At 46.7% G+C, this 144179-nt stretch overlaps 1 protein-coding gene across 1 annotated transcript; it reads left to right on the forward strand.

The window, feature by feature from the left end:
- Nucleotides 1-249: 249 nt before the first annotated feature.
- TM9SF3 (transmembrane 9 superfamily member 3) lies at nt 250-64234 on the forward strand. Its single transcript, XM_074999840.1, has 15 exons — nt 250-439; nt 13104-13299; nt 21758-21880; nt 29817-29977; nt 31543-31620; nt 34331-34462; nt 35417-35583; nt 41315-41409; nt 43621-43751; nt 48761-48900; nt 50137-50205; nt 50332-50478; nt 50932-51015; nt 51153-51229; nt 59683-64234. Exons 1-15 carry the CDS (start codon nt 365-367, stop codon nt 59748-59750), a joined length of 1743 nt encoding a protein of 580 aa, XP_074855941.1. The 5' UTR covers nt 250-364; the 3' UTR covers nt 59751-64234.
- Nucleotides 64235-144179: the final 79945 nt, after the last annotated feature.

A 144179-nucleotide genomic window follows, 5' to 3' on the forward strand; every position in this document is an offset into this window, starting at 1 on the left:
CTGTCCCGGCGCTACCCCCTCCCCCGTGCACGCGCCAGGGGCAGCCGCTCCCCCCACCCCTCGCCAACGGTTCCCCCACGTGCAGCTGCGCGCTGCCCATGGTGCCTGGAAGCGGCAGCGGCGCGCGCGCGCGCACCTCTTCCGCCCAGGCCGTCGTTGCCGCGCGCGCGCGCGCGCGCTGACGTTTGGCCCCCTCCCGCCACCGTAGGCGCGGCGCTTCCGGTGTGCGGCCGGATGACGTGGCCGGGGTAGCGGAAGCAGCGTCTCACCCGCGGCGGCTGGGTCGGGTCCGGGTTCGGGCCGGGCGGAGCGAGGGCCGCTCGGGGGCGGCCTGGGGCTGACGTGCAGGAGGCCGGCGGGGAGGATGGCGCTGCCCAGGCTGCTGCTGTGCGCGGCGCTGCTGTTGCTGCGGGCCCGGGCCGACGAGCACGAGCACACGGTGAGGAGCCGGCCGGGCCTGCGGCGCCCGCCTCGCGCCGCGCCGCCTTAGCGGGCGGGTCTGTGGTGCGCGGCGGAGGGGGGCCTCGTGTGGGGGAGGGGGCTGTGCACACGCGTCCTAGATATGGGGGTACCCGAGCGTCTGTGCACGCTCGTCCTGGCTGTAGGCGTGTATGTGAGCCTGTGCACACTCCTCCTACGTGTGGAGGTGCCTGTGTGCGTGTGCACACTTGCCCTGTATGGGGGGCTGCGTTGGTACAAACTCTCCCTGGCTGGGGGTGTGTTTAGGGCGGGGGACCATGACTACCAGCCCTCTGTGGTGGGAGAAGTGTGTTGGGAGGGCTGCACCCGTACCCCTGGGAGGAGGAAGTGTGTGTGTTTATGGAGGGACCCTGAGTACTGCCCTTTTGTGGGGGAACAGACCGTGTGTGCCAGCAGAGGGTGGGTGGTGGGCTGGCATCTGGCTTGGGGAGGGGCGAGGGAGCTGTGACGATCAGTTAAAATTGTTGTTAGACGCCATTGTGCTGGATGAATGGAACAGAAAGATTGAAAACAGATTCATTCTCAGATTTTTTTCCATATTTGAGAAACGTTGGGTATGCGCTAACATTGTGCTGTGTGTGCCCACAGAGATTAAGTATGTGTGCGCCTCAGTTTACCAAACTTCTTGCAGGTGTACACATTCCCCTTTCTTTGATGCTGTTCCCCATACAGGTATACACTAGCTCAGATTCTGTGGATTTGACAATTGTCCGTGGTAGATGAGCAATGAAAGTGATTACAGGTCCCAAATACATGACTTAGGAGGGGAGACTTGGTTTGAGTTTTGGCCTTGTAAACCCAGGGTTGTGAGTTCCATCCTTGAAGGCCATTTAGGGTCTGAGGCAAATAGCTTTAAAAATCTGTCAGGGTTGGTGCTTGTTCTTGCCAAGGGGGCAGGAGCCTGGATTTGATGTCCACTCAAGGTCCCTTCCTGTTCCATGAGATATGTATGTAGTTTGGAGAAGAAAAGGCTGAGAAGGTGTAATACATAAAATATTGTTATAAGGATGAGAGAGAACAATTGTTCTCCTTTACCTCTGAGAATAGGGCAAGAAGCACCCTGAATTTAAATTGCAATAAGGGCAGTTTAGGTTGTACATGCAGAATAAACTTCTGAATTGTCAGGTCATTAAGCATTGGAATAAATTGCCTAGCAAGATAGTGAAATTTCTACCAATGGAGATTTTTAAGAGCAGATTAAACAAACTTCTGTCACAGATGATCTTGATACTACTTGGTTCTTCCTTGAGTACTCAGGACTGGTCTAGGCGATCTCTTGAGGTTCCCTCCATTTCTCCAGCTCTATAATTCTGTAATAGATACAGCTGTCCTTGGTACAGAATGTGCCATATAAGCAAAATATCATTTAGTGTAAAAAGGCCCTTTATTCAGATGAAGTTGCTGGAAAATAATTCAGTAGTTAATTGTATACCTGTTTAATTACATATTCCTTCACAGAGTCTTAAGTTCTCTATCTGCTCTTTGCCCACACTAGGACCTCTTTTATTGCTCATCCACCATTGTTGCTAGTGTGTGTAGAAATACTAGTTTAGACAATGCATAGATGTTTTTACAGTATGCTCTGATCCTACTTAAAGCAAGCTTAGGTGGTAGAATAAAAGTGCTTGCTCAATTTGTAGCGCTGCTGTTGCTAGTAGTGGTGGAGTTGCAGAGATGCTAGATCCATGGTGTCCAGTAAACTCCCCCTTTGCCACCACTGGACAGCATGGTGTGGCGAAATGTGGTTCAGGAGAGTGGCACGTGTGGCTGCTCCACGCATGTGCCCCACCACACGGTGGGACAAGTGCTTAGTGGCATCAGCATAGGTGGCTCCCCCAGCCCCTGTGGGTCCAGCCAAAGGGCAGCCAGTGTGGTGCAGCTTCAGCCCAGGGAGGATCACATGGGTCCAAGTGAGTCATCTCATGGGGGGGTGGCACCTGGCTTGGAGAGGGGTGGTGGGGCAGGCTGTGACTGTGAATTAATTTTTTCTTGGACACCACTGTGCTAGATGAATGTTACAAAAAGACCTAAAACAGATTCATCCTCAGATTTTTACATTTTTGAGAAACATCTTGGGTATCCTCTAGCATTGGGTTAGTATGGGAGAACCAGTAAGTGAAAGTAAGTGCTGTATTTTAGCTGGCCAGACTGCAGGACATACAAAAACCTAAAAAAAACAAAACAAACCACCTAAGTGGTGAAAAATAAATGAAATGTTTTAAAAAAATCTAATTGCTAATATGAATAAGTGGGTCTTTTGCTGATGTTTAAGTCATGAACCTAAAACTTAAATTTATAATTATTTCCTTGATGTATAATTTAGCTTAAATATATGTACTTAGAAAATTAATTCATCTAAGAAACTATTGTAGATGACCAATATTGTGCATTTTTTCTCAGTTCCCCCCACTTTCCAGAATACCTTCTCAAGCAAATGAAGTGGGCAAACTTTTCTAAACAGTTCATGTCCCTATAAGTGTAGGAATAGTAGTAATACAGGTCTTCCTCTCTTGTAATTGGTTTGAAGCTCATGAGTTTGAAATCTGACCTACAGTGATAATTACAGTTCATATGAGCACAATGTTTAGGTACTTGAGAGAACTTGGTCTCAGGAGGTCTCCCAGGGACCAATAAAACAAACAGTCTAGGATATATATTCAGCACAGGTAATATACATCATATTAGGAATGGAGAACCATTTTTGTGAAGGGGGCCACTGATGCACAGAAAAATCAGTTGGGGGCCACACAACTGAGGAGCCAAAAAAGGAAAAAAACAGAGACAAAAAACCCTTTCTGATATAGTTTCTGACAAACAAAAACACTTGTCTCATTCCCCTTGCATACCAGCCCCAGAGCCAATGGGGACCAGGGCTATAGATTTTGTGGGCCCTCAGGCTCTGAGATTGGACCAGAACTGGGGTTCATTGTGGGAGGGGGGGCTTCCAGGAAGCAGGCGAGGGAGACTGTCACAAGTGGGCTGGGATTGGGGTGATCTGGGTGAGAGTCGGGTGCAGAAGCCAGGGGGTGGATCTGGGTTATTGGGGGTGGGGTGTTGTGCCCGCAGGGAGCTGTGCCAGGTAAGCATCTGGCTCTGTGTTCCCTGCTGCTCTCAGGCACTACCCCCCATTGCTCTCATTGGCTACAATTCTGGCCAGAGCAGCTGGGGGAAAAGCCTCTCTGGTGAGAAAGGGGAGTGGCATTGGTGTTTGGCGCTGACTCTGTCAGACAGAGCCCATGGTCCTGATCCTGCCTCAGCTTGCCTGACTCAGGACTCCACATCCCCCACCTCACAGCGGGCTGGATGCTGGGGAGGAAAGCTCCAACCCTTGAGGGCCTGATTCACCACACCTGTATTATATATTGTGACACTTGGGCCAGAGTGCGAGAGGAGAGTAGTCTATAATAGAGCATGCACTTGAACCACATTTCCTAATGCCTAGGCTAATGTCTTAACCACAGACCATCCTATGAACAGTGCTACAGAAGAGTAGTAGAAGTGAAATATTAGCCCCTGTTCCTAGGGTAAACTAACAGAGGCTATTCCAGAAGTAGCAGAAATTTGCCAGATCAGTCAGGGCACTCAATCCATTTAAAGCACCTGCGGTCAATTAGGAGGCTTCCAAAGTCACAGTGAGTGAAACTGATCAGAACACCTCAGGCCAATTAAGAACCAGCTGAGACTGGTTGATTAAAAATGGCTCCTCTTTGGTTGGCTCCGTGTGCACAAGGTGCTGAGGAGAGGAGTGTTTATGTAGGATCTGGAAGGAGCAAGTGCAAGCAAGTACCAGAAAGATGAACATGTAGGTAAGGAAGATGCTGGAAAGAGCCGTGGGGAAGTATAACAGCTAAGTTTCCCTGGACCACAGCTATTCAAGCACTGTCAAATCTGTGGAAGGAGAGTATTTGTGACGCATTGATAGATGCGTGCCTTTTAATTACACTTCATTTAAAACTTTTTGAGTGTATAGAAAATATAGTATGTAGAGCCCCGGTAAAGCAATAGTTTGATTAAATCCTTCAACTGTCACCCAAACTTTGACTTCAGCGTTGCTCACTTCTGTTTATGCTTCATTGGTTTTGCGCACATGAAGGCTCATAACTGACTTATCTAAGTTTATCTAAACAAAGTTGATGTGGTACTTCATAGTTATACATAACATGTAGGCATCTATCAAGGACGGTCTAGGTGGGACTTGGTCCTGCCATGAGGGCAGGAACTGGACTCGATGACCTCTTGAGGTCCCTTCCAGTTCCCGTGTTCTTTGATTCTATAATTCTATTATTGGAGATGTTTGCAGGCAGCTGCTTTCACAGGGTCCCTGGGCTGGAACCTGGAGAAGGGAGCACAGGTCTAGGTTCTGCCAACCATCCTCTCCCTATTACAGCATGGGAACAGGATGGGTATTGGTAAAAGGGTTTTTCTGCCCTGTACCACTTGGAGGGGCCACAGAGACAGTGGAATTTTGTTCCCCTAGTTTTCCCCGTGCTGTTCTGAACTTCTAAGGCAAGCAATCCACTAAAAAGCATGGGACCCACCAAGTTTGAGGAGGAGCTTTGTCACAAGATTTATAAAGCTATGATTAAACTTGGCTGCCTCTCCTGAAAATGTTGAGTCTTTTTTGGAACAGGTGAAATAAACAGTACAGACCAGGGCTCGATATGCTGTGAAATCTTCTGTCACTTCTGGGGGATGAAAGGCTAATCTATTCATACTGTAACGTTTTCCTACTCTAACTAGCTACCAGTTGACAGGGTTTATAATTCAGAAGGTGTAAAAGAGAGTGTGCTACTGGACATACCTTTGCCTGACCTAAATTACAACCTTAAAGTTGTAATCCAAGGCTTTAAGGCAGCGCTGGGCAACCTAGGCCAGTGAGGGAGCTGTATGGGTGCCCTTCCTTTGTCTCAGTGGGCCACAAGATTATTGTAACCAAGACAGTCTCCTGAGATAGGGTGGTTTTGCTAACTGCGCTTGCTTATCTAGAATTTGTGGCTTGTGCCAGTTCAGCCTTAGCAGCCCTTTGATTGACTGTAATAGTCATATGCTCCCTAAGGATTTGATGTTGTGTAGAGTCGGCACACACCTCGCTTCACATACCCTTGCCTGTGGCAAAAACCAACATGGATGGAAACTGTGGAATCAGGCAACCCTGCGCATCGGCAATGGTAAACAAAGCGTCGTGTGGACCACCCATAGAACCCTAACGTGTGCTGCAAGTTGCTCACCACTGGTTTAATGTGTCATGAACATGCGTAGTGGAAGTTGGGCTTCAGCAGCAATGCTTGATGTACCTTTCATGTCCGTGAGGCACTGAAAGGCTTAGTAATTTAGGCTTACCGATCATTTCATGAATCCTCTTGGTGTTTTGGAGCTATCTTTTATTGCTGTCCCTTTTGCCGCTTTGTTGTTTCACTAAAAAGCACTGTTTTGTTCTTTTTTTTCTGAAATATTGTGTGATGTTGCTTCAGAGTAGAGTAGTCTGGTAAATTTTGCTCTCAATATGGGAGTAAAGATGCAAGGAAGGATCTGAACATGAACTAGGGAAATACCACCTAGATGGAGCTACTGTAAGGTGAGTGCATAACTGTTTGGAAATTGATTCAGCCCCCTAAGGTGAAGTCATGCAGTCCAGTCACTGTTCTTTGTTGCCCATCGCTTTACCGTGTTAAATTCTCTCCTTTTATGAAGGAGCCCAAAGAGAGCTTTAAGCTTTGTCCCACTGCAAATGTGCTGTCTGGAGGGAAATGGGTTTCAGTATACACACTGTATGCCTAAGAACAGTCTGGTTGTTGCTCTGTTTCTTTTTAGAGTATTTTCATCTTTATGCATTTATTTTCTGTTTGCATCTGGCTTGAAAGTAGCGCCTGAAGCATTGTTGCCAGCCCATGGAAATACTTGCAAGCACTAATTCACCCTGTAAATATAGCTATACATTTTGGTGGTGTGCCACTATTGGAGATCTCTCTAATATTTTATTGTTAGTGTAGCTGTTACAGTGCAGTCCTAGCTCTAGTCTGGACAGTCTTGCTGGAGGACTACCCCAGGAGAAAGTGTTAGAAGGGACCACATTATCTTATGCAAACCAACTCTAAAAAGGGGCGGCATAGATGCTCTCATCCATGACAATTGTGCTAGGTAGAGTATGGTTATACTTTACCAATACAGTAAACCCTCGAGATATGCAGAATCAAGTTGCACATGTCTTGGGTTAACGCAACTGCCGTCCCTGTTAGTAATGGGGAAACGGCTCCTGTAAGGGACAGCAGCCTGACTCTTGCTGCTCCTGACAGGAGCAGTTTCCTGCTCCTGTCAGTGTTGGCAGCCACTCCGGTCAAGGGCAGCAGCTGTAAATCAGGCTGCCATTTCTGACAGACAGCTGCTTGCAGCACCGGTTCTCCCAGCGGGGGAGCCCTACGCGTGCACGGGCTTGTGGCACAGTCCTGAGAAACCATGCCCCAAGCCTTTGTCTTTGCACTGGGTTCCCCAGCTGGGAGAACTGGTGCCACAAGCAGCTGTGTGGGTGCTGGGCTCCCCAGCTGGGAGAAGCCGGAGGTCACATGGCTGCCCCTCCACTTTCCAAAGCTGCTTGCTTCCCCAACCCCTCCCCAGCTTATGTGAAATTCGATTTACACAGAGGTTGTCCAGAATGCAACCTCCGTGTAATTCGAGGTCTTACTGTATTATATTGATTTATTTAAATAAAAGTTTCTAAAGCTTTAGTTTGTTAGAGGGGGCTTGGGCATAAGGGGGCAGCTTGTACTTAAAGTTACATTTGTCTGGAGAATTACTATGACTTGGACTTCCTTTGGCCAGTGTCTTTGGGACCTGAGTGGCCCCGAACCACAGAGTTTGCTGGATCGGGGAGGTCAGTGCTCCCCCGCTCTCCATTGGTCTCCCAGCTTCAGCCTCCAGACTCTGCCAGCCTTTCCCCTCCACAGTCTCCCTGGCTGCTGCTGGTTGCGGCTCCCAGCTGGCCCCCCACTCCAGGCTGCTGGGGTTATCTGGGCCAGCAACATCCATGGTCATCTCAGACCACAGTTGTTGCTGGACCAGGGATTAATAGATTTCAGAGGTTCAACCTGTATGTGTTAAGGCGATCAAAACAGATCATTACATTCTCAACATAGTCATCAGAGTTACTGAAATGTTATCACTTTTGGTACAGAAAACGCTATGAAATCCCATTTGTGATTTGCTGCTTAAGTTTAGTATAAATTGATATGGTGAATAGGGTATTTAAAATTGTATGTTTATACAACCTTCTGTAATATTATGATGGGACTTCCCGGGTTTTGTGCAGCCATTGAGATGTGTTTTCTTCAGTCTGTGCTCACTCTCACTTTAGAAGTAGAGCTCTGCAAATCTGCTTTTATCCAAGAGTATCCACATCCGTGGATGCGGATATCTGCAGCTCATTTTTGCAAGCGAGGATGTGGATGCTAGGGTTGTTAATGGCTAAGTGGTAAGCCTCATCCTCAATGGGTGGGGCTTACTGGTCACAGTTAACTGGTATGGGCTGGAGCAGCCTCCTGTCCACTGTGGGCAGGGGGTTGCTCAAGCCCTGTAGGACTGCTGTTTGTGGGGTGCTCCAGCGGCTGGATGTGGGGGTGTGACTGGATAGGCTGCTGTGGACAGGAGCAGCTGGGCCAGAGTAGCCCAGGTCCCTGGCATACTGTGAGTGCGGGTGCTCCAGCCTGGTCGGAGGAGGCTCAATCCCCATTGCGCTATGGGTGGGGAGGAAGTGGAGTGGACTGCCTCCTCCTTTAATTGGTTAACTGGTTAAACCTACCAATTAAATGGGATTTTACATCCCTAGTGGATGCAGAGTTTATCATCTAGAATCCTGCCAATTTTTGGATATCCAGTTTATATCCATGGATGTGGACATTTGTGGATCACTTTTGTGGATGAAGATACCAATTTTGCATCTGTGCCAGGCTCTAGAAAATCACATTTCATATCTTGGCAGGATCTTTGGCCTGTGTTGTATTGTATCACTTATGAAGCAGCAAAGCGTGAGAGTGCCAATTATGCCAATACTGAAGATGCAATGCTTTCTGTTTGTTGACTTTTTCGCTGCCTGCACATTACATTTTACAGCACCTATTTAAAAGTCTTGACTATTCATATTCTTGTGAAGACTCTTGGCCATCATGTGGCTGTAAAGCTGTCTTCCTGGCCTTTTTATGGACATGTTTTTTGTGCAGGGTGGAGTGCAGAGTGAACTAAGAATATGCTTGAGGCATTTCTAGAAAAACGGTGTCCTTTGTGGATACAAGATAATTCTTGTTGGTTTGAAGGAGCCTTGAAGTTTAGTTAAGCTTCTTGATATAGAAAACAAACTTGAAATTGTTTACATTGATTGATTGATTTAGTAAATTTCCTTAGCTTTTTATTGTGAACAGGAACTGTATCTTAGTAAAGAAGGAACTACCTATGGCAAATTTAAATACCCCCTCTCTGAAAATCATGACTGACTCCTGACTTGTTAACTACTTCTGTCACTCAGAAGACTCAATTGCATTAATTTCTACTTGAGACAAGTGTATTCATTTGTAAACATGCTTTTCATATTTAAAGGGGACAGATCAGGTAGTCTGTCGACATCTTTACCATTTTATGTGCCGTGAGCACTGGCAGCTGTCTTTAGAAAAAGAAGAGTCTGATGATTTGCTCTTATTTTCTCCTAATTATGTTAGTTTATTTCTTCTACACTGTACCTGATCACTACTAAATTTTTCTTTACTATTCTGTTTGTTCTTATAGGGCACTTCTGATGCAGTCTTTGTTTATTCTCTTCTGCAAATGCCTCCATCCAGCTGTCATTGAATCTTCTGTAGCTAAAGAGGAAATTGCTGTTTGAATGGCAGGAGAGGGAAACTATCACACCCAGTTACATAATCTTACAGAACAGTGATTTTTAGTAAAGACCATCTGGCTCCCCCAGTTGCATGCCTCACGCAACGCTTCCTTCAATACCATAGCAGATGTAAAACGGTCTTTTATTTTCTGTCTTGCTGTCTAAGATCATAGAGTAAAATTGAGTAAGTGAGGAGTTGTCCAATAAACTCTCTCCCTCAGTACCTTTTTGTCACATCTGCCCAGAGGGTGAGGCTAATTGGAAAGGCTTGTGAGGAGATGTAGATTAGTATGTATTTGTAACATTGATTTGCAGCACTCTCAGGCCTGTGTGATGTGGCTGAATGACTTACTAGTGTTTGAAGAGCCTGAAGCGTGACTGGAGTTCAGTCAGGAGAACAGAGGTAATGCCACTAGTCTGTGGAAAACAGTTGGAGAGCATTTCTCCAAGCGAAGCCGGTGTGCCTGCCGCTTGTTACTGAACTTTTGTAGCCTGGTATGTGCTGGAAAGGGTGATTGAGTGTCGTCATTGGTTCTCTTATTCTTGATGCTCAGTGAGCGGTACCTTAGGGGCATTTTTCTTCTGCCCTCAGCAAAAAGTCTGTGAGCCTGTCTTTCAGATGAGGATCCAAATACAACTAACCATATCATCTGTTACCCTGACTAGATTATTGAAGCACCCTGTGTGGTGCTACACCTTAAGACCTCTCAGACTTCTGCTATTTTGACAAGTTTTGTGAAACTGACAGCTGCTGGTTGGTGTTACTGCTGGACAGGTAATAGTGACAGTTGCTACCGGTGTAATAGGAAAGAATACAGTAATACCTTGAGGTACACGAGGGTTGCGTCCCACACAGCCCTCACATACCTTGAATTTTGCGTAAGTCGGGGAGGGCTTGGGGGATGGGTTGGGGCCCTGGAAGGGGGCAAGGGAGCTAAGCCTGGGGTGGGTGGGAAGGTGCAGTGGAGCCAGGAGATGGAGGGGGTTGGAGCCCAGGCCATGGGGGTGGTGGGTAGGGGGGTTGGAGCTGGACGCATGCATGCATGCACGCTGGGGGTTGGGAGCCCTATGTGCCGGGGGGTGTGAACTGGGGAGGCAGAAGGTTGAGGGAGGGGTTGAACAGGGAGAACTGAGGCAGAGGGGTTAGCTGGGTGGGGGTAGAGCCTCATGCACCTGCAGCGGCTGACTGCCTGACCCCCTGTGCATGCTGGTGGCTGGCAGCCGAGCACGTGCTGCGGGGAGTGAGCTAGGGACAGGGGGTGGGGGTAGAGTTTGAGGCAGGCAGAGGGGGGATTGAATGGGGATACACTGGGGCGGGGGGTGGGTGGAGCTGGCATGGGGATTACAGCCCCTGCACATGCTGGCAGTGGCTGACAGCTGGAGCCCCATGCGTCGGGGGTGAGCTGGGCCATGGGAGGGAGGGGTTGAGCCGGGTGGGCAGGTTGAATGTGCGGTGCACTGGGGCATGGTGGTTGAGTGGCGGGGAGGGGAGAGCCGGAGCTCCATGTGCACGGGGAGAAAGCTGGAGTTGTGGGGGGTTGAGCAGGGAGGGGGAGGGGTTGAATGGGGGTGCACTGGGGTGGGGCGCTTGAGTGGGAGGGGTGGGGTTTGGAGCACCTCATGCACTGAGCCAACCGTGTGCATAGGGGTGTGAGCTGGGGCCACATGGGGGTTGGGTCTGGCCCTGGTGGGGTGGTTGGGGCAGGGGGGTTGGAGCCAGGTCCATGGAAGTGTGGCTAGAACCCCCTGCTGGGGGAAGGTGAGGTGAGCTGGGGCAATGGGAGTGGGGGAGTCGGGGGGGGGGTTGACCCGGTGGGGGGTTTAACGGGTGTGAACTGGCATGGCTGTCAAACGGCACTGCTCTGGGAAGTAGGGGGAAGGGGTTTTAGCCCGCCTGACTGCCCACAGGGGCAGACAGCTTGGCGTGCTAACAGCCTTCCCTTTGTCCCCTTCCAGAGTGGTGCCTAGCACCTCTCTGGGAGGGCAGGTTGAGTCTCCAGCAGCTTCACATTGTGCGAAATTCGCATTAAAGTAAGTTTCGCGCAACGTGAAGCCGCGTAAAGCTAGGGTTCACTGTATAAGGCTTTCCATTGTAGTATAAGCTACTTTGACTTGTTAATAAAGTGGCGTGAAAGGGTTATGTATTTTCTCAAAGCATGGCAACTTAAGTGCATAAATCAGAATAAAACTTTTTAAGCACTCATGCCTCAAGCACTCTGCATGTGGGTTTATAGCTAATTATTTCTAGGCTCAGCTTGCACTGTGACAGTCGATTATTCATAAGTATATTTAAGGAGTTTTGTTCATTTGTTGAAATGAAAAATGTCTAACTCTGTCTACTAGTTACTTTGTCTGCGCAATAAAAATGTATTTATGACTAACTGACATTTGAGTCCCCTTTCCACTCAGAGTAACTTGTCAACATTTGTTCCATTTGTGCACATCTAAGATCCTTGTGACAATGGTTTATTCTTACATATTTGTGGAGCCTGAATTTTAGCTCTTAAATAGCACGGAGAGTCGGATTTGTTATGTGCAAAACAGTTATATGCACCTTCAGGTGGTTTGGTGAATTGAGAGTGTAGCCACCAGTATAGTAAAGTGAAGGGAAAAGGTTAGAAGTAAACTGTTAGTCCTATAAAGATTATTACAAGGAACCTACCCCTCCCCCCCAAAAAGTCAAGGTTAGCAAAACTTAAACACTCTATTTTTATTTTTGAGTGTGCACCTCTGTGTTAAATAAGGCATTTATCTGAGAAATGCATATACTGGATGTTGGAATTATGATAGGGCTTGAAAAAAGTTTAGACAGCTACGGGCCAGAGGTAGCTACATGAGGTGAGATTTTTAGTTGCTTTTACAGAGAAGTCCATGGGAAACCCTTGTAAAGAGAATGACCCTCCTGGCTACTTCAGGTGATTGATTAAGGTGGAGGGTGCTTTGTTCTGCCAAGGCACAATTTCTGCACCCTATGGCCGTGTCTACACTAGCCCCAAACTTGGAAATGGCCACGCAAATGGCCATTTCGAAGTTCACTAATGAAGCGCTGAAATGCATATTCAGCGCTTCATTAGCATGCGGGTGGCCGCGGCACTTCGAAATTGACGTGCCTTGCTGCCGCGCGGCTCGTCCTGACGGGGCTCCTTTTCGAATGGACCCCGCCTACTTTGAAGTCCCCTTATTCCCATGAGCTCATGGGAATAAGGGGACTTCGAAGTAGGCGGGATCCTTTCAAAAAGGAGCTCTGTCGGGACGAGGCGCGTCAATTTCGAAGTGCCGTGGCCGCCCGCATGCTAATGAAGGGCTGAATATGCATTTCAGCGCTTCATTAGTAAACTTTGAAATGGCCATTTGCGTGGCCATTTCGAAGTTTGGGGCTAGTGTAGACGTAGCTTATATGTGGTTTTTACGGCAAATTTATACAGTTACAGATAAAAATAAGAGTTTTTCTTTCGTACCTTTTGCTAGTTATTTTGCATGCAGTTTCTGGGAATGTTACCTCTAAATGGTCACTGATGTTTCGGACCATTGTGCCAAATATTGTTTAAATGCCTAAGAGGAACAGGCATAGATTTCCCCCTAAATATTTCTTAGGTGATGGTCTTTTAGCTCTCTAACTCCAAGTGCAGATGGAGTTTGGACCTCTCATTTCAGAACTCCCCAGATAAATCATTGCCACTCTAAATAAAATGAAGAATGGATGTGCTTAATTTTCCTTTGATAGGCTTTTCACATGTTTGGATATGCTTTTATTTTTCAGTACCAAGATAAAGAAGAAGTCGTTCTTTGGATGAATACAGTAGGACCTTATCACAATCGCCAAGAGACATACAAATATTTCTCTCTTCCTTTTTGTGTGGGATCCAAAAAAAGCATCAGTCATTATCATGAAACACTAGGAGAAGCACTTCAAGGAGTGGAATTGGAATTTAGTGGTTTGGACATTAAATTTAAAGGTAAGCATTCTAAGACAAATTTAAAAACTCCTACATTTAATTCCTGAATTGTAAACTTCCGTTTCCTTGACTAGCAGATTTCATTGTTTGTCACAACTCTGAAAGCAGAGGCCTTTCTTTGTGTGTCTCATTCACCCCTTAATTAAGAAATTTCTTTGCCACAGCCAATAAACTTTTGAGGTGATTAATTATGACCATACAAATACTGAATGTAGACAGTGTTGAAGAAGACTGAAGAATGCTCCAGTATGGAAGTCGTTTCCTGGCTCCAAGGAGCGAGGTGGGGAGCAGGGAGCCAGGTTGCCCCTGTTTGCAGGCTCCCCTCCTCTGGATGGAGCCAAGAAACTGACCAAGGCTGCTGCCCTGGTCAGTTTCCCATCTCTGCAAGGGAAGGGGAGGGTGGCTGGCACCCAGGCTGCTGCTTGGTTCCTAGCTCATTGCTGACTAGGTTCCCAGGTCTCCTAAGCTGCCATGAGCTGGGAACCAAGCGGCAGCCATGTGCTGGTCAGTTTCCTGGGTCCCACAATTGGGGGAGAGGAACCAGGCTGCCCCCTGGTTCCTGGCTCCCTGCCAGTCTGGGAGCCAATAAACTGACCAGCCCTTATGTAACTTGAGGGTTTACTGTATTCTTTAAACTTCTGTGTTCGCGTAACATGGGTCCTATTGGTATCTAATATTGGAATTATGATGTTGCTGTTTTTGCTTTTGGAGTAGAGGTGAACTGTGGTTCTCTTACAGATCCTCTTCAGCATAATGAAGGAGGAGGGGGAATTGTGGATGCTGCTCTGAACAGATTTTTCAAGTGTACTGACAGCACACAGAGCTCCTCATGAGATCAGTAGGAGCTGTGTTTCAGCATTTTTGAAAGGCCTGCCCAAAACTAATGTTAAGTGTTATATCCCTCTTGTTTAATCTTGCAGTTGTAAAAGATTCACTGTTGGGTGTTTTTGCCCAATCATTTTTGTAAAATTAAAAGTTGGTAAAACAAAAAATTGAAAATCCAGAAATACAGGTAGATCTTAGTTATATAACAATTCAGACTGAAAACTTTGTTGCCATTCATTTCCTTCATATTTGCAATATTTAAATCTTGATTACATATAAAGTTAAAAAATAAATTGGAATTGGGTGTAGAAGAGGGAAATAAATGACATGCAATTCCACAGATTAGATTTATCACTTTCCAGGTAAATGAATAGAAAGAAATAATGGGTCCACTGATTTTAAAATAATGATTAACAGGATAATTTATGTCTTAATGGATGATGTATGAACTGCTAGCATCTACATTGAAGCTATAAAACTAAATGTGAAATTGCCCAGTACATAGGTCATGTGTAACCTGTGTTGAAGGCTCTTAAAATTGGGCTACAAAAGTGAATTAACTTGGTAAAAGTTCCACTTTGAAGGTTTTTTGCAGTGTTCTGTAAAACTGATCATTGCTGATGACAAAACCCTAATCTATAGAAACGTAAATTGCAATGAAGTTACTAAAGAAAAAATGAACATACATGTACACTGTTAATCCAACAATAAATCTTAGCTCTTTTAATGTCCTTTCAGTATCAGGAAGAATCTTTTTGAAAAAGCAGAAAAGACAGAATTGCTGAGGCAGGTCAACTTTTTAGCATAACTGCTCTTAACATGTGGTGTGAATCTTCATATCTTGTAAACAGTTCATAGAGCAGCTTGTAAGTGAAGTAATTCATAGGAGCATGCATGGTTTAAGTTTCAAAGCATTTTATATTGATTAATGAGAAACCGCTGTAAGTCTGCATGAAAAATATACCACATTTTTCCCGAGAGTACTAAATATATCAGCAAAAAGCACATATGGAAGGCATATATTAAGGACATGTTAGGTCCAGAGGCAGCATGCTGCTGAGGAAGGGAGAAAGTACAAACATTTCTACTGGGTGGTTGTAGTTGAGCCATGGGCTAGTGGCTGCATTTCCATACTGTACTTTTTGTTTTTATGTAGCTGAAAAATAATGGCTTTTCTGCCACCTTTGGACTGTTGGAAGGGAGGAGCTTTCTTGTGCACTTGCCTCCTTTCCTTCCATCTAATGCAACACTTCTACCAATTGAAATTAGTGAATTAGTGTAATTGCTGTTATTCATAATCTTAAAGCAGTAGTGAATGTCAGTCATTTTATTTGTATGCTGCTGCTTGAGAAAGCTCTGAGCAGCAACTGAGGATTTACAAAAAAAAAAAAAAAAAGTTTGGGACTATGGGTGAATAGAGGAATTGTATGTTTCACAGCAGTGAAGAATTTTGTGGGTTCAATAGTCTTTTTTGGAAATTTTCACCCTTTGCAGTACCTGAGAGGGGCGGAAATGGGCAAAGGTACTTCTTTCTGTTAGCTAAGGGAGTTTGTGATGCCTGATTCATACCAGGCGGAGCCAGATACAAAAGATGGACCATTCTTCCACATCATCTGGCCCCCAAACCTGTTCCAGGGGGATCTTTTATAAGTTTCAGGAGCCTTCCCTCTTCCAGCAGTTGGGATTAATGGACTGAGGTTCTTGTAAGCCATATGCATTCAAAATAAGAGTACAGTAAACCCTAGAAATAGGCAAGTTCGAGTTGTGCTTAACTTGCATTAATACGAATTAAGTGCAATTCAAAATCCTGCTCCTTCCAGCCCTGGCTCAGTACACCCCCCTCCCAGCCCCACACAAGCCAGCTTCAAACCCCCCAGCCCCGCTCACCACCTGCACACGGCTCAGCTCACCCTCCAACCCCATGCTGGGCTCTGGCTCCGGTTCACCACCCCAGGCCCTGGTTCAACTCCCCAGCCAGCTCAACTCCTCCCCCGCCCCCCCCAGGTGACCGGGTTCAAACCCTTCATGCATGGCCCTGGTTCAACACCCCTGCCAGTCCCGGCTCAACCTCTCCTGGCCCCAGTTCAAACCCTGGCTCACCCCCCTCGTGTGGCTCCAGCTCAAACCTCCAGCCCCGGTTAAAACCCTCTGCATGCAGCCCCAGTTCAAACACCCTGCCGCCCGGTTCATCATCCCCACATGCGGCTCCAGCTCAGCCCCTCTCCCGGCCTCGGTTCAAACCCCTTGTGCCCGTGACTCTGGCTCAACTCCACTCCCCTGCAGCCCTAATCCACCCCAGGCTTAACCCCCCCTACCATCCCTCCTGCAGCCCCAACCCACCACCAGGCTTAACCCTCCTCAAGTGCCCCCGCCTCCCAACCCGAGGACTTACCTTTCAGTGGGAGCCCCAGGTACTCCTGCTGCTTTCCCGGCTGCAGAATGTGTTCCGCCAGAGAAAAAATCCCCCGCCCCGATTTATGTGAAATTTAAGTTACACAAGGGTGCGTGAGAACGCAACCCTTTGGTAAGTGCAGTAGTGCTTCGATTTACACATTTCACAGAATGAAAACAAGGGCTCTAAATGGTGAAATCTAATTAGATTTTATAACTTTCAGTTTTAACACATTAAGGCATTGTTGCTAACGTTAAGGAAAGGCATTTGTGTGACTTAAAAATCATGGTAACAACCTTATTCTTTAAAAGAATCTGATGGTATCGGTGAATGATGCTGGCAGTCCTTTTCTTACTAATTTGCAGATTGCTTTCATTCAGATTTTAGTAAAATCCATAAAATATTTAATTTCCTAGAAAATGCATGAAAATAAGCAAAAAAGAATGAGGGAGGCTGTTCTCAGTTCCTCTGACTTCAGTTAAACACTGTGGCAAAGCTTTATTGAATCACTCCCTACCTGTTCAGGGAATGACAAATGTCTGACTTTATACAACCAGTTTATATCAGTGATTGGTGCTAATTTGTATTGCAGTATCTTTGCATAGAGATCGTGCATTATCCCTGGGAGCAAGCAATACAGAAATCGGTTTTTGTGACTTGGCGGGTACAGTGCTGATGGGTGTGTTCTTCTTTCTCTGCCTCAGGCAGGCAGATGAGAATATTTCTGCCTTTTTCATTGTGGATTCTGCTTTCCTTTCTTTCCCAGAGTTGTTTCTTGACTTGGAGAAGATTAGCCATCCAGCAGTTCATTTACTGATGCTCTCAGCTGTCATCTCAGGTTTTGGTGTGGATGTGGATGGCTTGATTTTTAATTTTGATCACTGTGGGCACAGCAGTGGATAACTACTTGTGTGGTAGCAGACTGATACTTCCATCATAGATTTTTCTGAGCAGTATGAGAACAGAAACCTTTCCTGTTGAAATGGAAATGGAGGTTTCAATAACTTTACAAGTTCTGTGAATAAGGGGGGAAAACAGCATGGATGCCCAGGGAAGGAAATGGGCTCTTTCAGGCGCCCTTTATTACAGCCTTCTGAGAACAGGAGCTCTTTCCCATAGAGACATAAAGGGGCAATAAAGCCTGACTCCCACCATTATTGCCTGGGGCAGTCAGGCTGGCTTAGTCTCGGGTCATGATGTCCCTATGTAAGGAGATTGTTTGTAGTCTTAAGTTTAGTTCCCAGCTTTGGCAGGCAACCCGGTCACAGAATGCTATTTATAAACTTTCTAGGCTTCATTTTAAAACTAATTATTTTGTTTGCCTTCACTACACCTATTGGAAGGCTGTTCCAAAACCTTCCAGACAGAAAACGTCTAGTTTCTAAATGTATTCATAGCCAATTTATGCTGACTGGTTTTTGTGCCAACATTCTTTTCATGTCATACTCATCCCACCCTCTTCAAGAAAGCTGGATATGCAGGTTGAAAAATCTATTCACGTTTCTGTCCTCTGTCCCCTCTCCAGATCTCTTTGTAGTCAAACTTACTTGCTCATCCCAGAGCTTTCTTTTTCCCCTATGCTGTCTCAGAAGAAATGGGCTCACAATCAGTATCTGGTGCCTTCACATAGCACTCTTTCTCGGACGTCTCTGAATGCCTACTTGGACGTTTTTCAGCTTTTTGTCATAAAGTTTCCTCACTGTAACAAAAGTAGGAATCCAGAGTTTGAGCTTTGAGTCCTGTCTATACTGTGAAAAGTCTTGTTTTTGTGGAGTGAAGTGGAGGTTGGAAGAAGGAAGCTTCTGCTAGTTTGATCACATCCAATAACTTTGTAGACAAGACTGTGGCAGATACATCAATACTAGAAGCTGTGGTAAAAATGCTGGAAGTCACTGGAGCCTTGTAAGTAGAACTTGCCACAGGTACAACTGGGATAAAGCGACACTACTGCAGATTGTGGCTTGAAAGGGGTTTATCATGTTTAGATTAGCTATGTGCACTGATGTGGCTACATTTCTGACTGATTAGGTCAACTTCAGTTAGATGAGATTTAAGCCTAAAAATTACAAATTAAATGTCAGCATGAACCATTATTAAATGTATTACAGATCAGAGACAAATTCTGTTAGGTGTGCTACAAATGGGTAGTAAGAGTTTCTGCCTCAAAGAGCTTGTTGTAAATAGACATATGATGGTGGGGAGAGAACCTGTGTTACAGGCATGGCGTAGATTAAATGACTTGCTTAAGACCACAACATTTCTGCAGAGCTTGGAACCTCATCACCTGAATCACAGTCCACTGCCTGAAACTGAAGACTATGGTACTTCTCGTGTAATCCTTCCCAGAGCATGTATAGTTGATATAGTAAAGAAAACACTAATAGGTACTCTACATTAAGGCTCCAAATGTTGCTAATGCCAGAGTAGCCAGGGTGGATTTAGCAATTTATAATACATGTAACTCTCATTATTTTCATCACATGCAAACTTTCTACTTCCTTCTTCCTAAATCATCTTTCTCTAGCAGATGAAGAAATTGCATACATAAAGTATTTTTTCAAGTACAGATCTGTACAGACCTCTTCTAAGTTTGCTGATGCTACTAGATAAAGGCTGTGTCTACACTAGCCCCCTTCTTTGAGGGGGCATGGAAATGACGCAAACCGGGGAATAAAAGTGAGGCACTGCCATGCATATGCAGCGCCTGATTAATATAATGGCAGCCATGTGAATTTCAAAGCTGCTAACTTCGAAGTGCTGACAGACGCTCTAGACGTGGGTGCTTAGAGATACACACCCAACTGTGAAATTCCCTTACTCCCATTTGCATTTTTGAAATTTGCACAGCCACCGTTATGCTAAAAATTGATATTCCCTGGTCCATATCATTTCCATGCCCTAGTGTAGATACGGCCATATTATCTGTTATAAACATGTTGCCCAGAGTGGCCATTAGAATGAATGTCTTTCATGGACCCAACCACAGACGAATACCTTTATACATAAAAATAAGGAAGCATCGTATTGATATAGACTTATCCTTTTATAGTAATTTTATATATTTTTGGCAAACAAAATCTTTAATAGTGACACTTCAATAAGGAAACAGACATGTCAAAATGACAAGTGATTGAATTGACAGACTTACACTTGAGTTGTAATGAAATACCAAATTGTGGTGTAGGTTTTTTTGGCACTCTTACAGGTACAAAGCTCAGTAGGAAAAAGCTGTGAATTTAAAAACAAAAATCATATTTTAAGCACATCTTTGTTGTACATTAATATATTGCTTGCTTCGAATTTTTTTTGCTTGCTTCCTGTAGACCAAGGAAATTGTACCCAAAAGTATAATAAAGGCTTCATGTTGTATGCGGCATTTCAGGAAGATGTGACAGCTGCTAGCTAGAACTCTTTTTTCAGTCAGCTAGGCATTAATTAGAAACAGCAATTAGAGTCCCTGAGCTTTGGATTTGTTACTAAGGGGTGGGAGATTAAATTTTTCCAAAATAAAACAAAATTGGACTTGCTGTGGTGGTCCCATTCTTGGAGCATTTCATACTTACAAGAATCAGAATGCTCTACTAATAGATGCTTTTGTCCTGATTCTCTGAGCAATACTTAAATATTCACAATGGTCAAGTCTGGCCTAAAATAATCCTTCACAAAGCCAAGGACCTATGGAAGTGTTCCTGTGATTTAAAAATGAGAATTAAGTGGGACCAGTTTAAAAAAATGCAGAACAGAACTTTGTGTGTGGCATCACAGTATCAGATTGTGCCAGGCATAAGATAGTGATCTCAAAATGTTCTGTCATCCACAGTGCTAGGTAGTAGCTGTCTGTAGAGTGCGGATAGGTCGAATGGCAATGAAATTGTTGTTTCCAACTGCCTAGTTAGTTTAGTGCTGCTAAAAATACATTAACTTTCTAACACCCTTTTTTTGTAAGCTATTATTGTTTACCAGAGAGATGAAGAAGATTGTTATTTATATAGTAGCAGTATCTTAGGACTCAGTCAGGTCAAGGTCTCATTGTGCTAGGCACTGGGAAACAGTGACACTTACAGACTTAAAGCACTTAGAGTCTAAAGCTGGAAATGAGATGTGGCTTCGCTGCCCTAAATTGGATGGGAAGGTCATTTGTGAGTTTGTCTCCATTAGCTGGTAATCCATAATAAGTGCCTGAGAACGTCCAGCCTAAAAAAAAGCCCTTATTTTTCACTGTTGCTGATTGCTTTTCATTTTACCCAGATGGAATAATGAAAATAGACTACGTGTTGAATCTCTCTAATCCAGCACCCTTCAGACCTGGCCGGTGCTGGACCAGAGAACTTGGTGAACCACGGGAGGTCAACGTTGTCCAGCAGCATTACCAAAGCTTCCACTGCTTATTCAGCTTTTAAAAGATTTTTTAGGGGTAAATTAGAGCTAAATAACAGAGCAGAGCACTGAGATCCAGGACTGGTGGCTGGAAACAAGCTTTATTGAACTAGAGTAAACCCTCAAAATGCATGATTTCGAGTTGCGCATAACTTGCAGTAACACAAATGAAGTGTAACTCAAAATCGGGTTTGCTTTTTTCCCCCTGTATGTTGTGTTCTACTTTCTTTACCTTTCCATTTCTGTCTTCTGTTCAGTCTGTTTATCTTTTCCGTTTGCTTTACTTTCTCTTTTACTTTGCCTGAATTACCAAATCGCAGGAAAAAAAAACTGTTCTGTTTGAACTGAACCATATTGCAAGTGCCAAGGGAAAATTGGAATGGGGCTAACTAATGATGGAGTTTGGAAGGACGGAGGTGGGATTAGTTATTATCTTATTTGGGAAATTACCAGCTAAGTATACTAATGCATGTTTTAAATTGTTCGTGGGTTCTGCAAACATTCCTAATCCAAGAAAGCCTTTGGGAATGACTGTTAATGGCAACTTGCTGCTGCTGCTGCTACTTCGTGAGCGCTCACTTAACCTCACCAGATGAAATAACTGTTATCAAGTGTCTCTCAATTTGTGTATAAAGTAGTAATATGGTGATCTCAAACTCTCACCCCGTCTTGGGGCACGGAGGGAGGAATGGGGTATGAGGAACAGTGGCTTGCTTTGTGTGCTGTTCAAGGACTACCTGCCAGAGAAGGCAAAACCTACAGAACTTTCAAGCTCTAGTCATACGCATTTCACCCCTTATCTGCTTAATTTGTGTTTTAATGATTGTTCTAATTAATGTCATGAATATATTTTAATTTTCACAGATGATGTAATGCAGACCACATACTGTGAAATTGACTTGGACAAAATAAAGAGAGATGCATTTGTGTATGCTATCAAAAATCACTATTGGTATCAGATGTATATTGATGACTTGCCAATATGGGGTAAGTGCTGCGTGATATACGCTATAGCTTGAGTGTGTAATACTTGTCGTTTGTTGAATAACTGAGTACATTTGCCATTTTGTTGCCCAGTCACTTAGTTTTGTGAGATCTTTTTGAAGTTCTTCACAGTCTGCTTTGTTCTTAACTATACTGAGCAGTTTTTGTATTGTTAGCAATTTTTGCCACCACACTGTTTACCCTTTTCTCTAGATCATTTGAAAATAAGTTGACCAGGGTTGATATCCAGTATGGACCCTGTGGGGACACCACAAGTTACCACCCTCCATTTTGAAAACTTGCCATTTATTCCTACTCTTTTTTCCCCCCCTGTCTTTTAACCAGTTACCAATCCACGAGAAGACCTTCCCTCTTATCCTATGACAGCTTACTTTACTTTAGAGCCTTTGGTGAGGGACTTTGTCAAAGGTTTCTGGAAAATCTAAGTACACTATATCCACTGGATGCCCATTGGCCATGTGCTTACTGACCTCCTCAAAGAATTCTAGTAGATTAGTAAGGCGTGATTTCCCTTTATAGAAGCCATGTTGGCTTCTCCTCAACGGATGAATTTGTGGGTGACAATTTTGTTCTTTGCTATAGTGTCAGCTAATTTTTGTCTACTCGTCTTGTGAGACTTACCAGTATTTTAATTGTCAGGATTACTTCTAGAGCCTTTTTAAAATATTAGCATCACATTAGCTAGCTTCCAGTCATAAGGTACAGAAGGTGATTTGTAGGATAGCATACAAACCACAGTTAATAGTTCTGCAATTTCACATTTGGGATTCTTTCAGAACCCTTGGGTGACTGCCATGTGATCTTGGTGACTTGTAACTATTAAATTTTTTATTTTGTTCCAAAACTTCCTTTAATGACACCTCAGTCTGGGACAGTTCCTCAGATTCATCACCTAAAAAGAATGGCTGGCTTAATTTGGGAATCTCCCGAACGCACTCAGCCATAAAGATATTGGGAATAAAATGGCCCTTCCTGTAGAGGATTCCATAGTTGTATTTTTGTTGTTGGAGTTTTTGGACAAAGACCACCTTAGTTTCACACAAACCTTGTGTTCCAGTAAATTATTTTCTTTCAGATTTACATGAGGCTATTTTGTGCTCCTTTCCAGGAGAGATGTACGTGACTTATTGTTCTAAAATACCAAGCTACTAGCCAGGATCTCTTTGGATAGTCCATATTCTGCATGATTCTGCCCATCAATCCCCAAGTAGCTCTGCCTATATCCTTAGCTTCTTTCCAGTGGCACATAAAATTATGGATTTGGTCATTATTACTAGCTTCAGAAGTGAAAAATTAAAATGTATATTTCTCTGAGCACTTAATGTTTGCTCAACTGCTACTCTAGTTACGAGTTACTTCTAGCATAACTCAAAGCTATTCATGTATGTTTAGTACCCATCTGATTGAAATTTCAGAGAACTTTAATAACTACAGTATGTGAGGCAGTAAACATCTTGAGTGGGTGATTATGATTAAATTACTTTTTGCAAGGATCCGTCAATACAGCTAATGCAATTCTCATGATATGTTGAGAAAATCTTTCATTCAACTAAAACATAAATAAAAATGCTCTTGAAAGTTTGAAAGTTCCATTCCAGGTATATCTTGAACTTCAAAAGTTTGGTTTTAAGAAGTTAATATCTACTCCAGGATGTGGCCTGACTATAAATAAAATGACTTGGTCAATAGCTACACTGCTTTGCTTTCTGTAATACCTTTCAAGTTAAAGTTCGTAAAGCACTTTACAAGCATGACCAGACTGAAAAATGTTTTTAGCGGGGTCTTTTATGGTAATGTTTGGGAGGATAAATTAGCACATACTACTCTCCTAGTTTCACGTTACTTACGAAATGGAAGCACAGTGAAGTTTTTTGTTTAAGGTCATATAACTGTATGGTAGACCCCAAATCTGCAGTTCTTTACTTTAACCACTGGTCAACATAGGATAAATTACATTTAATTCATGAGCTGATAGCTCATTTACTGGGTTATGCTTGGTAGAAAACTTTATTCTTGGCTAATTAAAGAGATGAAATTCTAAAAAAAAAAAAAAAAAGTGGCAGAGGGATAATTCAGTAGGTTTATGAAATTATTATATCAGCTCGTTTGGTTCTTCACTTATACTCTGAGTACTGGTATCTGTCAGTGGTGTTCTGTGTAAGTTCCATGGGGAATACACTGGCTTTTAAGAACTTAGCATGCTGCTTTTAGACTAGGACTCATCGTCTTGTCCTTCCAGGCGTCATGTGGGGTTCTTTAACCATCCTGCTTTACTTTAACAGCAAGGAGAAGTCCTGCGGCACCTGATAGACCAACAGATTTTTTTTGGAGCATAAGCTTTCGTGGGCAAAGATGCATCTGACAAAGTGGATCTTGACCCACGAAAGCTTATGCTCCAAAAAAAATCTGTAAGGTGCCACAGGACTTTTCATTTGTTTTTGTGGATACAGACTAACACGACTGCCCCTCTGTTGTTGCTTTACTTTGTAGTGTACCTCTTGAGCCCTGAACTCTACTCAACGAGTGGGTCAGTATTTTCTCCTGGTAACAGCAGCAGGGCTTTTCTGCTCTGATGCCTGGCGACACAAACACTAGCCCAGAAAATCAAAATGCTAGCAAAGTGAGCTTAAAATTCAGTGTAAGTTTTGGGAGGAGTAGTGTGAGGGGTAACTGCTTTGGGAAAAGTGCAGATGTGCCTGACAGCACAGTGGTTGTGGCACCTTTACTAATAAAGGCCGACAATGCAAAAGGTGTTGCTCTGAAAACACCGGGTGAAATCAATCAAAGCAGCCATTATTTCACTCTGCGTCCAACTCTTGGCAGGCTTTTTAAGGGCAGCTGTGGATGACTTTTCTTGTTACCAATGGCTTTTTCAGCTCTTGATGCTCGTGTCTCAAAATTAGATCATTGAGTAATGTTCCTGGATCAGCAGCACAGTTGCATACTAAGAGTGCACTAGGATGACAGCTGTACAGCTGGCTTATCTGGTGTCCAGTGAACATTTGATGGTTCTGAAATTACTGGCCGAACAGCTTTCAGTGAATGCCTTTGACGAGGGGAGGGGTGGGGAAATAGGGCAGAGCTGCTTTTCTAATCTCACTTGATAGGTTTATCAAACAGACTGAAACTCTGAATTCATTACAGGAAATTTTATTTAGTTGTCCAAGTTATAGAATGAACTTCTCACTAGATATATGCAGCTGCTAAATGAGATCAAGAAGTTCTAACAGCTTAGAATGAAATGAGTTCTGCTGCCATTTGAAGAGTTTGGAGAAGTACAAACCACGCAAGTCAGCTTTGGATCAGGACAAACTCATGAGCTAGAGAAGGACAGGCCATAGAAAAGAGAGATGTGGCCACAGATTTTCTGAAGACCTCTAGGTTAATGTTTTACACCAGGGGTCAGCAACCCCCAGCACAGGTGCCCAGAGTGGCACATGGCCGATTTTCATCAGCATGTGAGGCAGGAGCTCAGCTCCATCCCTCCTTCCACGCGCAGCTGGGAGCTTGCTCAAAGCCATGCTGCCTGCGTGTTAACAAAAGACCAGCCATTGCTACCAGACGCCACCTAAGCCATAAAGCTCTGCATCTTTATTTATTAATGAAGCTATTTGTAAGTAGGACTGTTAGTGACTTTAAAAGATATCCCTGGCACTTAAACTGTACATAGAGGTCAGAAGGGCAAATTTTAGCCCTCTGCCTCAGAAAGGTTGCTGACCTCTGTTTTACACCTTACTCATACCTTGATAAGTTGAATGGAGAAATAAATGCTCACGTTTGAGCTAAAAACACAAACAATCTAAAAACAATGGGGATAAAAACTTATATAATTAATCTTGTACACATTGTCTCTGTTGTTTGCTGAAACACACGTTTTAATGCTATTCTAATATTTTTGTAACTTCAAATGAATGATGTATTTTATGCAGGCTTAACAAAACAAAAAAGCAGCTATGTAGCACTTTAAAGACTAACAAAATAATTTATGAGGTGATGAACTTGTACTATTGGCCTTAACATCAGTTCCACTGGTTTCACCAAGATTAGCTGAGACCTTCCACATATTCCTATTTAAATGTAGGAATCTGTTTTAAGGAGTTTGGGGAATCGGCACCAAAGGGCATGGTTTCCTGCTATGGAGTCTGGGCAATATTATGCTTAATTTAGTTGGTGAAGCAGATGATTTAACAGGTGTCAAGAAATCTAAGCTCCCATCAAAGAGGGTCATCTTTTCATGATTCTCCTACTTCTACCTGTGGAGTTAGCCTGCTGGCATGTTCTGTTCCTGCTGTTTATCTGCCACAGGAGACCGTTCGGCCATTTTTGGATTTACTAGTGTGACACGTCATGAACGCTCGAAGTGTCACTTTGGAGGAAAGCTTGGAAGCGCTGAAAATGGCAAAGTGCTTGCTGGACAATATGTGGATAGCTTACAAGAGCTCATGTGCAGACAGTGAAAAGGCGTTTACCTCAAATTACTGTAGTAAAGACTGCACTAATTTACTAACATCTAGAAAGTCCTATAACCTTTGTTTTAAGTTGAGATGAGTTGATTCATGCTGCAAAGCCATGTCACATAATAGACTGCCTTGGCTCTAAGGCGTGCAGTCTTCCTGAGTGGATGTAGTGATGTCTTAATAGACTCCTTCAGGAGCCGTTGATCTGAATATCCTTTTAGCTGTTCAGAGATTTAGTGTTATGGCTTTTGAGCAACACCAGTGGAGCAGATGTCAGGCCAAATAGTATAGTATAGTAAATATTCTTCGTCTATTGTGTACTTGAGGCAACACTGAACAGGTGAGCTCAAATAAGAAATGAAGAAAAAATTTAATTTCTTGACCGAGTAGAGAGAACCTACAAGTGTTGTTGCTCTGTATGTCTATTCCTTTGAGGGTGAATAGTTAGAGAGGTAGCTGTGTTAGCCTGTTTCTTTACAAAACAAAAAAGCAGTCATGTAACACTTTAAAGACTAACCAATAATTTGCTTCCCAAAATCCATAAACCTAGAAACCGTGGACACCCTATCATTTTAGGTATTGGCACCCTGACTACCGGCCTGTTCAGCTGTGTAGACTCCTTCCTCAAACACTATGCTGCCAACACTCCCAGCTATCTCAGAGATACCACGGACTTCCTGAGGAAATTACAAAACATCCGAAACCTTCCTGATAATGCTACCCTTGCCACCATGTAGAAGCTCTTTACACCAATATTCCACATGAAGATGGTCTACAAGTGATAAGGAACGCTGTCCCTGTCCCTGTTACCATCGTTGTTCTCACCCACTATTTCCGATTTAGGGACAGTTTATACCTCCAGATCAGCGGCACCATGGGCACCCACATGGCCTCACAGCATGCTAACATTTTTATGGCTGACTTAGAACGTTTCCTCAACTCTTGTACCCTATTGCCCCTCCTTTTTTTTTTTTTTTTTTAAAAACACTACACTGATGATATCTTTATCGTTTGGACCCGTGGTAAAGAAACTCTTGAAGAATTCCATGAAGGTTTTAACAACTTGCACTCCACCATCAATCTCAGCCTTGACCATTCCACCCAAGAGATCCATTTCTTGAACACCAAAGTTCAGATCACTGATGGCCAAATCAATACCACTCTGTACCGGAAACCCACTGACTGCTGCGCTTACCTACATGCCTCCACCTTCCGTCCAGGACACATCAATACAACCCATTGTTTATAGCCAAGCCCTTAAAAACATCTGCTCCTATCCTACTGACAGAGACCAAAAACTTCAAGATCTCTACCAGGGATTTGTAAAATTTAATTATCCACTGGGAGAAGTATAAAAACAGATTGTCAAGGCCAGACAAATACTTAGAAATCAGCTACTTCTAGATGAAAAACAGAATACCCCTTATCACCTATAACCCCCAATTCAGATCTCTCCAGTGCGTTATCTACAACCTATATTGGAACATGATACTACTCTCCAAGAGGCTCTGGTTGAGGAGCCTGTGCTATCCTATAGACAACCATCTAACCTCAGGAAAATTCTCACTTGCAACCACATGCCATACCAAAGAAATACTGATCATGGAACTTTCCCTTGTAACAAACCCTGCTGCCAACTTTGTCCATGTATTTAGTCCCAAGACACCATCACTGGACCTAACCATGTCAGTTACAAGATCAGAGGCTCATATTCCTATACATCCACTAATGTGATCTATGGCATCATGTGCCAGCTATGCCCCTCTGCTATGGACATATTGGACAATCACTTTTGCCAAAGAATGAACGGACACAAATCAGACATTAGGAATCTGAATACACACAAACTTGTCAGTGAGCACTTCAGTGGAGTAGGCCATATAGTTTAAAGATCTGAGAATCTGCGTCCTGCGCCAGAGACTTTAATGCCAGATTACAAAGGGAGACATCTGAACTGGAATTCATTCTCAAATTCCACACTTTGGGACTTGTTCTTCATAGAGAGAGCATTACAAAGCCAGCTTCCCCATCTTTGATATTCATTGTGACCTCAGGCAAGTCACTTAATAGAGGCTCGGAGTAAGGAATTTTCTTCTCCTCCTCCTCCCCACACTTCGTCTCCCCATCATCTGCTGTGTCAGTTTTCATTTAATTTTTTTTCTTGTTTTCTGTTATATATTCATCGTACTAGTTCATTTTCAGCACTTTTTCCAGATCTGAAGATGTGGGTCTGCCCCCAAAAGCTCATCATCTAATAAATTATTTTGTTTGCTTTTTTTTTTTGTTTTGTTCCTTTGGGGAAACCCTTTCGCTTGCCTTTTACCTGCTCGTTTTCCTATACATTTGCACACTTCGGATGCTACTCTTACAAGTAGTAGACGTTCTTGATTCTGAATCTTGCTTTCTTTATGAAGAAATTGAGTTCCTTTTTGTGTATTTGTACATGGCTCTTCACTGTAGATTGTTGCTGCCAAAAGCACCCTGTTTTTTGAAGTGTCCTAAAGAACCTGAAGGTATTCTTAGGAGACAAGGTACATATTCTGTGACTGAGGCCCACATGTTCAATGACAATCAGAACCTAAGTTTTGAGATAGAATCACTGGATTCTGTGGAATTCTTGTATCGCAGAGAAGTGCTGCAGAAGCTTCATAAAAATTACAAAACATGTAACAAATAATGAATAATGTAGTCAGTCCAGAGTCACTAGTGGTGTCTGATCACTTCTTTTCCTGAAGCTGAGGACCATCTCTAGAATTAGGATAGGATCTGACTGGATATTTCTCTTAACTATTTTGCTACACATCATTTTAAGTGTTCATATTTTGCTTTGTCACTCAGGTAGCTGTGAGTGGGGCCATGAAAGCTCTTGATGATGTACCCCAGCAAAATCAGGACCTTTTGTTGCTGACGAGCAGCAGGAGAAAAATGGGTGCATTTGAGGGCACAAGGTGTGAGAGAGGCATGAAGGGCGTGCAGTGAGGCAGTGGTGACAAAAGTGAATGAGATGCATATAATGAATGTGAAGTGAGTTAGCGAAAAGGAGAGAGCAAATGATTAAAGGAAAGGATCCAATATATGGAGCAAGGGGGAGGGATTGAGATTCAATACCTGGTCATAAACTTTCTACTGGTACTCAGACAGAATATAGAGGAAACGTGGATAGAACGGTGCCTTACATTACTAATATAATGCTTGTTATTGTCACTTCGCATGTTGATATCGCAGTAACTGCTGATGTAGCAAGATAATTATTTGAAGATGCGGTGTTATCAAACACATTAGCTGAAGAACAGTGAAGATTTAGACATACATCCTGCTTTCCTTCTTTTGTATGTTAATGTAGTTACCAAGATTATTTTTGTCATGTGCCAAAGCACATCAAACGTTGATAATGTTATTGACCAAGTTCTCTCGAAATATTCTGGTAATCGCCTCTTGTACGTTACTTGTGTCTTCTACAGGTATTGTTGGTGAAGCAGATGAAAATGGGGAAGACTATTATCTTTGGACCTATAAAAAACTTGAAATAGGTTTTAACGGAAATAGAATTGTGGATGTGAATCTGACCAGTGAAGGAAAGGTCAAATTGGTTCCAAATACCAAAATCCAAATGTCCTATTCAGTAAGTTAATGCAGGAAAATACATGGGATAAGAAATTCTGTGTGGTATAGCATACTGGGAACGGTTATGTGTGCAAAATTGATGCCTCTGTTTTCCCAGGAAAACAATCTTAAATGAAGATGCATCTTTTTCATAGCTTGCTGTTTGTAGAATTAAATGCCAGTTCAATGCTTTTAAAACAACTGAAGCATGAACCCAGGAGGGTTTTAATGTTGATTCATGAATCAGCTGAACCCACAGAAATCATGAATTTAGGAGTGTAAAAGCAGTCAAACGCTCATTTCCCATATTGCTGTGTTGGGGGAGGGGGGAGAGTGTGCTGGGAAAGAGAGGAGCGTTAGACGGAGAGCCCATTTCTCATTCACCGGTCAGCCTCTGCTTCTGTCCCATAGCCCTGAGTGTTGTGACCTGATGCCTGGGGCGCAACAGCTTATTCAGGTTTGACTTGACCATCTCTTTCTCAGGGCTTTAGAGAAATGCAAAATGTGTCCAAAATGGTGCCTGTATTGGTCTTTTCCTAAGTCTTGCTTCGTACTTAATGACACTAGTGAATTTGCTGCTGCTGGCATTAGGAGGAAGCTTGGCGATCTCTGTTCTTTATTGAGCATGTCCAAAGTTTTTTTGTTTGTTTTTTTTTTTTTTGCAAAAGATTGTAGTATGACAAGTTTGGGTGGATTTTTAAGGGGTAGGAAAGGAGCATGTCCCTCAGTCAGGGAAAACTCTTGCCAAACTTTAGTCCTTGCTCCAGCTCAGAGGTACTAGCACTTCTGCATGAAACTGTTTTTTAAAAGAATTTTAACTCGGCAAAGCGTCTTTCCCTAATAGCATCCAAGAAACAATTGAACCGTTCCAGCGATGACTTTTCAGAAATGTAAACGGTTTGTCAAAGTGATAAGTAATCAAAAACAGATTTTGACCTGGGAAACTTTAGGCAGCTTTAACTAAAGGCACTGATGCCAGCTCCATCTATAACATGGTTGAGGACTAAGGGTATGCCTACACCTGGGCCATTACAGTGTTCACAGCTGTAGCATTGCAGCTGCCCCATTAATAGCGCTTCAGTGTCAATGCTCACGATGTGACAGGAGCGGTTATTGATCACTGTGTATTAGAGGTGATAGCTAGGTCAATGGAAGAATTCTTTTGTCCAAGTAGTGCTGTCTGCATATGGGTTAGATTGTTTGTTTGTATTGTGTCATTCAGAGGTGTACTTTTTTTTTTTTTTCATACAGCTCTATTATGTAGTTGGGTTAACCCTACCATTATAATGTAGACTTGGCCAATGGAGACATAGGACTAATAATTTTCCTTGTTCCTAAATGTGCTTTTTCAGATGAGGTTTGGAGTCCATTTGCAGAGCAACATGCTGAAGCTGCTTGTGCTCTCCCTGTTGTGTAGATTTCAGTCATCAAGGGCTCTCAGCTCAGCACCTTTTGTGATCTCCTATAGTCACTTTTCAATTGACCAAAAAAAAATACATGAAATGGATAGTTTCTAAATTACTGTGGATTTGCATCTGAACATGTATTATGAGCTTTACAAGTCTGCATCTTTGCTCCCTACAGGTAAAATGGAAAAAATCAGATGTAAAGTTTGAAGATCGCTTTGACAAGTACCTTGACCCATCTTTCTTTCAACACAGAGTATGTAGTTCTAAAACAGCAATATAAAGCTTCCTTTGAAATATACTCTAGGGTTCAGAAAGGCTAGTGGGACAGCTCTCCATGCTGCTACTGTTGCTTTTGTTCCAGTGACACAGAAAAGGAAAAAATGTTTTGCAGGAAGCTTTGCTCCTTTAAGAAGGGAGCAGATAAAATACTTCAAAATGGCTCACTCCAAAGATGCAGTGGGAAGTGCACACTGTCCTGTTTTATGAAAACATGCTTTATAGAGGCTTCCTGACTGTTTCAATGTCTCTGACACTGTCCCAGTAGCCTTCATAGGGCAGGTCTTCACTCCAGGGAAGACCAGTGCTGCCACAGTCAATCTTCTGGAGTTCAACTTTTAGCAGCACCTGGTTGGGACACACTAAATCGAACTCACAGGGCTCCCCTGTTTGTGCCAGTACTCCTGCCCCTCACAGGGAGTAAGGGAACGCTACCGTTGACTTCCTGCAATGGAGATGGAGCAGAAGCTTGAATTAAAGTATGTCAGCTCCAGCTATGTAACTGACAGAGCTGAAATTGCATATTTTAATTCATCCTTCCCCTTTAATATAGACCTGGCCTTACTCTGCTACCTGTTTATGCTTGTGACACCCTCCTATTGCGTCTCCCACAGGAGCGTACTGCTAAACCAGGGATTCTTAGCCTGGAGGTCTTGACTCCTTAGGGGGTTATGTGGGTGCTTGTGGGCTGTCAGCCTCCACCCTCACAAAGCCTTCTTTTGCTTGCAACATTTATAGCAGTGCTATATATTTGAAAAGTTTTTAGTTTACAGGGGGAGGGTCATGCTCAAAGGTTTGCTGCGTAAAAGGGGTTACCTGTGCAAAAGTTTGAGAACCAGTATAGCTGAACAGTTGTTCCAACTAAGCTATACAGTTGTAGTTCTCCCATTAGAAGAAGCTCAGTGGCGCTGAATCAGTATAACTGGGTGGACATGTCAGTTGCCCGTTGTCTTTACTGGTTGTGGTTTTTTGCTTTGAATTGAGGAGAAACAGTCCTTTTATGTAGACAAGTAAGCTGCACTTTTTTATGTAGCAGGCAAGCAGCAGCATGGATTACAGTCCAGAATTCTCCTAAAGCTTCATCACTCTTGTCCCATTTTGGATTTCAGGATGGAGATGCAGGGGAATTTGGGTGGGGTTTTCAAAAGTTAGTGGCTTACTGGTTGCTGTGACAATTGGCCTCTGGCTCTTTCCCACTTAGCTGCAATCATTTCCCAAGCTCGTGCTTGTGAGAGTAACAGTAATAACTGAAAATCTCCTTCTGTGTCACTTCGATAATAAGGCAAAATGGCTCTTGTTTCCAGTGTTAATGAGAATAGTTAATAGACTATTTTACAGACTATTGTAAGAGCTAATAGTAGAATCGACAGGAGCAGAAGAGACACACTTTTTTTTTTTCATGCTAAATCCTGATTTTTTTTTTCTTTTTTTGGTGGAGACTATCCAGTGTCAGAACAAGAGATGTGCTCAGACTAAAGGCCCCTGTCTGTAGAGACGTTCTTAGCTTGATCTGAGTTTGATGTGGGCACATCTCTGGTCGAAATTACTTACGTTTTGTACATAACTCTCTTTCTGGTAGAGTAGATGTTAGTTGCTCGCTGGTTGTCAATGTGGTTTTCAGTTTTAAGCAGGGAGATGTCTGTTGGGCCTCTTAGGTGCAAATTTGGGGCTGCTTTTCAAGTTATAAATTTTTGCAGGCAATATTGCATGATTTTAAGGAGTCCACACGATACTAAATTACTGAGTTAACTCGGGGTTGGGTTATATAACTGGGAGCCGGGGAGCTACTTAGCACTGATACAAAGTAAAATACAGTCTTTTTGTAATCATGCTTTGTCTTGGTAGCAGCTATGATAAATGTCTTCTTTGGGTTATGAGTGTAGTTTTGAGATAGGTAGAACTATTTAGCATTGGAAGGCTATTTTAAATAAATGTTACTCCCAGTATAATAACTTTCACTGTACGTTGTGCCACACTTTTGACCTGACCTACAAACTAATGTGCCAAGTTTTCATCTGATTTAGAAATAGATGTAGGAACACTTGAGTTGAGCTCAACATTTGCCTTGGGTCTTACAAAACACAGTCCTATTCAGATTAGTTTCCTTAGTCTGTGTGATGTAACAGTGTAGGCTATGCTGGTAGGCTGCCCCCCCCCTTTTTTTTTTTTTTAATAAACAAAAACAGTAGAACCATCCTGGAGCAAAGAAGTAGCAGACTACTGAAGCTGTTTGAAAGGTTCTCTCTCACCACAGCAATTTGGGCCAATAAAATATATTACCTCACCCATTTTGTCACTCTGATGTGGTTTTCAACTTTTGGGGTCTGAAATGTAAGCAAAACATTGCTGCTACAGTGGTGTAGCTTGCAACTGTTAATGTTACGTGACCCATCTGCTACTTAGAGAAATGCCAATTGGAATATCAAATCAGAATGGAAGTCTTCTGGACAGAATGCCTTTGGTCTTGAGATGGAAAATGTGATTTAAACTGTTAATGTCTATAGCAGCTTAATTTGACAAATGGATATGTTCAATGTGTTATGGAAGATGAAAACTACAAAACTTGGCAACTTATTTAATCGGATTTGTACAAGCTTTATACCATTCATTGCTACTTAGCAAAGTAGTTTCTGCTGACTCTTAATACATATATACCGTACTTAAAATTGAGTCTTTTTTTCTTGTAGATTCACTGGTTTTCAATTTTCAATTCCTTCATGATGGTCATCTTTCTGGTGGGTTTAGTGTCTATGATATTAATGAGAACATTGCGAAAAGATTATGCACGATATAGCAAAGAAGAAGAAATGGATGATATGGTAAGACCCGTGCTAATTAGAAATTTGAATAAGACACATGGCTCTTTTCGTTGTTGTTAATTTCATTGAAGCTTATGAATGGCTTTCTTCACCAAAATTGAAAACAGATTGAAATTCGTATAGAAAATGTGTCTAGGAAGGGATGTGTCTTCTCTCCAGAAGAAAGTAGCTTTCAGGTTTCCCAACCAGGCATAGCTTCCAACATAACTTCCTTTTGCAAGAACTGGGTACTGGCGGCTGAGGGCTGAATTAGGAAAATTAAAGCTGTGGGACAGACTGTGCAGAAGATTGGAGATGAGACAATAGACTTGCACTTCTAGGTTGCCACTTTGAATGCTGCCTAGGGCTGTAGCAGCCGAGAGTTCATAAGCTCTGCTGAGTCCCAGTTGACATTTCTTCATGTTACCATGGCTGGCACTGGCACATTCCTGTGCAGGGGGTCCACATTTTTTCTGGCTATGGAAACTGAGCTCCCCTATGGCTTTCCTAGAGCTGGTCTCTCCAACTCGTGTGAGATACTCTGGTTGGGCCTTGTGGGGAAAAAATGCATTACACTATGACATATAAGTCCTCTTGTGTGGAGAGATTGGGCTTCAGTTTCCAGAGCTTTCAAGCAATTGTTTTCTACAAGTGCCAATTTCACACGTGCCATCTTCAGTGAAACAAAAAATCCTTCCTTTTGGGGGGCCCCCCCCCCCATGCTCTGGAACTTGTGCAGATCCCTGAAGCCTGACATTTGTGGGTTGTGGAAGTAAAACCATTCTGATCTTTCCACTAGTGACTTTCATTGCACATATTACATTTATTCTTCATGAAATGTTTATCTCAGTATTAATTTATCTAGCTTGAAGGATTCTACTCGGGAAAACTTTGACATCATACTTAGCATATTGTTCTCACTTGTTTTTACTTGGCAATAGTATTTTATAACTGAACTATATTTTTTTTACACAGGACAGAGATCTGGGTGATGAATATGGGTGGAAACAGGTCCATGGCGATGTTTTTAGACCATCAAGTCATCCTTTAATATTTTCATCGCTTATTGGCTCTGGTTGCCAAATCTTTGCTGTTTCTCTCATAGTTATCATTGTTGCAATGATAGAGGATTTATACACAGAGTAAGTATGTTATCAAAGTATCTCCCTCTTTCACATCTAAAAGTTCTTGAGTGTTTGAAAAATTGAAGATGGTTGTGAATTCCATGTACAGTTTCATTTAAAACCTAACAGTGTTTTCAAGGTCAAAGATGACTATCGAATGATTTTCTAATAGAAATGGATTAGGTGCCTGATTTTTGCTACTATTTGCCATAACAAAGAAAGCCTTGAAAAACTTAAGTTTTCATTTTTCTGCTTTGTCTCTTAAAAATATCAAAATTAAGCCATGGTTTTGCTAATGGACCATGTGGAAGGTAAAAAGTATCTCAGCATATTTTGTGAAGTCGCACATTTAACTGATGTGAGGTGCTGAATCTTTAAAAAAGTATGTTTGTATTTATTACTGATTGTACTCCTGTAGAAATTTACACATGCACTTAATGTTACATGCTGTAAGTAATGCCTTTGACTTTAGCGGGACTATTCACATTACCTAACGTCAGTCACACACATGAGTCTCTGCAGGTTTGGGGGCTTAGGCTCAAAGTTTCTTGGGCTACAGTTCGTGTGTGTGTGTAGCACATAGGAGCCTATACAGATATTTAAGAATGGTCGTCAGATGAGCATTAAATACCCATCTAAAACATAAAACATGGACCAACTTAAATTAAACTCATTGTTGCATAGCCATCACCTTAACTCTATTGCGGCAGGAGGAGAGGGAGGCTGTTTCTTGACCAACACTTCATCTTTCTTGCTTTTTTAAATTGTGTACACTGGGATCTGGACTAACTTTGGAAAGCACCTGCTATGTTCTAGGTGCTGCGACAACTTAAGCAATTTTACCAACTGTTAGCAGACTTTTTAAACAGTGACTAAACTTTTTTCACACACTCAGCTCAGCTTTCTTTGTCAGTTGTAGTTCATCTGTAACTACCGAAATTTGTCACTAGAGGGAACCATGGCTTCTGTATTTAGCGGCCTTATTTTAATTTTTTAAAATCCTGTTGCCTAGTGTGTTTTTCTTGGGTTTATAGTGATTGTCCCCATGGTGCTGATAGCAGAAGAGGAAATGAAATACTATTCTAAGTGTTTTAGAATGCCAGCAGTTTTTGTACTGGACCATAACTACTTTTATGTTGTGGAGTGTTTGCACATTGTGGTACTATCAGAAACTCATCATACTAATAATACCAAATACATGAGAGAGAGAGAGAGAGAGGGTGCAGGTAGGAGACACACCAAACTCCATGTATTTGCATATACTTACCAGTCCTCTTCCATGCGGGTGCTCCAGGTACAGTGAGGTAAGTCTGATTCTAAGAGCACAAACAGGCATTTACTCAGAAATAGACCTATTGCAGGAAAATATTATGAGCTGAAAAGTGTGGTATATCATGCTACCTTAAACTAAGTAATCACTGTTATATGCTCTGCAGTATCATAAAAGACCCCATAAAGTCTCTCAGGGCACTCACCATTATTCACTTGAGAACAAGTGGTTGGCATTTGGTCACATCAGCTATTAATGTTGGATTGTATTGCAGAAAAGCTTTAGCATTAGGATTCTTGTGGAATATATGTAGAAATAGTGGATAAGTGATATGTGCACCATATTTCAAATTAGAGCTAACTGACTGTGTTGGAATTCTTTTGGGTTTATAGTAATATCACTTAGAGCAGAATTTGAACCTGTCATTTTAAGTAGTTTGCTTTTAAATGTGCACAAGTGAAGATGTTTACCAAATAGGCATTAGCCAATCTTAAAAACAGAAATATGGGACTTAATAATAAGAAGCATATAGGCTCTCATATAGATTAACCTTCTGACTCTTCTATGCAGAAGATATATTTGCTCATTTTTCCCACCCCCACCACAGTAGTGGGAGTTTTCAACAGAATGACTCTGACAATGCAGTGATCTGATTGAAATCCCTCTGTTGGTTACTGTCTCAGCATGGACAGTTTTTATTGGAGGAAACACTTTTCTATTCATGAGCAGTGCTCAAGTCGACTTGGTTGCAACAAAAGCAAAGGAAATTGTTCTGGGGTTGCATTTTGTGTCTTAGTGTCAGAGCCTCCTTTGCCCTTAAATGATCAAAGGATGGACCAAAGCAAGGGTGGTTCAGTGTTTGTTATATTGATGAGAGAACTTGAAAAGCTACCGAAATCTGCTGCTTCAGTTTGAGGCTTTCACTCTGAAGGTGAGCTCCCAGTGACTAATGTGATCATGTAATGCATAAAATGCACTCTCGAGTAGGAGTGGGGCAAATGCATTATCTCTGTGTTTGCCACTGGGGTGACTGCTGCTGTAATATTTCACATCCAGTTCTGATGGCTTCAATTCTAGAAGAATGTTGGGACATTGGAGAGGGCTGAGAGAAGAGCCACTTGTTGAATTGGAAAATGTGCCTTATAGTGGTGAAGTCAAGGAACGCAGTCTATTTAGCTTAACAAGGAGAAAGAGAAGGTGTGATTTGATCAGTCTGTAGGTGCCTACATGGTTAGCAGAGATGTGGAGTGGACTCAGCATAGCAGGCAAAGGTGTAACAAGTAATGGGCCCCTCAGGAAATGATCCTCCATATTAACTTACTAGAGCACAGAATAATTTATTAGGCTTGCCAGTACTTTCTGTTCCCCATCCGGGGCCACACGATCAGAATAATGCAGGACAACAAGCATCAATGTATGGCATTCGTTGACAATGAGCAAGCATCTGTTCTTTGTGCCAAATACATAATATTATGGAAATAGTGCACATATAGATGTAAGCATGTGCCTTGCGGATTACAGAATGGAAGTGGGCTTCCTCAGCAGGCATTTCCAGATCAACTGTGAGTGGAATCTCGGCCACAAAGCGTTCAGAGATAGCAGTCTACTTGGGGTCATCCAGAGAGAGATCATGGGCAGCCGTTCTGTTTAGGGAGAAGACTGCAATTCTGTGGATGGTTTCTTGGCTTTATATATTGCTGTACACTTCCTTTCCTCTTCAGGGTCCTAAACAAATATGGAACAGGAGAAATGATTAGCTACCCTCATAGCAGTTGTAGCTGAGACAGGTGTTGCTCCCAGACATGGTTTGCATGTCTCCGTAACTGATTCTCCATCTTCCCATGACAGTGAAATGTCTTCACCTAAGAATTGAGATCTATTAACTACTTTCTCACTGATTCACTTCAAGATGTGGGCTCCCCAGATAGTTTTCCGGTGTAGAATTAAAACTACTTTCCAATGGTGCAAACAGTGCAGTACTGAATAACAGCAGAAACGCCTGGCAAGGAAAATGTATCTGCAGAGATGCAAATGTATCTGGCCCAAAGCATCCTCTGAGCTGCCTCTGCTCTTGAGTCCTTTCTATCATATATTTTTGGGTATTTTAATTTAAAATACGGGCTTATTGCTTCACTCCGTTAAGGTTCACTTAGCTTCCACCACAGCTTCTCAGCTGCCTTCAAGGAGTTTTCAGTCTTCAGCCTCTGTGAGATTTATCAAAGGCTTGTTCAATTGCTTCCCTCTTGTCAAGGAGGCTATTCCACTGTGGGACCTTAGCTTAGCCCTCTGTGTGCTGAGGAGACCTCCAGTTGAACCTGTGGGAAAATATTCCATCCATTCGTCTCTCAAGACCTTTCTTACAACAATCACCATAGCGAGTAGGGTAGAAGAGCTTTTAATCCTTTTGGATGATCCACCATACAATATGTTCGTATGGTGTTTTGTTGCGATAAGATGTTACATCCATGCCCATGCTTCCTGCCACAAGTTTTGTCAGGCTTCCACATTATCACCAAGAGGTGAATCTCTTGATTATATCCCTAGCCACACTTTCTAAGGGGAACAAACAAGCCACCATATGCTGGATATAAAAAGAACTGGTGGCATTTACCTCAGTGGGACTACGCTCCTTTGAGCTGCACTTGGCTTTTCATCTTGATTGCAGAATGAAACAAGGACATTAGATTTCCATCCCACTGGGTTGCAATATGCACCATAACCTGTTATGCAGGCTGAGGGGGCGGTTCACCACTCTGTGAGGGTGATTGGTTGTTTCATCAGGGCTCAATCTTCCTCTGCAGCCATACTGAAAAACATACTTGTCTCAGACATCTGCAGGACAGCCGCTTGGTCTTATGCACAGAGCTCTCATACCTGCTTTCCAGAGCTGATGTGACACTAGCTATCTCTTTTCTGTGGTGCAGACTGAATCTGCTGCTTCCTCTGATTGGGGCTGGTGCTCGGGTATTTCCCGATATACAGCTCTCATAGGGGAACTCCTTGGAGAAGGAGAGGTTACTTTTCTTTGCCCAGAAACGGGCGTTCTTCCAGACGTGTGTCCTTATGGGTGCTCTACTGCCTGCCCTCTTTCCCCTCTCCGTCAGAATTCACTGAACTACTCTGACTCATAGGGCAACATTCCTGCATAGCTTGGTAGTGGAGCACAAGGATCTCAAGGATACAGCTCTGGACCCGCAGACATTGCTTTTGAAAATCTCTGGTCAAGACTATGCATATATCTGGAGATAGGGACACATGTCAAAGCTGTCCAGTTTTACTGCACAAGATAATTAACTTCTCCTTTAGCTGCAGATTTGCTATATATTAATGTACGTGTCCCTACCAAACATTGAAGCTAGAAATGTTTCAAGTGATATTGTAGCTGTGTTGCTACGATAATTAAATGCGTGTGTTACGTAGCTCACATAACATTGAGCTTACTTACAAAAACATCAAAATGCTGTGGCAGAAGGTGATACTTTCTGGTTTTATTTCTAGTGGGGGAAAAATTTTCAATTTTAGTTGCTTTAGCCTAGTCCAGGGATTCCCAACCTACAGGTCGGGACCCAAACAGGCGTGGCAGTCAGGTTTGTTAAGGTCGCCAGCAGCTTGGAGCTGCACGTGGCTCAAAAAGAAGCCATTTGCATCTCCTTAACGCTGCCACATCCAGCAGCTATGTCTATCAATAGAGAAGCAATTACCCATTACAAAGACAGCTTCTCCAGCTTTGATATTCGTAGCCATCCCAGGCAAGCGAATTAAGACTCTTACAGTAAGTAACTTTCATTCCCCCTCCTCGCTTCCAACTTTTGCATCCCACTTCTGTTCTGTGTAGCTGATTTGTCGGATTTTTTTTTTTTTTGTATCTCCATCCAGCCTCTGATTATGACCCCTCGAGCCCCTGTGTGTGACTCCCCGCAGCCCCTCCAGCCTCTGAGTGTGGGGTTTAAGCTGGGGGAGCGGTGGGGAGGAGGGTCTTTCCACCACCACAACTCAGATCAACTATAACAAATAATAATAAACTATAATAGACAAAGTGTTTTATTATTATCAATTCATTTCCCCTTTTTCTATGAAATAACTACTATGAATGTATAAACATGAGGGGGTGCAATTTTGTGTCCTTTCATCAGTCACAAACTTAGCTGTTTAGGACACTGCTTTCCCCTCACCCCCATTTTTGAATTGCTTAGGGTCAGCAAGTTTTCCTGAATTGTCAAAATGAGTCTCCATCTGAAAAAGCTTGGGAACTGCTGGCCTAGTCAGATGAGGGTGGTAAACAGGTTTGAATTAAAAGGTTATTTTTGCTATAGGTAGTGAACTTCAAACACGTTTCACTGATCAACATTTGCTTTTGCACTGGATAAAAACAGCAATTGTTATTTGTTCTGTTAACTGTTTTTCTGTGGATGTTATGCTGTAATATAAATTGGGTTTTTGCATTTCTGTTGGCTTTGCAAAATATTCTTTTTATTTTAGGCGAGGATCAATGCTTAGCACAGCTATATTTGTCTATGCTGCAACATCCCCAGTGAACGGATATTTTGGAGGAAGCCTTTATGCTAGACAAGGAGGTAACTTCAGCATTTTTCATTCTATTTTATGCAGAAAGTTTATTCTGTTTACGAGTATACATCAGCACATGTGTGCATGGTCTTTTATAGGTCGTGTTCATGAAGTGGCATGAAATTTGTAGTTTCTAATCCAAAGAAGAGATCTTGAATTTAAATAATGCTTTATTCCCTATTTATTGTTGGTTGGATGTCCTATAGAAAGCTTGCTAAAAGTCTTGGTAGTGTTTATTTAAGTCACTGAGCAATATAAGGTAGTCTTTCCAGATTTAATCTTGGGTAATTATGTTCTGCCTGTTGGTACCACAATGGGTATTAAACTGGATAGGCTATACTCTTGTTCCTCTTTGCTGCTCAACAGCTTGAGTGTTCTATCCCGATGTGGCCTTTAGTGGCTGATGGAGCAATCCCTGATAACTTCTCCATAAGGACCTTGGGTCTCATTGTTCACAAAGAGTGACTGGAAGGGGCTGTAGAGGTACACAGTCTTATTTACTGTGTCTGTGCCTTTCTTCCTGGTATGAAGAATAATCTTCAGGGAATGTCAGTAAACTTTGTTCCGTTTATTCATTTTGTAATCAGTTTGTACTTCATCAGATCAATAGTGATTATTGGTAGGCATCAAAAGTGTAACAGCACTTTTTTTGGTAAAGTTTAACAGGTTATCTGCAACCTCTCCTTATAGCTCTATCAATGCTTCCGAGATACGATCTGCTGTGCCCCTTTCGTTCTGCCAGCCTCCCCCTTCTGTGCTGCAACAAGAGAATAGTTAACATACTTATTTTTATTCTTTTAAACATTGCAAAATTGGTTTGGGTGAATTTTTAAAACAAAAGCTTGTATAATTTTATTAAGAGACGTGGGTCAATGCTTAGGTTTCTATAAGGACAGTCTCCTTGCTGAGAGCTTGGAAACAAATGTCTGAGGCCTTGTCTACATGCAGTTTTTCTCCCAACTTCATGACCTCTCTAGAAAACCAGATTTAATTAGATAAGTTTTACACCTGTATATCCAACGCAAGCTATATCTGTGTGAAGGCCTATCCTAGAGGGTTGCATTAATTTAGACGATCTTTCTACAGATCTGACTAAATTGGTTATAAAAAGCGTAGTCAAGCCCTAAAATACTTGGTATGCCCATATATAATTCTCAAAACCATATGTTGTTTTCCTTGCATTTTACTCAGTAAGTTGTACGGATGCATCCACAGAGTGAGAGCTGAAATAAAATTAGCTCAAGTTTGTATACAAATATCAACTGCAGGAAATTCAAGCAATGAAGAATGGAGTAAGGCAGTCACAGAGAGGACTTGGGAAAGACCGTAAAACAGAAACCTGCAAGATGTTTTTTAAATATTCAGGCATTGCAGCAATCTTTTAACATTTGTCTGGATTGTAGAAGACCTTGATCTCTTGACTTGACTTACTCTTTTGTTGGAGACGCCTATTATAATGAATTAATTTTGTCACTGAACTTATTAAACCTGGTATCATTTAACAGCAGTCTTGTTACAGAGGTAGAAGACAATACATAGCATTTACAGGAGCCCTGAAGTCACTTGAGCACTTCTGAAGATGCGACTTTTAAAGCACTGAGGCACTCCTGAAAATATTTCCCAGTATGTTGTTGAAGAACTTAAGTCTTATGAGCTATACAGACAGGAGAATGACAGGACAATGAGGAACGGGAAGGCAATAATGCTGAGCAATGTGTTTGAATAGTGAAGCTAAACATTTGTTGTGGTTTGGTGTTTGTCTTTGTTGAAAGGTTGCTGGTTTATTGCTGTTATAAACCTGCCCTACATTTAACTGGTCGCTTAGACGTTTTACAACATAACTGATGCCTGTTGATGGAAGGAAGCAGTATTAAGTGTAAACACCCATCAATAGTGTTTGTAAACATGGTTTATTTAACATACGTTTTTCTTTACAAATACTTGTTAGCATTTCCTGTGGCAGGCTGCTACTCTGCCATCTCCATATTCGTATATTGAACAGTTATTGTTTATGAAATTAAAAGACTTGATTACAAGTGATGTACAGTTTAAAAGTTTACCTTTACACATTTTTTTTCTATTTGCTGGTATGCGTGTTGTTCACTTTGGGAGAAAAAAGGCTAATTACATTTTGCCACCAGTTTGCCAGGATGTAAGTTATCTTGAGTCAAAGTGCGTCGTGTTTTATGAAATACAAATACGAATTTTTCTTCTGACAGGAAGACGATGGATAAAGCAGATGTTTATTGGGGCTTTCCTGATTCCAGCCATGGTGTGTGGCACTGCCTTCTTCATTAACTTCATTGCCATCTATTATCATGCATCACGGGCTATTCCGTTTGGAACAATGGTGAGTAGCTAATGGGCATTGAAACTGCATAGCAGACCTAGAGAAATTTAGCTTCGAAACTGGGAAAGCCAGTAGTCTTTGTGTCCCATCCCCTCAAAGGGGGAAAATAAAGTTCAGGTACTGAGAGGCCAAAGATCTGTCAATTCAAACTAAAGAAATGGGTTTGCTGCACAAGCTAATTGCTAAAAGGGATTTTCTGTTTGTAGTTGAAGGTTTTAACAAATTCCAGTAGGACCACCTGTAGCATTATGTTCCAGTATAGGTTGTGGAGGGTCGATAATGTGCTGAAGATTGCGTGACAGATCTGTCCTTTCCAACAGACAACCACCTAACCTCAGGAAAATCTCACGAGCAACCACACACCACACCACACCACAGAAATACTGATCCTGGAACTTTTCCTTCCAACAAACCCTGTTGTCAGCTCTGTCCACATATTTACACTGGAGACACCATCACTGGACCTAACCGTGTCAGTTACACAGTCAGGGGCTCATATTCGTGTACTTCCAACAATGTGATACATGCCACCATGTGCCAGCCATGCCCCCCTCTACTATGTATGTTGGACAAACTGAACAATCACTTTGCTGAAGAACAAATGGACACAAAGCAGACCTTAGGAATCTGAATATACATAAACCTGTCAGTGAGCATTTCAGTCTAGTAGGTCATAGCATTCAAAACTTAAGTCTGCATTCTAAAACCAAGAGGCCACTTCCCCTCCTTCTGTCCCATCTACCTGATTCATCAGTTTTTAGTTCTTTTTAAATTCTCCATCTGTTTTCATTTATCAGAAGTTTTCAGATCTGAAGAACTGGGTCTGTCCCATGAAAGCTCATCACCTAATAAATTATTTTGTTAGTCTTTAAAGTGCTACAGGACTACTTTTTCGTTTTGAGAAGATACAGACTAACATGGCTACCTTTCTGTGACCATTCATAAGAACTGTTGAGGGATCTCTGTAGAAAGATTTGAGCTGCCCCTGGATGACTTCACGTTAAATCTACAGTAAAATAAAATTTACAAGATCACACCACAAATTTCGATTGTAAATACTGTCATTACAGCTATCATGAAAATCACTGTGCAGGTTTCTTCAAAACTTAGTGTCAAAGTGAAGAATGTGGGTAACAAATTGAAGGCTGTGTTTAAAAGAAGCTGTTCAGTTTCCCAGTCAGCAGGTTTTCAGGAATTATCCATTGAAAGAGAGTACATCAAGTAGCCTATTTAAAATATTGACAATAGGAAGAACAGTATCCAAAATTTTAGGTTAAAAGTGTTAAAGTTCCTATTCTAACGTACTGTTCATAAGATGTAACATCATCAATGTAATATATAGTTAAATGTGCTTCGAGTTGTTCATCTATTGAATCATTTTCAAGTTGAATGTCTTTTTAAGGCACAAGATTTAGATTTTTAATTTTTGTGATGTCTGTGCTAATTAGCTTATGCTAAAGTGGAATATTGTATTGGTTTTCTGTGGTGTGCTGTCAAAGGTTTACGACATTGATCTTTTGGCATATACAAAGAAGCTGTTTCGTGCTGCTGAGTAAGCCACCCTCAATGTCACGTTTCTCATTTATATTCTGATTGGGAGTGCAGGAATGCTGATGGAAGGGAATTCCACCTTCATTGAAGGTTTAGTCTAGTGCTATTCAACTCATTTTCATTTTAAGATCAGGGAAATGTCTGTTTAAAAGCAATTGAGTGAGGTCTTCTCAGGTCATGTGAAGGTTGGGTAGGGTTTTTTATGCAGTGTGATATTAATATCCTCTAGGTTTTATGAACTTACGTTCAAGTTGTAATTACTGTGAGGTGATAAACCTCCCTTTGCTTAGCGGACGTTTTTTTATTGGGCATAAGTTATGGATTAGAAGCTTCGACAGAATAAATCAGTGATCTAATGAATTTTAATCAGCTAATGGAATTGGGCTTTATTGGGAAAGAACTTCTATTAAACCAACAGTATGTAAGGAGAGGGATAAAGATCTGCTTCCTGCTGTCCTCTAAATCTGTGTGGAAACTGATAGCCTAGCTGTCTAACTTCATATTTGTTAGCAGTAGATACGGAGGCTGTTGTTGTGTTTTCTGCCTTTTCAGAGCCAAGGATTTTATTTTAAAATCTTCCAAATTTGTTTTGTTGTACTTCGAGGGGAGTCCTGGAGTTCTTACTTCTGTAAGACACTTACTTGTCTTGTAATCTTCCTATGCTCTCATGCACCAAACGGTCACATCATAGACCCACATTTGTTTTATTTTCATAGAAAAACATTGGCTCTGCCTTGTCCTCTTCTTTATCTATTTCACATTTCTCATAAAATAATCATGTTAATAAATTTGTTTTCTATTATGTGTTTAATGAGTTCATCCTGTTTCTTCCAGAATATCTTGCATTTTGGTCAGGAAATACTTCTTGAAATACTAATTTGAGCTGTTTCTGTTGTGGGAAACAGTTGTCATCTCCACAGGTTTTTCTTTACTTCGTATTGATGAGCGAGGGCTGGTGAATAGATTTATGGCAGGATTGTAATGGCTAGTAATTCTGAGCGTGGTCTGACATAGATCCCCACTTGACTGTAATAAAATATACTTTGCTTCAATTTAATTTTTAGGGTCTAATTCTGATGTCCGATAATTCAGAAGCATATTGCTGTGTAACTGCAAAATCACCTCCTGTTTGTGATAGCTAAGCAAAGTAGCTGCCGTTCAAGCATGTGTTACTACACGTTTTCTTCAGGGAACACGTGCAAAAGGCCAGATTTTTTTTTTTCCCTGGGCTAGCAGGGTCTGTTATGGCTGCACATGCTCCGAGTGCTGCCTTTTGCTCTCATGCAAAGGCGTAAAGGACAGAGCAGCTTCATCTACTCATCAGTTGACTCTTCCTGCTCATGCCGGGGAGGCAGAACCCAGTAAGTGTCTGACCCACTGCTGCTGTTAATCTTAAAAACACATCTGGTTCCAGACTTTTGGGGACGCAATCTATACGTATCCCCACATTCATTCTTTTCTGCAATTTGGAGGATGCTCATTTAAAACCAGACGAGAGGGAGACTCTCTATGGAGAAGGGGCAGGTTCCCTGTGCTGACTGCTGTGGCAGACTCCAAATCCTCTGGATTTAAATCCTTCCTGCCTATCTGCCCCCCGAGTTGGGGGAAGGCCATCAGTCAGTGCCTTGTGTGATTGGGGAAGGATTGCCTTCCTGTTGTTCATGGGATGGAAATCCTTTTCAGGGACCGGCAGTCAAGGGACACGAGGCCGAAATTGCATCTGTTTGAATCATCAGACGTGGAGGAGGCCAGAACAGGAAGGATCGTCTTCAACAATTGCTCACCTGAGTGGACACAAACCTCAATGCCAAACAGTGACAGGAAAGAGAAAACCTTCCAAATCTGTTCTACGTGCATTGACCCGGACAGCCTCAGCACAGAGATTGGGCTCCTGTCACTGCACTTTTGCATCCCCAACTGAGCAGCAGGACTCACTCCAGGGCTAGGCATCCTCTTCAGACATGTGCTCGTGTCACATCTTGAAGGTGGCGTTACCTGCTGACCTTTGTCATGCTCTATGCCTTGACGCACCTGCTAGGTCAGATGCAAAGCTGGGGAGAGGAGTTCTTCTGTTGAATTAGTCAAACCCCTCACTCACAATTTCTGAGGGGAAGCCACTTGCCAGTCAGCTGCAGCGGGGTCCGCATTGGCACAAAGACCCGCTTAGCCCAGGGTGATGGTTCTTTGAGATTTTATGAATGTGGACCCCATGACGCTCCATCTTTGGGCTGCCATGGTCTTTGAATTATAAGAGAGCAGAGGGGTGGTTCTGGTTACTCTTCCCTTTATGCCCAAACACAAGGCACAGGTGCCTTAATGGACACTGTGAAGTAAACAAGTTTGATCTCATGCATGTACCACGAGATCCACACCGACACCTTGGAGAGCCACGATTACTGTGCTGCCATTCTAGTTTTACTCTGAAGTGCTCAACAGTGTCAATGAGCCATTTAGTTTCATAGTTTTGTGTTCTAGAGTATTTAAATTTCCTTTTTTGATTACAAAGTTCCTTTCCAATCACAAGCAGAAAAACCAGTTGCATGCTGTATATCGAATTGGAGCTGGTTTACTCCAAAGCCTTTGTAGGCACAGTCTGCTGGAATATGGCAGAATAAAATGTGATTTTTCTTCACTGCGTGTCTGCAATTGTGCGCCTGATTTGTACTGTATTTACTGTTAGTTGGTAACTGCACATGCAGATCGTCAGTTCCCTGTTTGACCATTTGTATGCATAGCTCAGAATATGAGGCCCAAAGTGGTAATTTGAACAATGTGCTATGGCTTCAGCATTGTAGTTTTGGGGTTTTTGGAAGACCTTAACAGATCAAGAATGTTGCAAGCAGATTTTATATTCAGCTTTTTCACACGTTGCTAGTAATCAGCTAAGTGATATCAATCACAGTTGGTGTACTTAACTTTTCTTAATCAGAGAAGCTTTCTGACTCGGAATTCTTATGCAGTGAAGCAGAATAAAGGATGCCGACTTTAGTTCTTTAATATACAGTCTAACTTGCTTAGAATGCTCAGAGTGAAGAGGGTGCTATAAATGTATTCAACTCTTTACAGACATCACAGAAGCTGATTAATATTTTCAGACAGATAAATTTTACTGGAGTGCCTTTTTCTTTTAGCAACTCTGCTAGATTTGTCATGGAATAAACACACGAGGCATCTCAACAGTCAAAGTAGTTTGGATCGCTGGCTAATATTTTATAACTAAGAGCACTGCTTTTTTTTCTGCTGGTACTGAGTACTGGCACCTCGGCAGCCCCAGCTATGGGAGTAGGTGGCAAGCAGCCAGCTGAGTACTGAATTTTATTTTTTTTAAATATGAAAAGGGCACAGATTAGGAGTATGATTCAGCATTGGCACAACATACAATATTGGGCCTTGTTACTTTTATATACCTCCCAGTTTCCTTTTCAGTGATCTCATAGCACTGTTTGCTGAATTTACAGGTGGCAGTATGCTGTATCTGTTTCTTTGTTATTCTTCCATTAAACCTTGTGGGCACAATTCTTGGCCGAAATCTGTCGGGGCAGCCCAACTTCCCTTGTCGTGTCAATGCTGTGCCTCGCCCGATACCAGAGAAAAAATGGTAAAGAGCTTATATGTTGTGTATTTGTTCCAATTTAAGTGTTTAAAATTATTTTTATGGTATGAGGATCATTTAAAATTCTGGAGTAGCCTTTAAATTTCATTCAAGATTTGTGTGCAGTAAAAGCTTCTCAGCAAGCTGATTTAGATTTCTGTATTGAAGTATCTCTTTAAAGCTGTCGTGCCCAACGCACTAGCCACATGTGGCTGTTTGGCCAGTAGAGTGTGACTAGTTGGCTTGAACAATAAATATATTTTCAGAGTAATGGGGCTAGTTCTCTAACACCCCAACGCTCTACTCCTCACGTCCTGCACCCATGTTCCAGGTCACAACCCAAACCTCTGTACCTCAACCTGCACTCATAACCCCCTCCCAGCCCCTGCATCCCTCTTCCATGTCAGAATCTCTTCCTGCACCCGTGCCCCCACCTGGACCCTGCAGCCCCATGCCCTGCCCCAGGTCACACCTCCCTCCCTCACCCAAACTCATTCCCAGACTCCACACCTCCTCCTGTACCATAGTCCCCCATCCCAAACTCCCATCTGCACCAAACCTCCATTAACATCAGTGGAAATAAAATTGAAAGGAGGTGTCTTACTGAAACCAACAGTCTCCAGAAAATGCAGTGTCTTGAGTTAATAGCATGCTTCTCCATTTAAAAGCTGGGCTCTGATTTATACTGCAGCCCATATCTTGGAAAACTGATGGAATTTTTATGGGTCAAGATGAGAAAAAAGATACGTTTAACAAAGGTAAAATTGTGGGGCCATCAGCTTAAAAAAGCCTCTCTGTAAATAATAAAAGAAGCTATAAATTAAGTCACTGAAAAACTTCTCTCGCTAGATTCAGCATCAGTGCAGGTAATATGAAGAGACTGCTTCTGGTAACATCTACAGATGCTGAGTATTAATTTTAGCCATACGCTCAAATCACATTATCAGTATCACACACTAAAATTCCAAAAAATGTGAGCTTATCTACCCATTTCTTTGTAAGTAAATGGGCTTCTGTACAGTGATATCTCATATTTTTAAAAAAATCTAAGATTTGCTTTGTAAATACAGTGGATCCAGACATACTGAGGCAGAGAGTTTGTCAGAATGGGTGCATTTAACATGGCTTTCTGGGGTTATGTGAAGCGTTCTGCTGTTTGTCTTAGATATCTTTTATACTGAAATACAAAAACTAAACATTTATGCAAGAGTGACATTGATTGCTGTGTCTGTTATTTTGTAGGTTCATGGAACCAGCTGTCATTGTTTGCCTTGGTGGAATCCTTCCTTTTGGATCCATTTTCATTGAAATGTGAGGGGTTTTGCTTGGAATTAACTCAACTATTTGTAGTAAATCAATTATGCCTGATGAGTTGAACTACTAAAAGAGTATATTTACTATTCAGTAAAACTGCCTGTTTCATTCAATTTCACATAGGTATTTTATTTTCACTTCATTCTGGGCTTACAAGATCTACTATGTTTATGGCTTCATGATGTTGGTGCTGGTTATCCTCTGCATTGTGACAGTCTGTGTGACCATTGTATGTACGTACTTCCTGCTAAATGCAGAGGATTACAGGTGGTAAGTACCATTTTTGTTTGCAAATAGCACATTGCTAGAATAATACGGATTTGCAAGAGATTTCCCCTACTGAAGGAAAGCTTCTCTAAACACGAATGGATTTTTCTAAACTCACCCTGTATCATGCAGTGTCTCACATTAGGGTTTGAATTGTTTGCAGTGGTGTAGCAGTGTTGGTCTCAGGATAAGAGAGAAAAAATAGGTGAGGTAAGTTTATTTGTAACAGGAGTGTGTTGGTTACAGCTTAAAACTGTACAGTATAAACACACAAAACAGAAGCTAATAAGTTTTTTATGTTGCTGACAAATATTTTCCTAGAAGTCTGCTTTTCACATGAATCTATTTTTAGATTCTTTTATTCTACCACGTGATTCTCCTGTACCTTATGTTTTCTGGGGGAATTTATTTGTTTGGTCTTTATCTAGTGTTGTGACAGACATGTGTGTTTTTCAGGCAATGGACAAGCTTTCTTTCTGCTGCATCAACTGCAATCTATGTTTACATGTATTCCTTTTACTACTACTTTTTCAAAACAAAGTAAGTGGTGGCTGTATCTTGTACTTGATAGATCAGGTCAATTGTTTGATTTATTAAATGCCAAAGAATTAAAAATAAATTATTGAGAAACTACAGAAAAATGACACATGGCATTAATGGCTGTCCTTTCATTTCAGAATGTATGGCTTGTTTCAAACATCATTTTACTTCGGGTATATGGCGGTATTTAGCACAGCCTTGGGGATAATGTGTGGTAAGTTCACTATATATGTATATCATAAATTCACAGTTGTCACTGTTTTCAGGATGCGTTGAAAATAAACTTACTTCTGTATGTCTCATAAAAGGAAATATATTCTCCTTGAAAACAAGCTTCCACTTTTCTGGCTGTATGCTTGCTTTGCTTCGTTCTATACCAGCCTAGTAGAACCAGGTTTATATGAACTGTTCTCCCCGAACCCACCCCCCTAAGGTAATACCTGTCTCTTATGGGCTGTGTAGAGAGCAAAGAAGGTCAGGCTGAAAGCAAATTAGTACTGTGGGTACTAATCAGAGGTTGGTGTTCGAGCACATCAGAGCTTTGTACAATGAACGTCATGTTAACTAGAGTACTTTACCTTTCCAGTATGAGCTTGTTCTTTTTGCACCCTGACTGGGAGCTGATTGCCAGGCATCCATTTACACACTGGCCTGGAGCACTCGGTTCTCGTTATTTGTGAAATTTGAAAATGGAAGCTCTGAGTTCGGGACTAGTCAGCTGAACAAAAACTTCACATTTTAGTCATTGATGTCACGCTCCCTCAGTCATAGGCTGAGGATACAGGCAACAAAGACTAAAGAATTTGAATTGTCATTGAATTGTCTACCCAGGGTACCCAGCAGTGAAATGCATGAGCCTCATGCTGCAATGCAAAGATTATAAAAGGGCTATGGCTTCTGGCTACTTGTTGGTTGTCTCCTCTCCCCCCCTCCTCCACTCCTTCCCTCTTGACTGTTGCAATGCTTGTAGACGCTTGGCTCTCGTGGGTCCTACGCTTTTCAGACGTTTTTTGGTTAAAAACATAAGAGCAGTCATGCTGGGTAGTTAGTTTAGCCATTCGTCTGCACTATACCAAAGTGTAAAAACACTTTAATCCCAAGCCTATGGCATGGAACGGGCAGGATTTAATCATTCTGATGCAGCAAGGACACGGTGCTGGTAGCTGGCCACTACTTATCGCCATGAGGAAGTACAGTTACCAGGTGGGTTTGACCTAGGCCTTCGTCTCCAGCCATTGCTCTTAGGAACAGGAAGGAGGACTAAGTCTATCCATGGCAGAGGAGTCTTCCCCTTCTGAGGAACTGGAGTTAAAGGACTAAGCAGTCTTGGGGCACTGGTATAATAGGGCAAATCATGTGACAGGTGGTAAAGTGAGTGGTGCTTGACTGGCTTTCTAGCAAGAGAGCCAGACAGCAACCGCTCCACATCCCTTGGTGCCAGTAAGCCTTTGATGTAGTCTCCGGAGTTCAGAGACTCGTCTCAGTTCTTTTATATCAGCGGTTCACTCTGCATGAAGTCTTGTGCTTCATGTTCCTAGCACTGGATAAATTCCTAAAACCAAGAACGGTTCCTCACACTCAGAAATGAGGTCAGCAGAAGAAAGGCACATTGGTGTCCATGGTCCATCCTTTTTCAGCGTGTCTGGCACAGAGGTATTTAGATTCATTGAATTGATCGCTTTTCCCGGATAGTTGGGCCAACAAGTGTTGGCCACTTGTGCCACGTTCACAAGCGCGTGAACTGTAAGCACATCCCAATCAGGGTTGACTATTAGAATAAGGTTCCGATGAAACCACGTTAGCACGTGACCGGTTTCATTCTTATTGGAACTCATCAGATGTGCGTAAACTGTTGTCTATAGCGTGATTCGAACCCAAGCCGCCTTCGTCATAGTCAAGGATGATACCATATCTCCGTGGGTTCACAGCACAGTTGTTGGCCCAATTAGCCGGGGAAAGTGATCAATTCAATTGATCTACATATACTCCTTTCCCACAACTGATGCTGTGAACCTGTGGAGGTATGGTATCATCCTTGACTGTGATGAAGGCGTCCCAGGTTTGAATCGCGCTGTAGACAGCAGTTTACGCACATCTGATGAGTTCCAATAAGAACGAAACTGGTCACGTGCTAACGTGGTTTCATCGGAACCTTATTTTAACAGAGGTATTGTCTGAAAGATCCTTCAGTACAACCATCTAAAGGAGCAGCTTGAGCCTTGGCTCTTGTGCTGACCTTGCCTTTGGGCTGGGCTCTTTCTCGCCATTACCACCTCAGGACGGGACTGTGGCCAAATAAGACTGTTCATTCTGCGTCCGGAGAGATGGTTCCCACCACACTTATCCTTTCAGCAGGCTCAAGTATCCGGTGAAGGACTCATGGATGGTCTCAGCACCATCTGGGATGGCACAGGCTGCTCATTCTAGGGACCATCAGTGCCTGGGCTATCTTGGGAGAGGGGAGAATGCAAAAGAGGACCTGTATTTTCTGGAAGGGGTTGAAGAAGCAAATGTTACAAATATTTACATATAAGCAATTGCATTTGAGCTTCACTGCCTGCTAGAAACTGTTTGAGCAGACCTTTGGATAGGAATGTAGTATATCAGATGGACATTCACTTGGTGCATTTAAATATATTCACCTGTTGGCTTTTTTGGTTCTTTCCTTAACATGTTTTTGAAAGTGCAAATTGATCCTTTCCCATTTTGCACATACGACTGGCTTTATTCATGCAGGCCTCTATATAGTTTGTTATCCTATTTAGAGTCTTATTTTCGAATTCTCTATGCATACAAATATTCCTTTGCCTCTAGTGGGAGTACTTTGCCTCTAGTGGGAATACAGGTTACCAATGTCCATAAGGATTTGCTGAGTCAAGGCACTGATAGATTCAATATCCACGACTTGTGCTTTTTGGATTTTTTTTTCTTGTCCTGAGAAGACATGAGGAGGTAATTTTGTGACATTTTACAAGGAAAAAAGAAATGGGGTGCAGCTCTCAATTAAGTGCTTTTCTGACTGAAATCTCATCTTGCCTCTTGCAGTCCTTGGCACGTTACAAGGTTTCCCCACTGTTCTGGCAGCATCTCAGCTATTTTTTCTTTAATAGGCTTTTATATACCTTTCAGCTCTAATCCTTTTTTAAGCATTCACCCTGGTACTCATTAAAACGTCTGATGCCAGAAACTGAGCACGTCCATCAATTTTTGTAATTAAAATGTGTTTTTTTTTTAAAAAGGGAAAATCTTGAAATGCTTTCTTTTTACCCTGAAAAAAGTAAGGGATAGAATACTTTAAAAAAAAAAAAAAAAAAAAACCTAAAATTTTTAATCCAGATAGTTTCAGAATCAGATAATCCATTTTGTGCACTAAGTTCATATCCAGCAGGGCTAGGAGTGTGTTAGAAAACTGTGCACTGTTCATGCTTTTCTCTGCTGATTGGTTATGAAACAGTCCATAGCAGGATGATGCTTGTGCATATGGCGCTCTGTAGCATCATGCAACTGGATGCTGTTGGAATCAACATGAACGTGACTGCTTTGGAGCCCTTCTGCATCCCGGCTGCCTATCCTGATCTGGAAATCTCCCAACTGTGTTAACTCAAATTTTCACACACTGTGGGGTACTTTGATCACTGGAGAATACTGCTTCCTACAGAGAATGAGAGCTTTGAAAATGTCTGAGGGGCGTCCCTAGAACTTCCAGACCTTTGATCTTCAGGCAGGAGACAGATAAAACTTTAAAATTACCGTCTAGTTAAATAGCATAGGGAGGAGATCTGATCTGGGTTGCCATTCTTCATGTCTTTGTGGCTTGCTAACTTCATATTGTTCATGCTTAATTCAGTTGCTCATGTGATGCATTTGACAATAGCACATTCAGATAAATACATGTTATTGTTTACTCCCTTACATAGTTTCTGAACTTCTGTATGTGCAAAATTGCAGCTGTGATTTGCTTTACATGTTTTGTGGCATTAAGAACAGTAAGGTGACTGTTCCTTTTATGGTTCAAGTGTCCCTGACTGCTTGGCTCCTTTTGAGGTTTTTACTTGAAGTACTTATAAAAGTTTGCAGTTCTGATGGGGTGGACTGTTGACAATTACTCCATTAAATAAGCGTTTGCTCACAGATTTCTCGTTAGCCAAATTGCCTTAGCCAAAACACAACTTTTCTGTCTGGATGGATCCTACCTGGAAGTACAGTTCTTACTCAAAAGTTACAAATTTAGTCTTATATTCACATCTGGCTTCCAAGCAGTAAGTGTCAGGAACTCCTGTCTCTCTAGTGTTCTAAATCAGGGGTTCTCAACCTTTTTTCTTTGGAAGCCCCCTCAAACAGGCTCTGAAAACTACGGCGCCCAGCCCTGTGCCCCCCTGCAGGAGAAGGGGTGGGGACATCTCAGGGCTTTTGCTCTGCAGAAAACTGGAGCTATTGCGGGATGGACGGGCTGGGGTTTCAAGGGTTTTGCACTTTTGGGAGTGCTGGGACTCAGAGCTTTAGACCCTGGGAGGACCAGGGCTCAGTTTCAGTCGCAAGACTCTGCTCCCAGTTTCAGCCCCCAACTCTGTTCCCAATGTGGATTCTGGAGCTGGGGCACCAGGGCTAGGGGCTTTAGCCCTGTGGGGAGTTCAGGGCTCTCTGTGACACTGTTCCTGGTTTCAGTCAGGAGGTGTGGGGGAAGTGCCAGGCCTCAGGTCTTCAGCCCCATGGCTGCGTTCCTGGCTTCAGCCTGGCTGTGCCTTAGGGCTCCTTGCAGTTCTACTCCTGATTTTAGCTGCATGCTTCAGACACAGGGCCCTGTGGTCCCCTGAAGCCAGCTCAAGCCCCCTCCCCCTCCCCAGCACAGATACCTGGTTGAGGACTTGTGTTTCGTAGCAGATAGCCTCACCCGTGGTGGCATTCACCTTGCTTCCTTCCTCTTTTGGCTGACAATGGCATTCTGTACTGTGACCTTGTACACCACTTCAGCTGACGCTGTCTAGTGGTTAGCTGAATTGTTATCCACCTCTTACTCCTTGCCTTGCAAAGCCAACTTCTATTTAAATAGCTTAATGAGCAACATTGGTCTTAGTTTCTCACGTGCAGCTATTTCTGCAGTGTCTGTGGAGTCCCCTGTGGGCATCAAGGTAGACTTTGGATGCAGCCAGAAGTTGTCGTTCATGGATGTGACCGCTGCCCAAGATTCAGGTTAGGCCATGGCTGCTTTGTGTGGCTGTCTCTCGAGACTGCCAGAATCTAACTTGATTGTTCTCGTAGTTTGTTGGCCCACACGCTTCTGTAGTGTCTCTGCATCTCTATGCTCCGGAAGGACTCAAAGCACAAACGTTGGTCCACTTCAAAGTAGCTTGGCTTAAATGACAATTCAGGCTATTAATCTTGTCCGCTTTGGTGCAGGTAGAGCGTTATAAATCTCTCAGTGGTAGTTCAGCCCCTAGTGATCAACCAGCTATTGCCAGCAGGTCTGAAGACAAGGTTTTGATGTGCTCAGGGAATTCTGAGCGTGTCCCTGATGTTCGATTGCACCACAGACAACCTCTTGCAACCTCTTAAATCCAGTATTTTCTCATCCAGCAACATCTGTGGTTCGGTATGACCATGGATGTTGCAGGACCAGAGTGGGGCTGGGGCTCTGTCTAGAACAGTGACTGGCAGCCTGGCCAGAGCTGGAGCCTCTGACAGGGCACGGGGTTGGGGCAAGAGCCCCTGCAAGAGGAGGAGGAGAAGCCAGTGAGTCCCAGTGGCTGGAAAGCCAGAGGTGAGAAGTGGGGCCCAGAAGACTGGGGATCTGGACTGGGAGCAGCAGGGTTGGGAAACTGTGGGGCTGGGGAGTCGCCTGGGGAGCAATGGACCTGGGATCCAGCCAGGTAACCTCAGGGCTGGGAAGCCACAGCAGCTGGGTAGGTGGGGAGCCCCAAGGGCATTGACCTCCCTTGATCTGGCAAAATCCCTCATCCAGGGCTGCTCAGGTCCCGAGATTGCTGGACCAGGGAGGTGCAACCTGTATTGGAGAAGAGCATGAAACTAGACTAGACTGGCCACACTCAGTCTTCCCAATTTGTTGTGAAGTCTCCTCTTACCCGTGTATAGTAAATGCTTTAGAAGCGTGATTTCGATTTGTACTGAACTCGCATTAACGTAAGCTAAGTGCAAATTGAAACTGTGGCCTATCCCCCCTTCCTCCTCTGGTGGCCACGTGACCACCCCTCCACCTCCCACTTCCCACAGCTGTCTGCTCCCCCAGCCAGGGGAATTCCAAGGATCTCCCCAGCCCCACCTGCCTCCATTTACATGAAATTCGATTTATTCGGAGGTTGCCCAGGACGTAACCTCTGCGTAAATCAAGGGATTACTGTCATGTCAGTGCTCGTGGGCTGATTCTTTGTACTGATCGACCTCCTTTAATCCTGTTACTTTGGCCAAGACATTAGTCCTGACACCATGGCTGTGTTTACACGATGAGATAAATTCGAATTTAAGGCAGTTAGCTCGATATTACCAGCTGCCTGTCTTCACTGGAAATACCATTAGCTTGATTTAGGGAGCGCTGATCTCGAGATTACAAAATCGCAACTACCCGACGGGTGCAGCATCAAACTCGAATTCAGAAGGTCGATTTAAAGGCCAATGTGGAAGCGCCAAGTCCTAAAATCGAATTTATTGGCCTCCAGAAGTGTCCCCTGTCTACCCCACAAAGCTGTGCGTGCTGCACCTGGCTCCCAGCTCCCTGCTACTAGTGGGAGCTGGGAAACTGACCAGGCTGCTGCACTCCTGTGGCAGGAGGTCAGGTACCCCACGGCCAGGCACCCTACAGCCGGGCGGCTCGAGCTGCATGTGGGGGTCAGACGCCTGTGGGCAGGAACCCACCCCGCAGGTGCCCTTGGCCACCTGTGACTAGGCACCTCCAGCCCACAGGCTCCAGCAGCTCTTCCCCTGGAGCCAGTGAGTGGCAGGGTTTTTTTTTTTTTGGGGGGGGGGCTGTTTTGGGGTGTTCCTTGGTGGGTTGTTTTTTGGAGGTTGGTTTTTTGGGGGGGAAGCTGAGGTGGGACTGGGCTAGGGGAGCCTGCGAGGAGGGGGAGTAAACCCTCACATTTAACGGACTATGGGGAAGAATGGACAGCCCTATTAGTCCATTAGATGGAGGGTTTACTAGACTAGCGGGAGCCTGACTATTGACTAGGGCTGCTGCTCTGTCAGTTTCCCTGGTCCCCCAAGCTGCTGGCCCCAGGAAACTGACAGCGCTGCTGTATCTGGCCCCTGGCTCAGAATGTGGGGCTGAGGGAGCCATGGGATAGGTTCCCACAATGCTCTGCTGCAACAGTCGATGTTTGGTGATTGCAGTGTGGAAGTAATGGCTTGAGTTTGTTGGGAGCCTGTGTGAAGTGAGAGTACGCAAAATCAAATGTAGAAAAACCGGCATTATAGAATCAATTTTAATTCGAATTTGTCTCGTAGTGTAGAGGTAACCCATGCCTGCCAGCTAGAGGACGCATTATCATGATGCTTAACCTGCCTGGAATTTCCTATTTGTGCCCTATGCTGCAAAGTTTTGCAGCCTGTCTCTTAAGATGTTCAGGCTCTGGAATCACCTTATCTTCTCTGGAAGTTAATATCTGGAGCTCATGGTCACATGCTTCAGTCTGGGCTTTAGTCTGTGGTGTCTCAGAAGACCACCAGAATGAGTTTTCCTTGCATAATTTACTCTAATAAGAGCGCTTTTCTAAACCTGGTTTGGAAGGTCTTTTATCTGCAGTGGTTTACAGCCCTTTGATTGTCTAGCCACCTAGCTTCTAGTTTCTTTTCGCACCACAGAATAGGTGAGAGTGGCTGAGCAACTGCAATTCTCTTGACCCCAGTCTCCTTTGTACCTTTGTCATGTTAGCCGATCCTCAGCAGTCAGCCTCCCATCTGTTTGGTTAGGGAGGTGTGCAGTACTGCCATGCAGCATTCTCTGTTACTGATTACTCAACCTCGCATAGCTGTTCTCGATTCTAGGTTTGACCCGCCAGAATTGCAGAACTTGTGGGATGAGTTCCTATTCTCTTGCATCCTCAGCGTCCAGTATTTTTAGGAGGCTGTTTACTGCTACAGTGTATTATTCATTCCCAAATTGTCTCCGCCCTCCGCCTAATGCCTTACTCCTTTATTACTGCTGTCATCCAAATATACTCTCCTCATGACTCTTACTAATTTGAAAACTGCAGGTTTCAATTTCCTCTTAAGTCTGTATTACTGTTTGTTACTATCTCATGGTGAGAAGAAGAACATTCACTTTCAGAAAGTGTGTGATTTTAATAAAGCGTGCCCCTTCTTCCCCATCTGAGAGATGTGGGAATGTTTTGCTTTCTGTCCTTTGGTTGGAGAAAAAGACCAGGTTATTAGAAGCAGTAGGAGGCACAGCTGTACTATCAGGGAGCATAAACCTCCTAGAGTGATGCTGTAATGGATTTAGATCTTTAGAGTGTTGGGAGTTCTTGCTGGTTATTCTCTGTGAGCCTGGATAATTATGTACAACTTGAAAACAAATATTCTAGGTAAGTAATTGTCTTTTTTTCAGGATGAATGGTTCAAATGACCCTCTCTGACAATAGTATATTTGTTTTTATTTTAATGGTTATTAGGTGATGCCTCTAAACTAGATATTGCATTTTTTTTCTTGTTTTGCAGGAGCTATTGGTTACATGGGAACAAGTGCCTTTGTTCGTAAAATCTACACTAATGTGAAAATTGACTAAGGAAATAAGAAAACTGAACTATGGATCAGTTACTGTTTTCAATGGGGAATGAACTTGCACAACAAAAAGCGCAAGAAGAGAGTTGGGTTTTAACACTGGGCCTCGTATGGGTCTCCATTTTGTGGATGGCTTAAAGTAACATCTATTTTCATTGATCCTAGGTTCTTACTGACTGCTTTCTCCAACTGTTCACAGCAAATGCTTGGATTATATGCAGTAGGCATTACTACAGTACACAGCTAATCTTCCCAAAAAAAAACAAAAACAAAAACCTAGCTCATTAAAGATGAATAGGCTAGCTCTCTTCAGTGAAGAGGACACAGTTTATTTAAAGCATTTGTTCCATTCAATACAAAGAGGGAAACTTGGCTGCTAAAACTGCTTGATTAGTAGTCTTCCTGGTACTTCACATTTCTAAATTATCTAAAAATGCTGTTCCAGAAAGATTACTTCTCTGGTTTTCACTGCCACTGTCAGGGTAGAGGGATGTTTTATATTTTGACTCTGGGTGCTGCTTTTGGTTCATTTGCAGTATCAACTATACTTACACCCATCTGTCTACAAATTAATTTTAAAGATATATTAAACTCCACCTGCATGTAATATATCAGCTATCGTTATCTAGTTGGACCAATTTTCCAATTATTTATCTTCAAAGTAATATCCAGCTACATCTTAAATCCATCCAAAGATGATACAGTCTGAAGACAGTGCAATTTACTGTACAGTTAGAAAGCAAAATGTTGAATGAAGAGGATGCTGTTTGTTTTTATTAAACGTTTTGAGGTCTAGATTAAAACAAAACCAACGTTTTAACTGAATGTCTAAAGTGATTCTCCTTTTTTTCCAAGTTAGTCTTTCTTTTGTTTGGGTTTGAATGAAGGCTTTCCTTAAGACATTATAAAGCGGTAATGAGTGTATATAACATTAAATAATGTAACTTAGATGTAGATCCCAAATGTATTTGGATGTACAGATTTACTACAGAGTACTTTTTTCTGATGATTCAATGTACAAATGTGTGAATTTGGGTGGCTTTTTACATCTTGCTTGCCATTGCATGAAACGTTGGGGTTTCTTCACAATGTGTGTATGTCATGCTTTCAGTTCTGTTTCCTTTCCAAAGTTCTGACAGGAGTTAAATTTGTAATTTAGAACATTTTAATTTTTGTTTAATCCTATCTGGACACTTGTGTAACATCTAAAGCACAGTTGCTTTAGAGTGTTCAGAAAACAAAAATAAACTTTTCAGACAAAAATGTTCTGATTTGTGAAAATAGATGAGTTTGCAGTTGAAAATGTCTTTTCACAAAGGCAGGGCTATTGAATGCCACTTTCTGTATTCGTGCTTTACAAATTTGGAAAACCCAAGCTTCAAAGTCCGAGAAAACTTGCATACATCCAGGTTATTCAGTACACTTCCAAAGATGGCCAGCTGAGAGAGAGCCTTCTTGATGGAGGTGTTTATGGGTAAATCTGTTAATCCAGTCAGTATGTGGGCAAATAAAGGTTATGATTTTCTAAGACAAACGTGTTAAATGTGCAGTGTACATGGCTGGAAGGATTCTTCATGTGTTTCCATGAGAGATCTGAAAGTCGATCAGCTTGGGAGTTTGTCACCTGCCATGTAGGAATGGCTTTCGTAGTTACTGTGTGTTTTGGAATGCAGCATCTGCCCCAGAAAATGCAGTTTGTTGAGTTGAAAAGAAAAAAGGACAGTGTACCTCACGTAATGGTCTCTGTAATAATTATCCCTGAAATGTGTGTTCATAAAATAAGCCAATAGCTGAAGGATAAAATACTATTCCACACTTGAAGGGGGAGAACCAAATTTATAGGGAGTATTTATTACAAGGCAATGTCTACGCAATGACATCCAGTGTACATTGTGTCTCCCATGTAACCGCTATTTTATGTAACGTATGTGATCTTTAAGTGGCTGGAATGTAACACAATGGTGTAGGGAAGAAGGCAGACAAATCCAGAAAGAGAGAGGGGTCTATAATAATCTCTAGCCATACTTTGTAAAGTAAGCGCATAGTTGGTTGTAGCTATATTTTACTGTTTGACATAAGATTGTTCTAGTTTAAAAGCACATAGCCTGAGATATGATTAGTCTGTCAGAAATGTCATAAAATCATTTTAAAATTGTATTTAATTGGTTGTCTTGGGGGTGTATTTTTTTTAATGCTACCGAGTTGTATGCTGCATATTTCTTTTCTGTGGCATTACTGTCAGAAAATCTGGACAGCATCATGTACCTTTTAAAGTTACATTGAAAAGATACTAAGAAACACATATCAGGAGTTCATTTTGGTGGGTATGTTCCTCTTGAGAAGTGCTCTACATTTTAAATAATTGACATTTTTATACAGCTGGCCAGGAATGGGTTTTTGTTTTGATTTATTTTCTGCTTTTGAAGGAGTTTGAAGTGTGACTGTTTGTGATCTTGACTTGCTTGTCCTTATTATGGATGCCATTTGAGCAGAAACCTTGTTATTCGCTCACATTACTGTGGACGCATCTTGGACTCTCTCAGGTAGTAGGATGCGGAAGCTCTCGAATGAGACACCACAGCCTTTCTTCTGCTGCGGATGAACTAAAGATTTTACTCCTAATACTTCCTCTGCCATGGCCACTTGTCACTTCTGAAATTGGCTTTAAAGCCATCTATGAGGAACTCGTTAGGTTGGCTCTCCCTATTTTGTTGCAGATAACTTTGAATTTACTAAGTGGTGATGTATAGCAATAGCCCATTTCAGTCAAATGCTTTAAATTTAGAAAGGAGTATGAATAGTATGCAACTGTAGTACTTGGTACAGGAAAAAGGAGAATGTTACATTGGAGATTTAATTTGCTTATTTTGTAGCCCTGTTGATTGGACTTCTGACATCCAGTTGCATAGGAACAGCAGTGTAAGTTAAAATGTGATTATAAGAGCTTAGAGAAATTGTGGCTGACTGCTCGTTTTTGTGGCAAATGTAGATGCAACAGGTTCTCTGAGCTGTAACGATCTGTTCAATTACCTGTGTGCAGACTCACTGAATGGCAGTGAGAACTTCAGCATGGAGCTGAGGGCAGAATTTGTAAATCAAGTATGTTTGATCTATGCTCTGTAGTTTCTTAAATTCCTATCTGCATCGTGTCTGGTGCAGTGCTAGCACAGGTGGGACTTACAAAATAGGCAAGGATCTGATAGCTGGACCTCTTTTTGCCATTGCTTTTGCTAAACCTGCTTCAGTGGTGCCCCTCGTGTTACAATAATTGCTTGAGCTGAAGCGGAAAAGGCACCAGAGTGAATCGGATTTCCCAAACCTGGGGCAAGGTGTGAGGCACAAATGGCTAGAATTGACTCAAACTTTAGAATATGAAGTTCAGTGCCATTGGATTTCTGCCCTTCAGGAACAGCTCTTCGCTTTTTTCATCTTTCCCACTTAGTGTTTTTTTTAAAATAGAAATGGTTTCTTTTGAGGAAAAAACATGCAAATACAGGCTGAACCTCTCTCGTCCAACACCCTCTGGACCTGACTGGTGCGGGACATGAGAGTTTGCCAGATGACTGGGGGACGAGGGGATATCAATATTGTGTAGCACATTACCAACACTTCCACTGCTTATTGGGCTCTTTGAAGACATTTTGGGGTAAATTACAGCTAAATAACTGCACAGAACACTGAGAGCCAGGACGGGTGGCTGTGAACAAATTTTAACGGGATCATGCCAGATTACAGAGTTTGCCAGGCAAGAGTTCCTGATTAGAGAGGTCCACCTTGTAGAAAGTTAGGTAGTATTTTCTCTGAGAGATGTATTCAAGTCCCAGGACTAGCGCTAACATTTCGTTGTTGCACCTTGGGGGAGTTATCCAGGAAATGGGTTTTCACCTAGGAGTGATTAAACTGCCGTTTTTTTAATAGCTAGCTGGACGTGGTCCTGAAACTTTTTTTTTCCTGTTGCAAACTGAAGTTGGAGCATAGCGAAAGAAAACAGAATGTTCCAGATGAGTGGCTTTCAACCTGTGGTCCATGAAGCCTTGGAGATCCGCAGATCATATATAATTGTTTCTGAGAGGTCCACATTGCCTTCAAATTTTTTGGGAGTCCGTAAAGGGCAAAAAAGGTTCAAAACCACTGGTCTAAACAATTGAAACTTTTGCAGTATCTTGTAAAGTGACTTTAGTGAGTTCTAATACATGGAGAAAAATCGACATTTGTGTGGACGAAAAGAAACCGGGTGTGCCCACTTGTTTTGGGGAAGGCAGGTTCTATATGGTCTTATATGCTGACTTAGCTTCTGTTTGAAGACAAACTGCAGGTGGTGAACTCATTCTTAGGCTTTATAAAGGTTCATTTTCTAAGCTTTTCCTCTGCATTCTCATCAAAGATTTGTAGAGAGGAAAGGAGGAAATTGTTACTTGCTGAAGGAATGGAAGATCTCAGCCCTTCCCTTGCTGGTATTGTCATCTTATAAACATGTTTGGTATGTTCTGTGTGTTGTAACTTAATTGTTTTAATAATTAACTTTGGCTCCACAGATGCTTTCTTTATATTGTAGACTGAAGATTTAATAGGAGTATACACGAGTTCATGTGAAATATTCAAGATGTAACTCCTATCTAAGGCTCCTTTACAAGAGTACACATCACACGAAAGTGTTTTATAATAGCAGACTAATACACAAGTTGAATATTGCTTATATTTTACGGAAGAATTTGTTTTCATATTTTGTGGCATAATTTAGAGTTTGTTTTGATCTAGTTCAACAGAACATGACACTCCCACATAATTGATCAATTTGTTAAAAAGGTAGAAAATGTCAAAGCACAAGCTGAAGTGCTTTGCTGAATAGGGATGGTCCGCTGAATTGGACTGCAAAAGTAGAAAGCTGAACAAAGTTGTAAATTTTAAAATATTTTCATTAAAAATTTTGCTAAAAATTTTGAAAATAGAAGTTTGAGTTTCACTTCCGGAACCTGTCACATACAGGCCACTAGACTTAAAAAAAAAAAAAAAAAAAAAAAAAAAATCCTTGGAGACATGGAGAAAGACCTGGTGCATTTTCGACTTTCTGTGTAAGTGAGGAAACTTCGTGCATGGGGAGGTTATTCCAGGCACACAAGTGAAAGTTTTGTAAATGGAGGCAACATACTTTATGCTACAAATTTTTCATATCTACATTTCCAACACATAAGGTACCACAGCAAAATAGAATAATTGAGTTAGAAAGGCCAACAAAAGCCATGCTTATGACGCTTGCGAGCCTAAGTCATAGGAGGAAAAGCTCCCATTTTGGATTATCATGGTTATGGACTTGCTGCTTAGGAATCGCCAGTGTCTTGTCTTAACTAATCACTTTAATTTGCTAAGGAAAGGGTGTATTCTACCCATTCTGCTATGCAATTCTACCCTAGCATGTGCTGTAGGAATGTGCCCTCACATGGAGTGCAACAATGGAATGGAAACTCTACTTGTTACCCTCTATTTAGTGTATGGCTCGCACTTGGCAGGTGAACTAATTACCATTGTCCCTGCTTTATTTGCATCAAAAGAGGTCTAAGGCTTTTACCAAAGTAGCAGGCATTCAAGCCAAAGAACTGGAGAAAATCCTATGTCAAATGGCTGTGCTTTCTAATACAACCATTCAGTGTTCCAGGAATGCGGTTAGGAAGCTTAAATTCATTTTTTACAAAGCTTTTATGGAGACTAAACAGCTGTAATTAGAAGCTTTTTTTTTATTTAACTGAAAACAGTTTACAGTTGAGCTTTCATTTCTCTTTTCCTTATGCTCAAGAAGAGTTTTTGCAACCCAAAACACTGCAGCATTGTCTGAGAATCTGAAACGGGCCAGCTAAGCTCCTTGTCTAAATTCCACAAAGTACAATTAAAAAAACAAAACAAACTGCATCAGTGGCCAAAGCAAGACTAAAAATATTGGTTTTAGTAACAACACAGCAAAAGAAATCTAGCTTTAAAATATTTTAAAGATGGTGGGTTTTAGTAAAATTGGATAGATAATTAGCAGGCTCTGTATTTAAGAGATACTACAATGGGCTATGCCACTATGTTTGAGATTAGAAAATTTAGAAACAAATCTTATATACGCACATCTCTTGATAAAACTTGGACAGGGAGTGCATTCTGTGTAATTAAGGATCTACTCCTTTGGGTTGCTGCAGTGGGCTTCCTTTTGTTCGTTCATTAAATCAGAAATACTTTTGTGAATTGTCTAATTAGTAACAAACTCAGGTAGTATATGCCATGAGGCACTTCTCAGTGGTGACAGATGGCAGAACAAGGAGCGATGGTCTGAAGTTACAGAAGGAGAGGAGCAGTTTGAATATTAGGAAAAACTACTTCACCAGGAGGGTGGTGAAGCACTGGAATGTGTTGCCTAGAGAAGTGGTGGATTCTCCATCCCTAGAGGTTTTTAAGTCCTGGCTTGACAAAGTCCCTGGTGGGATGATTTAGTTGGGGTTGATCCTGCTTTAGGCAGTGAGCTGGACTCAATGACCTCCTGAGGTCCCTTCCAGCCCTGGGATTCTGTGATGAATGGTGAGATGCCACTCTTCTTTCCTGATGGCACAGGTTTTAAAGAGTGCTGTTAACTTCAATTCTCATACCTCCTTCTGTCCTTTTTTGTAGCAAGAGACAACTTGCTTTGGAAACATCAACAGCTGCATTCGCAGACTCCCAAACATGGGGGGAATCTTGCCAGAGGTGGCCTGTGTGGTTTTGCTTAACCCTATTGCAGCTGACATCATTGGAAGTAATAGACAGTGGTTCCCCAACATTATGGGCTTAAACAGTGGGGACTACTGGTTTAACTCATCTTGCTCTTACCTTTGGCAGCGAGGTCCTTTGTTTTCACCTGGGGCTCTTGTCTTGAGCTATATATATATGTCTGGTTCACTGAATCACAACTGGATTGACCCACTTACAGATTTAGCGTGCTCAAGAAATTTAGATAACTATAACCACAACATATTATGGCATGTTAAAAATTGGTTATTAGAGGTAAAAGGAACAGTATGGGGGCGGGGAGAGAGAGAGAATAGAAATTCATAATGGAACCTAATTTAAATTAAATGAACCACCTCCAATTGTAACGCAGACCGTAGTTAAATCCTGGTGAAAAACCGAAACCAGAGGCCAGGCCAACACAAAAGAAATGGGAAACGGCTCAATTAGTGACCAAGAGAATTGAGAAAAGTGGACTGCAACAATAAGATTAAATGGAAATAGATGTAAAACCTGTACCCAAGAGAAGAAATAGACACAAGTTCCAACTAAGGGATTGGTGTTTGAAAAGTTGAGAGCAACTGGGATCATACTAGCAAATGTCACTTGTCATACTTGCAGATGAGAAACTGGTGCCTTCTGGATACAGTAACAGGAGGTTCTTCTTCGAGTGTCCCCGTGGGTGCTCCACCATAGGTGATGGCTTGGCCGGCGCCGCAGATCGGATCTTCCAAGCAGTTTCTGCCGGACCGCGCATGCGCCGGCGCGCGCCGCTCCCTGGCGCGCTCCTGGCCATGTGCACGATCCGGTCCCCGCCAGTTCCTCTCAACCGCCGTCGGCTGCAGACGGAATCCGACTAGGCTAAAGCCACATAGCGTATTCAACGACTTTGTTTTCTCTTTAAAGTTTTTCAGTTCTTTAGGATACCATAAGTAACCGGTTGTTGTTTTGTTAAAAAAAAAACAAAAAACAACAAACAAGCTACGGAGGGACAGCTCAAGCGGAGAGCCACGTGGAAGCGGCTCAGCCTCCGATGATCAGCCAGCCGCCCCGCACCGCAGGCAGGGCGGCGGCTAAGCAAGCGCCGGTACCAGCGGCACCGCAGGCAGCGGCACCGACCCCCGGGGAACCGGCGGTGCAGAGCGCGCAGGCACGTGGCCTGCAGGCGCAGAAGGACTCCGCACGTGCGGCACCGCCCTCGAGCGTGCCTAGCACGGTGCCGACGGGGCCGGGATCCCCCGCCCATCAGGGGGCGGAGTTACCTCCTCAAGGGAGGGGGAAGGCTGCACACAAGAGGAGGCACTGCAGCTCCTCTCCAGACAGGGCTGTGGAGCTCTTTTCTCACAGCCCTCCGCTCATGTTGCAGACTCCAACCAGAAGGCAGGGGCCCCCCCTAGCCTACCCGGAGCCCCCTTCTCCTTTCCTGCAATCAGCCTCCCCATGGCTGGCACCACCCTCGCCCTTCCTGGGATTTGAATCGCTGGACTATTATGCAAAATCGCTCTCTCCAGTGTCTCGACGATCCCCCTCTCCCAGACACACAGGGTACGTGCAAAGGGAATGGTCAAGGTCACCTTCCCAGGAACAGTGCCTATACTGCCATGGTCGTCCCTACCACGTGGGGCATGGACACCATCGGCAATCTACCAGGGAGAGATCCCCACATACTACCTCGTACCCCCGAGGGCAATCGCGATCGGGGACGGAGACTCAAGCATCCCAGGGGGGACTGGCCGTGGACCCACAGATTTTCCCTCGCAAACCTCCAGCGAGAGGGCGCACCATCACCATCAAGAACCGGAAGGGTCCAAAGAAATGTACCCCAGCGGTTCCTCGTTTTCCTCCCCGGATGAGGCCACGGCCTTAGGGGACGTCCATCCCAAGGACGATCTCAAACAGTTTCAGGAGCTGTTTAAGAGGGTAGCTTTCACGGAAGGCATCCAGACAGCACAAGTGCAAGAGAAACATCATAAGCTCCTTAAAAATTTGAGCTCCTCGGCCTCCTCCAGAGTAGCAATCCCGCTTGATGAAGCGATCTTGGAGTCCGCCACTACCATATGGCAGACCCCGGCAACTATTCCGCCTGTCCAAAAGAGAGCGGATAAGAAATACTTCGTGCCGGCGAAGGGCATGGAGTTCTTGTTTAGCCACCCCCAGCCAAACTCCTTGGTGGTGGAGTCCTCGCAGCAAAGATTAAAAACATCTCAATTTAAAACAGGGGGAACGGACAAAGATGCCAAGAAGCTAGAGCTGTTCGGCAGAAAGGTCTACTCCTCCTCCACCTTAACCTTGCGAATGGCAAATTATGCAGCGCACTTGGCGAACCATAATTTCGACAACTATGCCAGATTAACTTCCCTCATGGACTCGCTTCCAGAGGACAAAAAGCCGGTCCTCAAGGCCATAGTGCAAGAGGGCTACGCGGCTGCGAGGATGGAAGTTCAGATTGCTTTGGACGTTGCGGACACGGCAGCATGTTCCACAGCAACTGCAGTGGTGATGCGACGGGAGTCCTGGCTCCAGACCTCGGGCATACTGAGAGATCTGCAGGCGAAGATAATCGACCTTCCCTTCGACTTGCAGAAGCTGTTTGCTGAATCAACTGACTCAGTCCTTCATTCCAGTAAAGATTCAAGAGCCACACTCAGGACCCTGGGGATTTACACCCCTCCATACTCAAAGAAAAGGTACTACCCACAGCAAAGGCGGTACCAATACCAGCAACAGCGCCCCCAGTATCACAGGGGTTACGAGCAAGGGCGGCATCAGCAGCACCAGCAGTACAGAACCCCCAGGCGACGCTCACAACAGGGCTGTCCGTCCTCGGGGTGGGGCCAAAGGCCACAAGTTTGACATACAAATCCAGGGCTGCGCCATCACCACCATTGCACAAGATCATCCGAAACGACTTTTTCACCATCGCCTCCGACCATTCTACGACCAGTGGCAAAGGATCACCACAGACAAATGGGTGCTGGAGATCATAGCCACGGGGTACGCCATCCCCTTCCAGTCGCTCCCGCCACCGCGACCCCCGCCCAAGCCCCACCCCCAGGAGGCCTCCCATGTAGCCAGGCTCAGGCAGGAGGTGGCCCACCTAGAGTTCATAGGGGCGGTGGAAAAGGTGCCGGAGCAACTGCAAGGGAAAGGGTTCTACTCTCGGTATTTCCTGACGGAGAAAAAGACAGGAGGCTGGAGGCCCATCTTAGACCTTCGTGGCCTCAACAGGTATCTGCGCAAGCAACGTTTTCGGATGATCACTATTGCCTCCATCCTTACAGCACTGGACGATGGAGACTGGTTCGCAGCCCTCGATCTACAAGACGCGTACTTCCACATAACCATTCATCCGGCTCACCGACGTTTTCTCCGGTTCATGGTGGGCAACGAACACTTCCAATACAAGGTCCTACCGTTTGGCCTTTCCTCGGCCCCCAGAGTCTTCACCAAGACCTTGGCAGTGGTGTCAGCCTACCTGCACAGACAGGGGATGTTTATTTTCCCGTATCTGGACGACTGCCTGCTCAAAGGGACCTCGAAAAGGGAGGTTCTCCGCATGATACGCGTCACAGCAAACACGTTCTCCGCACTTGGCCTGGTTATCAATCTGGCAAAATCAAAGATAGACCCCTCACAGGACATAGAGTTCATAGGGGCTCGCATAAACTCGGTCTCGGCGAGAGTATACCTACCAGAGGCTCGCTTTCGAGCCATCGGTTCCCTCGTGCAGGTCATCACCTTCAGCCCTACGGTGCCAGTCTTGACGTGCTTGCAGCTGCTGGGCCACATGGCAGCGGCTACGTTTGTGGTACAGAACGCCAGGTTGCACATGCGCAGCATGCAACATTGGCTGGCAAGTGTATACAAGCCGGCAGTACACACTGTTCACAGGGTGGTGTCGCCCCCACCTGGGGTGCGCGAATCCCTGCAATGGTGGGTAAACCCCGGGAACTTGCTAACAGGGGTACCCTTCCATCAGCCGCAAATATCGGTTTTCCTCACTACGGATGCCTCCCTCATAGGGTGGGGAGCGCACATGGGCGAAGAGGTGGCTCAAGGACTGTGGTCACCCACGGAACAGTCTCTACATATCAATGTTTTAGAGCTCAGAGCAGTGTTCAACGCCTGCAAACACTTTCGAGACCGTATACAAGGCAAAGTCGTCGGGATCAGTACAGACAATACCTCCACCATGTTTTACATAAACAGGCAAGGAGGAGCTCGATCCCGTACCTTATGCGCGGAAGCAATCCGCCTATGGAACTGGTGCATCGCCCACGATATAATCCTGAGAGCCTCCTACTTGCCGGGCACGCACAATGTGAAGGCAGACCAGTTGAGCAGACGTTTTGCGCTCACCCACGAGTGGCAGATCCGTCCCGATCTACTACGGCCGATTTTCCACGCATGGGGGTTTCCCCAAATAGATCTGTTTGCCACTCAGCACAACAAACAGTGCCCACGATTCTCCTCCAGAGCAGGGCTGGGCCGGGGGTCCCTGGGGGACGCGTTCGTGATCCCGTGGGGAGGCCCCCTGCTTTACGCGTTTCCCCCCGCAGTGCTAATCCACAAGGTTCTGCAAAAAGCCAGGAGAGACAAGGCTCGGATGATCCTGATAGTCCCAACATGGGATCGCCAACCATGGTTCCCCCTACTCCTGCGCCTGTCGGACCGCCCACCGATGCCTCTTCCAGTGGCGCCGGATCTGCTCACGCAAGCCCAGGGGTCCATAGTGCATCCGCACCCCCAAAGCCTGCGACTGCAAGCGTGGCTAATCCATGGCTCAGCTCCCTAGAGAGCACATGCACAGTGGAAGTACAGCAAGTCCTAGAAAGTAGCAGGAGGACTTCCACTAGGAAAACCTACAAACAAAAATGGACTCGCTTCATGGCTTGGTGTTCTACCAAGCAGCTGGCCCCCCTTTCGGTGCCTATACCTACAATTCTAGAGTATTTACTGGACCTCAAGAGAGCAGGACTCTCGCTATCCTCGTTGAAGGTCCACCTTGCCGCCATCTCGGCGTTCAGACATGAGGAGGGAGGGCACACGGTGTTCGCCCACCCTATGGTTACCAGGTTCCTCAAAGGGTTGGTAAACCTATACCCCCCTTGGAAACCGATTCCACCTTCGTGGAGCTTGGACCTGGTGCTTACCACACTCATGGGACCACCGTTCGAGCCCTTGGCCACGGTTCCCCTTCGCCTCCTTGCAGTAAAGACGACCTTTCTTCTTGCAATTACGTCAGCCCGTCGGGTGAGCGAGCTTGCGGCAGTCATGGCAACGCCACCCTGCACTGTCTTTTCCAAGGAGGCGGTAACCATACGGCTGCATCCAGCCTTTGTTCCCAAAGTTTCTTCCGAGTTTCACATCAATGAACCTATTGTTCTACCCTCGTTCTATCCAAAGCCTCATAACTCCAGCGAAGAGGCGCGCCTACACCTCCTGGATGTGAGGAGGGCGCTAGCCTTCTACGTAGACAGGACCAAGTCCTTCCGAAAAACGGATAGACTCCTGGTCTCCCTCGCTCCCAAATCTAAAGGAGAAGGTCTCTCATCGCAGAGAATCTCGAAGCACATTGTATCCTGCATAAAAATGTGCTACGAGCTCAGAAAGACTCCTTTGTCGGCCACTCCCAGGGCTCATTCCACCAGGGCGGTGGCAGCATCAACAGCCTTTTTCAAGGGCGTTGCATTGAAAGACATTTGCAGAGCAGCGACCTGGTCATCCTACGACACGTTCGCCAAACATTACGCCCTTCACAGGGTATTCCAAGAGGATACCCGTCTCTCTGCAGCGGTCCTCTCGGGGACCAGCTGCACATAATCCGATTACCCACCACCTATCTGGGTTACTGCTGGGTAATCACCTATAGTGGAGCACCCACGGGGACACTCGAAGAAGAAAGAGTAGTTACTCACCGTAGTAACAGTGATTCTTCGAGATGTGTCCCCGTGGGTGCTCCACTTCCCGCCCATCCTCCCCGCTTTGGATCTCTGTTAGTGTTTTGCAGGGGCAACCGAGGCGGTTGGTCGAGGAACTGGCGGGGACCGGATCGCGCACATGGCCAGGAGCGCGCCAGGGAGCGGCGCGCGCCGGCGCATGCGCGGTCCGGCAGAAACTGCTTGGAAGATCCGATCTGTGGCGCTGGCCAAGCCGTCACCTATGGTGGAGCACCCACGGGGACACATCTCGAAGAACCACCGTTACTACGGTGAGTAACTTCTCTTTTTTCTCCAGTCTCATGTAGCTCTTTGTGGAATATGGTAGTATTTTAAGACAATCTTCCCCTGTAATCAAAGTTCTGCGTGCAGACTCTGTCATGGTTGTGCAGGGCAAAAGCGGCTGCATTTTGTTGTGTGACGGGCTGTTGTCTTCAAACATGTCCTCATTGCGCTCACTGCTGAGGTCAGAAGAGGCTGCAGTAGACTGCAGCAATTTCACAGAGTTCTAGAAACACAAGGGGCTGTTTCCCCAAATCCTTTACCACAAAGCAACTTCTCCAGTCTAAAATTAACCCAGCAATGCAACGTGTTAGTCCAGTCTCACCGGAAGGGTTGCATAAATGTCTTAGAGTGAGTATCCATGAGTGAGGCAGTTTTATTTAACAGATTCTAACAGTGTGGCCATTCATTCCCTCCCCAACCCTTAGGAGACTTACTACAGTTGGTTTCCCTGCTGTGTACCTGAGGAGCCCATTGTACAGCATGCTGGGATCAGGTGCCAATGTGAACGTGTATCCTTTTCCTCCCTCTCTGGTCACCTGCCTTCTGGAATCGGGACCTGATCCACTGCTTCACAAAGCCAGGTATCCTGTTCCCTTAGAGAGGAGGCAGCAACTGGATTTCTGTTTGAAATGGCTTTGGATTGTTCCACATTAGCAACCAGTTGACTGGGAAACTCTCCAGTCTTTCCCTTAGAGGTCAAGGCAGTCATTCCTGCAGTGAATCTCTACCATCTTGACCTCCCATTGACTCAGTGAATCACCCCAGACTGGGCGATGCTTTGGAGTGCAGGACAGGCTCTGGTAATGTGCAGGCTTTTAATTCAAACCTGCTCAAAATCGTTAGACGCCCTTGCAGTAAGCGTCGCCAGCGCTTGTCGACAGGACCGTAGCCTGAATTGCAATTGGCTTCATCTCCTGTATAACTCATGCTGTGTGCCTCAACTGTCTGGCAGCTCCTCCCTTTAGCTCTTTCCTGTTCAGCTTCTGGACACGAGCCATGTGTTTTTAAGTGCTCACAAACCCAACGGGATCTTGCTGCTCTGCTACATTTGCCATGCTCTCCACGCCTCCCAGGTGCCAGAAGATGACATTCCAGTTGCTTGCTCAGTCTGGAACCGAAACATGCTAAGTCTTAGTGTGTCTTAAGGCTTTTATGCCATTTCATACTAAGGCAGCATCCCCTTGCTCAGTACTGTTCATAGAAAAACTGGTTTATTTAGTATTACTGGTAACACATTAAAGTTTGTCACCATTCTGACTCAGTTTCCCCAATATGATGGATATTTAACCTCTCTTTGGACCAGAATCAATGCAGGGCAGTTCAGTCGTGCTTTGTCATGTAATTGGCCGTGGGAGTTTTCCAGTGATCCGTTAGATTCTCTTTGGGAATCACGGAGAGCAGTTCAGTCCACTACCTGTTTTAGGGTCTTCCTGCACCCTGGCCTTGGGTCTGTTCATACACAAAGGGGAAAAGCGCTGTCCGTTTCCCACACATCTCTTGTGGTTCCTTAGTGGGTGTCTTTGGTCCCTTGGAGGACTGGGATGAAGGCAGAAGCACTGTTAGCTTTCCCCACAGCTTTTTGGAACCGAAAACTAAAGATGGAGTCAACTATCATGTAGTTGGACTTCCTTAACACCTCTCTGGTCGCCTATGTGGATGGTGGTGGGGCAGTCTTTAACCTGTGAGTGCATTACCATTCAAGTGCCCTTATGGGCAGGTGTCCTGTATGAGCCACGATACACAGTTGTGCAGGAAGTTCTGTCAACCCTCTTGGGTACCAGAATGAAAAGCACCAGCCCTGGTGGTCCCAGAAGATTACTTCTCTGCCCAGCCCGTCTAGGGTACGGGTATGTCTCCATGGCAGCAAAACACCTCTGCCTGGTCCATGGTCGCTAACTCTGTCTTAGGCCGATGGGTTCTAAAACTGCAGTGTCGGCGGTTGGAGGATCACAGGGGCAAGCGTTCCCAGAACCTGAACACTTGGCATAGCCAATGCAGGCGGATGATGTCTGTTTTATTGCAATGCAGACAATGTGCTGATTGAGGTCTGTGCACAGCCACAAGGCCCAAGCATAACTGCTCGGTGGTCCGGTAGATCTGAAATGATCTAGGAATTACGTCCTGGAGCTGGTTGAGTTTCTGTAGCTTTAAATCCATTCTATCGTGTAACACGACTGCTATGTTCATGGCAGTTGCCAAGGAGAGGGAGCCCGCTGGGTTGAGACGTAGCGCCCAGACCAGTGCTGCAGACTGCTCAGAACAGTTTTGCAGCTGCATTGTGAAACTGAAGGAGTTGAAGTGGGAAGAAAAAATGTTTCTCTCTGAAGATTTCCTGACTTTCTCGCTCCTCAGTAACACCACAAGTCCACCGAATTCTGCTTTTCCCAGGCTGGGGTTTTGGCACCAATTGTAACCCTTGTGTGTGCGTTCCCAGGCAGTAATGGTAAAAAGAAGGCATTAAAACCAAGCTTTACAGAATTCTGCAGTTCCCAAGCTACGGATAATTGAGTGAAGGTCTGTGAGTGGTGCAATAATAAAAGTTGAAATTGTATTTAAGTAGTCAAACCACTATTACAATATTACACTGGATTTATATTAATTGTAAGATGAACTGAGGAGATCACTGCCTAATTAAGGAAAATAGGTGCAGTATAATCCTTTCTACACCAGCACCTTCATGTTAGACAGGTGGTGCCGAGTCAAAAATGAGTGTGCTAACTAATCCATTACAAAACCCCTTAATTAACATTAAACCCACTTTTACTATAAGCTCATACTTGACCAACCTGCATTAACCATGACTGAGCCAATTCTTGAGAAATACGTTTTTTTTGGTCTCCTTACATTTCAACATTACTATGTAAACGTAAGCGTCATCACTATGGGCTGCAGTCTCTTTCCTGCAAGCCCTGTGCTTGGGATGCTGCTGGGATGCCCTCCAGAGAATTAGCAGAGCACCTACAGGTAGGTTTTGTTTCTACTTTTGGTGCATGTTTGCATATGACTCAGTGCATATAAACCATTCTGCACATGGGTAGAAAAGATGAGTGGGAATATTGGCTGCAGTATGCAGCAAAAGTAGGGCCATGGAATTCTTCTCCCCTCATTAGGAAGGAAAGAGAATAACGAGGGAGCTGGAGAATTTGAGGTCTGTAGGAGAGAGCGCTTAGGGTTCCGAGGGCATCCATAATCTGTCCCTACATATCCTTGTAATTTGAAAAAGGAGGGAGGAAAAATTTGGCCCTCGTAGAAATGAGCAGTGGTTGAGGCCAAAGAAGGAAATCTCACCTTTGTACTATCAAAACAAAAAGCAGTCAAGTAGCACTTAAAGACTAGCAAAATGGTTTATTAGGTGAGCTTTTGTGGGACAGACCCACTTCTTAATGGTCTGAAGAAGTGGGTCTGTCCCACGAAAGCTCACCGAATAAACCATTTTGCTAGTCTTTAAAGTGCTACTTGACTGCTTTTTGTTTTGATAGTGTATAGACTAGCACAGCTTCCTCTTTGTTACCATTCACCTTTGTACTGTTTGAGCACTTGGGAACATGACAGTGGATTGATGCTCCACCTCTTTGGAGAATCACATCTAGTTAAGTCCTCTTGGATAAATGGAGTTGCCTGGTTTTTCGCCCCGCAGTTTTACTTGTACATGTGTATTCCTCTGAGGAGAAGGAATTTTGAGTGAGTTCACAAATTCTCATCTGAAACTGGTGTGCAGAAAACTTACCCTCTTCTTCTCTGCCAGCGAGAAGAGATTGGTACAGTAATCCACTGAAATGCGCACATTCAAAATGTGTGTATCTGTCATTTACACGACAGAAGGGTGTGTTGGGTACTGCCTTTCGGGGGAGCAGGGAACCCCGCAGCCCTGCAGCTGGAAGCCAACTGGGAAGTATCTGGCTGGCAGAGCCAGCTACGGGGTGTCTGGCTGGGAGGGCAGGGGTCCTTTGCCACCCTGTGGCTGGCCCTCAGCGGCAGCACTTGGTTCCCTTCTCCTCGCTGCTTGTAGGACCTGGGAAACTGACCAGCTCATGGATGGTCGACTTCCCCATTCCCACAAGGGGTGGGGAGCTGGGAACCAAGTGGCAGCCTGGTTCCTGGCTCCTGTGTACTGGCAGGATCTGGGAAACTGACTAGTCATGAGCTGGTCAGTTTCCTGGGTCCCACAAGTGACACGGAGACTGGAACCAGGCTGCTCCCTGGTTCCCAGCTTCTGCAAGCCCAGCAGAGACCTCGACTTGTGCAAAAATCTGAATTATGCAGTGGTTGCACAAATGCAACACACACACCCCCGACCCATAACTCAAAGGTTTACTGTATTCACATCTTTTTTTTTTTTCATGGAGAGAGATTCTGATCTGGAATTCAGAATTCGGGCTTTGAGGAAAATGGGTACAAACAGTTGGAAGCAAGATTCTGTCTCTCATCCACTTGCTTTGTCTATATTTTACACTGCAGACCCCATTTACCTTCTTGGCTCACAAAGCCCCATCCGACAAGCTTTTTGCTGTTTGGGCTTGATGTGTGGGCATGTGACTTACGCTGATCAGAGGCCTTTGGCTGTGAAGATTACCTCATCTTTTTCAACGATGGGAAGAGATTTTACTCCTTGAACATCACTTGGCTGCAAGTTAAAGAATGTTCCAGCTTGGGAGAAGGCCAAGCAGGCGTTCATAGAAGGTCTGAGCTTCCTTGTTTTAAGGCTAGAAGTTGTATCCTCACAAAGAGACTTCGCTGTTCTGTCTGTAAATTCAGTCATTTGGACCACTGATCACCTCGCTAGAACGCTCAGCTGTCATTTCCACAGGGTAATCTCTGTTGCATTATGGGTTTCCCTTGTGCACATCATTGTACCATTGGTGCCCATGTGCGAGGCTTATGTCCCAAAAGGACATACGCATGCTCCTCTCTGGGCTCTCAGCATGTCATTTGTTAGCCTGGCGAGGTCTCCTTTGTAGACCATCTTACTGCTGGTGGACCTCCCTAAATCCTGAGCATCACAGTGACACTGTATGATTACGGGTGCCTGCTGAGTGCCGCTGTTTGGTGTGTTGTGGAGAGGCCATCTCGAAGATAGTGAGGCCCTAGTCTGTTGATGTCTCTTAATGATCAGAACCAGGTCCAGAGTCACGCGAAGCCGGCAGTGGGGTGAGACTTGGTGTTTAATGTGCTGTCACTTGTCTTTGATCCAGGAGACAGTACCGTATGGAGAGGAGAAGGAGGGCAGATCATGGCGAGCCCCAGCTAAAGTTAGTAGGAGTAATTTAGCTTCATGACTAAGGTGTGGTCTACACTACAGAATTAGGTTGGCGCAGGGCAGCCTATGTCACCCTAGCTGTGTAAATGTTTACACGACAGTGGTGGTCTTGCTGCTCTCACGCTCCCACTACATCAGCTTAATAATGCCATTTCCACCAGAGGCATAGCGCTTAGGGCGACGCTGTGTCAACACTGTGTAGTTTACATTGCCTGTTGGCCATCAGCGTGGTTCAGGGCTCAGAGCATGGGTGGTCAGCCACGCGGTAGCAGGGAACACACTCTTCATGTTCCAGAGTGCTGCCCTTCACTGGGTAGAAGGGCTCCTGGTGAGGACACATGCCATCGATATCAGTATACTTGTGATGGGCTGCATCACAGAGCTCTCCTTGATGCAGTCACCTGATGTGCTGATCGTACCACTAACCCTGTCTGCCTGCCCTCTGGGGCGCTCCATCAGCCTGTTGTGCTGGGCCGGAAGCTCTGGTCTCCCCCCAGCAAAAGCAGAGAGTTGAGGTACCAGCCCCGCAGCAGTCATACAAATCCTGATAACAGCTTTGCTCTGGGCATGGTGCGGGGGAGCCATTATAGGGACTTGACAGCCTCCAGGAGCACAGCCCTCAAAAGGGACCACACCCCCAAATAATGTGTGTCTGTATAAGAGCAGTGAAGTTCTATGTAGAGGAAGCTCAGAGTTTGCTTTCTTTATCGGAGGAAAGATAAGCGTAGGTGTGGCTCCCACACCCTTAACAATTATTTATGCTAGGTTGGATAAATATTTTTAACTATTAAAAAGTAGAATTTAAGTGATTGCACATGAAAACTGACAGATCAAAGTAAGTTACTGAGCCAAAATAAACAAAACACACCACTTAAATCTGGTACACCGAAAGATTGTTACAAAGCATGATTTCTCACCCACGATCTTATCTCAGGTAAGTCCTTCAAGTCAAAGTTGAGCTTTTCTCTCACCTCGGTCTAACAGTTTCTGGTTTATCCTCTTAGGGTGGAGCGGCAGTTTTCAAAGGCCAGCTGAAGATGATCACTGATTGCTAGCCATCCCTTAAATAGAATTTCCCCAGGGTGGGAATCTTTCATTTCATCCTCCCCCTCCCAATGGAAAAATACCAAATTCAAGATGGATTCTAGCACCAGGTGGCATAGTCACTTGTCTTTGGAGGTCCAACCACCATTTGGGCTTACAGGAAAAACACAGGCATTTACAGATCATTGCCCTGAGCCCTGGACACGAGTCCCTTAAGTACCACTCATGGTTCACACCAAACATTCTAGATGGATAAGCCAGTTTACACTTTATTTCTAAGTTCACATACATACCGTATCTATGATACCTGCCCACAAAGAGAATCTGCACATTCGGGGGGGGGGGGGGGGTCACAGACTCTTGAATGACAGGTAACTTGGCCTGTTTTGTATAGAGCATATTTGAGTTATGCATATTCATATTCAAAACATTTCCATAAAAACATGGGGTGAACAGTCTCAATTCTGTGCATGCCAGATACTTCTTTTAATTGCTGCGGAGGCTGTTGATTGACTTAAACGAAAATTGACTTAATTTGGCAGTGTAGACAAAGCCTAAGGCCTGGCTTACTGACTAGGCTAGCCTCAGTGAGGAAGGGGCCGTCTTCTGACTGTACAATAGGAGGAAAAATGGGAGCTTCTGGCCATTGTTGCTATTTTTCTGTCCTAAAGCAGTAGTAAGATCAGTGCACCATCTCGACAACCCTGAGTGGCGAGGGTGGGCAGCTGAAGTCCATCCAGTGCCTTAAAGCATTTCACCTTCATACCCCTTTCTCCTCTCTTGTGCCTAGGGTGAGCATGAATCATTTTCTAACTTTCCCCAGCACTCATTTCTCTGGCTCTAGGGCAGGTAAGTAATGGAACTCGAGGTGGAAGAGAAAGTTGGGTGCCTCCACAACATGGTCCACAATGAGGTCCGTCTGCAGTGTTACTTGTCAACTAATAAGTTAACATAGGAACTCAAATACTGCGGGCCTGGGGGTGGTCTGAAACCGATATAGAATGTCTGGCTTGAACTGGGGTTGACAAGGGCTAGCGGGGCTGGTGGAGGGGAGTAGGATTCTACAGACGAGCACGCTTGGGGAAACAAATAGCTGTCCTTCAACATCCTGTATCGACTCAGAAGGAGTGGGTGAAGACAACTAGGTGTAGCTTTGTCCAATTAAGCAGGTTTTGTTGGTGGATAAAAGCAGCAGCGCACACACAATGGTGTTTTTTTAAAAAAAAGCTGATAGATCACGGGTCCCATATGGACATTTGTTCCACTCTCCATGGTTAAGACTGTCCAAGACGCTGGCAGACGTCCAGTGTTGGCACTTGATGTGCTACCAACCTCTTGATAAACTTACCCTGGAAGCATCAATTAGAGCTCATTAGTTGGGTGAGAACATTTGCACCAACTGCTTGGGCTATTGCTGTCTTGATATCTCCGTATCTGCTATGCAAGAATAATGGGAGAACTCTCTCTCATTCTAGACTGGCTCTTTCCTATAACTGAAGGATCTGAGTACCTTCTTGTAGCACATTGTGGTGTGACTCACATGTTGTGTCACTCTTTCACATCCTGTCCTGGGGGAGGGTTATGAGAGCAGCCAAATGGTCTCTCTCGGTAGGGTTGTGATGGATTAATTCACTAATGTGCTAAATCGACACTGCTATCGATTGCAGAGGTATCAATTTAGCCGCATGATGTAGTCAAGGCCATTGACTAAAGCTCTGGAATGAAGGCAATTTCTAGCTACTCTGGGCCCAGTCCTTGATATGCCTTCAAAACAAGGACTGAGCCAGTGAAGCGGAGTGGTACTGCCGTGTTCTATACCAGAGTTTCGTATGGGTTCTTTCTTCCTGCCTAGGTGTTTCCCTTCACGCAAGTCACTGGCCAGCATGGGTGAAGTCATCTAATTGTCTGCAAGATGGTAGAAAGTGCCCTTTGTGAAAGCTGCTATTTGAGAGCTTGGTGTCAGTGAAGAATTCGGGAGCAATGAAGCCATGGAGTGGACTGATAGGTAATGAGTGTTTGACAACCAATAAAGCTTGCACCATGGCTGCATCTTCTTTAAGTGGCTATCCTGTAGTCACCTGCACCACCTCTGCCTCCAGGTCAGCGTCACCGGCTCCTGTTCCTGTGCTGATCTTCAAGCCCTCGACCAGGTTGGTGGTGCTAACCTCTTTGTATAGGGACAACGATAGGGAGAGGTCTGACAGCCTCATATTGCTGCCCCTTCAATCCATGATAGCTGACTGTATCACCTAGGCTGTATGCAGGCATTGAATAAAACCAGGGAGAGGACAGATCCTGGCGAGACTGCCACCAGCCCCCTCGTGCGTGGAAAGGAGGATGATCTTTCAGTGCATCCCTGCAGTCAAGACTTAAGATAAACAGAGGGTGGCAAAGTGGGCATGGAACATCATGGTATCAAATGTACAGAGAAACACCCGCCTGAAGTGCCTTGGGACGTACACGGCATCCATTGGAAACCAGGAAACAAACTTGCTTGCATTGTTGCAGCATCTATTAATTTTTAAGGCCAGGTCCATGTTGCGGTTTGTTGGTATAACTGCAGCAGCCAGTCTGGCGAGAAAACACCAGCTGCTGTTAGGCTGGCAAAAGCGCCGTGGAAAGGCCGCTATGCTAACCACCCTTCTCTTGATGAAATTAGCATCGCCCAAGAAGGCGGTATAACGAGGCTGTCAGGAAAACGCCCGTCTATGCATGCTGCATTGATGCCAGGGGTCTGCACGGCTAGGGTGGACAAGACCCAATGCACAAACTGATTGCTGCAGACCTTCAACTGTGATTAGATCTAGTTCTGCTGATGTTACTTATTTACTTAGATTTCTGTTGGTCCAAGCTGGGCTCTCTTTACCCACCTCAGTACACAGTCTGTAATGTGCCCTAGTAGTTGTAGTTTCAAACAACCAAACTGTAGTAAACTCATTTAAAAGGTGAAGGTTGGCGGAGGGGTGATGGACTTGCTCTGACGTTTCATTCTTTTGCTTGCGCTTTTACAAGTTTAGTTCTCTTCCTAAAAGAAGGAAAGCTGCAGGGTTTAGAATTGAACGTAAAATAGAGCTGAATGGGATTCCTGCCCCTTACTAACATGTCTTGAGCAGTGTATTCCCATGCCTGTCAGTCACTGGAATATATACTAGACATTTGCAAAAATGCTGTCCAGCTCCTGCCCAACTGGAGCGCTCAAAGCCAGCCCTGGCAGCTCACTTAAAACGCTTGCAGTTTGCTGCAGAAAAGCTACTGCATTTAATGCAACCAGGCAGAAAGGTGGGGACTTCTCTGCAAGAGGCGAATCCTGCTGAATGGGATTACCCAGCTGTGGGCAAAGGAAATGGCTAATGCTCAGGGCGGAGGAGTTCTTGCATGGATGAGGAAGGAAAGGCCTCTTGAGCCATATGGCTGACAGCAGAGGTGACTTGTCAGTCTCTGGTGGTCCAGCTGGAGCAGAGCTTGATTTCTGATGATAATTTTCTGGAGAGAGGCCAGGTGATCAGAGGACTCCACTTGGGATGGCGGCTGGTCCTCCGGCCTAGGGAGCTCAGAGTTTGGCTCCCTGTGGTGGATCACCTCCACAGGGAAAGGGACTCAGAGTGGCCGAGAGCTGGGATCTTTTTCTCCGTTGTCTTTCTGAAGCAGGTTTGAAAGACCGGTGCCAGAGCAAGTGGTGAGCTGGGCAGAGAAGTGGGCACCGGGAAGACCAGCGTTTTAGTCCCCTCAGTGCTGCGTGACCTTGCTCATGACACATCACCTGAGTTTTGCCGGCGTAAGTGGTTGGAGAAGACTGGGGTGTTGAGGTAAGGCTGTCAAGCTCGACCGAGCTCTTCTGCAGGCCTGGGAGAGGCACGCCGAGGGCTTGTCTACTCTACCACTTTAGTGCACTTTTTCCTGCACGGGGCTGTGAAAACTCCCCCCACCCTGGAGGGCACCAAGCTCTACAGGTACTTTACAGTGCTGTAAATGAGCTTCTAACACTAGGGGCATGGGTCCAGCGCTGTTTGCTACTCCCCTGGTGGCGACGGTTTACCTCCAGCACTGGCAGAGCTCTCTCTTTCTCTCTCGGCACTGGGCCGGGACCACCCTGGCCAGGCAGCCCTGGAAGCTTAGCTGTGGCACCAAGGCCCGAGTGTCACAGCCGACTGCAAGGTGGCAACAATTGTTTAGCATAGTTCACACACTTGCAAGAACTTCCCTGAGGGGGAGGAAAGGGATGTCATCCCTGGTGGTAATCAGATTAACTCTGGTGTGTCTGTTCAGTCCCTGCATTTGCGTCTAGCCAGGGTACGAAGCTTCCCGGCTCCTCTTGTGCCAGCTCTTTCTGGTGGAGGAGAAAGGCCAGGCCGGCTGTAGGGTGATTGCTATGTAAGAGACAAAGACAGAGACAAACACCTACAGGATCTCTACCAAGCATTCTTGAAAGTGCAATACCCACCCGAGGAAGTGAAAAAACAGATCAACAGAGCCAGACGTGTGCCACGAAGCCTCTTACTACAGGACAAGCCCAAGAGAGAAACCAACAGAACACCACTAGCCATCACCTACAGCCCTCAGCTAAAACCTCTACTGCGCATCATCAGGGATTTACAACCCATCCTGGATGACGATCCCCCACTTTCACAGGCCTTGGGAGGCAGACCAGTCCTTGCCCACAGACAACCTGCCAACCTGAAGCAAATCCTAACCAGCAACTATACACCGCACCACAGTCACTCTAACTCAGGGACCCCTCCATGCAACAAACCTCGTTGCCAGCTCTGCCCACATATCTGCACCAGCAACACCATTACAGGACCTAACCAGATCAGCCACACCATCGTGGGTTCATTCAGCTGCATATCTACCAATATAATTTATGCCATCATGGGCCAGCAATGCCCCTCTGCTATATACATCGGACAAACTGGACAGTCTCTACGTAAAAGAATAAACGCACACAAATCAGACATCAGAAATGGCAATATACAAAAACCCGTAGGAGAGCACTTCAATCTCCCAGGCCACACAATAGCAGACTTAAAAGTAGCTATCCTACAGCAAAGAAATTTCAGGACCAGACTCCAAAGAGAAACGTCTGAGCTACAATTCATCTGCAAATTCGACACCCTCAGCTCTGACTTAAACAGAGACTGCGAATGGCTGGCTAAATACAGAAGCAGCTTCCCCTCCCTTGGTGTTCACACCTCCAGATCAACTGCTGGTAGTAAGCCTCGCCCTTGCTGACTGAGCTAACCTTGTTATCCCCACCCTTGCTCTGGCTTATTTATACCTGGCCCTGCAGATTTCCAAGACCAGCATCTGATGAAGTGAGTCTGTGCTCATGAAAGCTCATGCACAAAACTTTTCTGTTAGTCTATAAGGTGCCACAGGACCCTTCGTTGCTGCTATGTAAGAGGTGCTCAGTCCCAGAGGAGGGGCATTCGACTTCTCACGTCTCTGAGTGTGCTGATGGGACAGCGAAGTGAGTGGTGGTACCATGCAGCGGCTGTTGGCACAGGTAGGGCAGGGGGCACAGTGCACACTGGTGGGCAGGCGCAGGACAAGGCCCTCCTGGGAGCGGGGTGTGTGAAAGTAACTGCTGTAGCAGCAGCTGGGGGTTTGCGGAGGGTTTGCATGTTGTTGTGCTCTGGCAGGGTCTGGTGCTGCTTTGTTAGCGCATGTTTTCCCAAACGGGAGCGCGTGAGGAAATTCCGGGTGTGTATGAGGTGACTTGGCTCCCCCACCATACGTCCTACCTGAAGAAAGATCCGGCCTTTGCTTCTGGCTCTCAGTCCCTGTCGTTTTCTGTAGGTGACCTCCCCCCCTCAGCTGCTATAAAAAGCAGGCAGCCACCAAAGACCCATGTGGAGCTGGCTGCCTTCAGCAAATGAGAGTGAGTGTGGGTTGGGGAGGAGGATGGGGTTTGATGGGGCTGGGGGTGCCTGGCAAAGGGCTCAGGTGGCCGACTCCCAGGGCTTGTGGGGCTCAGGTAGCCGACCAGCTTGCAAGATGTGTGGGGCTCAGCTGGCTGGCCCTGGCAGAGCAGGGCGTGGGCGGCTGGGTAGCTGGTGCCAGCAGCATGGGGCCTTGGCAGCGTGGGATGGCGGGTGGGTGGCTGGCCCTGGCAGTGTGGGGCTTGGGCCGGTGGCTGGGGCAGCTGGCCGGCGGGGGGCCAGTCCCTGCAGTGCAGTGCAGCGCTCAGGTGGCCAGCGGGCAAGCAGGTGCCTGGCCCTGGGGCTGTGGTAGCGCAGGGCTCAGGTGTTGGGGGGTGGCTGCTGCAGGCTACGCTGGAGGCTGGCATGGGGCTTAGGCTACCGGCCAGCTGGGCCTGCACCAGCCACCCACGACAAATGATTTGTGCTGCTTTTTAATTGCACACAACTTTTTTTACATCAAGTTTCTGTGTTTATTTCCAATTACGCCTTGCAGTGCTTGTCTACGGGCCCTGGATGATGGTACCGAAGGGGGGTGGGTGGGGGCTGCTCAAAAGAGGGGGGTGATGCTGGAAATTTTGGGAGCCCCTGAGGTCGGGGGCCCGGTGGGGGCATCCCGCTGGGGCTGGGCGCAGCGGGGGTGGGGGGAGCCCTAGGCGACCCCCTGGAGGCTCAGTTGCAGTTGCTCTGGCCTGGCAGGTCGCGACTGCGGGGCGGGGTGACTGCTGGTTCGGGGGGTACCTGGCCCCGGGCCCGAGCGAGCAGCCCGGCTAGCAGCCCAGGTGCGCGGCCGGCGCTGGCCCCTCCCTCCCGGCCGGCGGGAGGCTCTCTGGAAGGCGGGGCCGGGCCCGGGCGCGGGCGGATTGGCCGGCCCCGCTCGGAGTGACGGGCCCGGCGCCCAGCCCGGGCGCGGCGGGGGCGGGAGCCCGGCGCCCTGACTGTCCCAGCTGCCGGCGCAGCGGCCGGGCAGAGGCAGCGGGCGGCTCCGCGCGGTGCGATGCTCCGCGGCCGCCCCTAGCGCCGCCATGGGCTGGGCTGCCCCCGGCAGGACCTCGCTGCTGCTGGGGCTGCTGCTGCTGCTGCTGCTGCTGGGGCGGGGCTCGCGGGCGGAGGCCAGCCTGGAGCAGCAGCCGGGCTACCGCGACCCCTGCAAAGCCGGTAGGTGCCCCCGCTGCCCGGCCCTGCCTTGCCGCGTCCCGAGCTGTGTGCTCGGCGCTGCACGCCTGGGCTGATGCTCGCAGGCGGCGAAGGGGGCCGGGCTGGCGGGTCCCGGAGCGAAACTGGCCGCCGCGCTCACCCCGGGAGAGCCGGCTTCGCCCCCCTGCCGCAGGGCAGGGCAGCCCGCGCCCTCCCGCTCCCGGTGCGGGACAGTCTACAAGTCCCGGGCGCAGGGCGGTTCTTCTGTCCCTGGGGAAGCTCCGGGCGCTGCGCTGGGGCTGGTTCCTTCGGCACAGCCGCTTGCCACGCGTGGCGGCTGCAGGCTGCCCGGTCCCGGGGAGGGTGAGTGAACTAGCGGCTTGCTCCGGTCTGCGCTGCCTGCGTGCTGGCCCCCCCTCTGGCCGCTGCTGGTCCCTGAACTTGCTGCACCCCCCGAGGCAACGTCACCCGGTGGCAGAGCTCCCTGGGTCGGTGGGTAGATTTCAGAACTGGGGGAGTGTGGAAGTTGTCCTGTCTCTGCTTTCTAAGGTGCCTCTGGTTTGGAAATCACCATTCCTAGCGCGAAGCTGAGCCTGGCCCTGGCATGGGACTGCTGTCTTTCATGGCAGCCTTCCGCTGGGAGACGGCTCAGAGAGGTAGCCAGGTTGGGCTGTGCCTTCAAAACCAACAAGGAGTCCTGTGGCACCTGGTAGACTAACAGATATTTTGGAGCATAAGCGCTTGTGGGCAAAGACCCGCTTCGTTGGATGCACGAGTGGGGCCCCATGAAAGCTCATGCTCCAAAATATGTTAGGCTATAAGGTGCCACAGGACTTCTTGTTGGTTTTGGAGACACAGACGAACAGGGCGACCTCTCTGACAGTTGTTCCAGCACCCTGTAAGCACATGCATTTGGGAGTCTTGCACACCCATTTTGGCTTGTATCCATCATAGAATCCTAGGGGTGGAAGGGACCCCAAAGGTCATCTAGTCCAGCCCCCTGCTTCAAGCGGGATCAACCCCCACGAAGCCATCCCAGCCAGGACGGTGTTATACAAGAGGACAGAGCAATATCTTAAGAAGGAGGATACAGCAGCAGCCCTGAACAGTCGCCTGGTGTGGTTATAATTGTCAGGGTAACTTACAAAATTGGCTGTGCTTGACGGTTCTCGTCAAGGGCTCCGTTGGGATCGCTGAGGTTTCCTAAAGAGAACGTAGCCCGTGTTCCCTGCTACATCTTTGTGATAGCCTCAGAGTCGGCCTCAAACAATAGATGTTTGTTGTACCTGAGCTGAACTCCGCACACACGAACACGGATCAGAGTGAGGGTCTCCAGTTTAACCTTTTGGAGAGAAACGGTAGCTGCTTTGCTCCCCAGTTCCAGAATGCCTGGCCTTGAGCCGTAGGGACCTACCTGCACACAAACCGGAACCACAATAACTACGTAGGCTGTAATTCACCTCTAGTTATTTCAGCTGAAGTCTGCCTGGATGGTCATTCTGGATTGCGTCCAAATTTAACTAAATTCTGTTAAAAAAAACACCTCTGCAAATGTGAGGGGGATTCAGGTATTTACCTGCAATCCACATCGTACCTGTTGTGATAAGCACATATCTCTCCTTCCAGCAGGGGGCCCAGGAGACTGCTTGTAAGAACAAGTATCGGAGGTGGCCGTGTTAGTCTGTATCTTCAAAAACAACAAGAAGTCCTGTGGCACCTTAGAGACTAACAGATATTTTGGAGCATAAGTTTAAACTCTCCCCTGGAACCCCCCCCACTCACGCACCTGACGAAGTGGGTCTCAGCCCGCGAAAGCTTATGCTCCAAACGATCTGTTAGTATAAGGTGCCACAGGACAACTTCTTGCTCTTGTAACAACAGAGGCTGCAGATAGGGAGAAGCGTGGACTCATCTCATCCAGTCATTCCCCGTGGGTTGACTTTGTCTCTGGATCGTTGTCACCCAGGGCCACGTGGCAGGTGCTTCGTGTCTCTCCACCCCGTCAGCTCTCTCTGACGTCCCATGACCTGTCCTTCCTTTAACTCGCCACCAGGATCAGCTGGTGCTTCTCGCACCCTTTTTGCCGACTGCTATTGGGTGACAGCTCATCTCCCCACCTGGTGACAGATGCACTTTGCCCAACAGGTGTACCTTATCCCTTCCCTGGCTTGGCAACGGGGTTGTGTCCTTCCCCTCCAGCTGGGGCAGGTGTAGTTCACTCCCTGCCTTGAACTGCAGGCAGGTGTAAGGGTCAGTCAGCGCTGGCTGAATGAGGGGGCGAGGTACCTTTGTCCCAGGCATTGTTCCCCTGCTGAATGAGAGGAAGGCACGCCTGCCTGATGCTGTGTGAACAGGGTCTTCGGAAGACCAGTTGCTTGTCCGTACGCTGAGCAATCATCCTTGGTGTTGTGTGTTTCCGAGGTGCGTGGGGAGACTGACTGTACTGAGGCTGAAAGGGAGAAGGTTTGGGCCGGAAATACACACTCATGGGGTCGTGAGCCGAGTGCGGCTGAGCCTGAGCAGGTTTGGGACACTGTCATCAGAAGGAATTGTGCTGGTAGCAAAAGCAGTGTGGGAGCATGTTGGGTTGTTACGCTGAGGGGTGATTTAATCGCAGCCTTTAGCTTCCTGAAGGGGGGCTTTAAAGAGGGTGGAGAGAGGCTATTGTCAGCAGTGGCAGACGGCAGGACAAGGAGCAATGGGCTAAAGTTACAGAGGGAGAGGTGTAGGTTGGATATTAGGAGAAACTATTTCACCAGGCGGGTGGTGAAGCACTGGAATGCGTTGCCTGGAGAGGTGGTGGAATCTCCATTCCTTGAGGGTTTTAAGTCCTGGCTGGAGAAGGTCCTGGCTGGGATGGTTTGGTGGGGGTTGGTCCTGCTTGAAGCAGGGGGCTGGACTAGCTAACCTCCTGAGGTCCCTTCCAGCCCTAGCAGTGTGTGATTCTGGGCCTACCTGGCCCAGCCCAGCCCAGCCACCCTGAGCACTTAGAAGGCGGAGGCTGCAGAAGAGAGTGTGCTGAGAGAAGGCAGAGTTGAGGGCTGGGTGGAATAAGTGGTGGTGGTGGTGTAGGCCTGGGAGGAGATGATCTGTGTGGTGCAGGACGTTGTGTGCCTTCTGTGTGGGAACCTTGGAGCTGGTGCAGACATTTCTGTAGGGCCCTGTTCTCCGTGGAGCACTGGCATGGTGTGTTAAGGTTGCTGGTCTTCCCCCTCCTTCCCTGCTCCACCCCAAACACAGGGCTCCCCGGCTCACAATAGCAATGCTATGGAAGGAACGCTGGGGCCTGGCTCCCCCATTGTTTCCATGGTGCAGCTCTGTCCCTTCCTTGCTTGTCCCCACCACACGCCTGGGTTGTCTGGAGCTCACAGCTCACCTCAGCTACTCGCTCATGTGGTGCTGGCTCCCACGGCGGGGGGCGGGGGGGGAGGGGGGCTGGACTGCAGCTCTTCTTGGCTGCCTGGAAGAGTGCAAGGAGCTGGCGTTGGAGCTGCCAATACCCTACCCCTTGCGGGGGCGAGTGTGGAGCTGGAGAGTACCTGGCAGCGGCAGGCAAGTCGTAGCCGGGCCAGGACGTAAAGCGGGTGGTGCCGCAGCAAAGGGCTATACTGTATGTCTGCTTCTGAGGCCCGAGAATCGGACCCTTGGGGCGAAACAGAGGCAAGCGGGGGAGTTCCCGCCTCTCCTTGGTTTGGGCTGCCTGCGGACTCAGGCAGGTGTTGCTGTAACTGCTGTTCTCCAGGCTGTTCCTGCAGCTGTGCAGCCTAGAAGCATTGCTGAGGGGATGGGGGAGGTAGCCAGCCTGTTGCCTGGCAACGGAATAGCAAGGGTCCAGGGATGCCCATGGAGTGGTGAGCTGTGTGGGGCTGGGCCCGAGCAGGATAGTTCCCTCCAGTCTCTGGCGCAGCGCTTTGTTGCGCCCCGTTTTAAAGGCCCCATGTCACGAGGTTCAAACCCTGTTTCAGAGACGATGCCACATCTTCACTGACATCCCCCGGGGTGGGGACAGCCCAGTGTTTGCCCTGAATATCCCTTCCTTTGGGTCCCTTGCGTGGCTCCTGGCTCGGCCGTGTCGTGCTGCTTGTTCCGCAGGAAAGGGGTTTTGATTGGACCCCGTTGCACCCCAAGGCAGAGCCACTTGCTGAAGCTCTGCCGGGAGCGATGAAATGAAATAGAGCAGTGGCGTGTCTGGACACCTGAGAGCAGCCAACGTTGCAGCCCCTGGGGGATGGAGTACAGGAGGCCTGGCACCAGGTGGGGAGCGGACGATGTGTTGTGAAGCTATCCCGTGTCACAGCCCCATGCAGCCTGTTCCACTCACTGCTGCCTTCACAGAGGGATTCAGGCCTGCGGGACTGGGAAGCCCCCTGTCTTGTGTGTGGAAACGGAAAGATCTGCAGAAATTTTGTGTGGGCTCTAAATTCCTTCCCACAGACCATACCCTTCAGTCCAGGAACAACCCCGTGGAATTAGCAATCAGCCAGAGCTGCTGGGGTTAGCTACCAGGCCGCACCCCTGGGCGATTTATAAACTCCACCTGATCACCAGGGGTTGATAAACTCCAGGGACCTCCAAGATCTTGCCAAAGGGTCAAGTATTAATAACTCCAGAATAAAATCTCCAGCCTCCTTTAATAACAGCCCTGTGCCCTAAATCCACCCAATATCTCACTGCCCTCCCGCCCCAAACACACACCAAAGGCTACGTCCAGAGAGAGTCCTGTCAGCTAAGCCTGACACAGGACAAATGGGTCAGTTGTGTGGTGGGAAGGAGCTCCTAGGCTGAGCCAGTTGGAAAGTGCAGCTTCCAGAGAAGTTAAATGACTCTCCAAGGGGAATACTTCAAGTTGGCCTCTCTAGCACCCTTTGCTTAATTGGGCTGGAGGTTTCCCGCCAGAGTTCTCCAGGTCGGGAGAGCCCAAATGCTACATTTCATGCATCAAGCCGTTGGCCTGGGAGTTTTTCAATCTAGAGACCTCACATGGAGAACCTCTAGTTACATTTAGACAGAAAACATCCTTCACCTCTTTGCAGAGCTGAAGCTCCATTGCTTTGGGTTTCCCACTGCGAACAGCAGGATATGTGCTGAGCATGCATACACTGTCTCCAGCACGTTTCCCTGGTGGGTGACAAAGCAAGGGTGATCCATTGGCAAAGGCTATAGGATTGAGTTCTTCTCCACACTCCCTGGTTGATTTCTCATTGTCCACCTCAGCCCTGTCTGCGAAGCAGAGATGATGCTCAGCTGCCTCTCGAAGCCAGGTGAGATGTCTCAAAGCTATCTGGAGCTCCCGGCTTCCATAAGACACAGCCTATGTCCACCTGGGTTGGTGATCATTTGCTGTGCAGTGGGTCACATTTGCCCGAGAGGTTGATCTGGAGCTGAGGGAACTTGGCACCTCACAGGTTCATGTCCAATGTCATCGGTCTACCGGTTTGCATTCAGCTGGCAGTGAGTGCAATAGAATTGGCTATTTTAGACTTGACCTCCTGTTGCTGTTAAATAGCTGCCATATTCTACCCTAGAAGTGGCTGCATTTCACCAAGGGGTGAAACAGTCTCTGTAGTTTCTGGGATCATATGAGAAGCCAGATGAATTATTTTTTTTAAGTGGAGTAAATTAACCAAACGGAGGGCTTTTCTCTTGATTGGCTCCAAACTACTTCATAAACAAAATAGGTATTTAATAAGAAAGTCATCAAGGAAGATCTATAAGTTTAACAAAATTAAAATGGTCAAAGGTCCAGAAAGCAGGGAAGAAAATAAATGAGGTCACAGCAACCTCCTAGCCAGGTGTAAGAATGGGCAAAGGTTAACCTCAATATACATAGGGGTCCTACAGGCACTGTAAGCCCCTGGGCTGACTTCCTGCTTAAATTAGAATCATAGAACACTAGGACTGGAAGGGACCTCGAGAGGCCATCGAGTGCAGCCCCCTGCCCGATTGGCAGGACCAAGTACTGTCTAAACCATCCCTGATAGACATCTATCTAACCTGTTCTTAAATATCTCCAGTGATGGAGATTCCACAACCTCCCCAGGCAATTTATTCCACTGTTTGACCACCCTGACAGTTAGGAACTTTTTCCTAATGTCCAACCTAAACCTCCCTTGCTGCAGTTTAAGCCCATTGCCTCTTGTTCTATCCTCAGAGGCCAAGAAGAACAAGTTTTCTCCCTCCTCCTTATGATCCCCTTTCAGATACCTACACCCTTTTAGAATGCCAGCTTAATGTGCACGGACAGGCTGTGGGGTGGGCTCTTGAGCTAAAAAGCGTCAGCCTGTTGCAGTGGAGGGCGGCTCATTGAGGTGCTGTGTGTGGCCAGCGATACGTTTTGGTTACCGTTCCCCGTGCACCGGGTTGCCAGATTCTGCTGCTTTCTGTCCACGGAGTTTTTTTCCTCTCGGTTTTACTAAAGCGACACCTGCCTGAAGCCAGGGCGTGCGGATTGCACACAACATTGATGGTAAGAGCCACGCGCCCCCTCTGTAGCCAGTCAAAGGGCTGCTATGGTTCAGTGGACACACCCTGTAAATTCTGGGTACACGACCACCCTTAGCAAAACTACCCTATCCTGGGAGACCGTCTTGGTTGACCGCTGTGCGGCTCACTGAGATCATGCTTTTGTGGCCCACTCGCAAGCGGAGCATGTGCGTCGCTGGGTGATAGCTGTAGTGATGGGATCGGTGCTGCCTCTTGCAGGCAGTAGCAGGCTCAGAACTGTGCGCACCTGGCCACGACTGGAGGGGGATGGAGAACAGTGCTCTCTGCGTGGGTGCAGCCAAGCCTGCCTTTGGCTTTACGACTGGAGCACCTTGCAGGGCTGCCTGCGGGATCACTGCAGGTCGTGGGAGGGGGTGGGACCGCAGCATCACCAGTCGGTCCCTCTCCTTCCAACCGCCTCCCGCCGAGTGGCTTAAAAATGGGGAGTAATTGTTCAAAGGATTATCCGTTGCGTCTTCGGTTTTGTGGGCTGTGAGGGAGCCCCAGGGTCGCGTTCTCAGCTTTTCTCCAGCCCTCCGCTCTGCAAACGTTAGCGCTGTGTGGGAGCAGAGATTCTCCTGGGATCGCCCGACTCCAGCGGCTGGGGCAGTAAGGAGACCTGCAGCGAGCGTCGGAGGTGGCAGTACCGACGGCTGGGGGATGGGCTCACCGCCTCTGTGGAAACTTTTCCACCTGACATCCCCTGTCTCCCTCTCTCCCCCTTTGGCAGATCCATGATCCCTCTCCCCGGGCCGTGTCCTTGATGCCTTGTGCCCCATGCCCAAGCTCTTTGATTAAGGCCTATGGCTGCTTCCTCCTGGTCTCAGCTCCGATCTGCTCCCCTTTCCCCACAGCTGTGCCCTTGTCCATGGTGGCCTCTTCCCTTAGACCTTGTCACTTTCTCCCTGCACAGTTGTGTCAGGGTTACCACCCTAGCTACATCCTCTACCAGCAGGTCCTTGCCTGCCTCCCCATCACAGCCCAACTCCCCACGCCCTACCTGTCCCCCTCACTGCTCCTTCCTCTCTCCCTGATGGCCCCTAGGTCTCTGGCCTGATGGCCGCTCTGGGTCTCCTGCTCCTACTTTCTTTGTTGCTCCTGAATCCTGGAACGCCCTCTTTGTCTGTGAAGTGCCCTTCAAGGCTCCACTTTCCAGCTGGGCCTGGTGTCTTCCCCACCCCATCACTCACGCCTGCTGGCTGGCTTGCCCAAGCTGTGGACTTGCTTCGTACTGTGGCTTCACAGGTGTGTCTCCCTTAGCTCGTTGGAGCAGGTGCCTGCTGTAACCAAAGCACTGCCTTATTAATCCCCCTTCCCTCTTCATGACCCAGTCGGAGATGAACTAGCCATCTGAGAAGCAAGGACCCAGAGGAGTGGGTAGCCAGGGGGCTGCAACATGTGACTCTTTAAGGACTTCTTCCAGGCTCCCAACGCTGTAATTACAAAGTAAAAAACAAGTATCAGAGAGGTCGCCGTGTTAGTCTGTATCTTCAAAACCAACAAGAAGTCCTGCGGCACCTTATAGACTAACAGATATTTTGCAGCATAAGCTTTTGTGGGCAAAGAAAGCAGGTCTTTGCTCACCAAAGCTCATGCTTCAAAATATCTGTTAGTCTATAAGGTACCACAGGACTTCTTGTTGTTTTCAAATACAAAAACCTCTCCTGATTATTTTGGTGGATGTCTAAAAGCCCGACAACTCACATCTAAATAGCAAACAGTGTATGATCCCGAAATGTTGGATAACTCCCCTTTCATTTGTTCAGTGCATTGCGGGATATGATACCGTATCCGTGTTTTTGATCGTGTTGCTAGTAAAGTCTTGATTTTGAAAAGGAAAAGGAAGCTTGAGGCATCCTGCTGTGAAGGGCAACACGCATTTAATGAAAGAAAAGTGAAATTAAACGTGAAGTAAAATCAGCGAAATTCAAGTGGGTTCGGGAGGGAAAGTCAGGCAGACTGTGCAAACACACATGTAAAGTGCGAGGAAATAGAAGACGTGAAATTTTATGACTGTTTTGCAGTGAACACCTATCACGTCACAAATCACAAATTGGGGTTACAAAAAGGACAGTTTTATGTTATTTATTAAGGGCCATCTTGTAGTCACGTCTATTGTGGCTCTTGCATGATTGTTTTTATACCAAATTTGAAAAAAAAATGGCTCTTCTTGCTATTTCAGTTGCCAACCCCTGGTTTTCTATCCTGCCTCTGTGGGGGCATCAGATAGCTGGGCTGCAGACCTCAGGATCTATCATGGACAGGTGCTGAAATCTGCCTGCGACACTAACTAGCCATTGGCTTGATCCAGCTGGCCAGGAGTTTTGACTTTTGTTGTCTTTTTGGCCTGAGCCTCCATGTGAGTTAAGGTTACAAAAAGGTTTGGCTTCCTGGGCAGAAGGGAGGGTACTTGGTTCAGCATTTTAATCCGCTCCGGCCTTTGCGAGGCTGAAGATGCCCTGGCAGGGAGCTGCTGACGAGCAAGGGGGTTTGGTTGGTTATTGATTTAGAAAACCTGATGACTTGTTGTTTTCCCGTGGACATGTTTATTGTCTGGCACTCCCAGCATTGTTTAATGGTGCATGTTCGGGAACTCTGCTCCCCCCACTAAAACCAGCTTCTTCCTGTTTAACTGACACACATTGCCTTTATTTACTGAGGTCTGCCGCAGCTTCCAGAACAGGCGGCCACTCAACATCACAATGGCCATGAAGCTGTTTTGAAGGCTCATCAACTTTGGCCCAGGGGAACACCCAGTGGAACAGCGCCTGAATTCAAAACGTGCTGCAAGGTGGGAAGTGAGCCCTTGGCAGAGAAAACAACAGAAGAAATTGGGGACTGAGGAGCCAGGACTGCGGCGTATTTTATTTTTTCCTATTCCAGTTAAAACCTGTGCTGGATTAGGAGGAGCCGGGGACCCATCTGCTCAGAAGTCCCAGCTGCCGAGTGACTTTTGGATGTGGTGCTGCAAAGAATCAGACAGACCTTTGCAGAAGACTCCCATCCCAGAGTGGCTGTTAGGCATCTTTCTGGTTTCTCCCCCAGATCTGGGGCTTTCTGCTCTCTCCTGTCTTTTGGCGGGTGCCAGTCCTTGTTTTAGAATCATAGAATCCTAGGGCTGGAAGGGACCTCAGGAGGTGATCGAGTCCAACCCCCTTCAAGCAGGATCAACCCCAAGTAAATCATCCCAGCCAGGACTACGTCAATCTGGGACTTAAAAATCTTTAGGGATGGCGATTCCACCACTTTTCTTGATAACACGTTCCAGTGCTTCGCCTCCCTCCTGTGAAACAGTTTTTCCTAATATCCAACTGACACCTCTCACTCTATAAATTCACACCATTGCTCCTTGTTCTGCTGTCTGTCACCACCGAGAACAGTCTCTCTCTGTCCTCTTTGGAGCTCCCCTTCAGGAAGTTGAAGGCTGCTATTAAATCACCCCTAAGTCTTCTCTTCTGTAAACTAAATAACCTCAAGTCCCTCAGCCTCTTCCCATAGGTCTTGTGTTCCAGCCCCTTTATCATTTTTGTTGCCCTCTGCTGAACCCTCTCCAATGTGTCCACATCCTTTCCATACTGTGGGGCCCGGAACTGGACGCAATACTCCAGATGTGGCCTCACCAATGCCAAGTAGAGGGGAATAATAACTTCTCTAGGTCTGCTGGAAATGCTTCTTCTAATGCACCTCAACATGCCATAGCATTCTTGGCTACGAGGGCACACTGTTGACTCATATCCAGCCTCTGATCCACTGTAGTCCCCATGTCCTTTCCTGTTGCACTGCTAGTTGCCCAGTCGGTCCCCAGCCTCTAACCAGGCTTGGGATTCTTCTGTCTCAAGCGCAGGACTCCGCACTTTTCCTTGCTGAACTTCATCAGATTTCTGTTGGCCCAATCCTCCAATTTATCTAGGTCATGCTGGATCCTACCCCTACCCTCCAATGTATCTACCTGACCCCCCTAGCTTAGTGTCATCTGCAAATTTGCTGAGGGTGCAATCCAGCCCCTCATCCAGGTCATTAGTCAAGATGTTGAACAATACTGGCCCCAGAACCGATCCCTGGGGCTCTCCAGTTGAAACTGACCACCAACCAGACACTGCGCCATTGACCACTACCCACTGGGCCCGTCTGTTGAGACAGTTTTCTATCGGTCTCACAGTGCATGTATCCCATCCATATTGCCTTAACTTATGGGCAAGAATGTTGTGGGAGCCTGTATCAAAAGCTTTGCTAAAGTCAAGGTATATCACATCCGCTGACTTCCCCAAGTGCGCAGAGCCAGTTACCTCATCATAGAAGCTAATCAGATGGGTCAGGCATGACTTGTCCTTGGTGAATCCATGTTGACTACTCTTGATCACTTTCCCCTCCTCAAGTGCTCCAAAATGGTTTCCTTGAGGATTCCTTCCATGATTTTTCCAGGGACTGAGCTGAGGCTGACTGGTCTATAGTTCCCTGGATTGTCCTCCTTCCCTTTCTTAAAGATGGGCACTACATTTGCCTTTTTCCAGTCATCTGGGACCTCTCCCCATCTCCATGAGTTTTCAAAGATAATAACCAAAGGCTCTGCAATGATATCTACCAATTCTCTCAGGACCCTTGCACACATTAAACGTGGACCCACGGATTTGTGTGTCTAGCTTTTCTAAATAGTTCTTAACCTGTTCTTTCCCCACCGAGGGCTGCCCACCTCCTTCCCATACTGCATTGCCTAGTGCCATAGTTGGGGAGCTGACCTTGTCCATAAAGACTGAGGCAAAAAAAGCATTGAGTGCTTCAGCTTTTCCCTTTTCATCTGTCACCAGGTTACCTCCCTCATCCGGTAACGGCACCACACTGTCCCTGATCACCCTCTTATTAACATACCTGTTGAAACCCTTCTAGTTACCCTTCACGTCACTTGCCAGCTGCAGTCCCAGTTGTGCTTTCACTTTCCTGATTACCCCCCAGCATTCTCCAGCCATATATTTATACTCCTCCTTTATCATCTGTCCAAGTTTCCACTTCTTACACACATCCCTTTTGAGTTTAAGCTCGCTAAGGATTTCCCTTGTAAGCCAAGCTGGTTGCCTACCATATTTGCTTTTTTTACTGCGCATCCGGATGGTTTGTTCCTGGGCTTTCCATAAGACCTCTTTAAAATACAGCCAGTTCTTTTGAACTCCTTTTCCCTTCATATGAGCTTCCCAGGGGCTCCTGCCCATCCGTTCTCTCAGGGAGTTGAAGTCTGCTCTTCTGAACTCAAGGGTCTGTATTTTACCACTCACCTTTCTTCCTTTTGTCAGAATCCTGAAATCCACCATCTCATTGTAGTACTCAGCGGCACTGAGATCTCATCTGGGGTGAGTGAAGTCTCTGCTCTACAGCCTGGCCTGAGAGCCAGCTGGCCTTTAGCTCATGTGGTAGAGGGCAGGGATTTAGACCCTAGGCTTGCAGGTTCTATCCCTGGGGCCGGCAACCTGGGTCTGTCGGCGTTACATCCTGATCAGTGCAGCCCTCCTCCCTTTGCCCCCACCAGCTTCCTCCTTCTCTGCTCCGTGCACCAATCTGCCACCCATCCCCAGAGGCCCAGTCCTTTCTGCATTAGCCAGCTTCCTCCTCACTGCCTGGGTGACAGAAGGGGAAGCCAGGAGAGTTCTGGGAAGCCTCCTGCTCCTGGCTGTAGTGAGTTGGTAGGAGCAGTTGCAGGGGATGTCCTACTTAGGGCAGAGAGAATCTTTGGCTCCATAAATCTAAGAAGCCCCTTCTGGTAGAGTGCAGTGCAAGTTTGAGGCAACAGAGAGCTCATCTTCGGGGACTGTCCTTGAGCTGTTTGTCTGGTGTCTACCACTGAGCAGTCCATGGCTGCTGGTCTTAGGCACAGTGTTGGTGTTAGCTTGTCATTTTTTTCCTGCTTCGCACCCACCCCACCCTAGGAGAGCAGAGGCACACGCCTGCCAGACCCACCACTGGTGCTGGGTGGCTCGTGTAAAGGAGGGTTGGCGTCACTAGTGGTCGGAGGAGGTTTGGTTCCATGGCTCTTCGGTTGGCTGTGTAGCTGGGAGAACTGACCGCACGTCCTGTCTGAGCCTGAGCTAATTTGAGAGCAGGCCCTCTCTGGAGCCTTTCCCACTCAGGCTACACGCTCCCCGCTTTTCTGGGCATCTAACTAGGGCTTTGGAAGGATTCAGTAGCTTAGGAAGTCATGTCTGTTTAGGGGGGAAATGAGTTTCCATCCCTCTTGGTTAGAGACCACCAATATTTCTTGTGCCCTATGTTCCGTTCCTTGCCGTGCTTAAGTCACAAGGCCCGTGAGGATGCGTGGAGAATTGCTGGGTCCCGGTGCCTATGCATCACACTCCCCTAAAGCCGTTTATGAAGGTGTGCCCCACCCTGTTGGTCCTTGGAAGGCTTGAACGTGGGGACCAGCGCATGCGCACGTGCCGGTCTGGGAAGTGATGTGGTTAGAGCAGCTTCTCGGTGGTGCTCCTGCTGCAGAACGTTTTCCAGGCTTATGCTCTTCTCAAAAGCATCCCTCCTCCGGGGCTGAGGTTTTCCACCTTGTCAGTGGGACTCTGCTTGCATCTGCTGGCCCCACCCCGTAGCTCTTCTGTATGAGTCTCCAGGTCCGGCCTGCAGCCACGGGCTAGGCCAGGGGTGGGCAATAAATTTTGATGGAGTGAGAATTTGGTAAGTGGTCCTGGGCTGGGACTCTCGTATGATACCAATGGAGGGGGTGTGGGGTCTGAGAGGAGCTCTGAGAAGGGGACAGGGCTGCAGGAGAGGGGGTTGGGATGCAGGATCTGGCCAGGAGACGCTTACCATAGGAGGTGGCTCCTGGCTGGCAGCCCAGTGGGCCCCTCGGGCAGGCTTCCTGGCTGCTGTGCCGCCACATGCTGCTTGGAGCGTCCGGCTGCTGGGGCCAGCCTGTGCATCTCGGCACTTCAGCAGCTCTGTAACCGCCGTTGTGCTGAGAGGTGCTCCCCAGTGAGACTGAGTCCTGCTTACCTGCACCAAGGGCTGAATCTGCTCTGCCAGCCTGGTGCAGTAACTGACTTGGGAGCAGGGAGGGGGCACTAGAGGAGGAAATGCAAACCCTGGCTAACCTGCACAGCTGACGGCTGCAGGGCAGGCATTGTGGGGCTGGCAGGGCAGGGGGACACCTGTGGTCCCACCCCGAGGGCTGCGATGTGATGATCCTGGCCCACGGAAAGCAAGTGCCTCAAAGCACAAGGTCTTTAAAAACCAGCCATTTGGTTTCTTTCGATTTGCCTGCCCGGATCTCTGGGCTTTGTGGTTTTGAGCTTTTCCTTCCCCTGGCAGGGAGGACAGTGAGACGAGGAAAGTGAGTGCAGACGTTTGCCCGGAATCACCGGCTTCAGGAAACTGGGGTCGGGGGGGGGGTGTCAGAAAAAGGCAAACCTGTTCTCGCCACTGGGCAGCACTGAGGAATCACATCCAGAGGCCTCGAGGAGGGGAGGGACAGCTCAGTGGCTTGAGCATTGGCCTGTTAAACCCAGGGTTGTGAGCTCAATCCTTGAGCAGCCCATATCAGAGTGGGGCAAATATACATCAGGGATGGGGTCTGGTCCTGCCAAGAGGGCAGGGGACTGGACTAGGTGACCTCCCAAGGTCCCTTCCAGTTCTCTGAGTTGTGTGTATCTAGTTATAAATTGCTTCATAAAATAGAAGGAAGCCAAGGCCAGCTGCAGGGTCCAGCATCTTCTAACACAGGTGACTTCTGCAAGGACAGCACTGAGCACTAGTTATAACATTGGAAATCCTCCCTGCCAGGCCTCCGTCTAATCAGTGGCAAGCAGCGCAGCCGAGGTTACACCTCAGCTGTCTCCGATTTCCTTTGCAGAGGCTTGTGAGGGGGATGCGGCTGTCCCATCCTCTGCTCTCTAGTGCTGATGTCCGTCGCAGGTGGCTTTACGGCCTCTTCTGCTCTCTGCCCAGTGGGTGAGTCAGAGCTTGGAATCTACCCGCTTCCTGAGGGGTGGAACCACTCCTGCTCCTGGCCATGGTGATGCAGCTGCGCGGGAGGCTCTGCGTACCCCAAGGCCCTTGTCACCGCTCTGAAGAACCCCCGAGCAGACCTTGGTTTACTCTTCCACGCTGTGCCCCTGCTCCAGCCCCCGCCCCGAATGCAAAATCCTGAAATGTAGGTTCCTGGTTGCAAAGTTCATGGGCCTGAGACGAAACAAAACCACTATTGTGGCTGCAGAGCGCGGGGTACCCCATTAACCCGGAATCATGAATATTTATAGCCCTGGATTAACAAAGGAGCATAGAGACAGTATTGTGTTTCCCCGGAGGCCTTTCTTGGCGGGCGCTTTAATGTCAGCCCTGCTTGTTTAGTCGCGCACTTTAAGCCGATTAACTTTTTACTCATAAAATGGGTGTTGAATCCCTTTATCTGAGCTCCTGTTTGTTTGTAGCTACACTCCTGTGACAAAGCGTCCCCCAGAACCGCTTTAAGCCTGGGCTAAATCCCCCTGCGGGAAGCTTGGAATGAACTAAATGAGCTGGGGGGTTGATTTCTCTGTCACTGTTCCGGGGTCTCTCCCCCGGCCCCCAACTTGCCGCGCCAGGAGGCCGATGTTTTGACCGTTGGGTTGTGTCCATCGCTGTTCCCGATGCTTCCCCTGAAACGGCTTTGCCAGGGATGAGTTTTCCCCCCGCGGTCAGTGCTTGCCCTGGGAACGTGGCCGATCAGAAGAAGCCCCGACAATTCCGGTGATTTGTTGCCGTTTTTCCAGCTCTAAACTCCCATTTGGGGCCCTATGTCTTCGGTGATTTCCCAGCCGGGGCTACGTTATTTGCACTGATGTGCTGTGTGCATTAGGCTAGGATGGGTGCTTACTACAGCTTCCTAGGAACTCCCCAGCGGGGAATGGCTGTGCCTGGAGAATGGGGATGACAAGCGAGTTTTGTCCTGGTACTTGGAGGCCCTTTGTTTCAGTGAGCTCTGGAGAGCTCAGGATAAGCAGCTGCTTGGCTGCTGACGGCTTTTGGGGCTAGATGGCTAACGGTACTTTGGAGCCTAGAGGCAGCTATAGGAACCTAATGTGATGGTTACTTTTCTGCATCTCTAAGCCCCATGTACTTTTATAGGTCTGGTCCTTCCTGCTCAGGGGCCAGTGTCACTGATGCCAAATTTGCCCCTTCTCGATTGCATTTTAATGTCGACTTTCAGCCTCTTTCCGTTCGTTCCTCTGCTCCGTTCTTCCCATCGCAGCAGCTGCAGCCTTGTTTCAGCCTGATGCCTCCTAGGCCTAATATCTGCTCCGGAGCAGGGTTCAGAGCAGCTCAGCTGTTTGAGTAGCGGGAAATTCTCACCCTCTTGGAAGGAAAGTCCTGGGGCTGTCATCTTCATTACTCCAGTGGTTGGGGGGCAGGGAAATGTCCTCAGGGCTAGAATCGCCCTGGGGCATTTCTGGGAGATTTGACCAGTTTCTGAGCCTGCCCTGGCTGCACGTGAGGGATGGCTCTTGTGTGGCTGGGTGCGGAAATCCCTGGCTGAAACGCTGTGTCTATTGAGGGCTGGTCAAAGTGATTGTAATAGATGGTCCCGTCTGGCCTGAATGCTGTGATATTGGCATCGCTGCATTTTGCCATAAAAGATGAAGGGGAACTGATCACAGAACTACTAACCTTAGGGGCAGCTTAGGTGCAAGTGATTGTCTTCTGTTGTGTAAGTAAAGGCCAGAGCCCTGGTAGCTGTGCTTGGGGCTTTACTCGGGCCAGTTTCCCAAAGCTGAAAACAAATGTGAGCCACATCACCGGGGAGGAAGAATTAAATCAGAAAACTACGAATGCCCATTGGGAGTTGTTTAAGAATACCTTACTCAGCGCCTGAAGAGCCACAGTTTTGAGGAAGGAGGCCATGCTGGTTTAAAAAACAACCTGGATGATGTGGGGTGGGAAGCGAATGAAGGTCACTATAAAGTTAGATACATTCTTGAGCACCATTTCTGGCCACCTTTGCCTGAAGTGATGAGAATGTGCAAAGAACCTGGGCGGGAGAATGTTTGAAGTGGAAAAGCCGTTGCACAGGGGCAGTTCCACTCTCTCGACCTCAGAAGCCGGGTACCAGTGGTATGAAAAGTTGTCACGGCTGGGACTGCCTAGGCTGCAGTGGATGGCCCTGCCAGCTTTGGTGCCTTCTCATGCCCTTCGCTCTCCCCAGAGCATTGCAGAACCGCCTTCCTGGTCGTTGGATCTTGCTGGGATAAGCAATTCCCTATCTCAGCGCAGGTTTCAGACCTGCCAGCTACCCTCACCTGGTTTAGCCCGCCTGTCAAAGCAGTTTATCAGGGTGTGGCCTCTGCATGCTACAGGTGAGAGCTGGGTGCCAGGTGGGGACCAAAGGTGCATGAACTGCCCCCAGAGAGACATGACAAGTCCCCACACCAGAGGTGCTACCCCTCCTTGGACACCCCATACACCCCTCCACCACCTTTGCCTATTAACTACACTACCACACAAATGGAAGAAAGGGGAGATTAATAGTAATGGGTAAAGTTAGAACTTGGGGATTGTAGAAGATTGGCAAGGGTGCTAAAGGGATTCAAGGAGAAGTCTTATGGCATGCAGAACTGAGGCCAGTAAGGGAGTCTTTTTAAAAATACATACATGTATCAGGAATAAAAAGATTCCTGAAAATGGTATTGGTCCATTCCTAGTTGGGAATGGCAGAGTTAGCAATGATCGTGAAGGAAAGGCAGAAGTTTTGATAAATATATGGTGGTGGTAACTCTTTTTTCATTCCTCTAGTTCCTCTGGAAGATGTTAAACGAGGTAGACTTTTTAAAAAAAAAAAAAAAAAAAAAAAAAAAAAGCAGGCCCAGATAATTTGCATTCAGGAGTTTTAGAAGAGGTGGCTGAGGTGTTTGCTGGACCATTATTATTGATTTCTTTTGAGGGGGCAGGATATGTTACCTAAAAAATAAATTGTTTGGAACAAAACTGAGTTCCCGCACCCGCCCCTGCCCCGGCTGGATTTCTTTATTTGGTTCCTGAACTTAAAAAGAAAACAAAAACAAAAACTGCTCCATTCTACCCAGGAATGCCCCTTACCCTATGTCATTGCTCTCCACACTAGCTATTGCAGCTACTTCACTGGTAAGTTTACCCCCCTCCACCTGATGTGATCCCATCAGACCTTTCTAGCACAGAGAGATGTGGCATACTCTTTGCATGCCAGGCTACAGACAAGTTATTTGTGTTAGCCTCGCTGGTTCCACCCAAGGCCTTTCACCCATGCAGAACCTTCTCAGGGCGATGAGCTTTGTAAAGAAGCCAGCATCCAGGGGAAACACGGGCTGTGTATTAACTCTCCTCCCTGCATCCTTCTCAAGCGAGGTTTCTTTCTAGAATAATCAAAAACAACAAGCCCTGTAGCACCTTCTAGACCAACTGATAACGTGGAGCATAAACTCTCGTGGGCAAAGACCTGTTTCACCAGATGCAAGGGGGTGGGGGGGTTCAGGTGCCACAGGACTTCTTGTTGTTTTTGAACACGCAGACTAAGTCGGCTACGCCTCTGATGCTTTCTAGAATGATGTAGCTGGTGCAACCTTAATTCTGCCCCCTTCTGCGTCTGCATTAGGATTGTCCTTCGTTATAGGATCACATACAACGGCTTTCCGTGCGATGCCCTACCTCATTCAGTGCAACAGGTAGTCCTGCCCTGGGAACAAACCAGGGCTGTGCAGTGAAGGAGGCTATTGTTTGTAGGACTGCAGTAACTGCCAGCTGCATGCAGCAGGGGGCAGTGTTTAGAGCGGTCAGCAAAACCTAAATGCGTCCAGGCCCTGGCAGAACACGGGGCGAGGAAGTGAACTGACATGCTGAGCTCTGGAATGAAATAGTCCTCCGTGGAAGACAAACAATCTCTGCCTTTATACGCAAGTGGTGCTCGGTCCCGGTTTTCTGTCAACATATGGAAGCTGTTTAAATTTGCCATATGAGCCGGGAGTGAAACAGATGCGTACGCTGAAGCAGGCTTTTGTCATTTATCGCTCAGTGAGTGAAGCTTGCAGCTGGCTTGAAAACGGGGGAGCACGTCCTTGCCCAGATGAACGTGTGTGGAGCTGGAACGCTGCAGGATGCCGATTGATAAAGCCCAGCTCTTCGTGGGTGTTGAGTCATACATAAGTTGGACGTTTAACAGCAAGCTGTGACACTTAACCCTTGAGCTCCCTTACCTATGGCCAGACCCCTACGTGTTATTTTGACTCGCCGCATAGGGATGCAGTTGCTGCTTCGGCTTCAGTGTGAAGAGTAGACTGAGATTACACAGGGTTGTGTTGTTTGAATGCTAAATTCTTCTGGTGAGTCAACTCGAATAAGACCTTGTGCAGGCAGGAGTCTCCACCAATTCCACTACCCAGCATGGATTGGGAGTCAGAATCCGGCCTCAAAATATGAGCAGTTGTTGGACCAGGGTGAGTAAAAGTTACCACAGGGAAGTGGAGGGTCAGACTCAGCTTTTTGTCCTGGCTGTGTGTCTTTGGAGAAGTCACTTGGACATTGTGAGGCTCTGTTCGCTGATTTCTGTTTGCGATCATGTGATGGTGGATTTCAGGCTTCTGACAAGAGGAAGAAAGGTGGGCAGTGAAATACAGACCCTTGGTTTCAGTAGAGCAGACTTCAACTCCCTGAGAGAACTGATGGGCAGGATCTATTGGGAAACAGATGTGAAGGGGAGAGGAGCTCAGAAGAACTGGTGCTATTTTTAAAGAAGCCTTATTGAAGAAGCCAGGAACAAACCATCCCCATGTGCAGTAAGAAAAGCAAATATGGTGGGCAACCAGCTTGGCTTACAAGGGAAATCTGTGGAGAGCTTAAACTCAAAAAGGATGCATATAAGAAGTGGAAACTTGGACAGAAGACTAAGAAGTATAAATATGTGGCTGGAGAATGCTGGGGGTTAATCAGGAGATAAAAGCACAATTGGAACTGCAGCTGGCAAGTAATGTGAAGGGCAACACAAACGGTTTCTACAGGCTTGTTAACAATAGGAGGGTAATCAGGGAGGATGTGGGGCCATTACAGGATGAAGAAGGTAACCTGGTGACAGATGATATGGCAATACTTTTCTTGCCTCAGTCTTCACAGACAAGGTCAGCTCCCCGACTACAGCCCTAGACAATGCAGTAAGGGAAAGAGGCGGGCAGCCGTCAGTGGGGAAAGAACAGGTTAAGAGCTATGCAGAAAGGCTGACCACACACACGTCCGTGGGTCCGGATTTAATGCATCCAAGGGTATGGAGGGAATTGGCAGATGCCTTTGGCTGTTTTCTCTGAAAACTCCATGGAGATCGGGAGAGGTCCCAGGTGATTGGAAAAAGGCAAATGTGGTGCCCATCTTTAATAAAGTAAAGAAGGACAATCCAGGGAACTACAGACATGCGAATGGTTGTGTGGAATGGGAGTGTGTCCCATGACTCATGGCTGCTGGCATTTGCATGGAGATGTGGCTTTTGGTATAGCGTTACCTTTTCACCCTGCCTTTGCAACCACACCTTCATGACCAGGGTTGCACAGTTACAGGACCATTCTTACCCTTATGCGAATATGCAAAAACTTGGTGCGCCACTGGGCCTTAATGTCCACCCACCTGCTTCTTCCTTTCCCTGCGCTGTGACTCCGTTTCCTCCAGAAGGATGTAGTTAAAAGCGAGAGAGCCTGTCAGCACTACACTGGAACTGTGAAAGAGCCATTCGTGTTGCAATGAGGTCATTTAACAGGCTTGCACCAAACCCAGGTGCGTACTGCCAGTTTCTGAGCGTACTGGGTTAGTCTCCTGGACCCTCGTCTCGAGTTCGTTTTACAAATATTTCATGTGTGTGTTGCTGAAGGCGATAAAATCAGCACCCTCCCTCCTGGCTGCCGTTGGGCACCAGTTTAGTAGGGTGGGCTAGAGCCCCATAAATCTGGAGGCTGGCTCCTCGCAGGTGTGACTGTATTGTCTATGCTGATGAATTGCTTTGTCTTAAGAAGCGCTGAGAGGATCCTGCCTCTGTGGTACTTAAGCATTTCCCCCAGATAGATGTGTTCATTCAGAGAGGAGGTGTGGCCGAGAGGGTGATGGACCGTACTGGAAGTGAGGAGACCTGGCTTTGATATTGACCTTCTCTGTGACTTGAGGCCAATTGCTTCTCCTCAGTGACTGTTTTCTGTCTTGAAATATAAAGGTATATTTACATTCATAACTAATTTTCCATTAAGCCTGCGGGGTCCCTCACAAAGCCAACGTATGTCGGCATCTGGTCAGTACAGTTATTACATCGCTTGTGTGGTCACACACTTGGCTTCTTGTGTCAGCTGGATGGCTCCTCATCGGGAGGGTTTGTATCAAGAAGTGCAATGAGTCAGACTGTGGAAACCGTTGTGGCAACGGTAGGGAAGATCTTCGCCCGAATCCTTGCACACCAACTCCTGCCACTCTCAGAAGAAATTCTCCCGTAATCCCAGCATGGCTTCTGTCCATTCTGAGGAACAGCAAATGTGATCTTCGCCGCCTGGCAACTGCAATAAAAATGTTGTGAGCAAAACCAAGCCTTCTACATGAGTTTCATTGACCTGACTCAAGCATTTGGCTCAGTCAATCGTAGCACCCTGTAGACCATCCTCTCAAAGATCAGCTGCCCCAAAAAAATCATTAGCATCTTGAGCCTGCTTCACAACAATGTGACTGACACATTATTGAGCAACAGTGGATCCCAAAGCGACTCCTTTGAGGTCAAAACAGGAGTCAAGCAAGGCTGCGTCATTGCCCCATCACTGTTCTGCATCTTTGTCACCGTGACCCTTCACCCCATTGATGGCAAGCTTCCAGATGGTGTGAAGATAGTTTGTAGAATGAATGGGAAGCTTTTCAATCTCAGAAGACTGCAAGCTAAAAGCAGAACCTCCACGACCTCGATCGTGAAGCTCCAGTACGTGGATCACAATATGGTTGTTGCTCTTTCTCCCACAGTCCCTCAGACCATCTTAAGTGCCTTTACCAAAGCATGTGAGAATCTCTGCCTCACACTGAATTTCAAAAAGATCAACGTACTCCACCAGGCCTTGCCAGTGGGACAATCTCATGTACTTTCTATTGAAGTCAATGGAGAACTGCTGGAAAATGTGGACCACTTCCCGTACCTTAGAAGTCATCTTTCCACTAAAATCAATATAGATGCAGAAATCCAGCATTGTCTGAACTGTGCAAGCTCTGCTTTTGCATGCCTAAGACAAAGGGTCTTGAAAAACTGGGAAATCTATGCCAAAAAAAGCTTCTTGTATTCAGGCAGGGGCTATTCCAACACTATTGTACACATGTGAAACTTGCATCATTTGAAGGCACTTGAACAATGTCATCAATGCTGCCTCAGGAGAATCCTAAACATCTCTTGGGAGGATAGGTGCCTGAACACTAGTGTCCCGGAAGAGTCAAACATGACTAGTATTGAAGGCATTATCATTCACCAACAACTTAGGTGACCAGTCCAACTGGTTCGCATGTCTGATCAGCATCTCCCAAAACAGATTCTGTTCCCCGAGTTGGAGGAAGGACAGAGGAGCATTGGGGCCAGCAGAAGCGATATAAGGACATGCTGAAAGCACACATGAAAAAGTGCAGCATCTGTGTCGACACTTGGGAGAACCTTTCCCAAGACCGTCCCCAGTGGAGAATGGTAATTTGTGAGGGGGTGGCACAATACGAGAGGTACCACCCCAGCACAGATGAAGAGAGGTGGAGAAGAAGAAAAGAGCCATCAAAACCTGCCCCGCACCCCTCCAACAGCTACCAACACCTGCCCCTTCTGTGGAAGACCCGCGGCTCCAGAATCGGGCTGATCAGCCATCAATGGACTCACAAATAGGACAGTAACATGAAGATGTCCTACGCGTTATCGAGTGACCGCCAAGAGGCAATTGACACCGTGTCAACCTCATTACCTCAGTGGTGATTCTCTGCTGCTTGGAGGAGGCTGTGTTAATAAATCAGCACAGATGGGTGCTTCTGTTGGTGGGAGCCAAATTTACGTGATGACCTAGCCATGTAGTGTAGATCAGCCCTGAGTTAATTTCCCTACGTTGGCTAGGCAATCAATACTTGTTTATTTTCCAGCCTTTTTCTGAATGCTGGGTTGTTGTAGCAGGTGCTGAGTAGCACAGAGGCTGAACAAATGCTCAGAAACAGGAAAATGAGGGATTTTTAATGGACGGGTTCTTAGTGGTGCTGCTTTGCCTGTAGCAGGGTGATCTTTTTACTTTTGGGCAAACACAGCAGGTGTGACCCTTTGTTCCAGGATGTGGGCCAATGGGCTTGGGAATCAAACAGACAATAACATATACAGACTTGAGAGGTCAGAGAAAGGCAAAAAATACCAGAGCTGAGGTCTTCGGGACAATCTCAGTGTCACGTTATCTGAGTAACATTCCAAGGATGGGATGGTGATGGGGTGGAGGATGAATTTTGAGAGGTAATTCTGTGCCTTTAAAAGCCAACAGGAGATGGTGTTAGCCTACAGTGGCTGCTGTATTTTTCCAGATTCCCATGAGTGGGGAGTGATCGCTGAAATGTCCATTCAGGGGTCTTACCTTGCAGGCATTAACCTTGTCCATGATTTCATCCTGCAGAGGAGCTTTTGGAAAGTTGGGTGGGGGAATCTCGGTGTTCTTTTTCACGGGGAAAGTGTTCTTCCCATTGTAAAGCAACTCGAATGTTAGCGGTAGCACTGTCCACGTCAAATGACAAAACCCCAGCAAATGCGTGAGGAAGATCGCACAGCCAGTGCTGGCTCCGGCGGGTTGCACAGATGTAGCATTTCCTGCCTGACTCTCTCAACGGGTGGCTGTGTTACGGCATGAAACAAAATCACCAAAATTTGCTGGGGCCTTAACTCTTAGAATCATAGAATCCCAGGGCTGGAAGGGACCTCAGGAGGTCATCGAGTCCAGCCCCCTGCTTCAAGCAGGATCAACCCCAACTAAATCATCCCAGCCAGGACCTTGTCAAGCCGGGACTTCAGAACCTCTAGGGATGATGAATCCACCACCTCTGTAGGCAACGCATTCCAGTGCTTCACCACCCTCCTGGGGAAATAGTTTTTCCTAATATCCAACGTACACCTCCCCTTCTGTAACTTCTTGCATGTATAAGGGGAAGTGGCTTGGCTGCATTTTTCTTACACACATACGCTCTGGTCTCCGTACCATGCACTGAAACGTTGCTGTGTTTGTTTGGGTCTGTATCACGCCCCCACATTATGATATGCTCCTGCGGATAATCTCCTTCTGATATCTTCATTGTTGCAGTTTTGACAGGCAAAATTCTCCTCCCAGGCCTGAGAATTGAACTCCAGGACATTTGCATGATTGATTGCGTTTGCCTCGCTTCTACGGAGGCATTGTTTCTAGGGAAAATTGATGGATTCTCACGTTATGTTTTTTAGTGGGGGAAAAAACCCTGTCTTGTCTTTCCTGGGCTCTAGAGAGGGAGTTTGTAACCACCATGAACAAGCTCACATTTGTGCCCTGCACGCTGCTTGTCAATAGAATCCTCTAGTTATGCAAAATCATTTTTCTCGTGTGTGTTGGATGAGAAATCCTGAATAAAATGACTGTTGCTTTTAGTCCCTTGAATGCTTGTGGCTCATCATGAGCTGTGCCGTTTCACCTGTCCCGAATGGCATACTGGCAAAACCAACAGGCTTCCACAAACTTGCTTGATACAAGGCCTTCAGTGTGACTCTTTTCCAAGTTTCAGGGCTAAGATTTTCATTTATTTCCCTGCCTGGGAGGAGGTGGATTTCCATGTGAGTTGTAAGTCTGCAGGGAGGCTGTGTCTAGATTGCCGAGAATTGCTGGTAAAAGATAAGCAAATTTCACAACGCGTGTGCATATCTCATGCTGACAGTTCTGGCAGGAGAGTCTTTCCTGACGTTTGGCCCATCCACACAGGGCCAAATGTCAGGAAAACTCCCTTTGCCAAGACAAACATCAGTCCCAAGCATCATTATAAGCTGGGGACCGACTGGCTCAGCATCAGTGCGACTGAAAGGGACCAAGGGGTTGTGGTGGATGAAAGCCTGGATGTGAGTAAACAGTGTGCCCTTGTAGCCCAGAAGGTTAACGGCATGTTTGGGTGCATTAGGAGGAGCATTTTAAGCAGATCTAGAAAAGTGGCTGTTCACCTGTATTTGGCACTGGTGAGGCCACACCTGGAATATTGTGTCCAGTTTTGGGTCCCCCAGTATGAAAAGGATGTAGATGTGCTGGAGCAGGTTCAGCTGAGGGCAACAAACATGATTAAGGGGCTGGAAATGACCTACGAGGAGAGGCTGAGGGATTTGGGCTTGTTTAGGTTACAGAAGAGAAGACTGAGGGGTGATTTACTAGCAGCCTTCAACTCCCTGAAGGGGAGCTCTGAAGACGAGGGTGAGAAACTGTTCTCAGTGGTGTCAGATGGCACAACAAGGAGCAATGGTCTGAAGTTAAAGAGGGAGAGGAGTAGGTTGGATATTAGGAAAAACTACTTCCCCAGGCGGGTGGTGAAGCACTGGAATGCGTTGCCTAGAGAGGTGGTGGAATCTCCATCCCTAGAGGTTTTTAAGTTCCAGCTTCACAAGGTCCTGGCTGGGATGAGTTAGTTGGGGTTGATCCTGCTTGAAGCAGGGGGCTGGACCAGATGACCTCCTGAGGTCCCTTCCAGCCCTATGAGTCTATGATCCCTTCTTCCTTGTGGCATGAGGAAAACTGGGATGTTGCCAGAAAGATCCCAACACTGCACAGTTCTGCTAAGAGACCTCCTGTCTCCTGACAGAAGCCTGCAGTTTAAACAGAAGCTGAATGTTTCCTTCTAACAATGGGGCACCACATCTAAGTGCTGACATCAAAACAAATAGATTCCAAGGCTGAAAGGGGCCACTGTGGTCATCTGACTTTCTGCAAGACACAGGCCAGAGATCCGTCCTGCAATAATCCCGAGAGCAATGTTTGCAAAACAATATCCAACCTCCATTCTAAAATGGCTAGTGATGGAGAAGCCCACTTGACTCCTTGGAAATTGTAGCCATGGTCAACTTCCAGCCAGTGGATCATCTTAGATCTTTCTCTGCTAGGTTGAAGAGCCCCTTATAAAAATGTGCTCCCCCAGTGGATACTTATAGACTACAATCAAGTCATCTCTCAACCTTCTCTTTGCTAAGCTAAATAGATCAAGTTTTGTGAGTGTATTGTTGTAAGGCATGTTTTCTAACCCTTTACTTTTCATGGCTCTTCTCTGAATCCTCTCCAATGAACCGGAGCTTTGCAGCAAAAAAGTTTGAGAGTCTGGCTGTAGCTTGTCACCAAAAAGTCAATTTTCCATAAAAACCCAAGAGCACAAACAAAAATGACTACCCACTTTCAAGCCGTGCACTCCAACAAGCAGCCACAGGAGCCACATCTCAAAGATTTCTCGCCAGATTTGGGTAATGAGAAGAGCCCTCTAAGCCAACAACCTTCCTCCAAATGGAGTTGTGTGCTGATGTAACGAGGGCCAGTGAAAATGAGGTAGCATCAGAGGATACACTAGAAAAAGAACTGGTTAAAAATTACTTGGACAAGTTAGATCTCTTCAAGTCATCAGCACCTGATGAAAAGCATCCTAGAATTCTCAAGGGACTGATAGAGGAGATATCTGCACCATTAGCAATTATCTTTCAGAAGTTATGGAGTACGAGAGAGAGTCCAGAAGACTGGAAAACAGCAAATACCGTATAGTGCCCATCTATAAACAGGGAAAAAAGGACAATCCAGGGAATTACAGACCAGTCCTCTAAACTTCTGTACCTGGAAAAATAATGAAGGAATCAATTTGCCCAACTATCCAGAAGATGGTGAAGTGGTAAGTAATAGTGTGGATTTGTCCAGAACAAATTGTGTCAAGCCAGCCTGATAACTTTTCTTTGATAAGTTAACAAGCCTTGTGTATGGAGGGGAGTGAGTAGATGTGGTATACCTGGACTTTAGTAACAGAGAAGTCGCCGTGTTAGTCTGTATCTTCGAGAACAACAAGGAGTCCTGTGGCACCTTATAGACTAACAGATATTTTGGAGCATGAGCTTTCATGGACAAAGACCCGCTTCATCAGATGCAACAGGTGGACTTTGGGAAGGCATTTAATACAGTCTGACATGACCTTCTGAGTAACAAACTAGGGAAATAAAACCTAGGTGGAGCTATTATAAGCTGGGTGCATAACTGGCTGGAAAATCATTCTCAGAAAATAGTTCTCAGTTGTTCCCGGTCAGGCTGGAAGGTCATAACGAGTGGGTTTCTGCAGGGATCAGTCCTGCCATGAGTGCATGGAACAGGACAAGACGACTGCTTGAGGTCCCTTCCAGTCCTACAATTCTGTGATTAATTTGCTTATTGTTTTTAAAACTTTCTTCTGCCGCATTTTGGGTTCTTTCCGTAGTTGAGGAATGAGCCCAGGGCCTGTGTGAAGGCCTTGTAGTGGGCTGAGCTGCTTGTGCTTCTGTATGTAAGTGTTGTGCTGTGTTAACCTTCCTTACTCAAGCTACATGCCCCAAAGAGATTTGCTTGGGTCACTGAACATGAGCCTTTCCCCTCGAGCGGCTGGGTGACACAACTTCAGTCTTGCTTATCTGAATTGTCTCTCTTGTGGTGTGCGTGTGTGCTAGGGGTCCCCAGAGCCTATGCTCCCCCTGAACCCAGAGCTCTACACTGCCGCCACAGACTACCTGGAGGTTTTTCTTCTCTGGGCGGTTGTGCCCCTCGTTCATGCAGGAGCGGTTTTAGATGACGAGGTCACCGGTTCAGTCTCTGCTGTTGATGCCTTGTTTATCCAGAGGCCGATGTTGCAAACAATTCGTTTCCACTGCCCTTTATTACTGTCTTTAATTAGATGCCCATCAGGAGTGGGGGGTGGGAGGTGCAGGAAGGAGGTCACTTAGTTATGGGTTTACGCACATGCATGTGCTCTGTTGGTTCCGCTGTAGACGATACTGAAGGTTCCTGGGTCAATTGGTTGACGTTATCGATCGACCCACCGGAGGGCCGTAAAAAGCGGCGAATGTCTGAGCTTTGCCCCAGCCGTTGCCATCAAAGAATGTTCAGCAAAGCTGCTCGCAGGGTGGTTGTAGCAGTGTTCTCCCAGGTAACAAGGTGGGTGCCAGGGAAGATCGGGGAGGGAACACCAGGGGTGGCAATGGCCACATGAACCCTGCCTTAGCTTGGGGAATGGGTTGCTCCGCTTCTCGCCAGTGCATGAGGGCATGGTCCTGCCCCTCCCTGAGCCATGCGGCCAGAGGCCCAGAGCCACATAGAGCTGCTTTGTTCCATTTCCTCCACTGCTGCAGGTGAGTGGGGGGTGGGGTGCAGCCCATTCTGCTTGGTGTGGTGTGCTGCGTAACCCTCTCTACCCACTCGGGTGCAGGGTTTGTCCTGGGGTTTGTCTCTGGGTGTTAATTGAAAAGGAGGGAAAAGGGCGTAGGAGCTTGGACCAAACTGCCAGGTTTGGTCCAATTTCTGGCTCCCTCCCCACCCTGCTGGGCCCTTGCTCTTAAAGTTCCCAGACTGGGTTTGGTGTCAGTACATCTGTGGCTGGCAGGCGTGGAGAATTGCTGTCTCCGCCGAAAGCAGCTCTCCAGCCCGCTAATTGATTATTAATATTGAGATTTGGATGCCTCGCTGCAGCTGGGAGTTGCGTACGTCGTCCGCGTAACGGGGAAGTGCTGGATTCTGCCCAGCTGCCCCTGGGGACCCAACCCTGGAGGTTTTGGTTTTTCTCTGAGAACCAATAAGAAAGGAATGAATACCCCGGAGGCTGCAGGAACCAGAGGGTTGAGACTGACTGGCTGCAGCAGCCCTGGCTCGTACAGGCACGGTGGCGTTTCGCGGCTTTTGTTTGCTGTGCCCTGTCACTGGGAGGAATGGGAGGGTCTGATTTGACCGCTGGGGAAAAAAACACTTCAAAGCCTCTGGAGGCTGGGCCAGCACTGACAGTTCCAAAGATCGAGTGGGATTACCTGAGTCTGGTGCGGGAAGAAGTAATGTGAGCATCATGCAAATGAGGTCTCGGCCCTTCTCATTGGGGGTGGATTAGACCAAGCGATGGTTTAGGTGGTTCAGGAGTAAAAGGCTTAAACGCCCCAAATGCCAAAGGGGGGCATCTGGTCAGAAAGTTGGCTTTGAAGGAGGTTTTCAGGTCTCATTTGAATCACACAGAATCCTGGGTCTGGAAGGGACCTCAGGAGGTCATCTAGTCCAGCCCCCTGCTTCAAGCAGGATCAACCCCAACTAAGTCATCCCAGCCAGGGCCTTGCTGAATGACATTTAGCAGCAAGTGACCAAGAGCAGAGAGGGCCATTGGGGCTAACCCCATGTAGGTCTCTCTGCACCTACAGACTGGCAATGCTAACTGGAGGCGTCCTGGTCTGATCGGCGTTGGCTGTTTTGAAGGAGGCCTGTGGCCCTATTGAGCCAATGCCATCAAACAGGGTTTCTTTTCCTGTAATCTCTGAATGCAAAGGGACAGGGCACAGAGAGAGGGGGACGTGTGGAGGAATGGGGATATTTTCAGCAGGGAACGAGCTGCTGCGTCAGCGAGGTGCAGGGAAATAAGGAGCACGCGCCACTGGCAGCCGTGGCGGGGAGAAGGCTCGTGCCCAATCAGTACTGTGGGGCCTGGGGTGGAGGAGGTGGAAGGCAACACTTGGCAGCTTCAGAGCTGTGGAGAACGGAGCGATGGGTTCCCCGAGCACAGACATGCAGCTCCCTCTTCAGCGGCACCAGTGCAGTGTGGAGCCCCGAAAAGATGTTTTACCCCTGCTGCTCTGGGCCTGGAATTCAGGCTGGTTGGGAAGTCATTCTCCCATCCTACTGGCCTGTGGAGATCCAGGCAGAAGTGTGCTCTTCCCAGACGTGCTAGGGGTTCATTGCTAACCACTGTTGGTTGGGGGCCTGGGGTTTGGCCGAAAGGTGTTGCCGTAGGATGTGCTGTGAAGCCAGAAGCAGGGAGGGACCATCTTCCCAAAGCCCTGTAAAGCTCCCTGTGCGCTGATTGAGGCTGAGGGTTACCGCCCTGCAAGACGGTAACGTTTTGGCCAAGGAGGCCAGGTCAAAATCCTCGTTCTTAGGAAAGAGGCTGCTGTTCGCTCAGCGCAGAGGAGTCCTTCCAAGAGCAAAGGTTGAGTTGCTCTGTTGCAACCTGAGCCCGTGGTTGTTGCACATTCAGTTTTCCAAACATGATGCTTGAGCCATTTGGCTTCGGGCTGGTCCACACAAACAACCCGACCGCTGCATCTGGGGCTGGATCTATCCTGTCTCAGACTAGCTGTCTGTGTGCACCCAGCTGCGCCCTGTAGGAAAACCCCCATGTTTTGTGCAGGCAGGTGTGGTCACGCCACAGGAGTGTTCCTTCCTGCAAAGAGGCCACAGCTCAGGTGTTTGTTCAATCCAGAGGGGTGTTGCTCCCTTGCAGGCTCGGTGCGCTTTCTAACCTCTTCTGGACTTGCTCACCACCCCCTGCAACAGTGTGTGTAGTTGTCAGGATGGGAGTCACAGCAGAACACAAGAATCGTCCTTCCTTGTCACGCCTGTAAATACTGAGAGGCCGTGAGCAGCAGGGAAGTTGCGACCATTAAAAGGCCTGGATCTCCCTTCTGCTAACCTAATCACGGCCGACAATATAATCCACGCCACTGAATAGCGCTATTCTCGGCTAAAATAACACAGCTTTCAGCCGGTGGGGAGTGTGTATTGTTCCATCAAGCGGGCCATTGTATGCCCTCAGCCACCTGATCGCAGCATTGGACCAACCCAGGCGTAAGACGCTGGTTCATTAATGCGTAATCACTTTTCAGGAAAATGCTTTTAGCCAGTGCCAGTTGGAATGAATGCCAATTCTGGGCCTGATCCAGGGGTGGTTGGATCACTAGCTTCCAGGTTGGGGGCACTGAGGCAGGATTATGTGCAGTGTTCCCTCTGTTTTCCATCCATGAAGGAGAATAAATTTTATATGCACTGAGGGCATGTGCAGCTGGGCACCACCAATGAAACATGGTGGAGGCTGCGGGCGCGTTGCTAATCAGCTGGAGGACGCCTGAATCTCTCCAGGGCGGCCGCCCAAGTGCACGGCTGACCGGGAGCACTGGTTATGGGTAGGACTTTAGAGACTGCTGTGTTAGGAAGCGTGCAGTGAGAAGGAATGAAGCCTGAACAGAGCATTCTCTTGGCTCCCTCGTTCTATGCTCGAACAGCCAACATGGACCACTTCTACTTATGAACACAAGAACGTCCACACTGGGTCAGACCAAAGCTCCATCCAGCCCAGCGTCCTGTCTGCTGACAGTGGCCGATACCAAATGCCCCAGAGGAAGTGGACCAAACAGGCAATGATCAAGCAACGTGTCTCCAGCCATCCATCTCTAGCTTCTGAAAAACAAAGTGTAGGGACACCATTCCTCACCCGTCCTGGCTGATAGCTATTAAGGGACCTAACCACCATGAATTTATGTAGCTTTTTTTAAACGCTGTTCTAGTACTACCCTTCACAGCCTCCGCTGGCGAGGAGCTCCACAGGTTGACTCTGCGTTGTGTGAAGAAGACCTTCCTTTTATTTAGATCAGTTGGATTGATCACTTTCCCAGATAATTGGACCAACAACCGTTGGCCACGTGTGCTACGTCCACAAATGAGTGAACTGTAAGCACACCCCAATCAGGAATAAATTCCTTTTGTTTGTTTTCAACCTGCTACCCATTGATTTCATTTGGTGTCCCCCTAGGTCTTATATTATGGGAACAAGTAAATCATTTTTTCTAGTTCACTTTCTCCACACCTCTGATGATCTTATAGACCTCTGTCATAGCCTCTCCTCTTTGGTTTGACCATCAGCCTAGGAAAGACCAAGGTACAGTTTCAGCCTGCTCCAGGGTCTGCTGCGCTCTCCGCTTCAATATCTGTTGAAGGAACAGCGTTAAAAACAGTAGAGGAGTTCAAATACCTCAGCAGAGGGATAGCCAACGATGGCTCCCTTGACAAAGAAATCAATGCCAGGATCTGCCAGGCCAACCAGGCACTAGGACGTCTGAGAGCACGAGTGTTGAATCAGCACAATATCCAACAGTCCGCTAAACGGAAAGCGTACAAGGCTGTAGTCCTGACCAGTCTCCTGTATGAATATGAAACTTGGCCCTTGTACAGAAAACGTGAAACTGCTGGATACTTCCACACCCGCAGCCTGAGGTCAATACTGCACATTCGATGGCAGGACAGAGTTACGAGCCTGGAAGGCCTGGACAGAGCAGGAACCACAAGCATAGAAGCCATGATTCTGAAAGCCCAGCTTCGCTGGACAGGGCACGTCATATGAATGAATGAGTCAAGAATCCTTAAGCAGCTCCTCTATGGTGAACTCTCCCAGGGCAAAAGGAATCCAGGTAGGCCTCGCAAGAGGCATAAAGACTGTGTGAAGGCCAACATTGCTCATGCTGGATTAAAGCCAAAGCACCAAGAGCAGCATGCGGACAACTGACCAGGTTGGCGTGCGCTGGTACGACACGCGTATGACAACTTTGAAGAGCAGCAACGCATATGCCTGATTGATGCTCGTGCAAGCAGGAAAGCAACAGCAGCAGCTGTGCCAGCACAATTCCCTTGCCCCTGCTATGAACGCCCATGCCGGTCAAGGCTTGGACTCCTCAGCCATGCAAGTCCACAACCGAAGATCCTGTGTAAGCTCAAGACATCATTACTGGACATGACAGACTACCAAGGGTCATATCCCCCTTAGGCTCCTCTTTTCCCTGCTGACTCAGCTTGGGCTTTTGTGTGTTACTGGAACACACTTACAAGGAGAGAACTGGTGAAATAGTTATGGTGACTGATGTGCTTAGTGGATTTAGTGCTTTTGGTGTGACGTTCTGTGGGATAAAGCTTCTGTTGGTTACTTTGAGCCTGTCTGAGCGTATGGGGTCATTCCCAACGCGCACATTCCACCTGTTGTCTGGGTGGCTGATGGAGGGTGTGTCCATTGGCTTGAGCGACAGTTCATGCATTTGCTTCCTGATCGAATGGCCAAAAGTTCTGCAAATGGTAGGAAGGAAATCTGAGGCTACAACTAAACGAGGCAGCTGAAAGAGGGGCTGTTGTCCTGCTGTAAACTCTCTTGGCAGTACACTGATGTGAAAGAAGTCTCGGCTTAATTACGCCAGCCTCCCCAGTGGCGGCAGCTTTGTGGGTGGGAAGGAGAAGCTCTTCCACTGTCCACATTCGCCCTTAAATTGGCACTCAAGGAGCAGCTAATTCATCTTCCGGGGTGACACACCTTGATCCTCTTCCACCGGCTTGCAGCCATCATCCTTGGAATTCCAAGATAGTTGTGCAAACACTTCTATCTTTTGCAAAAACACCGCCAACGATGGAGCTGTACTTGTTTAGAAGTAAGGGTTAGATTCTGACCCATTTTTAGAAGGGAATTTTCCCAATCATATTTTTCTTTTTTTGGAAACTTTCAGACTTTATCAGAATGTTTCCCTTACTGAAAATCTGTTTTTAGGTAAATTAACAATTCTGTGCATGGTTTGGATTTTTTTTTTTAAATGGGCATAATTCTTCACCAAAAAAAAAAAAAAAGCTCTTGAAAATTTGTAGGGGAGAACTCATAAAAATTCCAACGTGCGCTTCTTGGGAAGGAAAGTCTCACTCAAAACAGTTGCGCAAGAAAAGACCTAAGTGAAACAGCAAAAAAGCCAGAGGGGCATGTCCTGTTTACACACCAGGCGCTAGTTGCAATGGTAGAAGAAGCGGAATCTCAAGCTAGAGAAGCTTCTTTTTCGAATGATACAGCTTGAGAGTGAAACAGGGAAAGAGGCTGTACATTGAGTACTATGGTTAAAGCCATGGGATGTTATGGAACTCATGCTTTGGTGTGAGTAAAACTTATGGGGAAATCAGCTGTGCTTTCCTGAAGTGGGAGGATTTATTTTCATCATCTTTCAGTGTAGCATCTCTGCAGGCCATGCCAGGTGAGATACTGCTATCGAGAGCTTCACACAGTGAAGGTCTGAATGAACATACGGAACAGAGTTTCCCAAGTTTATTTGAGCATGGAACCCTTTTAAACCCGAAGGAATTTTGTGGGACCCCAAACTCACCCCACTTCAACTTCAACTTCAACTTACTGAAGGGAGGCTGCAAAGAGGCCGGAGAGAGGCTGTTCACGGTGGTCCCAGATGGCAGAACACAGAACAACGGTCTCAAGTTGCGGTTGGGAAGGTCCAGGTTGAACATTAGGAAAAACTTTTTCACTAGGAGGGTGATGAAGCATTGGAATGGTCTCCCCAGGGAAGTAGTGGAGTCTCCATCCCTGGAGGTGTTTAAGTCTCGCCTCGACAAAGCCCTGGCTGGGCTGATCTGATGGGTTTGGTCCTGCTTAGAGCAGGGGGCTGGACTTGATGGCTTTTTTAGGTCTCTTCCAGCTCTACTGTTCTATAATTCTGTGAACTGCCTGCAGGTTAAAAGTCACCTTTTTAACAAAAGCTAGAATGTCGTGATGTTATATCTTGTCTCTGTGTGTACCCTGGAGCCTGCTTTTGGCAAAAGTTTTAGTTTGAGAGATGCTGGTTTATATGCTTCTTTTATGTGGCTGCTTTGTCTCTGATTATTTTGGGCAGTATTCCTATTAAACTTAAAACAAGCTTTCTTCGAGGAAACCCGAATGGAGGCTTTTGAGCTGCTTTGTCTTCTGGCAGATTTGGAACTACTTGCAACCTTCTAGCAAAAAGGACCTGGCCTGCCCTCTAGGACAGCTCCCTGCAAATGCCAGATCAAATCAAAGAGCTGTTTGGTGGCAAATGGCTGCTGGATATCATGTGGAAGTTGGCATCTTTCAGGCTGAGTCGTGTGGAAGTAACAGCTGAGTGCAGAGAAGTAGTGGCACAGTGTTTCCATTTGGGACCCCCCAGCAAGGAAAGCAACTCAGCCACCGCCAGACTGGGATGGATGGTGGCTTCCCCCATGGCTGTCTGGGACTGCAGGTGGCTGGAAATAAATATCGGAGCAGTTCTGCTTTTCTGGCAGGCCTCTTTCAGAATGGCGTATGACTTTAGATCAAAAAGAAATGCCTTCCCATGGGCTGGTCGAACTTCTGCCTGAGCACAGAGAATTCTTGGAAAATGCAAGCACTGTGGTGTGTAATCGGTGGACTGGCCTCATCTCAAATCCCGTGATTGGTGCTGATTGCCTCCTCTAAGACACCAAACAAAACACAGAAGCAATAGGAAAGATCTTCAGAACAAGTCAGTGACTAATTGGAGATATTCATAGAATCATAGAATCCCGGGGCTGGAAGGGACCTCAGGAGGTCGTCTAGTCCAGCCCCCTTCCCAAAGCAGGATCAACCCCATATCGGTCATCCCAGCCAAGACCTTGTCAAGCTGGGACTTAAAAACCTCAAGGGATGGAGAATCCACCACCTCTCTAGGCAACGCATTCCAGTGGTTCACCACCCGCCTGGTGAAGTAGTTTTTCCTCATATCCAACCTACACCTCCCCCTCTGTAACTTCAGATCCTTTCTCCTTGTTCTGCTGTCTGACACCACGGAGAACAATTTCTCTCCATCCCCTTTAGAGCCCCCTTCAGGAAGTTGAAGGCTGCTATTAAATCACCCCTCAGTCTTCTCTTCTGTAAACTAACCAAGCCCAAATCCCTCAGCCTCTCCTCATAGGTCTTGTGCTCCAGCCCCTTCATCATTTTTGTTGCCCTCTGAGGAACCTGCTCCAGCACATCCACATCCTTTGTTTACTGGGGGGCCCCAAACTGGACACAATATTCCAGATGTGGCCTCAGCAGCGCGGAATAGAGGGGAACAACCACCTCTCTAGATCTGCTCGATAATGTGGAGGAAAGAGCCTAGAATCCGAGGGCTGGAAGAGACCTCAGGAGGTCATCGAGTCCAGCCCCTTACCCAAAGCAGGACCAACCCCAACTCAGTCATCCCAGCCAGGACTTTAAAAGCTCTAGTTCTAAGATAGCATTGTTGGGGCAGACTTAAACCTGGGACCTCTGAGCTTAGTGCAGGTGCTGCTAGAGCTTGAGCTAAAGGCCTGCTGGCTGTCGGCTTGGGCTATAGAGGACACTCATTCTTCCTCTGTGAAGTGGTCTCGGTACCATGGTATGGGACAGCGCAGCACACCTAGGCGTGGGGGTTCCAGAAGCAAAGGAGGGACTAGAGCGAAGGAGAACAAAATGATGGCGGAACGGCTCGGGATTGGGAGTCGGAGAGCCAAGGTTCTGTTCTTGGCACTGACCTTGCTGCATGACTTTGGGCCAGGCCTGAGCTGTAAAATGGGGTGATACTTGTACCCTTAGAGCTCTGTGGATGACAAGTACCCATGTCAGCGAGAGGGAGTATTAAAGTAGAGAGCAGCACGGAGCAGGCTCCAAACGAGTTCTGTGGTAGGGTGCTGTGGGGAAGCCCTACCTGGCTCCTGCCACTCCAGAGCCAATCAGGGGAAATGCATTAGGGCTGGGCAGTTCGTGAGACTGGCCTGGACGCTGCCCAGACCTGTTGCCTGTGGACTGTAGTGGGACTAACTGCATGGGGAAAAGGTGGTGGGAGCACCTGTAAATAAAAGCAGGAGGTGAACATAAGAAGACCATACTGGGTCAGACCAAAGGTCCTTCTAGCCCAGGGTCTTGTCTTACAGAGGTGCCCCAGAGGGAGTGAACAGAACAGCCGGGCATTGAGCAATCCCTCTCCTGTCGCCCATTTCCAGCCTCTGACAAACATAGGCCAGGGACACCACTCCTACCCAGTCTGGCTTATAGCCTTTGATGGACCTAACCTCCCCTTATCTAGTTCTTTTTTTGAACCCTGTTAAAGTCCTGGTCTTCACAACCTCCTCTGGCCAGGAGTTCCACAGACCGACCGTGCGCGGCGTGAAGAAAAAGTCCTTGTATTGGTTTAAACCAGCTCCCCATTGGTTACATTTGGTGACTCCTAGTTCATATTTTATGAGAACAACTCAATAACTTTTCCTTACTCACTTTCCACACACCCTCATGATTTTATAGCCCTTGATCATATCCCCCCCAGTCTCCTCTTTTCTAAGATGAAAAGTCCCAATCTTTTTAAACTCTCTGCACCCATAAGTCTCTGAGTGACTTTCTCAGCCCAGGAGGGGCAAAGCCAGGAGGGCCCTGCAGCAGATCCTGTTGTAAGTTCCTCTGAACAAAGACCAGGGTCCCTTGCTGTAGCTGAAAGGTGATTTGAAGTAGATAAAAGAGAATCGTTTGGAGTTTGAAGTAGTGCAGCAGAATAAATTGGACCAAACCAATGTGAGGAGAGGTGCTTTAGAGCACAAGGAGTGCCTTTTTTTATGGCATAAGAACCTGTGGCACTCACCAGTGCAGGATTTTGGACTGTTCCAAGTGATTTAGGGTGCTCCAGAATGATGCACCACTTGTATGAGTAACAGCTTCTGCTTGCACAGTGTCTGACACGCGTTGCCAAGACTACACATCTTGCTTTCTTCATTTGCGCTGGGTAGAGACCCCAGCTGAGGCCGAGGCCGTTTCATTGTGGAAGGCACCATACCCAGGCAGTTCTTCTGGGGAAGTGCTCCCAGTGTAAACAGGCCAGACAGAATTATTGTGCCATTACGCAAATGAGAAATTAAGACACCTGGATTAAAAGGGCTTGCCCGAGACTGCGCTAGAAATCTGTAGTAGAGCTGAAAATTGACTCCAGGTCTCCTAACTTCTTGTCCAGAGCTTTGACTACAAGGCCCATGTTTTGTACACTTGCTGCTTTCTATTGAATAAGCTACAGACCAGGAAGGGCCTCAGTTCAGATTCGGGGTCCGTCCCCCAGATCTGAGCTTCTAAACAGAACATGTATTTTTCAGATGTTGACTTTCTGGGAAGCATGCGCTGTTCTTTCCTGCCAGTGGGAGGAGAGACCTGATGGGCTGGGCTGTTGAGCTGTCCCAGGCTGACTCAACTTGAATAGTCTGTATTACTGCTTGAATGGAATTAGCAGAGCAATTCGGGATGTCCCCGGTGAGCTGAGCCAGAAGCTCCTTTTGCCCATGCTTCGATGTCCCTGGCCTCCAGCTCTTTGTTACAAGGACGGACGTTCACTCTGTTCGTGATGTCTGACTTCGGGCTAATCTGTGTTCTAAGGAACTACTTCAAAGTTTTATGTAAATTCCAGCTTTCTCTGTAGGTTGGCTTTGCAGCCAAGCTTGCTTGCCTGGCCGTGGTTTGACAGCGTTATAGTGGGTCACTGATGCTCAGCTCGACATTGGGGTGAGGTTGTCTTTTTGGTTTGTGTCTGCACAGTGCCTAGGGCCATGGGGGTCGTGAGCCGTGGTTGGCCATGCATTAATATTGCGGCAGCACAGGTAACAATGAACAGCAATAGTGCTGACAATAACAAAGAGCTCTGTTGCTTGCGATCCATTTGGCTGAGTTTGTAGACAGCCCATGGAGAGGGGGAGACTTTTTTAAAAAATAGTGACATGTTGAATTACTTAAATTGATTTCTTAATTATATTGTCATTTCGCTTGGAAGCAACAATTGTTCTCAGGTTTGTTTGTTTTTTTTTTCTTTCTGGTTCTTCCCCCTCTCCCATACCCTACCTTGGTCTCTTTCCCTTCTCTCCATTGGAGAAAGAGAGCCAGGGAGGGGACCAAGCCCCTGTCAACTTTCATACTAAGTTTGCTCAAAAATGAAAAGTGGCAGGAAAATTGTTGTGACACACACAAACCTGTGTGAAACCTGGGGAAAATGTTTCTGACCCCTCTAGCGCCTGAAAAATGTCTCTCACATTGTTACAGGATGGGGGGCCAGGACCTGCAACCAATAGTCCCACCCTAATTTTTTCCATCCGTGCACAGAATAATTTTCCATCCATGCACCACCAGTGGGAACACACGCTGCCGGTTGGGGGTGCTCTGCTAACCAGCTGGCAGCCCCTGAAGCTCTCCTGGTTGGCCGCCCATGTGCTCAGCTTAGAGCGAACACTGCGGGACACAAAGGAACACCTACCGGTGAATCTGTGGCCGAATGGGGAAACGCTTAGCAGCCCAACCGGGCAGCATCTGAGCGTGGGGAAGGGAACAAATTGGGATGCTGTGTTTGGTGGTCTGGGATAACAGGGGGAGAGATCCTCACCCTTTGGGGGCAGCTGTTGGTGATATCAGCATACAAGGCAGCTGGTGCAGAGGTCAGTTCGCACCTGTTGAGCAATTGCATTTCCCTTTGATGAAGAGGGGAAAGTGGACGTAATGGTGTAATCACCAGCAGCTAGCTTCTGCCGGCCGGGCAATCTGGCATCCCGCCGACATCAGTGAGAGCAGGGGTAGGTCCTAGACTCGGGCTAGAGCCCCATTGCAGCAGAAAACCGGTCCGCTCAGTGTCGATCTTCTGGGATTCCATTTTGCGTGTGCGCAAAACGCCGCCCCCAGGGGTCAACGTTGACTCCTGGCGAGAGGTGAGGAAGAAGGCCGGGTGACCTTCTGCTGTGTGAACAGCTGTGGAAGTCAGCTGCGGATAAATTGATTTTAGCCGCACAATCGGTGTAGGTAAAATTGCGTATCGGCGGTTGCCTTCTATGTCTAGTGCAGTCGCAGGTTCAGATCTAAGCAGGGACCAGCACATCCCCTTCTCCTTCAGAGCAGCTGCTCCCCATGCAGTGTAGGGGTCATGAATGGCTCGTATGAGCCTCTAAAAGCCACAGTCCTCGCTGCTCAGAGGGGCTTGGATGGAATGGCCTCTCCTCCCTGGTGTGCCAATGTTCCCACGAATTTTTTTTTCCATCCATGTGCGGAATAATTTTTATGTGCATTAATGCATGTGCAGATGGGCACCACCGATTTAGAAACCCACACTGCCGGCTGTGGGTGCTCTGCTAATCAGCAGGGCAGCACCTGAATCTCTCCTGGGTAGCTGCCCAAGAGCTCAGCTTACAGCGAACGCTGGTCCTAAGCAGCTTGTTTGCCGCCCTGTGCCTCGAGCAGCAGCTGCATGCGAGTGTGAGGGCTTTGGAGCCTGCGGGGGCTCTACAGCTGGGCCTGCCACCTATGTGAGGTTTTGTTTGCTGTCCCTCTTTTCACTCATTCTAATTTGGGATCCTCTTCGTATTTTGTACACTACTGGCAGCTAGGCTGGAGTGGTCGGTTAAGCACGATGTCTTCTGGGCACAGTTCAGTTGATCGTGTTTCCTGTGCTGCACGAGACCTCTTTCAGTGGTGCATGTGTAATGTGGCCAGACCCCAGCACATGCTCCAGAACTCCCAATGCGTGTGAGCCTTGACTGCATGACCCATAGAGCAGACTCCCTAACCTCACTCTAAGAGGCCACGAGATGGGACAGAACCCCACGCCCCGGAGGTGTGTGTGTGTGTGTGTGTGTGTGTGTGTGTGTGTTACACAAACACGTGCATTGAATTGGGGGGCCGGGGGAGAAGCAAACGTTTCTAATGACATTAAGTCAAACTCACCCTGGTAAGAACATAAGAACAGCCACACTGGGTCAGGCCCAAGGTCCATCTAGCTCAGTGTCCTGTCCCCCAGCAGTGACCAACGTCAGGTGCCCCAGAGGGAGTGAACAGAACAGGTGATCATCAAGAGATCCCTCCCCTGCCTCCCATTCCCAGCCTCTGACAAACAGAGGCCAGGGACACCACTCCTGGCCATCACTGCTAATAGCCGGGGTGGGACCTCTCCTCCGTGAACTTACCTAGCTCTTTTTTCAATCCTGTTCAGGGCTTACTCTTCACCATTTCCTGTGGCCAGGAGTTCCACAGGCCGACTGTGTGTTGTGTGAAGAAATACCTATTGTTTTAAAATTCTACCTATTCGTTGTATTTGGTGGTGCCTAGATCTTGTGTTATGGAAACAAGTAAATAACTTTTCCTTATTTGCGTTCTCCACACCAGTCCTTTTCTTTATAGACCTCCATCATATCCCCTCTTAGTCTCTCTTAGATGAAAAGTCCCAGTTTTTTTAATCTCTCTCCTCCTGCTGTTTGACTTCAGTGGAATTACAGATGAGATTAATTTGCCTCATTTTCTTATTTAACCTTTTATTTTGATTGTGAACCTACGCGAACTTTCCTTGTAATTGGTAACATATCTTGGTCAAAACCTGTGTTCTCTTTAAAAAGGCCATCTGCATGTTCCCCCTATTCTTGTTATCTGTTCCTCAGCCCATCTCGTGGCTCAGGAAACGCCATTTGTTTTCAGCTGTGTGTGTGTTTTTTTTTCTTCCCACTTACATTTCATTCAGATTCCAAAACCAGTAACTGTACACCACACTCATCTTGATCCTAATCTGTCATTTTGTCCAGGAAAGGATTTCATAGGCTTTATTTCTCCAGGCCACTAACTTAGAGAGCTCTGCCCTATTTCATTATTTTAAGGCACCTGTGTTAAACGTCAGGCTTTTAACAAAATTAAAGCTCTCTCGAAATTGCAAGCTGGACCCAGTTACAAACCTTTCCCTGTATCTGATGCAGATTGTTAAACCCCAGCTGAAATCTAAATGGGAGCTGCAAACTGACTGACATTTTGTCTTTGTAGTTGGGGGAAATGCTGATTAATTGCCCCAGTTGTTGATTAAGTGAGAGGTGGATAAAGGGCAAATTGTACCAACTTAAGCCTCTGGTTCAGAGCCAGTAATAAAACAAAGGAGGACCTGGGGAAGCCTGACTATTCAGTTCCTTTGACTCTGGTCTGGTTATTCAGCAAGAGTGGCTTAATTTAAACATTGTATCTGGCCTCTTTTGTCTGACCATTCCAGCCCCATTTGGCAAGCTGGGGTCGCGTACGTCCTTTTCCCAGAACCTGACGTCTTTCGGTCTGCAGGGGTAATTTTGCTCGCAGTCCTTTATGGGGCCGACGTTTGCCCTTTAAAGTGGAATGCAACTAACTCTGATTTGCTTTGCCTTTGTCGCCAGCTGCCTTCTGGGGAGACATTGCTTTAGACGAAGAGGATTTGAAGCTGTTTCGGATCGACAGAACGATCGATTTAACGAAGCACGTGGATGATCACGCGACAGGTAAGTGCGCACCACGAGAGAGACGGTGTTTTACTGACAAGGCTTTACTGCAAACATAGACCTGAAGGAGCAGCTCCTTGACTGCATTTGCTAGGAGGGGCCTGATCCCACCGCCTTTGAAATGCACGGCCTGGTTTGCTGCCTGTTCCAGTCAGAGCAAGATCGGCCTCTGCACCATTGAGATCGCTCAGTTGAGAGGAAGCTCAGCTTTTGCAGTTAAACCGAGATTCAGCCTCTTTGTAATAGACGTACAACATCCTCCCCGGATTTACAGTCCTTGCATGTGGAGTGCAGACTGAACGTTCCAAGGAGATCTGCTGAGAGCTGAGACTCAGTCATTTGTAGCAGTGCGCTGCATTGAGACTTAGTCCTTGCGGTTAATTTTATTGTCCTCGATGATCTGAGTCTTCCAGCTTTCTGTCTAGTTAATCATTGTAATCGCTGCAGTGAATGGAGGCTGATCCTGGCCAGAGAACAGGGATGTTGGCCGTCTGTACCCCGAGTCTGTCACGTGATGGAGAACTGGTCTGTTGCGATCCCAGCTTGTGATAGGGTTGGGCCTTGGCATGAAAGGCCAGTCTTATACCAGTGCTGCAGGATTGGCCAATGGCGAGTGTCATGGCACTCCCTTAGCTCCAACCCTCTCAATGTTCATTAATTCCTGGATCCCCCTTCATGCTGATTAGTAAATTTGGTGAGTTTTCTAAGGGTCTTCGCTTGTTCCTACGCTGAGCACTTAGAAACCTGTCTGTGTGCCCCTAGAACATTACAACTCTGACCCACAGATTTGGGTGGTGAAAGGGTGTTGATTTAATTTTAGGTTTGTACCTCTGGCGTGAGAAGCGAAGGAGGGTGGTCCACTCCAGGGGCGCGAATAGACTGGTGAGGGGGCTGTGTTGGGAGAGATTCCTGTTCTGGGCTTTTTCTTTCTAGTGGGAAGAATGCAACCTCTGTGCAGAAAATGCCCACGACGTGTTATGAATGGGACCCCTTGAATGATAACACTTCCAAGTTTCCTAAAGCTGCTAATCGGATTAGCTGGCTAGAGGAAGGAGGACTTAATATGTGTATCCAGGCTCCTCATCCTGGAGAGCTACACTCCTGAGCAAACCACCAGCCTCGTCATTCTGCTTCCCCAGGGTTTTAACCTCCCTAGACAAGGCATTTTGGCTGGGGAGAAAATGTGCAAGGGGTGATTGTTCGACTTGTTTTCTGTAACTCCTGCATGGGACTTCTCCAGGTGTTTGGTGGGGACGTAGAGTTTCCAAGGTCCTTTGGATGGTGGAGTAGCTGGACCAGGGGTAGGCAGTACTTTTTGATGGGGAGGCCACTCCAAGATTCTGGTAAGTGACCCAGGGCCACACTTTCCTGTGGAGGAGGTGCAGGGTCTGGGACGGAGGTTGGGTGCAGAATGGAGGACAGGGATGGAGGAGAGGGCGTGGGGTCAGAGAGGGAGTTGTGGCCTGGGGCAGAGGATTGCTGTGCAAGGTCCAGGAGTGGGTATGTGTGCCGGAGTGGGTTCTGGCTTGGGTGGGGGTTCAGGATCTGGGAGGCAGTTGAGGCTGCAGTGCCAGTAGCAGGCCCTGGCCAGGAGGCACTTATCTAAGTAGCCCCTGACCAGCAGCACTCTGATGAGCTTCCCTGCCTGCTAGGAGCCCCAGCCCACTTGCTGTTAAATGTGGCTCTCAGCGCTGGCGGGAGGGCTTCACATGCCCAGAAAAATCTTTCAGTTGCTATTGGATGGAAACTGGCCAGTGGGAGCTGAGAGATTCTGCTGGGGGTGGGGGCAGCATGCAAACGTGGCCAATGGGAGCTGAGAAATTTTGCTGGGGGCAGGGTAGCACCCAAAGCACCCAGCCATAGGGGTCAGCCATGGGCCGGTTTAAAAGGCTTGGCGGGCCGGATCTCACCCATGGTCTGTCTCTTGCCTGCCCCTGAGCTAAAACCAATCCATTTGCTGAGTATTGCTCTTCAGAACAGTTGTGTGTCACTCTGCCTGATTGCAAGCCACCCCGCCTCTGCCATTCCTGGAGATTTACCCTTCCAGCCCTGCTTTTCCCACTCCAGAACAGAAGGCTGCTGCTTTCCTTGTGTGCAGCCAAAGACACCACCATATCTCCCTGGCCTGCAGGCTGCTCATGGCCCACAGCTGCAGCCCCTGTGACCTCCTCAGGGCCATGCACACAGTGTGTAAACTGCGGGGCTGTGGCCCTGTTAAGGAAAAGAGAGATGCATATGCAGCCCACAATGGAAAATGCGTTGAGAATCGCTAGTCTAGTGCATAGGGAACAGGAAGTCCTGTGGCACCTTATAGACTAACAGATATTTTGGAGCATAAGCTTTCATGGGCAAAGACCTGCTTCATCAGGTGCGTGAGTTGGGGGGTGGTTTCAGAGGGGTATTTAAAGAGTGGGGTCCCAGGAAAAGGGAGGGTCAGAGCTGACAAGGTCTATTCAGCAACGTGGAAATGGCCCATTATCAGTAGTACGTATCAAAAGAGGAAAAAACAAGTTGGATCAGACAGGGGGATGTGAGCTTTTGTCAGAGTCTAATGGGGAGATATGAACACCCAGGTAAGAGAAGCTGCTTTTGTAAGGGGCCAGTCACTCCCCGTCTCTGTGTCATCCTTGGTTGATGAAGTTGAATTTGCAAATAAATTGCAGCTCAGAGATTTCTCTCTCCATTTGATCTTGGAAATTTCTTTGTTTTAGGACTGTTACTTTTAAATCTGATCTGACTTGCTTTTTCCTCTTTGGATACATACTACTGATAATGGGCCATTTCCACCTTGCTGAATAGACCTTGTCAGCTCTGGCCCTCCCTTTTACTGGGATCATACTCCTTAAATAACCCTCTGGAAACCTCCCCCCTTCCCATGCATCTGATGAAGTGGGTCTTTGCCCACGAAAACTTCTGCTGCAAAATATGTTCATCTATAAGGTGCCACAGGACTTCCCGTTGTTCTCAAAGATACAGACTAACACAGCCACCTCTCTGATACGAGTCTAGCACATGCAGCACCAAACTTGCATCTCAGGTCACCTGGGCTGAGATGGGGATGCTGCCCTGCTCCCAGCAAAATCTTTTGGCCCCCATTGGCGGGTTTCCCTCCAGTTGCAGCTGAGAGTTTTTTCTGGGATGGGAGCAGTGTGTGAAGCCCTCTCCACGGCTCAGAGAGCCACAAGGAGCAGCAAAGGTTTCCTGAACAGCCTTAACTAAGTTGTGTAACGTGTCCTGCACCTGATTTTCCATCTGCAGCGCTGTCGACCTCTCATGAGAATGGCCATACTGGGTCAGACCAAAGTATTGTCTTCTGACAGCAGCCCAGGTGCCCCAGAGGGAATGAACAGAACAGGGAATCTTCAAGTAATCCCTCCCCTGTCGCCCCTTTCCCAGCTTCTGAGAAAGAGAGAATGGGGACACCTTGTCTGCCCATTCTGGATAATAGCCACAGATGGACCTGTTCTCCATGAATTTATCTAGTTCTTTTCTGTATCCTGATAATGTCCTGGTCTTCACAACACCCCCTGGCGAGGAGTTCCACAAGTTGCCTCTGCCTTGTGTGAAGAACTACATCCTTTTGTACCTTTTAATTTCGTTTTGTGGCTCCCTAGTTCTTGTGTTAATAACTTTTCCTTGTTTGCTGTCTCTACCTCAGTCATAATTTTATCAACCTATATCATATCCCCCCTTAATCTCCTCTTTTCTTAACTGGAAAATCAAAAATCTTGCATCATGATACCAAGAATGAGACCGTCTTAAAAAGTGTGAGATATTAACAACAGTCTTTGGATTTACTTGGTCTTCTGGTGTCTGTGTGAATACCTGTGGGGGGTTCTTGAGTCACTAATTGAAAGCTTGTTCCAGTAAGCGCAATAATTACGAGGTTACTTTGCAAGAATGAAGCCGGAGATTCTCTTGCAATCTCTTGATTCCCGTAGCTAGGACTTGAAAAAATGAACAATAGTCCTGGGAGCAGGCAACACAGCTGTACAGGTGATTTGTTAAAATAAGGATAATGGTTTCTTGCCTCTCTTGGAGGTCGAGGGTAAAATTCGTTTGGGAGCAGGCACTTGTGTACTCCAGTGAATGAGCCAGGGCACAGCCTAGTTCCTATCCCTTACTTTGTGCAACCTCCATGGGCAGTAATTGTCTCTCTCTCTTGTCCTTTTTCTTCTCTGGTCCTCTGGCTGCTTTTGGTTCAAGAGCATTCTCCTTCGCAGCTGCTGCCACCAGATATCATCCAACTCTCTCTTCCATGGCTGATTTCCACTGACAGCTTCTCTCTTCTTGTCTGAATTTCTCTGTCATGACCAAATCCTTCAACGTAATCAATCACACAGTGACTCGGCGAAGTCGTTCTGTAATTTATACCTTATACCATCTGCTGCCCTGGATTATTTAAATCCTTTTAGGATAGAGGGTCTTATTTGGCAATTGTTACTTACCCCGGTAATCTTGTTTATTTCCCCAGAGTATTCATATGAATAAGATTTGTAGGTCTGAGCACAGAGTTGGGTGAAACTCTACAAAGCGATGGATTGTGTTTGCTTATTTATTAGTAAAAGCCACGCTTTCGGAGCCCCGCTGAGAAGCCTGGCAAACTCAAACCAGCTGTTGCAAGCTAATCCTCTTTGCCTCCCATTTTATCCCCCACGCTTTTAGGTTAGGTACATGCTGGTTGCTGTCAGCTCAGCTTTAGTGTCTTAGAACTCAGAGCCTTGAGACTATTTGCCAACAGCGGGGATGAACCTAGTATCAAAGTGATGAGGTACACGCTTGCCGTAGGAATATCATTGGAAACCCCCAGTTAATCAGTTCGTATCTTGTCCAGCCCTGGGAGACTATTGCAGGGTTTCCCCAAGACCTGTTGCGAAGTGCTGTGTTTGGTCAGGCTTAAACAACTCCCATAGTGTGTCTTTCCTGTTCCACCATATGATACTTCTCTTCGCACAGCTTGAACTGGATCTCACACCCGTGATCCAGCCTGATTTTAGATCGCCAGGTGCCCCATTATCATAGGCGTGGCCAAGTTTCCCACGGTCCCATAAAGTTTGTTTCCGGACACCAGGCCTGGATCTGTGTTCTGTAGTGTTGTTTAGCTGTAATTTTCTCCTAAATATCCTCCAAGAGCCCAGTAAGCAGTGGAAGCCTTGGTAATGCTGCTGGACAATATTTACCCCCCGTGTTCAGCATCCTCTCTGCTTCAGTCTCAGACTAGAGAGCTTCAACCTGTATTCAACCTCACTTCTCTCTTTTTTGTACCATCTGAGTCTATTCTGCAGTGTGGCTGGAGTATTACCTTGCAGTTCTGTGCTTATTCTGGCTGAGCCAGTCGGATCCATTCATAGGTGAAAAATATTGTTTATCCTCGCTAGTATCTTTGAAACCTCACCTGGGCTCTGAGAATCATGCTGATCGGTGGTTCTCTTCGCCGGCTGCATCATTACTAATGGTCCCTTTGGATACCTTGGTGAGGGTCATTCTTGTCATAGTTCAGCCTAGAGGTTTCCTTATTGGTGCTTCAGGACAGCGGGTACATCTTTCAGGAGTCTGGTTCCTCTTTCACAATTCCAAGTTTCACCTCACTTCAAATTTTTCTGGCTGTCCTGGTCTAAAGGCAGTGCCCTGCCAGCTGCAGTACAGAAGTAAGGGTGACGATACCATCCCATGCCACCTTGACTTCTTTATTTCTGCTAGCGGTGGCTTTGCCACTGGCAGCTTCTGTCTTGGGTGTGTTCCTGTCGTTTGCAGCACCGGTGGACTGTTCTGTAGATCCTGCTCCCTTCGTGCCCTGCAGTACCCACTCCCACTTCCTCTTGAGTTGTTTGTTAATTTTTCTCTCTCCTGCTGTTGTGGCAGGGAGTCCTGCTTCAGGGCCCTAGGGGCCTGTTGGAAAATGAGGTAAATAAGATGAGGTAATGGGCCCCCTGGAAGACCTTTGCGTATGCCTAGTTGGGAACCTCTGCATACTCCTGCTTCAGGAAATCCCTCCAGCTCATTCATCACATTTGGTCGTCCTTGTGTGAACCCTTATCGTTCATTTGCGTCTTCCTCGTACTGACGTGTGCAGGAGTAGGCCAAGACACTTGACTCTGTGCCATCCAGAGAGGCACTGTCACCGTCTTCCTCTTGAGATGTATTTTATATGCATCAGAGGGGTTTGCCACAGAGTTTTGTGGGGCAGTAACTTCCCAGAAACTGAGGGGGACGTGGGTACAGGGGGTGGCTGTATGTTCTGAATGTAGTGCCGGGCTAGAAGCCAAGCATATAGCTCATTAAGGTCTGTAGTTGCATGGGCCTATTAGAACTTAAAAGAACAATGTCAAATGATGTGAGGAGGCTGGTTTGGGTTCCTTTGTCCTCATTATGAATAAAGGTGTGTGAAGTCCCTGTAAAATCCTGGGGAAGAGGAAGCCACTTTCGGTTTTCATTCAAATCAGAAGGTTTTAGTGCAAAAAAAAAAAAGTGCATGTACAGCTCCTAGCACAACGGAACCACTTAGTGCTACTGCAATGCAAATTGTTATAATTAATAAGTGACTAAACTGCTTTGACGAATGGAGACTGAGCTGATTTAAGGGACTACAGATTTGTGGTCCAAAGGCCCAGTGTACGAGCTAACCTGCTCTTGATGCTGTGGTTCTCTAGTGTAGCAGATTGGAAATCCTGCTGCAAGTCTGGTGGTAGGTCATCCGTCACACTTTTGACTGTTACCTCTCATTTGTGTTTCAGGAAGCACGAATTTCTCTTGTTGCACCTCTGACCATTTCTATATTTGGGCAAGCTTTGATGTGTGACAGCAGGTGGGAGCTGGTAGTTCTCTAGCTCTTTTTTTCAGTCTGCAAGCAAATGTTCTGTGCTGGGAAGACATGGTGTGAGGTTTGATTGTATAAACTTTCTGATTACAGTAGTTCATTTTTTGAGGCAGTTGCTTCCTGGGAGCTAAAGATTGGTGTAGGGCTGAGATCTCCAAAGGAGAAGCTTGTCTGCATGTTGTTTGATCACCTCTGTACCGTGACTGCTATATATATGAATAATCAGAACAAATTACCCTTAAAACACATTTGACTCTGCTTTATTAAAGCCAGCCTGAAAGGCCCGGGACATCTGCTACTGCTAGGCAGAGGGTTAAGAACAAAATAAGCCTATGGCCTGGACAACTTTGACTATGAAATACCAATCAGCATCATGTGATGCAGCATTAACTCTTGACATTTTATTGCAACTCATGTGATATGTTTCCTGGAGCTCCAACCTCACAGTTACATAGTTATGAGCAAATATGAACTTTTACTTAAAACAGGTAATTTTCCAGCCCTCAGGCTTGCAGAGAAAACCTTTGAAAATGTGACCAAGTGCACCCAGAAGCATAAATATCAAAGGCACATAACAATATCCCAGAGCATGCTTTTAAATAAAACCTCCTGGGTTTTTAAACTAATCAGACTTTGGGGCAGCGTGACTCATAATTTTTGAATGCTTAGGGCTGGCAAGTCTCTTATCTAATGCGATTGTTGGCACAATGGATCATTGCACTGTGGACCAGACCTTTTGAACTTTTTGTCCCAGCTACTTGTGGGGTCAAATTCTCTCTTATGCAGTAAAAACTCCCATCGTGTTTTTGAATTTTGCCTGAGACAGGACCTCCGTTCCCTCGAATTTTTTCCATCCACGGGAAGAATAAATTTTGTTATGCACACCAAAACATTTGTAGATGTGCACCACCAGGGTGCCAGTAGGGGTTGTGCTGACACTAGCTGGTCAAACAACACTGTAACAAGAACCATTTCACAAGATTCTGTTTTCCCCGGGAGAAGGCGTTCCAAGGTATTTTAGTAGAAAAGCAACATCCCATGGGGGTCCAGCTCTTTTCACTGGAATCGAATTTTGCATGCTAATGGTGGCCTGTAGCTACATTTAGATTTCAAAGTCCTAAATTTCTTTGCCTGAGATGTCAGAACAAAAGTATCTTTGACTAGACTTGATTTTAATTTCCACTATCATAGAATCAGAGAATCACAGGGCTGGAAGGGACTTCAAGAGGTCATTGAGTCCAGCCCCCTGCCCAAAGCAGGATCAACCTCAACTAAGTCATCCCAGCCAGGACCTTGTGAGGCTGGAACTTAAAAACCTCTAGGGATGGAGATTCCACCATCTCCCTAGGCAACACATTCCAGTGCTTCACCATCCTCCTGGGGAAGTAGTTTTTCCTAATATCCAACCTACTCCTCTCCTTCTGCAACTTCAGACCATTGCTCCTTGTTCTGCCATCAGTCACCACTGAGAACAGTTTCTCTCCATCCCTGTTAGAGTTCCCCTTCAGTAAGTTGAAGGCTGCTATTAAATCACCCCTCAGTCTTCTCTTCTGTAAACTAAATAAGCCCAAATCCCTCAGCCTCTCCTCATGGGTAATGTGCTCCAGCCCCTTAATCATTTTTGTTGCCCTTCGCTGAACCTGCTCCAGCACATTCACATCCTTTCTATACTGGGGGCCCCCAAACTGGACACAATATTCCAGATGTGGCCTCACCAGTGCCGAATGGAGGGGAACAACCACTTCTCTAGATCTGCACGAAATGCTCCTCCTAATGAGCCCTAATATGCCATTGGCCTTCTTGGCTACAAGGGCACACTGCTTACTTGTATCCAGCCTTTCATCCACCATAACCCCTAGGTCTCTTTCCTCTGCACTGCTGCTGAGCCAGTTGGTCCCCAGCGCATAGCAATGCTTGGGATTCTTCCATCCCAGGTGTAGGACTCTATGCTCCTCCTTGTTGAACCACATTTGATTCCTTTTGGCCTAATCCTCCGATTCGTCCAGGTCCCTCTGGAGCCCATCTCTATCCTCCAACATATCTACCTCTACCCGTAGCTTGGTGTCATCTGCAAACTTGCTGAGGGTGCAATCCAGTCCCTCATCCAGGTCATCAATAAAGACGTTGAACAACACCGGCCCCAGAACTGATCCTTGGGGCCCTCCCCTTGAAACCGACCGCCACCCAGATATTGAGCCATTGATGACTACCCATTGGGCCTGACCCTCAAGCCGGCTTTCTATCCATCTTACAGTCCATGTATCCAATCCGTACTTCCATAACTTATGAGCAAGTGCTCTGGCAGACAAATCCAGCCCTTCGCTAGCCAGAGACTGGGTTCCCAAGGTTAATCCTTGCATATTGGCAATGTGGGACCTGGCTTGCATAAGGCTGAGAGAGCTGTTGGGTAGCTGGCTGTGAGGCGTGCTGTCTTGTCCAGGGCTGCTTGCCAGCCATAGCTGCTACAGCTACAGCATCTTATCCTTCTTGTGCAAACTGAACTGATCTCCTGGGGCGATGGCAGTAAGCGTATTGGCCACGTTTGTATCCGTGCGTTGCACGCTGCTTTCCACTCACTCCGTGTGACAAAGCAACACAGAAGGACTCCTGAGTAAGACTAAGTCAGAGTCTGGAAGCAAATAGTAAAAAAGGGGCTGGAGCCTAATTTCCTGCTGAGGCTGTGAAAGCAGCTGGGAAGGGGGAGTCGTCAGGCAGCACAGAATTGGCTTTTTCATTCACCGGTTTTGCTAACCTAGAAGACTTTTTGAAATCCTGATTTTCATTCCTCTCACAGATTTCTCTGGAGGTCTCCAGTTTCCTCTGCTGGTTAACACCTCGGGTCTGACCGCAGCAGGTGGCGGGACAGGCGCTGTCGCTTGTTCTTGTTCTTGTTTTGTTCATGCCCCTTTTGGAAAAGTCACTTCACGCTCTGGAACCCTCTGGCGAGTCTCCAGAGGAAGCAGGGACATGAGCCTGCACGTCGCCGACTGAGTTCTACCACGCATGGTCGCAGACGCAGGAAGTCCCAGTGTCACTTCTCCTTGTGTGCTTTCTTCCTTCCTGGTAACTAAGAAGGAAGTCTACATTGTGTATCAGATTTGAATTCAAGTGCTTGGACTTCAGGAAGCCTGGAGAGCCTATCTGGATTAGCATGTTCCGAGAGAAATTTATGCTGAATATTGAATGAATATGCCATGGCCTGAAAGACCAGCGACTGGCAGTTGCTGCTTAAGGAACCCCTTCACCCTCTTAAAGTTCTTGAATTGTTAATAAAGGTGTATAGGGAAGTGTGGTGCATGTGGAGTTTCATGACTCTCGAGCTCGGTAATGACCCTTTTCCTCCGTCCGTGTGCGCTTCCTTTATTTGCCCCGGGGGGGCTGGGGGGATGCGTGCACCCTCCATTTCTCAGAGGGTTGAACCCACAAGAATTTGTGCCACAATTCATACTTCCACAACGGGTGGGTTCAAAATGCACCAATACCTGAGCTGATGGCAGGGCGCATTTAGCTGCGCCAAACGCTTTCCCATGACCAGTCTCAATGTTTCTCTTTTTGTTTCTATTCAATCGGGGGTTTTACCAGAGCAGACAACCATGAAATGAATTTCCCATAGTACGGTAGCTCACTAATGCAAGGAAAACTCCCTGTTCAGTGAGTATTAGGGGGTATTGGTGAGAGCACTCTAGCTTGAATAGGGTGAATTGCTTATAGATTCCAAGGGGCCATTGTGACTGGCCTGTATACTGGCTAGAGAACCCCTCCAAGCTAATTCCTGGAGCAGAACTTGTGGAAGAAACATCCAGGCTTGATTTAAAAATGGTCAGTCCTCCATAATCCTTGGGCAACTGTTCCAATGGCAAATTGCCCTCACTGTTAACCATGCCCAGTGTATTTCCAGCCTCAACTGCTCTAGTTTCAACTTCTGCTCACTGGGTGTCATGGGATCTGTCTCTGCCAGAATGAAGAGCCGGTTATTCTCCAAGTAGACAATAATCAAGCTGCCCCTTCACCTGCTCTTCAAGATAGATAAACATCTAATCCTTTGATGATTTGCACGATTCTTCTCTGAAACTCTTCCAGTTTTTCGACAATCTCCTTGAACTGTGATCACCTCAATGGGCCACGTCATTTTGATGCGTTGGGTGATGGACATTTTCCTGTATGGGACGGGGGAATGAGAGTTGAAATTTCTGTACTCCTTAATAATAGTCTTACCTTCTGGTTATTACGTTGTCATTGGCAGTTGCAGATTTTCTCCCAGCACGTCCACCTGACATATGAATCTTGTTGATGCTGATTATCTGGACACTGTCCATTACAGGACCCCATCTTCAATTACGTATAACTTTGGCAAAATTGAACCACTCGGGCAGATATGTTCAAGGCTGGCTGCCATCCTCAGGCTGAATTTATCTGGAGAGTTTTCGCTGAAGCAGTTCAGCCGTTTCTGGGAAGGAGATTGACGAGAAATGTTGATTGGACAAAATTAAAAGAAACATTTTTGCAGCCTGTTGGTGGAGAGGTCTGGTGTCTCCATGCTTTTCTAGCCCGAGCTTTGTAACTGGCCCTTATTACTTGTCTCTGGCAATGCACATGAAGCCCCATCCAAACCTAGCAAAGTCATGGATCTGGACAGTCTCACTTTTCACATGCTAAACAAAGCTTTGTTACAACTTGGCAGCTAAACCGAGCATGCTCAAGCACAGCTTTGAAGGCTCCAAGCCTGACTTTCCGAGCAATTACTGTTCTGGATTGCCAGGGGAAGCAGCCAGAGTTGGCACTGAAATTATGAGCACCGAGATCATCTCTCAGGTTATTCCGATATCCCCACCACCCCGCTCAAATGCAGGCAAGAGAAGGAAGCAGCTGGAAGGCAGGAGGCTGAAAATTGTGGGATGGAAGTGTGGGAACATCTGGGTTTATAGAAACGAGAAAACGCTCCCCTCTACCAAGCCTGGGATGGAACCCAGTCTTCTGGATCGGTAACTTCCATTGCTGTCAGTCGATGGTTGTGAAACCTGCTTGGAAAATGTATTATTGCTCTCTGGAGCCTAGGTCAGAACGAGTCCTCCACCCATTCTGTCTGTGACTCAGCTCTGGAGATAGATGCTTGGGCCTAAAAGTTGTGCCTCTACAGTTGACTCCACTTTGGAGTCAGGGTGGTTCTACATACATGACAGAATTTTGTTTGTCATTACTTCCTCCCCCAGATTGTGCTTCCATCAATGCATTCAGAGAACGGTTAAAGTTTCAAGCTTAAGCACGCCTACGTTAGGCAGTGCCAGAGTGCAGCTTGGCTTTGCTGCCTTCTTTCAGCCTCCTTTAGCTTATGCACCATGATGGCCTCAGTTTCAACGCTCACACTTCATTGTCCCACAGGATATGTCATTCAGCGAATCATGGAACAGGGTGAGAAGGGACGATGAAGGTCAACATACAGGACTTGTTGGGTCTAAAACAGGCGGCTCTCCAGCCTTCTTTTGAGTCTTCCAGAGAAGGAGCTTCCATGGCCTCCCAAGGTGTCCGTTCTAGTGTGCTGTTAGTCTTAGCCTGGGGAAGCTTTTCCTGAATCAACAGGACGTAAACATGATTGTGACTATGTGGGCCCCCTGGATTCATTTCCCCCGGATAGTGGTTACTCACGCTCCCTCTGAGTGGTTCACTGCATGCTGCTGTGGAGGAACTGAGGCTGTAACGGTTAGAAGTGTCCTTCAAGGTTTTGGGGGCCCAACCTCGGATGTGTAGGACCTCAGTTTTCAGTGTAAGCAGCTCCCGTTTATGTTACTCAGAGCCCAGCTGTGTAATTTTTGGCTTACCTTGTTCAGTGGCATCTGGGCTCTGTGGTAGAGGCAGTGTTAGAACTCAGTTCCGTTCTCCGTGGCAGTGGTCCATTTTTTGAACAGCGTGGTCATTCTTCTTGGCCTGCAGCCCCTGTCTCAATTGCTACACAGCTTCTGCAAAGCATGAGGCCTGGCTGGCATGGGATAGAGGTTGGCTTACACCGCTCCAGATCTCCTTTGCCATATCACCCCAAGTCCTCCCTGGAGCATCCATTGCACTGGGTGAGGCAGGGCCCAGGGTCTGGTGGAAAAAAGGTGTGCTGGGTAGCCTCTGACCCAGGAGTAATGCCATCAGCTGGGTTCGAGTGGGGTTTATTTAGCACCTCCATTCTTAAGCCCCTGTGAGGTATAAAATGAGCATTTTCCCTATAAAAATTGAGGAAAGTGACACTGATTTCCATGCAAACAAAGCTCTTCGATTGCTTGATGGTCCCCACACGTTCAGGCCCACCATCTGCACAAGAGGTGAAGCGTCTTCCTGTAGGAACAAGAGGAAAAAATCCCTCTGTTTTATTGGTGCCTAATTCTGGTTCGCAGGAGCTCCGAGGTCCCAGTCCTTCCCCAGGGGAGTCAATAGGACTTTTGTCAGGTTACGCCGTCGTCCCACATAGCTAGTGAGGAGGCAGTGTCTGTAGGCAGCAGAAGCTGCAAAGAATGCTTCGCCAGGCTGGATTTTCTTTCAAATCAGGCTTTAACGGTGTTCTGAGTTGCACTGCAATCATCCTGGGCCGCTCGTGCCTAGAACATTCCCTGATAGTTAGCAATCGGGGAAAGCAGAGAGGAAAACTTCGGCTTGTGGAACCCAGCACACTGGCAGATTCTGTGCAAGATTTCTCTGTCCAGGCCCAGCAGGCGGTGAGCCTCCTGTCTGGGCATCAGCTACGCAGGATGCTGCAGTAGTGGCCTGACGTGACCCAGCCCCCTGGCGTTTTCTCTATTGTTGAAAGGAAAACCTTTCTTTGTGGCAACTGAGTGATGTTCCTCTTCTGGATCCGAGCCATCCATGCTTTCGGGAATGGAAGTGTCCTACATGCAGATAACCATAGTGAAGGCACCTCCGTTTCATAGCCAGGGTTCAACGTGGCCAGCCTTTAACTGTCTGAGTGCGGTGCATCGGGTCCTAGCGGAACAAGCTGGACTTCCAACGTGGGACCCAAACTCTCAACTTTCTGGAGCGTAGTCTTGGGTCATAACCACAGAGTCACCACTTACATGGACTTGCAGAGCTGGTTCTAGAACCATGAAGTGGCTATGAGCTTGTTCCTGGTTTTTGGATGGTGGCCCTAATTCTGTCACTAGTATATTTTTTTCTCTGTGTCACAGTACAAGTTATGGCGTTACATTTTTCTTGATCAGAGAGGTTGCTGTGTTAGTCTGTGGCTTCGAGAACAAGAAGAAGTCCTGTGGCACCTTATAGACTAACAGATATTTTGGAGCATAAGCTTTCATGAGCAAAGACCTGCTTCATGCATCTGACGAAGCGGGTCTTTGCCCACGAAAGCTTATGTGCCAAAATATCTGGTAGTCTATAAGGTGCCGCAGGACTTCTTGTTGTTCTCATTTTTCTTTAGTGGCTTCACAAGCTCTGTAAATGCTGCCCCGCTGAACCCCTGCAAGTGTCAAAGACCTTTTCATTAAAATGAAAGTCCTCAACTGCTCCAAACTTGGCCATTTCAACCTTTCTTTGTGACAGCTGCCTGACGCTTCTCTTATGGATCCAATCCACTGATTCTTCTGGGGATAAAATAGAAAAAAAAATCAGTTTCATTCCACTTAAAGATTCTGAGTGCCATATGACAGGTTAATCTGCTTGGATTTTCATCATGAGCAGTCAACTTTAAGTGCGTTAAGAAGATTCCTGAGGAGATACAGGGCGTGACAGCAGCTGAAGCATCTTAGGAGTAGCACTTTTCTATTCACCTTCCTCTGCAGCATGGCCGTGTTCAGCCTTGGGCACAGGTGCAAGCAGGACTAGAGACTGCAGAAATGCGTCTTCCCGGACTTTCCTTTTGGAAACACAGCACAGCCAAATTCTGCGTTCAGAGACACTGATGGAACCGCTGTTGATTTCAATGAGGTGTCGCCGAGCCTGTTTTCATTTCTCGTGCATGGGATGCCAAGAACCGATCGACCTTTTAGGAGTGGTTAATGTCCTGTGCAGAGCACTTGTAGCCGTCGGATTCTTGTCTGCTTCTGCCTTGCTCTTGGACGTCTTTAAATAACGCCTTGCCTGCTCTGGTCTGCAGGCAGTCTCGGAAAGGTGTGTCTCTTTTATTGAAGGCAAGAAAGTCTCCAAATCGAATACACAAAGGGAGGCTTATGCAGCTGTGCTCGAAGGGAGATTTGTTAACTAGCTTTCTATTAATTGCCTTTTATGCAGAGAACACATGTTCAAATGTTGTAAAGTAGATCAGCGAGCCCTTTGGGAAAGGACATCAGAAGGTAAAGCCACTATACTAATTGTAATCTTAGACTCTGCTTAGCCAATAACTCTGGAATTGCCTAAATCCAGCATCTGCCTTGGAGCTGAGAAAATGCCTCGTTTCTCTGAATGCTTGCTCAGACAATAAACTTGAATTTGGCTTGCCTGTGTAGGCTGCCTTTTGAGTCTTTCGTTGCCAAGGGTGTTTTGGCAAAGGAGACCAGGCGCAGGAATGGAAAAGGAGGAGTTTTCGGCCGGCTGGTGGAGAATTCTTTCACAAAGCAGACTTGGAGATTTGCCCCGCAACCCTGCCTTTAAAGCTGCCTTCGTTCAGTCAGGGATTGGGGCCGCTGTAGAATTTAAGGCCAGATGGGAACACTGAGCCAGGTAGAATCACCTGTATGTAATAGCCCCGGGTACCACCCCACTGTGGATTGTCGCAGGTGAAATGACTGAAGGCTCTCAGCAAACTTCGCTGAAAGGAGCTGTAGAGCCAATAATTAGTCACCAAAATTATTTGAGCAAATAATGCCAAACAGATACATTTAGAGCAGGTCATTAAGTTCCTCGTGGTCAGTTGTGAGGAGGAAGGAGTTACGCTTGTAGAATAAAGGGTCACCGTCGAGTTTGTTCAAGCCCAATTTGTGGAGAGGGCAGACATCTGTAACCACCGCGCACACAAAAGCTGCGGCGTCCCCTTTCAAAGCCCCGGGGCGGAGTATTAATTCAGCTGTCAAGCAGGGAAAGAAAGCAAATTACTCTTGGTCTTAAATGCAGCCTGGTGTCACTGCTGGATTTCTGGTAGCCGAAGGGATCTGGTCTTTAGTAGGACTAGATGGCACCTGGGTGACGGCTGGACACCTACGTATGACGAGGGTGATGGGAAAGCCAAAAGGAAATATTGCAGCTCAATCTTATGATTGCCCGAAGGTGCTTCAGTTATATAGAAGGCTGAGACTGGCAAAATCATCCTCTGGCTTTAGCGGTACGGTTCCCAATAAAAGTAACGTCGTGGTCAAATCCCAACATTAGCTTTAAAAACTCAACCTCCATCTGTATGTGAATCGGTTCCTTTCATGCACCATTGACATGCGACCGTCTCTGGGGGGTAGTCTGGCTGGCTTTTCAACAGCCACAGTAGCGCCTGGTGGTCTACTGAAGTGAAGCAAGCCAGTGCAGCCAATCCCAACCACAGCCAGGCTTCCGGGAGGTGAGGGTGTAATAACCCAGTAGGGATTAGTCCAAGACACCAAGAATAAATCCCCTGCCGTTTCTTTGGGTCACTTCAGACGCTCGTGACGGCACAGGCTGACGCTGGTACACTGGGGTTCCGTACAGCACGGAGGAGCAACCACCTGTGCGTGGTCGTCCCTGGATGCTCCCAGGCAGTCTGACGGCCCGGGACCCCCGCTGCAGGTTGGGGTGCCTACCAGATCACAGCGCCTGTCAGGATGGCTGCACCCTGAGTGCTGCCAATCAGAGGTGCTGGAACGGGG

The sequence above is a fragment of the Carettochelys insculpta genome, chromosome 7 (genome assembly GCF_033958435.1).
Source record: "Carettochelys insculpta isolate YL-2023 chromosome 7, ASM3395843v1, whole genome shotgun sequence".
In the NCBI taxonomy this organism is placed as follows: Eukaryota; Metazoa; Chordata; order Testudines; family Carettochelyidae; genus Carettochelys; species Carettochelys insculpta.

Coding starts and splice junctions, on each gene's coding strand:
- TM9SF3 (XM_074999840.1), top strand. CDS start 365: ATGGCGCTGCCCAGGCTGCTGCTGTGCGCGGCGCTGCTGTTGCTGCGG. Junction 31,621..34,330: donor CATCTTTCTTTCAACACAGA/GTATGTAGTTCT, acceptor TTTTTCTTGTAG/ATTCACTGGTTTTCAATTTT. Junction 50,206..50,331: donor GGATCCATTTTCATTGAAAT/GTGAGGGGTTTT, acceptor AATTTCACATAG/GTATTTTATTTTCACTTCAT.